This window comes from Centropristis striata, chromosome 15 (assembly GCF_030273125.1).
Source record: "Centropristis striata isolate RG_2023a ecotype Rhode Island chromosome 15, C.striata_1.0, whole genome shotgun sequence".
NCBI lineage: Eukaryota > Metazoa > Chordata > Actinopteri > Perciformes > Serranidae > Centropristis > Centropristis striata.
In genome coordinates, this window is record NC_081531.1 from 21,673,903 (window position 1) to 21,818,081 (window position 144,179).

Sequence of the window (144,179 nt, forward strand, 5' to 3'; positions counted from 1 at the left end):
CGGACAAATCAGACTACTGAAACGTTTTTAAAAGCAAAAGCTCACCCAATACTCTTACATCTTGTTGTTTAGTGGGAGAATACATTTGAATTTGTTCTAAAAGCAAAAGCTGCCAATCATATCCAATTTTAACGCACCTTTCTTAGTTTTACCCAAACTTGAATTAGACGCTTGGTTTTGTTTTTTAGTGAAATTGGTTTAACGACGGCTTTCTAAAGTAGCTTTTCACGTGGAGACAGAGGGAATATATCAATGTTGTCACTGACAGGAGACACTGATATTTGCATTAGCTTTCAGCCAGGACGCTCCTTCCTTCATTGCATAACTGCGGTGTGTGCGCTCGTTTCGTTTTACCTCTCGTGCCGTGTGGAGGGAGGGCTGGTGGAGCCACGGTCACGTTTCAGGCAGGGTGGTAAATCCAAAAAGTGGGTAAAATGTGTGATCCAGATGGTGAGCACTAAAAGTCAAACCACCACCAATCTAAGCAAAAGTGTATAGATTTTGCCCAAGATTCATAGCTACTTTCCAGTCTGTTTGAAAAAAAGAGGCAGCAATAGATGAATGCTATGAAAAACTTATTGTGCATATGAGATTAAAATGTGTAAATAATACGCTTAAAGGCAAAGAAAGAGAAGAGAAAACTAAAACCAGTTCACACGTGACAGTTATGAAGTCATGGGATAGTCTATTCAGTGTTTGTGTGGAAATGGAAAAGAAACCACAGCTTCTAATCTGAGATGTAAAGAAACATAAACTTGGAGCCACTCCATTGAATCAGAGCCAGTTCTGTGGTCTCCCTTTCACAGGAAGCTTGTTTGGGATGTTGCTGAAATGCAATGTCTTCTAAATGGGTACAAACCAGAGTATGTGGTCAAATCTCTGGATAATACCACTGCAAGTATACACTGGTCCTACAAAACTACCAAGGTTTTTATCCCCCCATACTTTCTCATCATTAATTCCTGGATGTGAATTATAGCCCTAGGCCCTCTGGTTTTCAGTTTTTTTTGGGGGGGGAAATATATTTTATATTCACACATCCAATCTTGAATCTTTCCAGGATTTTTTTCCCTCTTTCCCTTTGATTCCGAAACAGAAAACATTCCCAGTGACACATACATTCTTAACATCGGCATCTTTATTGCACAACAGTCCCATAAAATTGGGAAAAAATAATTTGAGGTGACAATTCATAAAAGACATTCTGTACAAATACATGGAAATAAACACCGTATGTACAGTTTACATGAACCGTTACACATATCATGAGCAACTAAATAATTTATTCTTATACAAAGAGGGAAAAGCAGATGTAAAGTCATACCTTTTAAACATAATGGCTGGGTTGTACAAAAATGTAGGCTGATACAGCGGAGCATCCTTAATGAAGTAACAAGCAATTTTACCAGCAAAATGAGCTCTCCAGAAGCCTGTGATGCATTCATGCCACATCTCCATTAAGACTTGGGTCATATATAGGGTGCGATTTGACTTATAGACAGAAATAAACACTGTTCTCAGGAAATACAGATGGTTATTCCTACTTTTCCTAACAAAACAAGCCATTCTCAGCACACAGTTCGACTTACTTTAAAGCCCATCAATAAGCTTGAGCTTGAAGTAGACTCAAATCGTTTAGGAAGATCTTTTGAAATTGGGTTAAAAAAATTTGGTGAAAGAAAATTCAGGCAATATTTAGTTGGCTGCTGGCTAGATTAAACTTTATCCATTTGCCTGCAATTCACTTGCCATCAACATAAATTTGCTATGTAAAACACACACACAATTGTAGAGTGCTTTATGGAAGAACATACACATAGTTCCTCCCTGCTTTTGGTGCTTACTTTATATTATTTGGGAATTTTTAACTCATCTTATTCTGCCCCCAATCCAATAAAGAAATAATATAACTTCATTTCCAATGCTGTCTTGTGGTGACAAAAATAAGTAATAATAATAACAATGAATAATGCCCCATTGGCCCCTCTGCAGGTTACACTTTATGCCTTGGAGAGAATCTACAAAACAGAAGCTGTGAAAGCATCTCCACCTCCCTGTTACACTCAGCAAATCGCACCCTGGCTATATGGCAGAACAATTAAAATCATTTGTCAATGTCATGGAAAATCAAACAAAACAAAAAAAAAAGGAAAAAGGTGTACTACTGTAGTTTTGTATTTTGTGTGTTTTTTCTTCTTCTTTTTTAGAATAACCATCATAGAAACTGGTTTGAAAATAGTGTTCAATCCATATATATTTGAATCCACCACAGTAAGGCCTCCTGTGTTCCTCTTCTCCTCTCTCTGCAGCAAACATCGAAGCAGTAAACATCGTAAAAAGGTGGCAAAGCTATAAAAGTGTGAAAATATTTCAGCATTTTGGTTTTAAAATACATGTAGATGGTGCATGTTTTTAGCTTTTCCACAGTAGAAAGGGACCTTTCTCCTCCCTTAATCACATTCTGAAGCAAAATATGTGTAACAATCCTCATAAGGAATTTAACAACCTTCCCTTTTTCGAAGAACACAGCATAGAGTCTGCACACAGATGACGCTGACATTCCTCTGATTAAAATATCTTAAAAAGTATACCTCAGGGTTTTCTATGGGACATCTGTAAAAGTGTGTTATCCACGGCCCATATGAAGATCTGAGGTAGTGCTGTACCTATGATAAGAATGTCAAAGCCACTTTTAGCCATTTCAAAATCAGTTTGTCAAAACCAAAAATCACGGTGTGCATCGATTAACCCCAATGTGGCCAGAAACAGAATAGGCTTAAGTCAGGTGCGAGTTGCAATTTGACAAGAAAATAAAAGTTGTCATTGAGATATCACAGGGAAATTTTGGCTTGTAAACAAATACATGAAGGTAAGTGAAATAACATAATTGGTATGAGATTGATAATGTTCTCAATGATATTTACCTCAAAGTAATGTCTAAAAAGGTCCATCTGTTTCCTTTAAACTTGTAGTCCATCAGGTTGTACAACTGGGTTTAAGATTGTACAAAGAACGAAAAACCATAAAAGAAAAAAAAATCCATTATTATTATACTGTAAATATCCTTAAAGTTTCATTCTCAACTGGAAAATGTATAAAGTCTTTGGCTTTTGTGTCCAAAAATAAAAGAGTTCTGCTTTAAAAGAAACATTCAAACAAATGGAGTAGGTTATATCAGGGATGCTTCAGTTATCCGCAGACCCTCGCTCCATCTGTGGGACTGTGGTCTCTAGTTCCCCCTTGTGGTGCAACATCTGCATTGCACCTCATTCAGCAGCAGTGGTGGTGGTGAGGAGAGGCGCTGGCTGTGGTCCATAAAGACGTGCACTGCTCTGGCTCAGAGTAAAGATCCTACTAAGGCCAGACACACAGGTCAGGAAACCATGTTGGGGGTCAGCTGCGAAGCTTGGACGGCCGTTTTTGGGGCCAGAGTGGCACCACCCAGGTCTGATTGACTCCCTCTGGCAGCTCATTGCTGGGGAGCTCAGTGCCATTACAGTCTCATAGTAGGATCTGGGCCACATAAGGGGAGTGAGTGCTGGCCACTGCCGCCAACAGGGGAAGGTCGCTTGACTCGATTCTGCAACAATATCAAAGTAAAGATCAGGATATCAGATCAGGATAAAATAATAAATTGTGACTATTTCAGAAAGTTTTATTTGGCCATAAATCCTGATGCAATGACCATTGGAATTTTCCACAGAATTCAACCCTGTGAGTTACAGATTATCTGCACTGTTTTGCAGTTCTTTTTTATGGTAAACATATCAAACTATAGCAAAAAAACATTTGTTGAACAAGATGTTGAACACAACACTGACTGGTGCCTGTAGAGTGTCCTTGTTAGCTTGTTCACAAAAGGTATCTCTAGATCCATGTTTACTAGCTAGCACTGTTATTCATTACGTTTCTTGCCACGTCGCTATTTGTCTTCAGTGGAGTTGTCTGAAACTATTGTCTGGACTGTTGGCAGCGTGTGTGTGGATTTGCATCCTCATGGGTGTGTACAAGACAAACAAAACAAGGAGCCACTGCTAGAGGTAAAAAAAATAAATAAAAACAAATGTAAAAAAAAATGTTTATGTGAAGCTTTATAGCACCTGTTAGTTGAGAAAAGGGGTTAAAATGCTTACCCTAGGACCATGCCCAGTTCTTTTACATGGACTCTTGTCTGGCCCTTCAAATACTCAGCAAGCATCTTACTCTTAAAGTAGATTTCCTGCAGGCGGTCCTCAAGGTGCATTATACACTATGGAGGAAAGGAGAGACAGAAACATGGTCAGTGAAACACAAGAATCAAAGTGGTGATTAATGTACACTGACAAATAAGAATTAGTGTTTGACAGAGGTGAAACATACAAAGTTGGGTGAGAGGTTGAGTTTGTAGAGCTGGTGAGTGGACTGCAATAAGCTGGAAACCAGGCTGGACACCAGGACTTCCTTCCCTAGCTTGTTGACATCCGTGGCTCGTCTCTGACTACTAGCCACCTGAACTGTCCACTTGTCTGTGTCTGCTATAATGCAGACAGCCTCCGCGATGGGCTCATCCAATACTGGATGCTGCAGACGACAAGAATGTTCATTAATTTTAAACCAATGAAACACATGAAACGAGGGATTCCTTACCATGTTATTGCATGCATCAAACTCCAAAGCAAAGCCACAAAGAATAGGTCCAAACACTTCATTCCTTTACCTGAACAGCATGGGTTAATTCAGCCATGAGGGATTGCCGTAGCTTCTCGTCGCTGGGCAACCCATGCAGTACAAAGTCTGGCACGTAGGTGGGGCAGTAGCCTCCAAACAGAGACCGGCCAAAATTGGCAATGGTTGGCTTCGAGTAGTTCTCCACCAACTTCGACCTATCAAACAAACATATGACAAGACATCTTTGTTTTCAAATGATGAAGATAGAAAAATAAAAAAATAATAAAAAACAAAAAATAAAAAAAACACACAATTATTTTAATATATTTTTAAATGAAATTTAAAAAAATAATGATCACTCTCCAACATCATGGTTCATCTCACAATTAAAATATCTGTCAAAAATAATCATAATAAGATATTTTCCCAAATTGTTCAGCCGTGCTGTGAAAGAATACATCGGCCCTCTACTCACCCTGGGAATGGCACCAGCACTTCCTCCTGCCAGTCCTCGGTCTCCTCGCTCTCACTGTCTCCCAGTGCGCTGTCTGAGCTCTCGTTGCGCGGTATTTCCCAGTCATTAACAGGCACTGCCTTACGCTTTTGGTCCTCTTTGCTGTTGCTGCTCCCATCCTGTGAGAAGGGTACTGACAACAGAAGACCCTTGTCCTGCACAGCAGAACAGCCCCTGCAGCAGCAGTTGTCGGAGGAATCTGTAGACCCACACCTGCACCTCCTGTGGACATCCAACAAAGTGTCTCCCTTCCTGCTGGACCCAATCTCTCCCCTACCTGAACCCAAACAGAGACCCTGACCCCTCACTGCACCTGGAAAGCTTTGATTGCCCAAGTCACCAGGCCGGCAGACTCCCGAGGGGTCCAGCAAGTCTTTGCGCATACTGTCTGTGGTGCTGGACTCCTGCCGTTTGGTGACATCGTCAATAGTCCTAGTCTCCACAGGGTTCTCCATGCTGAAATACTCATCAAAATCATCTACACAGTTTGGGCTCCACTGGGGCATCTTACTTGACACCCGCTGCAGGGCTGGAGCCACCTTGGTCTGTATGGTTTGGTCCTCTGATACATTGGTGTTGCTGGCCTTTGAATCTGTTCCTCTCTGCAGCTGCTGTGGATAATGTTGCCCATGATGATGCTGTTGTTGCTGCTGAATCAGCAACAGGTGCTTCTTGTGCTTTTTCCTGTCCTCCTCCACTTTCCTTCTGCGGCTCTCTGTGTCCGACTCAGGAGACATGGAGTCTCCAATGAGGAAAGTGACTTTTGTTGCCGGCTCATCCTCTTCTGTTAGAGTCAAAGCCATGGGCCCTGTCATGGTGTTTCCAGATATCACTGGTACTGGCACTGTAGGACCGAGGTTCTTATCTGGGGGTTTCTTCTCTAGAGGGATCTCCAAAGGCCGAGGAGACAGCACTCTGGCGGGCTGATTCCCAGTTCCTGCATCCATCCCAGCCTCTGACCAAGAGCTTTTACCCTCTGTGATGACAGGGCTCGGGGATGGACTTGACTTGATTGTAGGTATGGATGGGACAATAAGTCTCAGCTCTCCTTTGATCTCTGTATCCAACACACAGACCTGCTCCCTAGGGGATGCCGAGCCAACCCGCAGCACCGTCTCCAGTCTGGCCTCTGTGGCCAATGGGCTGCTAGACTCCCTGCGCAGCTCCCCAGGTTCAGCATCCTCTGAAGTCCTGATAACAGGGATGTCACCCTGGCTGTGTCCTGTGTGAAGCACACTGCTCCTGGACCCATGACTGTCACTGCTGTCCTCCTCCTCCTCCTCTTCCACCTCCTCCTCATCTTCTTCTTTGGGTGTGTCTCCAGTGCCATGCTCTGCCTCCGTGTCTGTGTATGTGCTGCTCTGGAGGCTGTTGTCTGAGGGGTAGCTGCTGTCCTCTGTCTCAGTCTGACGACCATGGGCCCCTTGGGACAAGTAGTCCCCACCGGGTTTATGGACAGTAACCAGGACATAGTCAGACTCCTCCACCTCTCCCTTCCTTAGGGAGGTGGTGATGAGAGAGCCGGGCATAACGATGGCTTCATCCTCAGCGCTGTCCAGCATGTGGGTCTCCAGCAGCTCAGAGCAACGAATAAAGTAGGTGAGGACATAGAGGAGTCTCTGGACCAGCTCCTGTCTGCGGCCTACCACCACGGTCCTTGACAGCCGTACCGGTGACCCAATGGAACCGTACAGGTCTCCTACACAGTGAGTGGGGGGAAGCATTAGCATTGCTGAACAGTTGTTGGGTTTTTTTGGATGCAGTTCTCACATATGAACACTAGGTGTCACCATGAACTCACTTTCTTTGTGTCTAATGTCACTTCAGGTGAAAGTGTGAACTCCTTAACATACTCTTAAAGATGTCTGTGTGTGTATAAAAAATAATGACTTGCTGTGCCAAAAAATAAATAAACAAACACATATGCACATGCAAAAAAAGAAAAGACAAAAGGAGAAAAGTTAAGCAATCAAATTATGTGCAAATTTCACAGTATTATTTCATTTATTAATGTTATTGTAAGACTGCATATTTATCACAAATGAAAACTCTCATGTGAAATGCTATCAAGGAGAAGACTGAAACATATGAAACTGACACACAAATAGCTAATACAGATTACAGACCGAATAGAGCTGCATGAAAAGAAGATCTAGTCTAGTTCTAACTTGTTAGATTTATAATGCTAAGCTCGGATGTGTTTCAGCTTCTGTCAAGATGAACTCACTGGGTTGTGTGTGTGTGTGTGTGTGTGTGTGTGTGTGTGTGTGTGTGTGTGTGTGTGCGTATGCGTGTGCCTGTGCCTGTGCCTGTGCCTGTGCGTGACTACCTCACCTAGCTGTGCCCAGAGCGGGTTGTAGGGGTGCGTCTTTGCAAGCATGTCGACGCTCTTGGAGGAGTGCTTCTCAAGGAATATCTTGATTGGAGGTTGCCCATTGGGCATGACGGTGGGCACCCAGGCCAGATGATTGGTCAGGATGGCTGTCAATAATGCAGGGAGGAATCTGGAATATCAAGATATGTGTTGGTCAGCAGAGAGTACAGGAGACTACAAAAATGTACGTCCTAGATGGGGAAAAAATTTGCTTTGTTTCCCAGTGTCGCTCCTGACCTTGTTGGGTTAGGTCAAGTTCTCTAACTACGTGGAAATCTTTGGTCAGATGTTTTCTTGTTGGACTGGACACCACATACACACACCCTCCACTGATTGCAACACAAGTACACAGAAGTAAGCGGGAACATACACGAATGACACGGAGCTACACACACAATCTATTAGCATGATTCACTTCCCAGTCCTGACCACCAGTGTCTACTTCCCTTCCTGTCTCATGACTCAATACAGTCATGATAGTCAAGTTCAATCATGTGCTACAACAAAGTTGTGACTGCAGCAGTCATCAAAAGCCATTAGTCACGAGAAACATGGATGAGATGCCTCAGAAAAGACATGATGTTATACAGTTAGACCAATGGTAGCCAGGGAGATACAATGCTAATTTAAGAGCCAACATCACATAGAAGTAGTTTTGTGTTAGTCATCCTAGCTAGTGCTGGTGGAAATAGTGACTTAATGAGAAGTGTTGCTGATAAAGAAACAGTAATGGTTGTCTAGGGGATGCAGTTTCTATTGATGGTCAAATATAGGACAGACCGCAGGGATATAGAGAACATTAGAACATTAAGGTTTGTGGAGATTCACACTGGACCGTGCAGTGCAGTACGGATGCATTAAAAAAATTAATAATAATAGATATGTTCCTTGGTCTTCATTATTTTTTAAATATTTCCAATCAAACAGCGTGGGTGGCACAGTGATGTTGTGTTACATGTATTTTTTATATTGCTCATGTTTGAATTTCCACTGCCTTCTTTTGACTCCTCTGCCTTGTTGGAAGTGCTTATGTTGAAAACAACTATATATTGCTTGTTCCAAAAACACATCAAACACTATTGTCAAATTAATTAATCCAAGCAAAAAATACAAAATATTCTCTTGTTGTGAGTTTTGGTTAATGGTAATTTTAAATTTTGTTAAACACTGGTTTGATGCTCAATCTAACCCATACATGTTATTGTTTATTTGCAGGCTATTACGTTTAATATTTTTCTTCAAGCTTAATTTTTGCTTCTGCTTAAATTCAAACAGTGATTGGAAAAAATATTTTTTACAATTATTGCTGTCCTTTAAGATCAACTTGATGTAATAATTCATTTCAGTGTACTTAATGCTACTTGATCAACTGAATATGGGTGCCATGTTCAATAAAGGCCTTGCTACCAATTCATATATGTACAATTAGCTGTGGTTTGACATGGCTTTGTAACAGTAACAATAAGCAATTAGAGACTGGCAGGGATCTTCTCATTCACAGCTCTCTTTGAGGCAGACAAATAAACGAAACGAGTGTGAAACATTCAGAGTGTGTATGTGCGTGCGTGCGAATTTATGTCTAAGAAAGGGAGAGAAAGACCATAGACTGTGTGCATGTGGGAGACAGAATGAATAGTGTGTGAACCTGCATGCATTTTCTACACTTGTCCAGAAAGTACAAGCAAACAAAACATGTGGAAAAACTGTGCATGTGTAACATTTCTTAATGTCTGGGTGGTTCTGTGCATGCATTTCCGTTTTTTATATTTGAAACCTAAAGCTTGATTCCTGTTTGTTTTCTAAATGCTTTTCAGCTCAAAGAAGATCAATAGGGGATGTGCAGTCTGGTTTCCACAATAGATGAATTTGCTGTGCTGAAAACCACCATGTCATATGATAGATTTCTGTTTGGGAATGCATTCTATAATAGATCCATGGATATAGCCCAATAAACTTTTGCAACATCTATAGAATTTTAGTGACTAATGGCAGACTAGGTGTGAGTACAAGCAAACACTCAACTGGTTCTTGGAGGCCTGCTCCATCAGCAAGGAGAGCTCCTTCATGAAGTGACCACAGAGCTGATTCTTCTCAGATGCTCCAGACATCATAGTCAGCCAGACAGGCTCAGCCACCCGGGGCATGGTGTAGAGGTCGCAGATGGTCATCCTGGAGATGAGGTACGGCGAGGGAGGGATGAAAGAGGGAGAGGGCATGGAAAGACGAATGAAAGGGAAGGAGGGGAAAAAGAGAGAAAACAGACAGGGAGAGAACAGACACGTTATTGTCTCTCGTGGTAAACAAAAGAGATCTCAGTTCACAGAGCTTTGCTGTCTGCACTGAGGCCATGGGAGACCCTGGTTGTGTGTGTGTTTGTAACAATCCAACAAACTTGCACACACAACCCTGTCTCTTGCTCTGTACAGTGTGTGTATATCTATCTGTATATGGCTCAGTTGGGGCATTTGTCCATTGAGGAGGACTGGAGTTTCCATGGAACGTGGGGCGTGTTGGTGAGCATGTCTCGGCTGGAGGCCAAGCTTTGACACAGGGGCAGAGGGGAATCTCTGCGGCCTGAGGAATGTGGAGAATCAGGCGTTTTTAGTCAGAGCTAAAATATTGACTGCAGCTGCTGGATTCTGGGTGCACAATACAAATGAAAAACTGTACAGAAAATTAGAAGAGGTGTTGTCTGCCTAACTCTTTTTCTTGCAAACATATCAAACGAGAACATATTATAATAGCAGTCATCTGCAAACAGAGATAATACAACAACATGGCCAGGCTTAAAAGTAAAGAAAAATAAACTTAAACAGCTCTTATCACACCAGGTGATCTGTCACAAGACTTTGCAGGTCCAGCTGATAAGTAATAAAAACTATGTTCTATTACAACCTATTTGACTCATATAGAACCTGTTGACAGAGGAGATGTGGACAGAGTGCATGCTGAGAGAGAAAACAGGTGTTACACAGTGAAAAGTGACCTTCACTAGTACCAGTATTCCAGTAATCAAGTTATTTAAGGTTGATGACTTTTTCCAGGGAAACAGGAACACTATATGTGCTCATTGTTTGTGGTTTTATAAGAAGAAGTTATTAACTGGGTGTTAAAAGAAAAACAACTGAATTCAACTGAAATGTATACCGGTGTTGCAAGCAGTCCTTTTTTGACTTAACAGTTTGATGTTTTAATCCTACACTAAATCTTTAATTACTGTCTAGCAAAATTGGCACTATATTTAGGGGTCGCTACATTACATCATGTGATCCTGAGCTTGACTCTACACATTGTTGACAAGAAGAAAATTAATTAATCACAGATGAATCATTAATGATTCATGAATCACAGTACTGAGGGGTCTCTTGTAATTCAGCACACCCAAAACATATCTGACTCTCTTTACATCTTGTTTTTCAGGAGGGTAGCAGATATGATTCTTCATTTTGACTGCAGCATCAAATAACCTAATAGTGCTCGACTCATTCCTCATATGCATGACCTTTTTAAACACAACTTGACCCTGCTGTGTCTGGTCTACATTCACCCACTTAAGGTCCCCAGTGGTTTGGAGGTCTGAGGCTGAGCCAGTGCTTGATCAGTGGGATATCTTGTCTTAGCCTATCTGCAGCAGCTGTTCAGGTGAACTTTAAAGAGCATGGACGTGATGTGAAATTATGTTGTCCCCGGCTGATGAGTCAGACTTAAATTATCTCACTATGGTGAGACAGTTCAAACAAGTCTGACCTCATCTATGGCCACTGAGTTGCTGTGTTTTCTTATGCCAAATAAAAGGCCCTTTTACATATTGCAGGTTATAGCTCTACAGTTATGGTCATTGAAATTTTCTGGTTGCAGGTACTTATCCATCATTAAAAAATTTGGGCTCAAACTGCATTTTTAGCCGTTCAGATATTAGCACCTCCATGCAAACATGTGTGGTTGTACTGTACCTTCTATGTCAAAATAAAGAATAAATGTGCCATTATTGCTGATTTACCACTCAGCCAGTACTTTAGTTAGTACAGTAAAACTAATTAATAAAGCACCTTCATTATTAATTGTGCAGCGTGAATTTTAAACTGCTGTTCAGATACAATGACATTGTTGGTATTAACAACCCATCCCCACAGTTCCTATTGGCTGCCATTTGGTGCATATTTTTACCCAAGATGCTTCAGAGAATGATATGTGTGCTTATTTATGTTTGCTCAAATGGGAATTAGACTCCAAACCTTGGTGTGTTAAGTGGTTATGCCTGTGCCCGTGCTTTTCCTCAAACTGCAAACCCTAACATAGGCCCAATATAGGCTGGTGTGACTTTTATGTACACATGCCTCTGCTAAGTGCTCAGCTTATCTTTGCCAGCATGCGTGGGTTAGTGTCCATGCCCACCCTCCAACTACGTCAAAGCAGAATCAGCATCAAGCAGAGGCATTTCCTCCAGTTTCCTTCTGTAATGTTCCATGAAGTCAAAACCCTTTAATGGAAAAGGTGGCTACACTTATATTTAGCTACGGTCTCAAGGTGAGATTTTACAGATATTTTGTTTGTCCTGGGCAATATCTTTCCTCCTACTGGCATTCACATATTATTTACTATTCTGGTGCTCGTGGCTAGTGTCTGAGGTAGATAGGGTTGCCACTCTATCCACATCAAGCCGGAGGCTTGGGTTGCTGTGGCTGGCTGCCAGCAGGCATATGACTGCAGCAATGAGGAGACCTCAGACAGGGGACTGCCTGCCACATTGTGTGTGTGGCGAGTGAAAGTAGTGGAGAGAGGCATTTGTGCACGCACATGCACACGCGAACACACACACTCTTTCATATTCTTGGAACTGGTATTGCTATAAATACTAAATAAAGCATCGTCTTGTTACGGGGAAGTTGTGGTGTAGAGTTGAGAAGTAACTGGTTGCTTGTAAAATTTCAGCCAAATCAGCTTCCCTAAACACATCAAAGCCCCATAGCAAGCACTCCCAGCATGCACTGCAGTTAAAATGCAACATCTATGGTTTGCTCATGACAAACAGTGTGTGTTCTTTCTTTTTCCAAGCATGTTTCAACATCTCTTACTGGGCTAAGTGTACATTGCTATCAATTATCTGTTATCAATTCATTTAAAAAAAGTAACAAAAATGGGCAGATGAGAAACAGCAGGGACTGTTAGCATCACACTATCCTCACACATAAACCGCAGTGAGTATTCATTAATTATTAATTGCTATGACACCTCAGCACACCACATCAGTAACTGGAGCACAATTACAGAATCCCTTCACCTCACCTGTTACCTTCAGATTCCATAAATGTACCATGGTATACAGAGACACCAACTGCTCAGCTGGCAGTTAACATGTGGCCTAGGCTAACAACATTGTGAACATTGCCTAGAGAAAAAAAATGTTTTTCTTGTAAACCTGATGCTTGTTTTGTCTGCAGGTCAGAGCATCTGGTGATTATCAGATGTCATCAGCAAAAACTTAGTTTACTGCCTGCTAGATGTTAAAACTCTTAATGGCGCTGGTAACTCACCATCTTAAACTATGCTTGAAATGAAAGGCATGAGAAAATACTTCTCATGTCATTAAAGCTGTGAAAATGTTAGTGCCATAACATGAGTAACACCAGATTAGTATGGGCACTTGGTGACCTACTTAAAGGAACATTAGAGGGCTGGGCTTTTGTTCAAATGCATGTTAAGCAGTTTATGTATGACTGAACTTTATTTGAGCACTTAAAATGGGAAATTGAGTGCTTTGAGTTTGCAAATATGCAGTAAAAGTCAGTGAGTAAAACGTTTTGATTGTGTTTGGCTGTTTTTATGCCAAATTGCAGAATCCCTGTGTTGTACTGTCTAAAAAGTTAACTTTGATGTAGGGTGCTTTCAACAGAAGCATCAGTGTTTGTCATGTTTGCAACTTTAGGAGACCTAAGGAAAAAATAAATTATGTACGATTATTGTCACATTAGTGTCATCGTGAGTGAATGTGAGTTGTTGCCCAACCTGAACTCATTGAGTCCATCCACCATTCGGCTGTAGGCCAAGGCCCTCTGGCTGGCATCAGCTGACCGCCGACTCATCTTCATGGCCTTGAAAGTGACACAACACACATGCACTTTGAGATATTTGGCACTGAAGCTGACAAAGTTACAGGAGATGTAGAGCAAGGAATTTGTTCGAGAGGAGAGAGAGAGAGTGGGGCTGAAAGGAAGATGGAGGGTAAAATTGGAAGCCATCCAGAGCTTTGACGGTGCCAACAGCAGACACCAGTAAACAGAACCACAGATATACAAAGTATGACCATTGAGCGGTCAATCTGACAGCAACTCTGCTCATTACAACAGCAAAGGGTTTATGTTTTCATTTGATACTATTCATATCTTGCTGCTAAATGGATTTTACTGACAGGCTTATCTTCACAGTGTCAATCAGAAAGGTGGTCAAAAAAAACACAGGGGTACTGTCCACTGAAGAGCATAAAGGAAAATAAACCTCTAAAATGTCAAAACAATAACCTTTGGACTAAATTACACCTGCTGTTGTCATGTCTACTTGATAGAAAAAAAACACAAAACAAGTCTTGTCCAAAACCACATGTAATTTGTCTATAATCAAAGTCATATACATTGATTCACCTGTTCGATAGCGCTCTTGAGTTTGTTCATGTGGCTTTCAAAGAGAGGGAAGTGGGAGAAAAAGAAATCCTGGAAGCGGTTGTTCTCCTCAGGGTTGGGAGACAGCATGAAGATGACACCAATGGCAATCTTCTTCTTCCGTGCCACGCCGAGGCTAGGTCCACCACTTTCGTCAGACATGTTGAAGCTCTCCTCGACTGACCTGATGAGAACAGGGAACACAAGTATGAAAAATCGGTTGTTTACTTCATATGTAAATGTGAATCACAGTGGTTTTGCAGATAAAGATCAATACAACAATGTCATTTAGCAGACGTTTTAGGTCAATAAAGTTATCTATCAGTTTAGGGTCCTTTGCAAAGCGTTTTTCTTGTAATTTTGTTGCACGTTATTACTGTTACCTACTGCTTAGATATTAAAAGTAAATATTCTATCCCCATTTATTTTACCTGTTTCAACAGTTAGGTAGAGAAAGATATTTTGGCACATCTGTTAAGCAAAGAAAACATGTTAAAATACTTTTAATCCTAGCCTTTTTTTACTATTGAAGCTGGTAAACAAGATGCTTTGGTGTGCTGCTGAACTGGAGCGCCTAAAAGATTAGAGCACTCAGTGGCTGACAGCTGCATTTACAGTGACAGGCCAACACAGCATACTGTCTAGTCACAGCACACGGCGTGTGTTTCTGAGCGCAGTGATTAGTGCATAGCAGCAGTGTGTGTCATTTTTGTGTTCCAGCTGCCTACTGGATTCTGAGGAAGTCCTAGCAGGATAAACTTTACAAAAGCCTGACAGAGGGCCATAAACAGGGAAGAAAAATGGAGTGGGGGTCACGATTGTTAGAGACTCTGTTAAGTGTGTGTTTGTGAAGTTATGCAGAAAAGACCACAAACTTTAAACAGTTGTCTCCCTCTCCTAAGCGGCACTTTAATTTCTTAAAGTGTGTGCATGTCTGTTTAAAAGGCTTGACTTTCTCTAGTTGTACTTCACTGCGTGTACAATCAAAATGCTTATGAACCTTTACATGCTTGCATGTATGTTTATATATCTCACCATCGGGGGAAGACGCCGTTTTCCAGGCTGGTGGTTTGGCTGCGGAGCCATCGGCGCTGGTAACTGGACGCACAGCTGCTGGTCAGGGAGGAGCCAGGGGATGGGAAGGGAGTGATGAGCAGACTGCTCAGAGAGGCTAGAAGGGAATGATGGAGAAATGAAGAGAAGGATTGGAGGTGGAGAACAGATGGAGGGGATGGTGAAAAAAGGACAAGAAAAAAGAGTGAGTCAGACAACTAGTGCGTACACACTACCACACAGAGAGAGACAGAAATCTAAAGGACAATAGCTGTCCGTACTAAGACAAGAAGAACTTGAAAATGGCAAACATATACAACACACAAAACACAAAAACACAACCAAACACACACAGGCCTCTTTTCCTCAAACGCAACCCCTAATCACTTCATGACTTTCTTATGAGATCCAATATCATATTCCAGCAGTCACATGCTGCAGTTTCCCGACAAACCTGGCTTTACACCATGCTGAAATGGAAATGACAACCTACACACGCACGCACGCACATACAAGCCCTGTTTACTGAGTTATTTACAACCCAGACAGCTTGCTCTGATCAATGGTCACATGAACCATTTAGACAGTGTGTGATCTTATGTCTGTGTGAGGAGATAAGGAGAGATTACTTCAAGTAGTGTGTGAACAAGAGCTTGTATGACATATGAAGTGCTATAAACTTAAAGACATAGGCAAAGCGCTACAGGAAAAGAACAGAAGAGGTATACAGAATGAGAACTGTCTCACAGAGGGATGTGCATGTATTTGACTGTGTCAAAGTTAGCTAATGAGCTCTCCAGCCCAACAGCATTGGGGAGGTGGAAAGAAGGGAGATGAGAGAACGAGGCTTGAATTAGAAGCTCATTTAATAGTAGCAGGTTTCGAGAGCTGCTATATTTAATCCTCTGCGTATGACCCAGGTTTAGGCGGAAAGCACAATTCCCGTCATACCAGTCATGCCTATGGGTTATGGCGGTGTTTGTAAGAAGGGGAGGGAAGGGGGCAACACAGGGGTCAGTTTTCATTGCACAAGGTTTCTGCCTGGGCCCCATAAACACCCCCATAGTGTCTTCCAACCCTGAATCATCTTCTTTCTTTATGGTTTTTGATCAAAATTTTTCAGAACTGGCAGAGTAGATAGGGATCTATAGCTCTATTACCCTGCATCTTTCTTTCCATATGCACCCAGTAAGCCTTGTGAGGGTGCACCTATAGGTGGTTTTAATGAATGGAAAACTGCATACATTTGTGTGTGCATACCACATGAGTAAGCTCATAACTTAAGCACAACCAGTAACAGCAACCAGTGATTATGTAACTGTTCACGCCCATGACCTTGAGCATTAAGGTTGAAGATCGTCATCCATTCTGACTAAACTTTTTTTTTTTTTACTCGTTAGCTGCGTCATTCGGCTAGCCACAGACAAAAACATTTTTGTGAGCCTTTGATGTGTTCAAGTAGAAAACTAATGAATAATAACCCAATAATTTCCTGACTTAGGTTTTATCTTTTCCGTTCTTTAACCTCTTCGGAGTTGACAAGAATAAATGTAAACCTAATTTAAAGCTCAGCTGTAGGGCTGAAAGCACACCAAGCTGTGTTGAGTGTAGGTCAATCCAAGCTTTAGGTCCTGGTCTCATTAACCTTACCTGACCTGGCGATACCGCTGTCCCTCTCATCGTGAAGCCCTCGGCCAGGCATGTCCATGGGGTGACTGTGGCCTAGAGGTAGAGAGGAGGAAGACGAAGAGAGTCAAAGGTTAATGTTAGGGCCATGACAAGGGTAAAGAGCGAGGGCAAAGGGAGAAAAAGGTCAGAGGTAGTCAGGTGACAAAAGGAAACAGAAAGGAGAGATAGAAGAAAATCAAAGACAAAGTTAGATGATGAGAAAGAAGGAAAGCAAAGGGAAGGAAAGGAGAGGCATGACAGACAAAAACGTGTGACAAAAAATGTGAGAAACTATGGGACTTGCAAAAATGAAAAAAAAAAAAGAAAAATACCCATGGCCCAGTGACTTATTCAAAACACCTGTGTCAGCATTAGACTATGAACCACACAACTAACTCTTACATGTGAAGCCACCACAATGAAGACTAGATGTAAATGTTTGTTATTTCTTCTGTGACACGGCTGTTACCGCTTAATTCTTCTCATGCTGTTAGTGCATCCTTTCTTTTGTAACACCAAAAACAGGAAGTGCCACAAGCAAAAGAAATACAGCAAAAAGCACAACTGTTGTAATAGGCCGTTGCTCATTGCGTTCACTATCTATGGCAGCTGCTACTACTTTGATGCAACTTTCTACAACGGACACCATAATATGAATGTCACAGAGCCCATTTGCTTGTTCTCAAATATCCTTCTTGTCAATTCTTTGATGGAAAATGGGAAAAATGTCAATGCTTCTCACAGGAGAGAGTTGTGAGAACCACAAACACAGTATTTCATGTGCAGTTGAAAGCATAGCTCTGGATGATATGATTAATGAGTAAGTCATCATGAGTGTTTGATGCAAAGCATTTGAATATTTGTATATGTGTATGTGCATATGCTACTGTGGCACACTGTGCTTCATGACCATACCAACATTGAATAACTACAAATAACACACCTTGGCAAAATAAGGGTGCCCTGAACAGAATTATAGGTAGACAGCATGAATGAGGGAGAGGCTCTTAATAGAAAAGAAATCGCCATACATTGAATGAATGATTTGAATTTAATGAAAGTAAAGCAAGTAAAATTGATTCCCTTTAAAGACTATAATTTTAGCTATCTGGATTGTTCTGCGTAGTAAATGCACACATACATAGAGGTACTCTTCTTGCTTAATCAAAAAGCTCATTGGGAGATAATTCATCTATTTGCAAAAAGCTATGCAGTGGATGCTATATTACAATTATGAAAAAAAAGCTGATATCACACAGGTAACAAGTTATAAAGAGCAGTGTGTGTTACTGGCAGTGAGACCCCTTTGTTCCCACCCACCCTGTACAGTATTTTAGGAAGTGGGATTGTGACTGAAATATTACTGGTTTAAATTTAACAGAGAAAGTGGCGTATTAAATAACTATTTTCCCATCCTCCAACAAGTGCTGCCAAAGTACCCTTGAACAAGGCATTTCCCCACCAGCTGCTCAGGTGGAGCAGCTCAGTGGCTAACAGCAGACTGTGTTACTGCATGGATGCGAGTGAGCATGTTCCTGAATGTGCGCATACACTGGCATTTACTGCATCATTAAAAAGATTTATAAGCAAAAAAACAAAAATTTACAATTAAACAACACAATAAATACTGGGAGAATACTTATGTTGTTCTTGTTGATGGTTAAAATGCACATAAAACCTACAATACCTGCCAAAGTATCACAGTAACTATAGAGACAAATTAGTGAAATGATGTGAGGGAAGAACACAGAGATAAAAAGGAAAACTGCAAAGACTCAAACTAGAACAGCCACCAACACCAGTGAGAACCCATGCACACCGTTCTGCATCATACACCTGCAGGCCTGGGTCAGATAGTTCTGGCAGATATAGTTTTACAAGTTATTTGAGAAAAACTTACAGCTGACAGGTGAGGCTGTCTTATTTGGCACTACCATGAGAAAACATTGGAACAGAGGGTGGTTGAAGAAGTACATATCCCTCTGTGATTTACTAAGCGTCAGTTTGTCTTGTTTAAGTTTGCTGCCAATTTCAGGGAACCAGCATTTGTAAATAAAATTCACAGCTCATTTAATGGTGTGGATGTCTTGGAGCAGGGCAGCGAACTGCATTTTTACAGTCATTTTGTGCCACTTGGATTTGAATCCTAATGCTCTCACCTGTCAAAATGGTCTTGTGTTTGAAGAAGAGCATACCAAACACGTCCAATGGTAATCACCTCACATAACATTTTCTGCAGCTTCTATCTGACCCAAGTTATTTACAGACATGCTGTGATATTGCATGCTATGACTACTGCTACCGCTTCTAGTGCGAGAATCACCACACAGGCATGCAGCCGCTGAGAGTCAAGGCTTATACAAACACTACTGCTGCAACTTTAGCCTACACACATGCATGCAACTGACACACATCAGTTGTGGTCAGTTTTAAGCGCCAACCTGAAAAGAAAGATGCGCTCTTGATGAGGCGCAGAGGGCCCTGTTCAGAGAAGGCCCGTCGAGGGCTGCAGAGCTGAGAAAATCCTGCGCAGCACAAATAAAAACATGGAAAAAAAGAAAGGGAGGAAAAGGGAAAAAGACAAAAAACATGAATAGTGGTTAGTGAATAAGTAAGGAGGAAAGCTGGCTGCCTTCTGTTGTCTGACCCCTTCCAGGTAAACAGCTGAGTTACCGGAGATTTTTTAGTCTGGAATGAAATAATGACCATCATCTGGTGGTACATTCAGTCATACAGACAAACAAGAAGGCTGGTATTCCTCACAGAAAATACATCTAATCAGACAAATAAATTATGACAGACTTTCTGAATGTGTACAAGTTGATCATTTGTCTTTTCTGTGAGGGTGACACAGAGAAAATGCACAAAAACAATAGAATTTGCCAACAGTTCTTTATAATCCTTTTAAAAATATTCGTCTTTCTATTGGGAGCCTGTCATACTAAAGGCTTGAGTTAGGGTAGGGTGTTTGGTTTTACTTTTTCAGATAAAATAGATCTATAAACACAATAAGAATCACCATGTGACTAAGGGATGAGTCTCAGATATACTGCAACAAGTGTTTAATAAGATAACAATTGATTATGCAAATCTACTGAGAAAACTTGCGCTTGCAAGACCAGTTTGAACATACTGCAGCTGTTCATGAGGTCAGTGGAGAGGAGCAGTAAGGGAGAGCTGTTGGCAGAGTCTATCTAGCCTGGTTTGTATTCAAAAGAGGAATGCTAAAGAGTCAGAAAGTGAAAAACAAAATCAGCTGATTCCTACGAAGGCACTTCAACTTTGTAAACTAAACAAAAAGTGAAAAGGTTGTACTTGGTCTAAAGGTGTAGAAACTCACATCTAATTCAGTCAATTATTACTCCATTTTTTTTTCTTAAAGGGATATTAGTAATGATAGCTACTGCGACAACATAAGAAACATAAGATGCATGGAATATGTAGCTATATGTCCTCTACACGTTCTTTCAAGAAAAAAATAAGTAAGTATTTGGCATTGATCAAAACAAAAACATTTCACCAACCTTATAGCTAATATTCACAAGCGAACAAATAAATGAAAATAAATAAAAATAGGAGGAGTCATTGGTGGCTAAAGAAGGTTTGGCGTGACACTGGGTTTCTGTGGTTACCTATGTTTCCTAGGAGACTGTTGGGCCCGGTGTTTTGATCAGGCCTTAGTGTGTTGCTGTCCTGTCCAATGAACTCTAGGCTGTCTTGTAACCTGCACAAGATCAGAAGACCAACACAAGTTAGTAGGTTTATGCAGATGATTTTACAACAAGCACCCACAATACAAAAATATTGTAAATATTGTATGCAATTAATATATTTAAAGTTGACTACAGTTGACTATTGAGAAAGAGTGTGTTCAACTCAAAGAGACAGTGAAACACTGAGAAACAGACAGTATCAGACAGTTTCACTGGTTGACATGATACACAGGGAATATAGAAAATATCCAAGGCAGGTGGAGAGGGTATCTGAATCTGCTGGCGAATGGAAGACGCTGTCATAAGAATCAGAGCGAGAAGTGCTGATAATTATGTGTGTGCTTACGTGTTGAGACTGCCGTACACACTGCCTCCCGTCCTGGCGGTGAAGACCTTGCTCAGCATCAGCTGAGGTGGCGATCTGATACAACGATAGCATAGGGACAAAGATCATCAGCATGTGTTCTCAGTTCGTGTGCTTGTGTACAATTGTGCTTCTTTCCCGCCAAACTTCATTTGTCTCTTCTTCATCAGCTGTTGATTCCGTATTCTCATTACCTGATCTGGTGGATTTTTAGCGTTGAACCTTTGTAGCTCATAGCCACAGAGCCAAACATCATTTCACCCAGCATTACCACATCAGACGAACACCTAGAACCCTGGTCAGGAGAGGAGGAGAACAAATGTTTGATGTTGCTACCCTTCAAAAGCAATGAACTTTACGGGTAACTCAAGATTTTGTGGTCTAATAAGGTTACTACTGGACCTTGGAATATATATACACAATTTACATGTGTGTATGGGCATCTCCACTAATGCAGCTGTGAATTAAGATAAGTGTTACCTGGAAGCGGAGACCCTGCTCCTTGGTTTCCTTGGTTTCTGAGGTGCAAGAGGAGGAGCTGTCCAAGGAACTGCTGCTGCCTCCAGTAGGACGGAGCTGGCAGCATTTCCCAAACATCTTAACCTGGCCCTCAGTGCTCTATAAGGTAATAGACAAAAATAATGCAATTATTATAGGCCAAATACCATGAACAAATGCTGGTCTAAGTCTGCAGTAGTTTCAAGTAAGTTACACCAGAAAATAATAATACACTAAATTAACTGAAAGGTAAAATCCTCATTATATGCCCATACAGATTTGAGTTTTACAGTTTGACTTAATGATGAATAACACCACTTTTTACTGCTTTCTTTGCTGCCATTAAGGATGCAAAAAACAGCTGGTGAAGTACAAAGCATATCAGCCACTTCTAAAGTTTACTCAGCCCAGATGGATTATTCCCTTTCAAATAGTGTATCAAGAAGCCTCCATTTGCTCTATAGTTATTATTTACTTGTAATCCTTGTTATTAATTTGTGACTAAACAATAAAAAACATCAATAACTTTAACAAAAAGGCAGATGCAGACAGATATGTTTAGATGTTAAAAAAACTTGAGCCCTTTAATGTGGGGACAGCCCATACACGTGTGAATAGATAACAAAGTCAAGAGGATTTTATTGCACAAGGGGTTTTAGTTACAGAGGCCTCTGCGAACAAAAACATTATTAGGGAAGCTGACGTCACCTATAAAAAGTCACATTTTCTATCTATTTTCACCCAGATGCCCTGGCATGGTCCCAAATATAAAAAGTCACTGGCCCATATCAAGAAAACTTCTTGATGGAAAAAATAAATGAAGTTGTATTGTTCAGGTCAAAACCATAGAAACCTGATCCACTTGTGTAAACAGCAAACCAAAAGCAATGTGAGCTCAATCAGCCTGTGTCATGTGCCTTCTTAACTTGGCAGCCAATTCAAGAGGAATGCATTTGGAAGGGCAGGGAGTGGGGGGGTGTGTGTGTGTGTGTGTGTGTGTGTGTGTGTGTGTGTGTGTGTGTGTGTGTGTGTGCTAGCTAGGCTCTGGTAATGGCTCACTTGAAACCACTGTCGCTGCCAATGTAAGAGAGGAAGAGAAAAGCAGAGAAAAAGGACAATGAGAAAAAGAAACCGAATGAGATAAGGAGAAAAGGGAAAGCAGGCAGACGAAGACGAAAATTATTGTTTTTGCTTCATTATGCTCTTTTTAAGTCTGTTAGTAAATCATGTATATATGAATGCAACTTGTCATGTACATATTTTATTTCCTTTTATTAATGAGTATTTTTGTAGCAAACAAATTCTCATGCAAGAGAAGCCGCGCTGATTCTAACCGGGAATGTGTCTGAGTGTGTACATGGGTGTGTGTGTCCACTGCAGTGCAGTGTGAGGTGTGTACACAGAGGCCAGCAGCATGTGACTGCCAGTCATATGACTCTTTCGGGAACTCGTGAGCGAGCAGCACTGCAATTATTCCCACCCTCCCCCCTCTCATTCTCTCTCCCTCCACCAGTCCAGCTTCATCCCTCTGTGGTTCCTGCAGCTTTCCTTTTCTCCTTTAATACATCCATTTCTTTCCTGGACCAGATTTGATTTCTTCTCTAGCCACTTTCCTTACATTCTATGCTTCCCCAATGAACCCCCTACTTTCTTTTTTTTTCAATTCTTTCTTACTTAATCAATTAATTAATTACTTGTATCTCTATTCCTGATTCTGTCTGACCCTCTGTGCTTTGCTTGATCCTGCTGTTGGTCTCTCTAAAATAAATTCCTCTGAGTTGACAAAAAAAACAATATGAAAGACAAAAAACAGCCATCATGTGATAGAAGTCACACAGTAGCTCACTAACGATGCAGAATCCACCAAAAATATTATCAGCCCAGGCAACACACACACATTGCACAGACTCCTTTTACTGCATATCACTATGCATTATCTTATGGTTTTTTTTTTTAAAAGTCCAATCCCGACATAGAGCTTCCATAACGTGCATGAGTTAGGAAAGTTGAGCAAACACACAATTAAATTCTCAATGTTGGTGTGTCATAAGACAGCAGGTGTGTGTGTGTCTGTCTGATGGCAAGGTTTTGGACAAGATAATGAAGCAGATGCACAGGCAGACAATAGAAGGTGAAGCAATATAAAGGGCAGACAGAGAAAACCTTGTCCAAATAAAAGACGTAGGGCCAAAGAGGAAGCAAAAGACAAGGTAAAATGTGCAGGTGAGATGGAGGTGGAAAAGGCAAAGAAGAAGACAGACAGGTGGGAAGGGCAGCTTTTGCATGACAGGGCTAAGAAACTGTGACATACTATGAAGACAGGTTAAGTATGGTGGGAGAAAAAAGAAAAAAAACAACAGGCTGAAGTAGAGTCAGAGAAGTAGACAGGGATATAGACAGGTAAAGATAAATCAAGGCAGAGAGTGATTTAAAAAGGATTATAGAGATAATGCAGGAAAGACTAGGATAACCAGACTAATCTATAGAAGCAGAGGACAGTAATCAGGACACTAAAAAGATTTTTTTAAGAATTAAGAGACAAAGACAAGAGAGAGTAGATAGCAGATTTAGAGAAGGAAGATGCAGAGTGGGAGGAAAATTTAAAAAGGGTGAGACCAAAGCAGAGACAGAAGAAGACACAGAGACACAGAGAAAGACAGACAGTGAGTGACACAGCTGTCATGTGAGGATGAAAGAATGCTGCTTACACATGGGCTGTCAGCTGAGGCTATTATTATTGGAGATAAGAGCTCCAGAACAAACCGGTCAGGGTTAGACAGGAACACACAGTGGTGTTATGAAAATATTAGGCATGTTGTTCAGAAGTTTAAAAAAAAGAAAGAGCAGTGACCATGTGTTTGCTGCCAGACAAAAATCAACAAGCAGGTGCAGGATGTGAGCTGGAGTATACCCAAAGCTGGTTTTCAAAAGACATAATTGACTTGTTTGAAAGCTATTGTTGCACACTCCCTGATAAAGACTGCAACACTGGAGTAAAGTTTTTCCTTAACATCATGTTTGCCTGGCTGAGGGTGTGTTTAATTAACCATTACGGAGTCTCATGCACTCACTGACGCACACAGATGGACTACCTGTGCCAACCTTCAGAACAGCTTTACCTTGAAAAATGTATCATAAGATTTTCTGAAATCCATTGAGTCAAAATGAGTCCAAACCTTTTGTGCACTGCTAATATGGCTTATGGGAGGCAATTGAATAAACTTTTAAAGCCTAAATGACCTATAGAAACATTCAAATAATACATTCAGCAAAATGAGTTCACTACTACCCTTTAAAGATAATTAATAAGAAATGAAGTCAATCCACATGTGGTTTATCAACAACCAAGACAAAAACAGGACTTGCACACTGTCCAACAGGACACATATTCTGGCTTCCACTCTCGATCCCTCAGTGAGACTTTGTTTATTGTGGGGCAGTGAGGCGTCATAGAGGATAAGCTGGATAAAGTTAACATCATGAACCAGTCACATGACCACTGTTCTCTGTGACTGTTTCAATGTTTGTGCCTGTGTCCTTCTCCCTAATCTTATCTTTGATCATCTACTCTGCCTACCTGCACGGTTTCTGTATATGACCAGCAGTTTGACCCCTGACATAACAATGTGACCTGTAACAGTGTCTTTTTTGCCATCTTCATAACCAAGGATGAACCTCCAAATAACAACACAACAGAAAAAAACAAATGTGACTCACGGTGATGGGGGTTTCCTCTGTGCCCCTCTTTTTGGCATTGGAGTCGAAGAGGACATTTCTGCCACGCCTCTCACAGTCCTGGTAGACTATCAGCCTGATCTGACTGGGATCCAGCTGGGGGATTGGCCAGCTAGATTGTAGAAAGGATGGACAAAGAGAAGGAACAGGGAAGAGAGTGATCAAAAGACTGTAGAAAGGTGCAATTTTTGGGAGAGATAAGTGATGAAACTGTGAATAGGAAAAGTGATAAAACATCTCAGATATTCTTTAAAGACCTTTCATGCGTTTCTCTGTGTTTCTTTTTGGAAAATTGCACATTAGAGACAACAGGGTCATGCTCGAGTAAGAAAAAAATAGTTACCCAAAGAAGCTGTGAAGCAACAATACAACAGAAAGTACCAACTATTTAAGATATGATTATGAAACTCATAACAAAATATTTTCACTGTTGAACAACAGAATTAAAAAACTTTTTGCTACTGTAAACAACCTTCTACCAGCAACAAATAAAAGTATTGCACTCATTATTTTCATTGAACTATTTTGCAATTACCTCAAAGGGAAAAAGTCTACCAGAGGTAGGGCTTGGCGTTATATCGATATAAAAGATATATCGATATATTTTTAAATGTGATATGGAATTAGACCATATCGCATTTATATTGATATAGTTCAATTTTTTTCTTTTGTAATGTCGTTTATTCTTTTCTCATATAAATATATTTGTTTCAGAAAAAGATTGGCCTATTTTATTTCATAGGCTATTTTTATTGAAGATATTTTTATTTATTTAAATGTGCACTTTATGGTGCTTTGATTTAAAAAAAAAAAAAAAAAAGGTACTCCTGTTATACAGTATTCATGTTCACTTAAATAAAAAGTTTTAATAAACTACTTGTGAAATCAAATTTGGCTTTGACCTTGACGGAACATTTGCTCTCAATTTGCAATGAAAATACCGGGATATATATATCGATATTCAGTGTAAATATATCGGGATATGACTTTTGGTCCATATCGCCCAGCCGTAACCAAAGGCAGTTATTCTATGAACTATGAGTTGTTAAAGTCAAATACTTGAAGAACAGTGTGTATTATAAAACAAGACTACTTAAGATATAGGGCATTTTATTTAGTGGAAAGGGTGAAAAGATGTACTATCAAGCTTTAAATAAACCTATTTCAGCCCAAATCCATACCAGTGAGAATGATATGTCCAACAGACTCCATGCCATAGCTACCATTCATCTATCTCATACCAAAACAAGTAGAGAGCAACAAAGATCAAGCCAACCTACTACCTACCCACAACTACAGATTTACCCAGATAACATTAAACCATTCCATACACTCATTCAGCAGATCCAAGATAGAAATGTATAACAATTTTCCTTTAATATTCCTGGGAATATTTTCTTGTGCTTAACAATGTTTAATGTTTACAGCTCCTCTCTGCGGTACATTCACACAATTTCACATGTGACATTCACCCAGTACAACCAGTCTGCAGCACCATAATACGAGAGTGAGCTTTAAGTAAATGTGGAGTGAGGAATCATTGTATCATTGCTGCAGTTAAACGCATTGATGCAGATCTCTTAGCAGACCTGAAAACACACTTTACCAAACACCGTCTTATGAAAAAGAGATGGGGCAAAATAAGATTTATAGCCATGTTGGATATTTAGGCTATTGGAGTGTAAACTACTTTAGCAGTGGTACACTTCTTTGGGCAGGAAAAACTGTACCACAGTTAAGCTGTTACTTTACATAACTGCCAGCCCCTGCTCCATGGCTGTTGCTAGGTAACCTGCAGTTTCATTCAGCTTATATTATTAATACTGGTCATCTCAGGTAATATTGTGAAGGATGTTGTTGCATGCATCTCACAGTTGGTACTAGAAAGGCATTCAAAGGGCTATGGCACTACCCACTGCTTTTGGGGGAAACTCAGCCCCTTGTTGATTTAGTAGGGGCTATAAAGATGACAGGGGATTGGACAGACCGATAGACGATTGAGGATTTCTCTCTGGCCCTGATAGATGGGTCAGGCAGATGGACACAGAGCTGGACCTATATATAGCCTTTTATTGGGGTACAGGGAGCATCCATAAACACAAGTGTTTATAGTAAATGGGTTGGTGGGGTGGGTAGGGGGGGAAAAAGAACAGTTAAATCCATTTATCTTGACAACAAAATAGCACACACACGACATGCCCATATTCAAAAACAGTTGAAACATTTGAACTGTTGGTAATTGAGCCTTTATAGGGGAGGGAATGCCTTCTCGTTGATGCTTCTGTGTGTGTCAGTGTATGTGTGTGTGTGCGTGTGTGAGAGTCCATGTGTACATTCCAATGCATGTGAGCTACTATTTACCAAACATTGATGTCAAAGTATTACCAAAACTGTTGGAGGCAAAATAATTCAGTCTTGCAGGAGTGAGGGGGCAGTCATGTGCTGCAGGCTGCTGTAGTGTTAAGTTGTTAAACCAAGTCATTTATCAGATGTGGCAATCATAAAAGAGTATGTTTTTTGGGGGTAACTCATATGGGTAATATTGTTCAATAAGCTGCCTCAATATTTCGGCATCGAAACATTTCCAGCATAAAATCCTGTAGCTCAAGGATTGCTACCAGTACCTACCAAAGACTTCCTGAGGTGGCTTAATAGCACCAACATTACATTAAAATATAAAGCACATGCACCTTACACTCCTTTAAGATCAATGCAGTGATGCATTAACTGGCCATTGATCACTAATAACTCAATATACATTGTCCAAACAGGGTCTGAATGGTTTGAATGTGATTCAAAATACAATTTAGCTTGTGAATGGCAACAGTTAATTGAAGTGAATATTTAAACACTTTCCAAAAAGTAAACATCTTCAGATTTCTTTTCCAGGTTTCGATGTGCAGGAAGGCCCAACCTCTTATCCAGTCTTAGCGTTAAATGGGTGATGTAACACGGCTGGCTTAAATTATGAGCTCAAATTGCATTGCTTGAGGCTGGGTCGATATTCAGCTCATAGACTTGTGTGTAAGATTACACATCAGGTGGTTGCTTTAATCTATCACATGCCTCCTTGGACTGCTGCCTTCCATGAGTAGTTTATTGATATATTTGACTTGGCTGTTGGTTTTCATGCATTCAGCTTTTGTGTATCATTGTATGTTTTGGTTGAAATATGTTCACTGAGAAATTATCTCTTATGCCCTTTCTGCAACTCTCTAATTGCTTTAACCTATATAAAACAACATTTGCTGCTCCAATACAATTTTGAAGAATAAACTAAATCTAAAGCTGGTCTAAAGTTATTTGATCTGTTCATTTTCTGATTTAAAAAATGGGTGCAACAATTACAAATATAAGATGATGCTTTGTTTTCAGATCAGCCCAGAAGAGATCTGCATAATTTGACACCAAGTTCACTGCTCCCTTTGTTTTAAGCGTAACAGGGAGAAAAAACACAGAGTGCAAGAAGAGATACAAGAAAGAAAGAATAAACACATGACAAAAAGCTAGAAAGACAGCAAAAAAAAGAGAAAGAAAAGAGAAAGTCCTTAAGCAGCAGCAAAAACAGAATTTTAAGGATGGACACATAAAGAACAAAATATGAGAACAACAAAGAAATTAGAAAATACAGCAAACACTGAAGGTTGAGAGAGAGAAAACCAGAATTGAGCTTCAAAAGGGAAAAGGTCATAAAACACAAAAACATCTGAAATAGACAGAAAAGCATCTGAAAGAAAGACAAGTCGGAAGAAGAGAAAATGAGGAAGTATCCCATCAGTGAGCTTGTGACAGTCACAGCGCTGACAGAAGAGGGGAGTCATTCATAAAAGCAGCACATGACTTCATGACTGTTACATACTTGTACTGCTTTGACCTCAATTGTCTGAACCAAAAATTACTCAAAAATTCTCTAACACACATAAGCATAAAAGAAGTAATAATTTCCTTGTAAAACCTGTTGATCTTTAAAAACAAAGAATTCCTGACAACAGTTTTATTTAAGTTACATTTCAAAATGCCAAGAAGACAACCAGCAGGACCGCTACCGTTACTTTTTCTGAAATAATTTAAGTTCTTCCTTAATGAAAGTTATCCAATCGGAGATGACCTAAACAGAACTACAACTCCACCCAAACACTTTTAAGTCTCACAGGGGTTTTTTCTTATCCAAATTCACCATCAACAAAAACATGTGCTTCACAACAAACCTTTAATCTTTATTATATAACACCGACCTTTAATTATTGATACAATCTTTAAAACTACAGCTTTGCTACCTCAAACTGCAACTGCTATCTAGCTAGAATGGGACACATGTTGCCAACACTTAAACATAAGACAGAACTTTACAGCAACAAAAAAGAAACAGCAACACAAACAAACCTCATTTGACCACCTCTGCCATGCCCACTTGGATGCATGTAAGCCTGGTTAAATATTACCGACTCCTACCTGGGCATCATTGCGAGTCTGCCAGTCTTTCCCCAGCCCGCTCCCTCTCTCCCTATTCCTCTCTCTTCTCTCCCCTCTCAGCCAAAGCAGGGTCTAAGAATAGCGGTGAACTAAATTCACACAACAACATGAGACTGTCAGGTGATCGCAGGAGTACTGTGAGTGCTGGACAGTACAGAGGCAGCAACAGCAGTGAGCCCGGACTGCTGACTGCCACAAAGCACTGTGATAAGAGAGTGACAGTGGGGATTTGTTTGTGTGTTGTTTCTTAATCCCACTCTTTTTGTTCAGCTCTCCCTTGTGTTCCCTCTCCACTTCTGTCTATTGTTCTTTCTTCGATAAATTAAACCCATGTTTGCATAAAGTACCATTTGTAAACAAATAGCTTAAAGAACCTAAACTCTTTTGAATTACAGTGATACTAACGAGAGTGGCTGGTTGCAGGAGAATTGTTCTGGTATATTTGAACATAAAAATAAATACATATTGGTTTAATTAATCACCCAAATAAAAATCAAATGTAGTTGATTATACTGAAAATACAGTTAGTAACTTTAGTTGATGCTCTTCTCCATAATGTCTGTGTACACACTGAACAAAAGCAATGCAACAATAATTAGATTTGCTGGGATACAAAGTGTACACCCAAGAAGTCAGGCAACCACTTGGAATATCAACACATATGAAGGAGCTACATATGTTGATGATGTCCAATTCCTGCAAACAATGGGTGAGGTATATACTGATAGAAGGTTACAAAAAAGAAAAAAAAAAGTTTCCTCGACTGCAGTGAGTCTGACATTAGCTTACTTACTGACCTCAAAGAGCCCTCACTCTCTCATGACTGCCACTGGGACATCTGTGCATGTGTGTGTGTGTGTGTGTGTGTGTGTGTGTGTTTGTGTGTGTGTGTGTGTGTGTGTGTGTTGGTGTTTGTCAGAGACAGAAACAGTTACATAAATATCGCCTCAGTCAAAGCTGTGTGACGTTCTTCCGGCTGTGTGTGACAGAGGTTTCTGTTAGGTCCAGCCACAGCACAGTATTTATGCCATTTCTGCTACAGCCTACAGGTGATGCTCTGTGCTGTCATTGATTAGATTTTGACAGTTCACCACTTATAAAAATGATTATATTAATACAGTAAGTTATCAGTCATCTGGCATTTTTAACAACATGTTTTTCTGGAGTGCATTGGACATTTTACTTGTAAGGTCTTTTACAAGATGAAAAGATAAAAATCACTTACACGGAGCACAAAACATGTGTGATATGCAACAAAAAATACACACAAAAAATAATCTAGATGAATTAAGGCAAAGTTTCTAAAGGGCAGGACGCTCTGTAGGTGATGACTACTGAGGTGACCTGTCCTGTGAGTGCGTTCCACAGCAATACTGCCAAACCAATATCTCAACACTCAAAGCAACTGTATATTTAGCCACATGTCTCACATTGCTCCCTGCACTTTAACAAGTATTATAGGTTTAAGACACATGTATGAGTCCTAGATGCACTATTATTTGCAATTTGTAGCTTGTTCTGAGCTGTCTTGCTACTTCCCCATGATGGAAATACACCACCAACACTAGATATGCATCACTGAGTAATAAAGAACAAGTTATCACATCTAATCTTAAAGATATCTCTAGCTTTATAAGGGCACGTTCTGCACGTCCAGTGTCAGAAATGCACGGAGGGGGCAACTTTCCATGGACTGCTCAATTGTCATATTTGGAACCTTCCGTGTCGACACTGTTGTACCTGTGTAATGCTATATGAGCTGAAAATGTATGCCTAATAGAAAGAACAGCCCTTTGCTGCTAGAGAGGCAAAGTTCAAATTTCTACAGGGTGACGCACAATACAGTATCACTTGTAAAACTGACATATGTGCTGCACTTCCTTAAGCGATCAGTTGTTTCTCTGTGAGTAAGTTCTAGTAAAGAGCAACTCCCTCAAGGAACTGGCCCACATGGCCAGAAAGCACCTGACTATCTGCATACCTGCTGGTTTCTCTGCTGGTTAGGTAGCATTAAGGACTTCTGCATTCCTGCAATCACATGACTCTGAGTAAGTGAAGCTGCCGCAACGCCCTGAGGTTACTGCACTCACAGCTGCAACGCATCAAACATCGACTGGTTGACGAAGGGGACGAAAGTCAGAGGCTGAACCAACTCGAATCAATCAGAACAAACAAATCAGAACATTTTCAGCATCAAAAGGAGTCCAACTCAGTGGTTACAGGCAATGAACGAATGCAAAAGTTACCCCTGTCATAGAGATGTTATATTTTAAATACCCCAAATGTATTTAAAAAGTGGAAACAGAAAGTAAAATGTGTGTAAAAAGCATGTTCATCCTTTAAAGACAGTTTTGTGTGTAGGGAACTTTGGCTAGTATTCTCTGTATCATGTCTTGAAACAAGCTATAGTTGCATATCATGTGTTAGTCTTTACAGTGTGTTTGCATGTGTGAGTGTATTCTAATGACTATATGTACACTATGGCTTAGTCCTGTGTCACAACCTCTTCTGAATCAGCAGCACATGACAGAAAGGGAGTGATGAGAGTAATATGTGAATGACTGTGTAAAACAATCACATGATCACATGGACGTATCAACTGGTTAAAAAGGAGTGGTGGAAACAATGTAGAAATCAAGGCATGTGGTCAATTTTGCTTTCAAAGGAAATAATGTTTTTGGAAATTAAACTTATTTAGTCTTTGTTCCTTTTCGCAATCATATGGACAAAAAGTGTCATGATTAACTGCTCAGCCTTAAAGCAAAGTACATTGTCAGTCAGCAGAGGCTGCTTCTCTGTCAAACCATTTCACAGCTCCATCCGTGTCTTTTCTCTCTGTCTCTTTCTCATGTCAAGGCTGAAAGTAGGCTAATTAGGCGATGCTACTTTTTGGTCTGATTTTAAAGATCCCAAAAGACAAACTAATCACACTGCTGGTTATCTGTGGACGTTCAATGCCAAGTAACTATGTCTGCCCTGTGCTGATTAATGTTAATGGGATTTTCTACAAAGATGCATGTACATTTTTTATTCACATTTTACTGAAGAGTTTAAATAAAAAAGTAAACCAGCATGCCAGCTTTCTTTCAGATGAAAGTTGTCATCCAACGCACCTCCTCATACTCTCAAGACATATTTTCAACATAGGTTACGCAGTGAAAACAAACAGGCAAAATGAACAGATAATAAATATTGGGGGAAAAGCTAGGGCAAAGATTAGGTCTAAAATCCTCAATTGTGTTCCCTGTAAATCAACTAAAAAATTAACTAAGCTAAATGTGGGCAGAAACAAAAAAAAATAAGCCATCTAATCCTTTAATTTCTTCAGAATAAATCCCAATAGAAGACAAATTGTTAGAATTGTACGTTATGTCTAAATCAATTTGTGAGAATATTAATAATAGCTAAATGTCGCTTATGTTAGGAACCAAAACACTGCATAATATTGACTTAATTTAAAGTATGTAAAACCTAACTCAAGACAAACAGTAGAAGCACCATGAAGGACAACACTAATTGCCATTTGATGAATGGACATAGCGTGCAAATGACTACAATTTAAAAATGTCGTAAAAATGTACTTGTAGAATAACAAAGTCTGTAGTATGTGTTGAACATTATTTTTGCAGCGTCTGTGTGGTCATGCTGCTTTAAGTATCATGTATCAGCATTAGCTGTGAAACTGGAAACTGGTCACCAACAAATGCTCAGTGATTAATTTGTTCTTGGAAACTGACAATGCTGCATAAAGTCCTCAGAAAAAGAGACAACTTGCTTGGCAAGTCATGCGCTGATTTGGTCATGGGCCATTTTACTATAATCAAGAAAGGGCATGAAAACAACAATAGCCAGCTTATAAACCAACAGAAGTGCTATACCCTGGAATGTGGGGACATGGGAAACGCTTGAACCGATCTCACAAAGTAAGAGGACATGCAGTCTTAACTTGATGTTAAGCTGGCACTGAGCAAAATACTACTGTGTGTGCAGCTTTTACATAAACTATATGTTTACCATGACCCTGCAGTCGTTAGAAGCCTGAGTGTGGCTACTTAAAATAGCCCTGATAGGAACCTGATGACAGCCGCCGTCCTTACAGAACCTTGGCAAGCCTGCAGCATTCACGTACACAAAAACAGAAAATGAATCCAACACACCAACATGATTAAAATATGCACAAGTCTCAAAAGTACACACACACACACACACACACACACACACACACACACACACGACAGCCTAAGATTGATGAAAGCCTCACATGACACACTAAGTTATGAAAGCACGCAGTGGAGGAAGGACACGGCTGCCAATCAGGAACCTGACACACTACTTCTCCAGTAAACTATCAAGGGAAAAAACAAAAACACAAAAGAATGAGGAATACTTTTTTTTTTACTTCACATCTGATTTGGGTTTTGAGGTCTTACAAAATCATGTGTAAAAACCAAAAGGTCCACCCATCCCATCTTTTCTCTTGCTGACACAAAGTCCCTCCTTCTCGTATCTCTGCACAACCACAGCTATATTGAGCAGTATGACCCGGGTTAAGAAGGAAGTTTCCTCAGCAGGCAGCAGTGGCAGGGGGCAGCTAGGAAAAGAAGTCTGGGTTGTGGGTGGGGAGGACAAAGCTATTGGCTGACGATCAAGTCGCTGACTGGCTCCAGGATGAGCCAAGAGCTCTCAGTGTAATGTACAGTATGCCATCCCTGGTCAGGTGCTGCAGCCAGGGAAACTGGAGAGGCCTTTAGGCTTTCCTCCCAGGGTCAGCCAACCTGCTGCCCTCTGTGGTATTCTGGAGGGCACAGAGCTGTGCTGTGACAGAGGTTTGGGTAAAGCATTACATAAGGTAACAGGGTTGTAAAACAGCAAAACCTTTTTTTTTTTTTTTTTTTAAATATGTATACATCAGCTGCAAGGCTTTTGCTGGAGTAGTACCAAGTTTATTAGTAAACAAAATAAATCTGCTGCTTAATGTATTTTTCTGGGCAGATATCCATTGGATTTTTTGTAAACAAAAATAAGACAAAATCAAAAACCACACAAATGAACTCAAAAATGTTGAGCTGCAAAGTATTAAAGTCTAATGAGTCTGCTATACAAATAAATTAAATAGATTTTTTTTCATCATCCAAAATACACACAATTTCTGATCCATTTGAAACGTGAACAGTAACCTTATAATACAGGCCCTTTCTAGACTACCTACTACCGACTTCCTACGGCCACTTTAATGTCCTCTCTATCCAGATCACCTTCTCCTTGCTTTTGTCTTCTCAAAGTTCTGCCCCCTCCAGAGCAATTCTTGCCTGATGAATGGGGAGCTCATGAAAGAGGTATGAAGAGCACAGCTGACCACTGAGTTAACATAAATGCTTTCGGCCAGCCTATTTGCTCTAGGGTGGTGGCTAGCCAAACAAAAACATTTATATCACTGGGTACAGGGCACCTTTATGGTCATGGAACGTGCGCTGGCACAAACTTGGCCCAAAGTGCAAGTAGCACCACAAGTAAGTGAGCTTGCAGGTCCCCTGGAAAATATATCCACCATGGGTGGCAGGCCAAAAGCAACCTTTTCCAAATGTATTTAAAACTAAAAAGAGCACTTTCCCCTTGGTGGCAGACTTGACCCTGACCCGGAATCTGTGTAGGAACATACACAGGGTAAGGGAAACTGCAAATCAACTCAGGGAGTATAGAGTATCCTTATAGTCAGGTCAATGATGCCTTGCCTAGTCTGATTGAATTTAGCCTTTGGGTATTTTGACAGAACGTATATATACACTTAATGTGACATCACATATCATACTTTACATGCATGGACCTATAGTATTGTCTTAGATTTGTATGGACTTGCAAACAACAACAATGTATTTTGTTCAAGCTGGCGTGACATGAGGGCTCCAACAATAAAGACTGCAGGTGTTCTAAATTGTCTTCCACATTTGAAATTGAAATAATTCCTGTTACTCTGCTTTAAGGGATGTAAGACAACTGAAACTAGTGTATTGTCAAGTACTAAAAATAAGTTTGTGCATAGGTTCACAGCATCACTTGTTAAAACTAGATATATGGGGGTAGTTGTCTAATTTAAAGCAGGGCATCCTCAAATCATCACTGAGCATCACTTGAGTAAACAAGACATACAGTAGGGCATACCATACATTTCCATAAAACGAAAAACGTCGGTTATTTAACACAAGCCATATGGTAAATGTTTAACGCTATCCCCAAAACATAGTCAGTTTTCCGTGGATCTGTCTGTCATCAGTGACCGTCCGAGTTGATCACATGTGCTCCAACACAGAGCACACTGTGTCCTCCTCCACTGTCTGACGGCACTAGCCAAGAGTACAGTACCGTCGCAGGACTGAAAGAAGCCAGCTGTACTTTGCTCCAAGTTATCAGGGATAGCTCACGATAAGCAACAGAAGAGCATGACTGTACTGCCTTGTTGTGTTCTCGCTACCACGCAGGCTTAACTGCAATTACCCAAGAAATACAAAGGGGGACACGTTGAAGACAAAGGGGAAAGGAGGACACTGCTTCTGCAACTTCTAAGCGATAACACCGATTAGCTAGTTCTGTCGATCTTCAAGAAGAGTGAAAGCCTTTATCGCCAACTTATTAGCAGTTTATTACGGGCTACAACACTTGAAGAAGTGCTGGCTAATAAAGCAAGCAGAGTCCCAAGAAGAGACAGCGCGTGCAGCAGCCCCGCTAACGTCTAGTAGCTAGCATTAGCATGTTAGCTTACCTTACCAACAGGCACAACACGTCTAACCACACTTTGCTACATCCATTTAAAATTAAAATATAGCGTTATTTAGTGAAGTGCCCGTGAGTTTAAAATTCCCACCACGTCAAAACTATGTCATGCTTCTAGGCATCATAGCGACAAGTCGTAAATAACGTTAATGTAACGTTACACACACAAAAAAACAGAAACATACACATACAAACAGTATAGCTACCTGAAAGCTGGATCCTCTTTGCTACATCTCGGGGGCGGCGACGAAAACGCATTTCTCTTGTTGAAAAGTTTCTGGAAGAGAGTCGGAGGCATTTTGTACCAAAATTAATTCGGTACAGAAAGTCTCTTTTTCTTTTCAAATCCAAGAGCAAATCTTGTTCCTTGTAACTGTCTCCATGGGTGTCACAGTCATATGACAGGCATTAGTCACGGGAGCTGCTTGGTAACCCACTACATTTTTCTGATTGGCTGAGAGGACGCTGCTGCCCTTACAAAATACCTGATTGGCTGGTATTTTTGGCCCGGTACCACGTGGTCAGTGGATTCGCTGTGTTGATGTTTTGTCGGGAGTCGTGACAGCATGAAATTTATTCACAAATCGTCACACTCTTAAAATAATCGCCAAAGTCATTTTTTGTCAAAATTGGGTTTTTTGCCTAAATCCTCTCCTCATGACGCCGGCCACCTTTGGTAAAGTCACCTACATCCCCAGTCGATCAGATCATGTGATTTTACCCCTTTGAGATCATCACTTCTTTGACAATTTGCCACATTCATAGGCATCAGATAAGGACCCAGCAAAGAAGAGCTAGAGGGAGATTGTTTAGTTATCAGTTTAGTTTATCAGTGTTTTATTGTTGACACTAATATTAGGAACACTTTACTCTAAGGTGTAGTAACATTAATGCTCATGATACTTGTCATGTCATGTTTCTGACAGGCTTGTGTGACTCTTCTGTAAACAACTTCAAAATAAAGTGTTACCATATCTTGCTTAAGTCACAAAGGCATGTTAAAAGATTGCCTAAGTCATTTATTTCTCTTAAGTTACATAATTTACACACAGTGTTATTACTATGCCAATAGCCATCCTTTGTTACATCCTTTTTGAGTGAAATGATCAATAAATGTCATATGTTACACTTCTCGTGAAGTTTTTTGTGTTTCCTGCAAAACTTGACAAAAATAAGTTAGCCGATTATTTTAACAGAGTGCCGAAAATTATAAAATTAAGACTTCTGAGCTGCTTGCAAACACTCAAACAAACTCAACAAACATAGATGGTTATCCAGCAACAATTATTTATTTATTTATATTTTACATGAATACATTTATTTAACATTTACCCTCAGAAGAATGTACATTTGCAGAAAAACAGGTGACTCACAAATATAGAAACCATAAAATAAACGCACATTTTAACTTTTAATTTTAATTTAATTAGATTAGGGAATTTACGACATTGACACATACCAACATATATATTTTACATTTAACTGAAAAAAATCTCCTTTAGGAGAAGAGAAACATGTATTTTAAGAAGATACAATGCTGACATCTAGTGGTAATTTTGCACCAGACACTTTGATAACATCTATGCAAAATATAAACGGAAAGCTGGCTTACAATAGTACACAAAAAGCTATTTCCCTAACCAGATGTACATGTGCCACAGTGCTTACAGTAGGCTATGTAATAAAAATAAGTGCCAGATTGAGAAGCAATTCAAAGGAACTTCTTTGAGATAATGAGAAAGGTCTGTCAAACTCAGAACACATCTCTTCCACTGTCATCAGCAAAGTAAAAGACCTTGGCTTTTACCAAACTACTTTTTACAGCCTCTGTGTATTTACGAGCTGTGAGAGGAAATAACGGAGCACTTTTTAGTTTGCAAGCCCTTTCTCTCATCATCTCAAAGAACACATCCCTTTCACAGTCATCAGCAAAGTCAAAGAACTTGGCATTAGATTGCATCTGCTCAGCTGGGCTGGACATGTGGGCCGGCTTTCTGTTGTTGTGGTTGGTTAATTTAGTGGCTGGGGTGTGTCTTTCTTTAAAGGTCTCAGCAATGATGGGGATTTTGAAAATTACTCTCTTGTACAAAATGGGTTTTCTGTTTGTGGGCTAAGGGAGGAAAATTATATTTGATCAAAATCCCTTTTACTTTTGAGTTAAACTATAATTGTGAACATCATATTTTATATTACATGTAATAGTTAGCCAGATGGCCTTACTTTTGGTGGGGTTTTCTGCTCCTTCTCTACAAATTGAAAATGAAAAAAAGAATTACACTACATTATTATTTGTGGCATTATGACATTGTACAGTTTGATTAAGATACACATCTCAACATATGAGTTTTTACCTGATTTAAATGAGTCGATATGTATTTTGGTGCCAGCTTCAGGTCCTCCGTTTTTGCTTCAAGGAGAAAAGACAGTGATTGAGCCAGTGCTGGTCATATACAGTAATTGTTGGCCATGCAGCTACAATAAATCTCCATGTGATAGTGCTTTGGCTGTGTGAGGATTTTTGGAAAATTACTTGAACTGACAAACTCACTTGATCTCACATTTCTTTTCATCAATAATTGGAGAGTCATCTGCAGACAGAGGTTTAGTTCTGATCACACAAACTTTTGATAGAACAACAATAATTTGTCCTTGTAAAATTAAAATATTTTATAACTAGGACATGAGGTTTTTTGTGCAAGACCCAAGCATCATAAAGCCAACAACATAATATTTGAATTTTTTTAAATATTACTGTATTGTATGTACTTTTCAGAATCCACTTTAAGCTACACCTGACCAATCACTAAAATGTGTTTATTGTAAATTATTCTTGAATGATACCTTGTTTAAAATTTGAATCAAATTACAACTAGCCATATCATACCTTAAGTTAAACGTATGCCTACACGTAAACCTTATATTTTTATTAATATGTTTAAATCAAATCACTACTGCATTGGGTCTTGAACTGTACTATTCAAATTTCTTACAAGTATGCTAGTATGCTTTAAGAATGTGTATGTTCTCACACTTACTCGTGATATTGGAAAGGTTGGGGGGCTGAAACATGCAGATGTTCTCGGCGTGGCTCACATCCAGCAAGGTAGAGTTTTTCATATTAAGACTGAGATTCGGCAGCGCCTCCTTTATAGGGAACATCAAGCTTTCCACTGTAAAGGGAAAAAAAGGGATTCAAAAAAATGTTATTGATTAACCTTATATTCTGGTTGTGAAAAAACAGAAATGCCTACACACCATAGCTCTCTCTTCTGAAGATCTCTGGGGAGGAAAGGCTGCTGGAAGTTGAAGATAGAGGGTAACAGTCTTCCTCATCATCGTCTTCAGAGCTAAAAGTTGTGTCCGGCTCAATGCTAGAGGATGTGATGCTTTCTAGAGTCACCGTCAAGATTTGCTCTTTTTCTTTAACTGATTTTTCATCCCCTTCAAATAACTCTGGCTCAGGAGTCATCCAAATGCAGGGGTGATCTGATGTTGATTGTCGAGAGCCAGATTTCTTTTTAGCTGGTAGTGCATGCGAGGTGGCTTTGTCTCTGGGGTTTTCAGTAAATACAGTGCTGCTCACAGATTTGCTGTGGACAGGCTTAGATCTTGTCTGTGAGTGTAAAGATAAGCATAGCAAGGATAGAGAGAGTTTAAGAAAAGTTTTAGAAACCTTAAAACACACCACTTCAAATTAAGATTCTGGCATCCCAAAAAGTTGATTTACCTTCTTTTAGACCTTTTTTAAAGCTATATTAATGTTTACTTAGCTTATCCAGCATTTCCGTAGAAAGAATGCAGTTTGTGCATTTCAATATATTATTGTTATAAAGAGAACAGATTTTAAATTGTTCATTATTATTAAAGTACTCACCATTACTGGGTGGGTTGGTTTTACAGTGGGGTCATTGGTTTCCTCCAGCTCAGGTTCTTCTGTAATAGCTTCATAATACTTGTTGGGCCGAAATCTTCTGCACTCTGTAGATTTGAAGCAGGGATGTAAATGATAGTAACTAAATGCATCTAAGTAATGTACCTGCATTTAACAGGAAAGGCAGGCCTAAAAGTTTTCCAGCATTCTAGGCTACATTAACCCTCTGGAGTCCATCTATTTATTGAAAATGTACATATTTTATTTACAGTAATAAATAATATTTATATATTATATGTAGAAAAGCTGAGAAAGCCAGTTGAAAGTACAATCATAGGAGCTTTCACAGTGTGCCATTTATGTCTCTAGACCATTTTTAATATGTGAATTTTCTTTCTACAATGAAAACTATTACCATTTTTAATTTACATGCAAATAGACTGTTTTGTAGTTTTATTATTTTGTCTGCTGTTTTTTTGTGTATCAATAAAAAATCTGACTGATAGCCAGGTGTGTGTGGAGAAAAAGGAGCCATGCATGTGATGTAAGGACAGACTGAAAGATGCTAAACAGAGACAGAAATGAATGCATAGGAAGGTGACAAATTTGAACCAAAATCTCCTGGACTTCAGAGGTTTGAAGTAGGTTTAATATTAAAAAATAAGTGGGTCAACACAAAACTCAGAATAAGCTGAAATGTGTGTTGGCATATTTCCTACTGTGTCTTCTGCTTCGAGTTGGCTTCAACGGTGTATCGCGTTTGTTAGCTAATCCACTTTCTCGACGGAGACCCACTCTGTACTTGTATCGACTCATTTTCCAAATTAAATTGACAGACGCTATTCCAAGGTTAGATACTAGGAGGCTAATGGTTAAAATAATCAAGAGAAATGCTAAGATTACATAAACTTCCTCTTCGCTCTCTGTGCGTTGTTTAGCAACCAAGCACACCTGCTGTCAACAAACTGCTGATGACGGTTTAACTACTGCGGTCAAGTGAGCCGTCATTCGCTTCTCCGTAGTCAAGCCAGCCGTCTCTATACAATGTAGTGCGCCCGTATTGTGATATTTACGGTAAATTCACTGAAACTGCTCCAAGCGAGCTGACATGAAGTATAAACACTTTATTGTCATTCTTTATCACCTTTTTTCAGTATAAAACTCTTACCAGCAGAGAGGAGATGAAGTATTAACGTTACGTCAACAGTTACATATACAGTAAAATATTACATTATATTTTTTTAAAAACATAAAAATTAAACTGTCTGTTTCCAGTCACTAATTTCACTGCAGGTTAATTCTTGAGGACTGCAGGTATATCCTCACACATTTACAGGAATTTCCACTGTAGAAATTCATAATAAAATGCACTTCAATATTTACTGTACATTAAAAATTGTACATAAAAAAATTAATAAAAATTAAACTGTCTGTTTCCAGTCACTAATTTCACTGCAGGTTCATTCTAAGGCACCTAAGGTATATTATCACAAAATTACAGCACTTTTCACTGTGGAAATTCATAATAAAATGCATTTTAATATTTACAGTACAGTAATATATGACATTGTATTAAAAAATTAATTAAAATTAAACTGTCTGTTTCCAGTCACTAATTTCACTGCAGGTTCATTCTATGGCACCAAAGGTATATTATCACAAAATTACAGCACTTTTCACTGTGGAAATTCATAATAAAATGCATTTGAATATTAACTGTACAGTAAAATATTACATTATATTAAAAAATTAATTAAAATTAAACTGTCTGTTTCCAGTCACTAATTCCACTGCAGGTTTATTCTACAGGACTTAAGTTATATTCTCACAAATTTACAGGAACTTTCACTGTGGAAATTCATAATAAAATGCATTTGAATATTAACTGTACAGTAATATATTACATTGTATTAAAACATTAATTAAAATTAAACTGTTTCCAGTCATGTAAAATTTTTAATGTACAGTAAATATTCAAATGCATTTTATTATGAATTTCCACAGTGAAAGGTCCTGTAAATGTGTGAGGATATAGCTGAAGTCCTGTAGAATGAACCTGCAGTGAAATTAGTGACTGGAAACAGACAGCTTAATTTTTATGATTTTTAAAAAATATAATGTAATATTTTACTGTACAGTAAGTTGAAGTGCATTTTATTATGAATTTCCACAGTGAAAAGTGCTGTAATTTTGTGATAATATACCTTTGGTGCCATAGAATGAACCTGCAGTGAAATTAGTGACTGGAAACAGACAGTTTAATTTTAATTAATTTTTTAATGTAACATTTTTAACGTACAGTAAATATACCTGAAGTCCTGTAGAATGAACCTGCAGTGAAATTAGTGACTGGAAACAGACAGTTTAATTTTTATGATTTTAAAAAAATATGTAATGTAATATTTTACTGTACAGTTAATATTCAAATGCATTTTATTATGAATTTCCACAGTGAAAATTCCTGCAAATTTGTGAGAATATAACTTAAGTCCTGTAGAATGAACCTGCAGTGGAATTAGTGACTGGAAACAGACAGTTTAATTTTAATTCATTTTTTAGTACAATGTAATATATTACTGTACTGTAAATATTAAAATGCATTTTATTATGAATTTCCACAGTGAAAAGTGCTGTAATTTTGTGATAATATACCTTAGGTGCCATAGAATGAACCTGCAGTGAAATTAGTGACTGGAAACAGACAGTTTAATTTTAATTAATTTTTAATGTAATATTTTTGATTTACAGTAAATATTGAAGTGCATTTTATTATGAATTTCCACAGTGAAAAGTGCTGTAATTTTGTGATAATATACCTGCATTGTATGTGTGCTATAGAATGAACCTGCAGTGAAATTAGTGACTGGAAACAGACAGTTTAATTTTAATTAATTTTTAATGTAATATTTTTAATTTACAGTAAATATTGAAGTGCATTTTATTATGAATTTCCACAGTGAAAAGTCCTGTTAATTTGTTAGAATATACCTGAAGTCCTGTAGAATGAGTCTGCAGTGAAATTAGTGACTGGAAACAGTCAACTACAGTTTAATTTTAATTCATTTTAATATATTGTAATATTTTACTGTACAGTCTATATATAAAGGCGTTTTACAAAATAAATTGAACAGTTCTGTGAATATCATGCAATTAATCGTATTTCCATATTTATTTATTTATTCCATATCCTCTCTGCTGGTAACAGTTTTATACTGGAAAAAAAGGTGATAAAGAATGACAATAAAGTGTTTATCCTTCATGTCAGCTCGCTTGGAGCGGTTTCAGTGAATTTACCGTAAATATCACAATACGGGAGCACTACATTTTATACAGACGGCTGGCTTGACTACGGAGAAGCGAAAGACGGCTCACTTGACCGCAGTGTTTAACTCTGTGTAAAGATAACGCCCAGGCTTTATTTTTTTGTATTTTGAAAGTCTTTAACGGAAGTCTAAATAACAAAAGTAGGCTACCATCATTACTGGAAATAATAACTAAATATATTAGCTTTTTTTCCCATTAAAGTTCGATCACTGGGTTAGAGTAAACCTACATGGAAGTTAACTACTAAAATCCCATATGAAGAGGTGTGTCCTTTGTGTCCTTCGCTGAAAAACTGACCATCCATGTATACCTTTTATACTCCCGTTACTTTAAAATGCACATCTATAATAGAGTACTTTTACATACAGGTGTATGATATTGGTCCATTAACTTATCAATCTCAGCACCAGCGATAGTCGCTTGTAGGCTACTTCCAGGGAAACCTTTCAAAATAAAACCTGTATGGAAAAAGCATTGAATACATTGAGGGGGGAAAAGAAGAAGCAAGACAGAAGTTTAAAATCATTCCAGAATATCTTTTATTTCATTGCCCTTGTCCTATTCCCCACCCTCCCTCGTCCCTATTGCTGCACTCAATCATTACAAGGATATGGTGCTGATTCCATTTTACAGCAGAATAGATAAATAAATAAGTACAATTCATCTCACTACACGCAAAAAGAGAGAAAAAAAATCCATTCAAACCATTGATTTAATAAATATGCTTACATCTAGCTGTCCTCATTTATGTACATCCACATTGTTTATGCTTTGGGACGGTAATCAACTTAAAAAGCCTATACATTACTCCTATGTGTAAACCCTCCAAAAAAAATTGTGTTATTTTCTTTTACAGTTGATGGTTGTTCTATTTTTCTCCAGAGAGTGGATTTAACCAGCTCTGTCTACATTACAAAGCCTTGCACTAGCAGCAGTGGCTGTGGATAGCTGCATACAACCTGCTATGAATGGCCACAAAGAAATACTCATCTTTTTCAAGTGAAATGCTAACGGTGCCAGCATTGCAGGGCAAAATGCATGCATTGCCCTGAGCCCTGGTTTTGCATTATCTCTTTTTTTTCTTTTACCTGACATACTATTTGTGCAAAGATGGATGTAAAAGAAAGTTGCAACTGAACCGACTGTAGAGTTTGAACCTTGATGATTATTACAGTGGGCCAGTCCTGCACATAAATAAGGAGAATGCATGCTTAACTGCTGATCACAGCCATTTAGATGTGAATTAATGAATGAGTGAATACATAACATGAATTGTGATTTGGATGTGGCTCAAACATTGAGATGCTCTACATGGAGCAGTGTAGACAGCAATGATTTGTAAGGCAGAAGCTGCTACTCTCTCTACCTTATTTTAATTCTGACCTCATACACGAGGCTGCAGTTTTGGTCAAATTGCACAATCTCTGGGTTGACAGTTTAATCTTTGCTGTGCTAGATCAGGGGACAACAGTGGTACTACTGTCAGCAGCTTTTTCGATTAAAGGAAAATCTACTGTTTTCCACTTGGATGAAGTCCATTACTGTCACACAAGTAATCAGCAAGACATCTCCTTGAGCTACACTATACACAAAGACATCACGCTTGCTGTCGTACAACTGTGGATTTAGGTGTGTCTGGCTGGTGGGTTTAAACTAATAGAGAAGAGAGGAGAAGCAGATTGACAGGAAGTAGAAGTGGATCGCTCAAAATAAAAGTGTTGATGACTTTTGGTGCTTGGGACAGAGCAGTTGATGGTGTGGTTGGGTGAATAGCAGGTAGCAATATATAGAAGATACCACATGCCTAAATTAAAACAAATGAAACAAAGAATTAAAGTGAATTACAATACACGTTGTAATATGCATTTCATTTTTCTCTATGCTTTTAGTCATAAATAAAAAATTAAAGTTAAACATCTTAAGTAGTGTCTCTCTCACCACCCGCACTTGACTGGACAACTCCATTTTATTTCTGCTGAACAAAAATGACACTGCTTTGTTTTTAGTGGTGGCAGGTTTATACTACCATCTGCTGGACAACATAGAAATGCACCACTTCGGTTTATTTTTTGTTTGTTTTGTTTTTGTTTAAATTCTGCATAGAAAAGTCATCGTCACAATGAAAAATAATTCAGTTGGCAGACTAAAAACTATTTTTTTCTGAATAACATGTAACAATTTGTATTGTATTTCACATTATTTCTTTTTTCATTTAGGCATTTTAAATCTTCCAAACAAGGGCCTGTTTTTTTTTCCCCAAAGCATTTTAAGCCCAGGGTGACACATCTTTGTCCTACTGCAGGTCAAAGCTGATCTTTGTGTTAAGATGCTTGAAGGAAAATGAGTTCTGCCGGCCTTCACATAGAGATGCTGCTATAGAGCCGGTCGATCTTCTCCTTGAAGTACTCCTTCAGCTCCGGTCTCTTGGCCTTTAGTGTTGGAGTCAGGAGGCCGTTTACAATGGAAAACATCTCATTGTGGATGTAGATGTTCTTCACCTTTACATGGAAAATGGAAAGGAACAGAAAATATGCTGAATGAAACCAAGATTTTTAGAATCAACCCTAAGCTATTGCAAGTTTCTTGGATTACAAGAAAAGACAAGAACTTGTGTTAGTGTAATTACAGACAATATTATTATAGATGACACAAGTATAGTTATAAGTCCTGTAATATAAAGTGTATTTTTTAAACCTTTATTCATGCAAGGAAACAACCACCTTTAATGTGGTTGGTTTTAGCTTTATTTGATTTAATAGAATAAAAGAACACTTAGCATAAATATTTTAAAATTTTTCTGAGCAGGTCAACTTGAGCATTTTTTTGCTGCAGCTTTAACCCCAAGGTTAATTAACTTTTTCTAAAGATCATAAGGAAAATACTGCTACAACAAAAGACCGAAGCAAAATATTAACCGTTTTTGCCTAAAACCCTCAACAAATTACTGCCGACCGACCTGCTCAAAAGAGTGGAGGCCACTGGCCTTGCCCAGATTCACCAAATCTTTAAGGATCGCCTTCTTTAATTCCTGGTTGAACAAAAAAGAAAGTTATTTTCCATGAAAATTATTCAGTATTTTCAGCATGTATCTTTGACAGCGTTTTGAAGTCTTTGAGCTGTGAGCTACCTACCGTGTTTTTACAGAGGTCCTTATAGGTGCCATATATGCCTTGTTTCTTGGCCCATTCTGGCATGACTTCAGGGTCAGGAACAACAATTCCCACCAAACAGGACTGGGAAGAGCAAACACAAGTCAAAAGATCTATCTTGAACCAGCACAAAAAGGTAATTATGTTATTTTTCTTTGTCTTGGCATAAATTAACTCACAGGTCACACATTTTATTTGCACCTTGGAAAGCTTGAAATAGACATATTACGCTTCAGGTTCAAAGTTGTAATTTAGATTTCTACTAGAACATGTTCACATGCTATAATGTTCAAAAACACATGACTGAATATACCTGTATTCACCCTCTGTCTGAAAGCCTTTTCTGCCTGTCTTTCTCAGCCGCCCTCCCAAAAAAGCCCAGTCTGTTCTGATTGGTCAGTGTCTGTCTGTGTTCTTGGCATCATTGCCGCCGTGGAATGGCTGTAATGGCACTGTAGCAGAACTTTTGACCCATGTATAGTATAGTTGTGACATCACAATCCTATGGAAGACCTGATTGCTTTAGTTTCTGAGTACTGACTTTTTCCCCTTTTACAACATTCATTCATTGTCCTTAACCAATTATCTGCACTTGGGTTGTGGGGGGCTGGATCCAATCGCAGCTGACATTGGGCCAGAGGCGGGGTACACCCTGGACAGGGCTGATTATTGCAGGGCTGACACAGACAGACGATGATGCTCTCATTCACATCTATGTGCATGTTTTTGGACTGTGGGAGGTAGCCGGTAATACCCGGTGAGACCCCCCCGCTGACACAGGGAGAACATGCAAACTCCACACAGAAGAGCCGCAGGCCCGAGTCCAACCGGCGACCCTCTTGCTGTGAGGCAAGAGTGCTAACCACTACACCACCGTGTAGCCCTCCCTTGTACAATATGGGACTTAGAATTAGATTCACTAAGGTTTGTTCAAAATTAAGATTAACATTACCTGCAGGCTATCTCCATGAACATAGAGCTGTGCCACAGGCTCGCTCCTGATGTAGATGTTTTCGATCTTCTCTGGGGAGATGTACTCGCCCTGCGCCAACTTGAAGATGTGCTTCTTCCTGTCAATGATCTTCAGTGTGCCATTCTACAAAGAAGGAGAGGTTGAAATTCTATATGATATAAAATATTTAATAATATACATAATGGAGTCTGATGTAAGCTGTATGTACATACAGGCAACCATTTGCCGATGTCTCCTGTGTGAAGCCAGCCATCTGCGTCCAGCGTCTCGGCCGTCCTCTCTGGGTCTTTGAGGTAGCCCTTAAACACGTTTGGTCCCTTCACACAAACCTAGATGGCAGATTAGAAAAGTGAAAAAGGGTTGAGGTCAAAGGTGAAATATATACACTCTATCTCCTGTACTAACACTAGCACAGTTGTATAACATCCTTTTATTCTTTTCTTTTTTAGAAACCCAACATAAATATATAACGTATCAACAGTATACCTTGTTTTTCTGGATTATGTGCACTGCATGTTGCTTCTGTTTTACACTCATACCTGAACCATGTTTCTCCATCTTAGCATTTTAAGATATTTAAAGCAATTTCAAAATCATGTTACTTACCTCTCCCTCTCCCTTAGAGGCAAAGTAGTTCTTCTCAGGAACATCCACCATTTTGATGAGGTTACACGGCAGCGGGGCCCCAACATGACCTATTCACAGGGTCAGAACAAGCAATATAATTAAAAAGCTCAACATAACCATTTCTTTTAGTATTTCATTAGTATTTCCTTTTTTTTGCCTCAACTTGAACAGTCTGGTTCCCTGCATACTGTGGCCTTTGTTGCTTCAAGCACTGTTTGGTGTTGTAAAGATAATGGCTATAATAGCCATTTTCCATGGTTTTCTTGAGCATAACCAAAATCATTTTCAAGAAAACCATGGGTAATGTCTAGATATCAGCTCTTAAATTAAACTCTTATGGGTTATTTTTGTTGTTATCATTATATTTGTCCAAACAAATGTACCTTTAGTTGTACCAGGTATTAAAAAAAACAATAAACTGAAGAAAACAAGGGTGGTCCAATATTTTTTTCCATGACTGTATATATTGTACTCTAAGCTAAAAAAATGAGCAAGTTAAATGTTGATTTGAAATCGGATATGAGAGGATAAGGGACATTTTCACTGCACATTTCATTACCTTCATTCAGTATAATTTTTAATTTAAAGTCAATACGTTTTAAAAGAAAGGAAGGACGAAAGAAAAACCAAATTCTAATTTAAAGACAAATATCAGAAATGAGCAGCAGGGGGAGATGTTAGACTACACACTGATGTGAGTCAACACAGTGAATGTTATCTAACAGTCTTTTACTGTAATTAATAACACCGCTGCAAGCTACAGAGCAGGCTGATGCAGGGGCTGCTTTGTGCTATAAAGGTCAAAGGTTGGCATGAGGAATTTTCCACATTAAACAATTCAACTGAGAAACTTTTAAGCCATTTTCTTGGGTTTATTTTACTACAAGCTGTAAGTGCTTTTTACTGGGTCACTACTCAAAACTAAAGCCTCCAGGCTGGTAAAAGGCAGTGAGTTGACTCATGCAATGCCTCACTACAAACTTCATGCTACATATAACGGTCAGTCAAGACAGTAAGTACACTACAAACAAAGGGTTTTACATACATACATACAAAATCTTCATTCACATTTACATTTACATTTAGTCATTTAGCAGATGCTTTTATCCATAGTGACTTACAGAATAAGGGGAACAATCAAGTTATAGTGCGATAAGAGCCTAAGTGCAGCAATAAGTGCTAGTGACGATTTTTTAAGGAGTAGAATTGTCATGTGGTGCAAGGAGAGAAGGTACTCTCTGAAGAGCTGGGTCTTCAGGAGTTTTTTAAAGGTAGAGAGGGTAGGAACTGCTAGTGCGCTCCACCAACAGGGAACAACAAACGGCAAGAGTTTGGATTGCCTTGAACGAACGGATGGCAGAGCCAGGCGTCGTTCATTGGAAGAGCGCAACAGTTTCGGTAGCATATATTCATTTTATATTCATAAAAATGTCTGAAAGTAGCGAACATGAATCAACTTCTGTTAAGTTGCATTATGCGCAGAATCCATATGTTGACTTTAAAGATTACTAAAATCCTGACTCATCACCTTCTTCATCACTTCTTCTTCACATGGTATTGAATTAATTTGGAAAATGATCTCTTGACTGAGAAATTCACATGAAAGCCCCCATTAGGTTGGTACGATAATAGCGCAGGATAAGGCATGCCTGGGCGAAGGTCTGCACTCTCTCAATGCACTTGCAGTTTATTTTGGCTTAGCTGTAGTTAAAAATCTATTATTTGATTAATTAATCAGACGAAGAATTATAACACAGGATAATTCAAAAACAGCTTAAAGTCTATATAATCGGGTAGGATTGACTTGGAAGATTACATTCAGTACCAGGAGATTTAATACAGCAACACTAGAGGGTAAATACAGACACTTATGGCAGTTACTAGTCATTTATTCAGGCTTGTTGATGTTGGCAGTCACTTAAGCAGGCATGTTGACTGTTCAACAGCTCTTTCTTCCCTGTCCATCCCACACTTCCTGTCCTCTCCTTTTTTCTCTCTAAATGTACCGCATATGCCAGCCTCCCCGTCACCCTTGCCCTCCTCTTTTTCCACTGTGTGTGATCGATAAAACGTTTGCTGGTTGCAGAGCTGATAAGACTCGAGTGTCCGAGAAGTTACGTCATTATCTGAGCAGCTGTGACTCCACAGTGCTCTGCATAGCGATAACTTTTAATGTTGGCAATCTCATAAACACGTTCTTATTAGGGGGACACAGGGAGCAGCAGTTCACTGATATAGTCTACATGGCAACCTTAATCAAACCCTATCATAACATAGGAGTTGTTCATTCCTGCAGCTCATGACTATACCACATCATTTTAAGACCTTTGAACTGAGCCGCTAGTCAGGTACACAAGTTCAGTGAGTCTTTTCTAGGTCTGCTCACCTGGAGTCCAGTCTCCAGGTGTGGTATAGGTGCAGCCAGCTGTGCACTCTGTCTGGCCGTACGCCTCGTACACCTGCACACAGACACAGACACAGGCAATGTTGAAAGTCCCTGTGAAGCATTTGAGTGAACCCACAATGCTGTATTCAGTGCTACGCGTGTGTGTGTGTGCATGTCTGTCTGACCTGGCAACCCAGAGCTGCTCTGAGAAATCCCAGGACAGTGGGCGAGGTAGGAGCCGCTCCTGTTATTATCATCCTCAGTCTCCCTCCGAGGCTGGCCTGTACAGAGAGGAAACACATCATCAGTACACATGGGGCTTCACTTTTTTACCTTTCATTTTTCTTAAAATTCTATTAATAACAATTTTTAAATAACACCTTTTTTGTTTGTTTTTCATTTCAGAGAACAGGATTGCAAGGTGATGAAAGTCTTTCTTTCTCAATCTGCCTCTTAAGAAAGAAAGCAATAAGGTTCAACGTGAACACACACTTATCAGTCAAAGTTTTAACATTTTTGATCAGAGATTTTTGGATCTCCTTTTCTCTGTGTGTACTGTTTTGAAGTGGATGGGGCAACAGTCAGGATTAGAAACATCTAAATCTGTTGGCAGTTGGTGTGTTGTTTTGCCACTATCAATGAAATGTAAACACACCATACCCAAGCAGTTCTGCTGCTTGTCTTAATAAATGATACCTGACACGGTTGTTTCTTCTTCTTTTTTTCAACTTTGATGTTGCTTTCATTATGAATACTTAATGTCATACAGACGTTTTTAGGGTTTTAAGACAACAATGCAACACACTGAAGAGTAAGTAGTACAGACAGCTACTCATCTTTTAGGCCTAGTTTTTTTTTTATATTTTTGTTTTTCCAAACTTTTAGGAGATGCACTGAGCAATTACACAGTATACACAGTATATACAGTACTTAATGGTGACACTGCAGGATATCACCAACTCATGTAACACATATGGAACATTTAACTCTGACAGAAGCATTGGTGGAAAAATTATTCAGATCCCTTGCTTCAGTAAAAGTGCTAATACCACACTGTGAAATTAATCCACTACAAGTAAAAGTCTTGCATTCAAAACTTACTTAAGTAAAAGTATCAGCAGCAAAGCGTATTTAAAGTATCAAAAGTAAAAGTACTCATGATGCAGAATGGCCACCATCAGATTGTTTAATATATACTCCAAATATATTACTTATTATTATTATTATTGATGCATTTATGTGACCAGTGTTTAAGTTTTCATATGGTAGGGTTCATTTTAACTACACTGTTATGAGGTTGAATTACAAAAAGAAAGTCTAATCACTTCAAATTGATCATGTTTTTTTTATGTTAAATCTTGACCTCAAAAGTAAGTAAAGCTGTCAGGTAAATGCAGTGGAGTAAAAAGGACGATATTTGCCTCAAAATGTCGTGGAGTGGAAGTTTAAAGTAACATAAAATGGAAAAATTCAAGTAAAGTACAAGTACCTTAAAATTGTACTTAGGTACAGTACTTGAGTAAATGTACTGAGCTATATTCCACCATTGGGCAGAAGAAGTACCATTTACCTGAATCTTACTGAAGAAGATTTTGTCCCAGATGCTGTCACTGCGAATGATCCCCCTGCTGACTTCAGCACCTTTTCTCTTAGCAGCAAAGTTGAGCAGCCAGCGCTTCAACGGACTGTTAGCCTGGCTGAAGATCTGAGGAGGAGACAAAGACAAAAAAACACATTTTAATGGTTGAAGACATGCCCTTCTCAGTAATAATAATAACTTTTATACCACCTTTTAAAACAACAGTTTACAAAGTGCTTCGACAGGGAGCAGTTAATCACAATGAGAATGATGCCATAAGGCTAAAAACAATTCTTACATTAAAAGAAAAACAATAAGAGACAGAGCAGGAACAATCACAAGACATTCTCAGATACACAGAAAATACAAGGTAAAAGGAGTAAAAGAATAAGTAAAAAGTGAAGAAGTAAAAAAAGGAGTGGTGAGATAGAAAACATTACATAAAAGCAAGTCTTTAAAAGTGGGTTTTAAGAAGTGATTTAAAAGAGGTTTAAAAGAAGTTAACAGCTGTCGGAAACTGCTGAAATGATCACAAAGCAGGTAACATCCACAATAAGTGCAAGAAAAAAACTGTCACCCCACCTCTCACATTATTCTCCGTTACAACTCTTACAGTTTAGAGTTTCATTATGCAGCATACATTTCTGAAGAAACCAGACTTCAAATGCATTCGTCATGGTTGAAAACCTCAACTTCATTCTATCCATAAACCACCGTGATAATACTGGATGGCTAACATCTTAACATGAATCAGAAAGGTAGCGGTGACAATTGGAATTGATTTTCAAACCACAAATCCATGTCAGTGTGGGTGTCTCATTCCCATACCCACGTTTACAGTTGATTTGAAACTCACCCTGAACTAAAAAATATCACCAGCAAAAACAAGCAAACAACTGTTTATTTAAAAGCCTTTTTATGTCCATCACCGCATCTCACCTTGTCATACATGCGGTTGAGCAGTCGAGGCACCACAGGGAAGATGGTCGGTCGCAGGGCCTTCATGTCATCTGGGAGGAGACGGATGTCACCCTGATAGAACCCGATCCGTCCTCCATGGCAGTACACCACAGACTGCAGAGACACACGCACAGATAGTGAGCTTAATTCTGCTTGCTGTCTGCTATATTTTTACAGAAAAACAACAACATTGGGGTTAAATCATTTGAGATTTTAGGTGAAACTCAGCTGATAGAAATTCCTGGAAGAAATCTTTAATCATACAGTCATTCAGGACCTTTCTATTTTCATACATTTCCATTCCTAATCTGGTCATACAAGTTCATGTATCAGTCATGACAGTTACATGCTTTCCCACACCCTAAAATCCTGTGTTATTGCACAAAAAGAGGAACATTATAAGTTGGCATGTGATGGTTCGACTATTCTATTTTTGGATGGTGTCAAAATCTTTAACAGAACTGAATTTTTTATTGTAATGTCTGAATCTGACCTAGTAATACCAGCTTTCAGATAAACAGTGGAGTAAAAAGTGCAATATATTCCACTTGAACTGAGTAAAGTAGAAGAAGAATGTAATTTAAAATCAACTACTTGAGTAAAGTAACTCAAGATAATACTTATGTTCTGTACTTGTACTGTCCACCACTGGTTTCTATCTGTGATATTATTTCTCACAAATAGATAAATTAACTCTCTATACAGGTGCATCGCAATAAATTAGAATATGGAAAAGTCAATTTCCAGTAGTTCAAGTCAAATAGCCCCAATCAAGTATTGAGTGCATATAAATGGACATACTTTTCAGAGGCCAACATTTCCATATTAAATGTACTTTTTAAAATTGGTCTTTTGTAATATTAGAAGAAATTAAATAAATGAAGACATGGAATGATTCATTCTGTGTGGAATGGATCTATATAATGTGTTATTTCCACTTTTTTAAATTGAATTACTGACATAAACAAACTTTTCTATGATATTGTAATTTATTGAGATGCACCTGTATATGTTAAGCCCTCACTTCTGTAATTCACGAGAGGCAATATAGGAGCTCACAGAGAATTGACTCATTATTCAGTAACATGAATGAAATGTCTGACTGCTGCTTTTGACCTCTGGATTAAAATCACCAACTAACAAATCAGACAACCAATAAAACTGATGCACATGGTTCATATTTTGTTGCAACTTGGACACTTTTGTGTACAAACTAATGAGTGCATTTAGTACAGATATATTTAAATGAGAATTACTGTACGTTCTGTTCACTTCGATCTTCAAAGTGTTTTTTCACACACCGCCACCACCACTATTGCTACATGCCCTTTTATCAGTCACTGCCACAGAAATAATATGGAGATATGGACGAGGGATTAACTCAACAAATCCTTTTGTTGTCAAGTGTCTGTAAAAGCATGCGCCAAATGTGACCCTGTTCCTGTTTCTGAAGCCATCTGAGGACACAGCGAGGCGGGAGGTCCGCACTCTCTTTTTTAGCCTTTGACTGAGACATGCTGCTGTCAGATACAGAGTGGTGTGTTTGTGTGTGTGTGACTCTTGAGATTGTGTCTTAATTGTGTGATCTGATGTGCTGCTTTCTGGGGAAGCTAGGTGGTTTCCTGTGTCTGAGTCTCACGCTGCAGACAACTCTGTCTCTGCATGCATTGCAGGCAAACAAACCAGGCTGGTTCAACCTGATGCAAGCCTGGATAGGTTATGCACACATGGCACATGACATCAACATGACAAGGTACACACATATAATAAATATCTGATGATCAACTGTTCAAAGCTGGTGTGCAAACAAAACCCCAAAGTGGATGGAAAAGTGAAGCTACAAAGTGACCAATATGTGCTGTTTGGCTCCAGACTGAAACATTTTAGTTTATATAATCAGTTCTGTTTGTAAAAGCGTCAAAGCCTGAAAATCAATGTGCTAACTTTCCTTTTTTGTATAATTTTTGAAGACATGCTCTTCACTCGTTCTCAGTCGGGCGGATAGGAGCCACTCCGAGCAGACCAAACCACCATACCCAGATGCATCAAAGCATCTGGGTGTGACGATAAGAAAAACAAAACAGGAAAAGCTTGAATGGGCGCACAGCAGGGGCATTAACTGCAGAGCTGATGTTTCCTGTGTTCTGTCACGTGATTGAGTATTGTTGTTGAAGGGCCATTGTAAGCATCAATCTCAACAGGTGACTAACACAGAAGCCCCCTTAAATAATCTGATGTAACGTTCACTGATTTATCTTTGTTTGATGTGGATATCACTGTGCATGTGTGTGTGTTTTCCTGTATCCCAGAGGAACAATTGTCCTTGTCAGGACAGAAAGATGGAGAAAACCCACCAACAAAGTAAATGAATTGGTGAATGTCTTAGAGAACAAATTCAGTTATTCAGTGTGTTTATATGTAAGTAACCAGTAGTTACCTGATTTCTTATGTGCCTCCTAAAAGGCCACGCCAGTTTATGTAACCAGGGTGAGGGATTCTGAGAAACTCATCTACATGTCTGCAGGAGAAATCTGAGTCCTTGGGCATGTAAATGCTGAACAAGGTTAGGAGTGTGTGCATGACTAGGCAACAAGGCAAATATCCTTATGGTGGCAGTGCTGTGTGATGAATGGACAACTTTGCTTTCTGACTCAAATGGAAACCAAAAACATTCAGTAGTTTTCCACAGTGGAACAGTAACTCTCAAATGGTGAATGCTCTCACTTCTTTGGCCATAGGTTTAAATGATCCAGGACAAACTGAACAGCATGGAAAAAAATATTAGATTGTTTTCTTTAATTTCTTGTTCATTTTAATGCCTGGTACAACTAAATGTACACTTGTTTGGACTAATATAAAGATATCAACAAAAATAGCTCATAAGAGTTTAATTTAAGAGCTGATATCTAGCCATTTTCCATGTTTTTTTGGAAAATATGGTAGAGGGTAAATGTGATTAGTGATCAGATGCAGGTAAACACAGGTTAAAGAGTAACTCCGTAAATGTGTAAATAGAGTCACATGCCTTAACAGGGTTTCTCTCAATAAGGTGGTTTCCTAGTTGCCAATAGGGGTGTGTTTGTGTGTGTGTGTGTGTGTGTGTGTAGTCTAGTAGGATAGGGAATGATGCAACATGCACACCCTTGGCACTAATAGATACACATTGCATTTATACGAAATCAGAGTTGGAAAACGAAACTAAAGGGGAAAGAAGGAAAACTGAGAACACAGTCACTCCCTCCCTCCCACTCATACTCCTTCCCACACATGACATCATTTGTAGTGAATGCCTTCAAAAGCACACAGATCCTTCCTCTGCCCCCGCCACACGCCTTATATCAGAGCACACATAATTATCTGATTCCTGTGGTCAAGAATGTCAGATCAGTTTGTTTACCTCAATGAGCCTCTCGAACATGTGAGCCAGTGGCAGAAAGGAAATGAGACAATCATCTTGGTTGGGAAAAATGACTTTCTGCAGGAGACAGAGGGAAGTAAACAATCAGATTTAAAATGATCCTCCAACACAATGACTCCATGCATAAATGAAGTTCCAGGGAAAAAGAAAAAAAAACTACATTTATTGTGATGAATCATTAAGCGAAGTCAGACGTTGTCATTAAATTGTCTTATTTCAGTGAGTAAGTTCTGGGAGACTGTCATTAAACAATTCCTGGGAAAGGATTCAAAGATGACACTCACGTCTGTTACTTTAAGGAAGCCTGAGAAATCTGCCACCACGTTCCCATGGGTGAGCATAACTCCCTTTGGATTTCCTGTATAAGCAGACAGAAAACACACACACCAACATCATTGAAGTGAAATTCCCCTCACCTGCCTAAGGGTCATGCAGTCATATAGGCAAGCAGACATAAAAAGACAAACCTGAGTTTGCTTAAAATTCTGCTGAATTTTACTCACTATTTATGTCCAATATTATAGGTTTTGTTCTTAAAATACTATACAGTATACATTAAATGGGAGCAAAATATGTAACATGACTGAATTCAATAGATTAGAAAAGTGTATTCTCCACTCTGAGAGAGTGATTTTAAAGTATTTTTTGTACTTTTTTACTCCACTACATTCAGCTGACAGCTTTAGTTACTTTTCAGGTCGAAATTCAACATGAAAGAATACGATCAATTTAAAATGATTACCCATGAATTAAACCACATCAAAATATATTAAGTAATTAAAATTGGCCTTACCTGGACAGCAGTAAAACACTGTTTACATAAATGCATCAATAATAATAATAACTAAATAATATATTTGAAGTATATATAACAATCTAAGTGTGGCCATTCTGCATAATGAGTACTTTTACTTTTTATACTTTATGTACATTTTGATTATTGTACTTTTACGTACAGTAAGTTTTGAATGCAGGACTTTTACTTGTATGAGTACTTTTCAGTAAAAATGTAAAAATTCTATGTTTACATCTGTTGACATCAGTCAAATGTATTATTTCCCAAATTAGTAACTATTGTAACTACATTTTGTATATGTATGGTTTCTCTTTATGAACATTTGCCTATCAATTATATAAACACATGGTCAAATAAGTATTTTTACTTAAATGATCATCTGACTGTGTTTTAAAGCTACCTTTATTTCAAGTGAAAAATTAGAAATCAGTGATGTCACAATTTTAAACAGCTGTCTCTCCGTAAAAAAGAAAATCCCTGAATCATATGGTCTTCTTGAGTTTTTGGCAATTCCTACAACAGACTAAAATTGCCATTTATGTTCCCAGTTACTGCAATGTTATTGCATTGCTCAGCCCATTCTTCCACCCACACTCTTAAATAGTGTTCCTCTTTCCAGACGTATCATCTGACTCCCACAGCTGTGAAAAATATGGCTCGGAGCTCAATAGATGTTGCAACAAAGACGGAGGGAATTCTCGAGAAATGGAAAGTCATGTGTAATAATGTTAACCCCATGTTTGAGGGGCTGCATGATTTTCTAGCAGCCAGAAGGTGGCAGTGTTTTCAGACTCTCAAGCTGCAGCTGCTGTCACTGGTAAATTGACACCAGTGTCCTCATATGACCTGCTTTTGTTCCCTTGCCTTGTCAGTTGTTGGATAAGTCCTCCCCCCCAAAAAACAGCGGCATTTCCTCAGTCACATAAATGTGCCGCCCTTTGACATTTCAGAATCCGGAGTTGAAGCTGGATTCATTTACTGTAAATGGTTGTCTTTCTTTCTCCCCCTCAAGTATTTGGTCCACTTCTAGGTCCTAAAATAATTGAAATGGCAGAGCCCCCTGTTGTAAATATACATTTTAATGTGTTATACTTTTGCCGTGTGTTTTTCTTAGCAAAGAAAATCAAAATGCATCATACAGAAATGAGCATATAATGAGTTTCAGGCTGATTCGAACATCATTCTTAGAAATTTCCTGCAAACTCTTCTGCTTACCGGAGGCCCCAAGCTTAAGATAACTACTGTGCTTTAAAGAACTTATAGAATGTATTGTTGTGTAGTAATAGTATTCAGTTTCAAAATGAGCTTGTATGCGCCTTTTTTTTTAAAGTGCAAAAAAAAGTTGTCAAAAAAATGCTAAACACATTCAGTAACAGCAATAACAACATCATTAGAGCTTTTACGGGTGATCCCAGGGGCTCCCAGTTTTGAACTATAAAACTGCCTTATCTCAGCAGTGTCAGTGAAATGCTGTTTCCACTGAGTCACACAGGATCTTGTCCTGTTCAAGTGTAAATGTATTAGTGACCTTTCTGCAATTCTGACCTCTGTAGTGGTGGAAGAAGTATTCAGATCCCTTACTTAAGTAAAAGTGCTAATACAACACTGTGAAATTACTCCACTACAAGTTCTCGATTCAAAACTTACAGTACAAAAGTATCAGCTTCAAAATGTACTTAAAGTATCAAAAGTAAAAGTACTCATTATGCAGAATGGACCCACTCAGACTGTTTAATCTTTTCTAAATATATTATTACAATATGTGTATTGATGCTTTTATTTAAGTAGTGTTTTATTTTGTAAAGACAGGGCTCATTTAATTACTTACTATACTGTAATAAGATTTAATTTAAAAAAAAGTCTGATCATATATTTTATGTTAAATCTCAACCTGAAAAGTAACTAAAACTGTCAGCTAAATGTGGTGGAGTAAAAAGTACAATATTTGCCTGAAACTGTAGTGAAAAGTAAAAAGTTACATAAAATGGAAATACTCAAGTAAAGTACAAGTACAATCAAATTATTCCTTAATAAAAATCATACAAATTACACAGTTATTACCTGTGGTTCCACTGGTGAAACACACAATTGACAAATCGTCTGGCGCTGGTGGCTGTGGGGAAAAATGATCATCGGTCAGAGCACTTCCATGCCACTTTTAAAGAAAAAATTATGTGTACTTTGACGTTTTGCAGCTTTCTTCACAGCAACCTGCATTACAGTAAAACACATCACAATGGAATAAGGAATGTTGAATGATTACATACATACTGTATTGTAAGTTGTTGGCTCTGTTACCTTTCTCTGTCATCATGCCAACAGTAGTATGTGTAGTGTTCATGTGCAGGTTGCCAAACAGCTAAAGCAAGTTTTTAAAAGAACATTTGATGCACTGACTATTGAAAGTGAATTTACTCTGATTTTTAACATAGAGTACTTGCATACAGAGGCTTTGGAGCTGAATTGTCAATTCTCAGTGTTTGATTTGTAAACACTAGAAAATGTAAATGAAGCCATAAGATCATTACAGATACACAATTTATATTTTGGAGAGAACAGTTAGAGACAAAGCATTTTAGCAATATTGTGCATTTATTGGTGAGATAATGTCACAGATTATTCGATTAATCACTTGACAGCCTCAGTTGACTTACATGTTTTGTAAATTGAGTTCATATTTATACCAAAAAGAAGCTACTCATGTTGATTTACAGTCAAAACAAAACTGATAATAGCAGCTCTATGAGGCTGGACTTAGGCACAGCTGAGCTTTGAGCTAATGTTCACACTGACAATGCAAACATACTGATTTTTACAGTAGAAATATAATATCTACCATGTTCATTACCTCAGTTTAGCATGTTAGCATGCATATTATTATTATTATTATTATCCTAATTTGCTTTAAGTATAGAGTATGATTTATCCTCTGAGGACCATAAATGTCTGTAGAAAATGTCATGTTTATCAACCAAATAGTTGTTGAGATATTTTAGTCTGCAAAACCATGTTGTTTGCATTACCAAAATGTTGCACAGAGCAGCTTTACCTATGCGTAATATAATCTTGAATTATTGGTACTTACTATAGGTTTTCTGTGGTTCTCTCTGCCCAAAGCCTGTAAGAAAAAACAACAGAATAATTATTACTCATGGACTTGACACTTCTTATGCACAAATGGCATCAACTATTTTATTATCAGACATATATTTAGGGATATTTTTATGTTCTGTTAGTTAATTTTGTCATTCAGAAACAGCGATGTTGTGATTCTGTGTTCATACTCATACAGTCATCTCTACAACCCCCTTGCTTTTGTGCATTTGTGTATGTTTTTTATTGTAAGTGTTCAGTAGCATTTGCAATAAGTCCTCTCATTTCTTTTAATCCACCTGGTAAACAGGATGAACTGGGTGACGCCAGGTCACACCGGGGCGTTTCAGTTAATCATCACAGAAAAATGACAGTTATGTAAACACAAGACTGCAAGCTACAGTACTTCCCTGCAAATCACCTCTTTGGAATATCCTGATTGGGCTTTAAACCCCTTGTGTATTGTATTTAAGCATGGAATTTTTCCCCGCCTTCTCTCACTTTTTGTGAAGTTACCCTAAATGCACACTTTAGACACAGAGGCATAATAACACATGACATGAATTTTTTTTCGTACTTTGTCTGTGAGTGATTTTGTTCTTGTGAAACGCTCCATTTGTCAGATTCTGTAGAAGCAGAGAGGAGTTGATAAAGATCTCACCTAACATGCACCGACTGGTGCTTATCATGTGCTGACTAAATCTATACACCAGTTTGTTTTGACTGGCTGTTCAGCTTGTGCACCGTTGAGAATCTGGATTTTTTTTTACTAGACTGTAAAAAGCATGGTGTCGCTGCAGTCCGACAAGATAGATGTGAAAGCACTACTGAGCTCCACCTAACATAAGTTTTATTAGACATAATTTGCTAGTCTATGATAATCAGTGAATATGATTTTTTTAAGTAAGGATAAATAAGGCAACATACATATACAATTTATTCATATTACATATGTAAACATATTAAATACATTTTCCTATTACCAGCAAATTGCATAAAAAGCTCAAAAGCAACTATATTGGCTTGATGTAGTTTATTTCGCTGTGCCATAGATCTTTATTGTCCAGATACTATTACATCCGCATCATACTGTTTCAGTGGTTTCACATTCCCTCATTAACATTAACATTGGTGTATAAGTTGATTTTGAGTTAAGGAGAGACACAAAAACCCGCAAAAACATTGTTTTTTTTTTATGCATTGGTCAATTTTGAAGTTTTGGGCTATTTTTCTCCATAACATGTCTTCTTTCAGAATAGTGGAAAGACAAAACAAACATTTAGGTGTATATTTTAGATTTATCCTAAATTCACTAAAAGTTAGTGTTTTATTGCAGCGTGTACTGTGAACGTAGTCTATTCCTCGTCATCACAGGCATCATTAGGAATCTCCCGCTCTCCTGCACAATATTATGTGTTTTACATGTTTTAAATTGTTATCAGATTCAATATTTTGCCTTCAAATAGTCATTTCCATTAAGAATGTATGAAATATTTAAAGGCTGATTTCTCAAAATGAGTTTTTTCTCTGACTCTGAGCCATAAATCTCAACTTCAGCTACACATACACCAAACTTGCCAGTTTTATTTCTATTAACTTTTTAACTATATTCTATTTTTTTTTACTGAGGGGTTACTCTGTATATCATTCAGACCCTGATTTATAGAACATTTTTTATTCCTTATCTAAGATATCAACAAAATGAAATAATAATTTTGAAATTTGCTTTATCTAATGTTTAGATTTAGGCCTTGGAAATATATGCAAATGAGCGCATGTTTAATGAGTTCAGACTTAATTTACATATCTAAACATAACATTTATGAAAACTTTAGTTTAAACATTACCCTGTTCAACGGGAGTGTCTCCCCCTAATTCTACATTTCACCATCCTGCTGCTATAAAAAAAAACATCCTTATCCTTTAAGGTTTATTTGTACATACATAGATTACATATAACCTTGTTTTATGTTATTTTGATGATGTAGCAAGTTGTACCTGAGCTCTTACTGTAGAAATGCAATTTAAAAATAAATTTCTCTACATACACTACAGTGTTATTGTGCAGATTGTCAAGGGTGATGCTTCTGCAGCAATGGAAGCTTGTTTACTACAGCCCACTTCCCCCGAATAGTCAAGAGAGTGCTGCAGGGCTGAAGTATTTCTGTGGATCAACCCAGATGTCAGCATCGCCCTGGTCCCCTCGACAAAAAGCAAATGGAATTTTTACACTAGATTTTGGAATATTGTGGAAAAATAAACATGTCAGCAATCACCTTTCTTGTAAGGTGTTTCAAAATTGAGCGAGGTACTTTATATTGTAGGACAAAGCATTAAAATCTCTTTAACTTGTGTTTACCACAGACCTTACTTCAGGCTGCCAATTAAAAACCCATAAAAAAAAACCCATTGACTTTGAGATGGACTTTTATTCCTGCAGCACTCAGGTATATTGCTTGTAATCAGCCTCAATATAAAAAAAGATGAAGTTAAACGTTTGATAACCAAATCTCAATATATATATGATTTACATAAAAGCTGACAAGGATGGGACAAGCACCAGTTAAGTACTATTTCTTAAAATAACAGTATATATCATCAAGTGCAAGTAGCATTACACTGGTTCTACATGTCATACCTCAACTTCCTGCATTGCCTGGATGTGGACGCCGCATCGATTTCCGTGCTCCACGAGGGCGGAGTCAAATTCATCCATTAGAATGATTCTTTGCAGGTTCGGAGTCTCCTTCCGCTCCACGTTCTCCAGAAGTACCTGAGCTTTCTCTACTTTATCACAGATGACTGTAGAGATGTCAGCTGAAATGACACAGGCACACAAGAGCACATGCATCCTTGTGTGATAATCATCAGAATAAGAAATTAAAAGGAACACAACAAAACAAAACAAAACAAAACAAAGAAGCTCAGATGTGGAGTTGGGATTCAGTTGAAATTTGTGATTAGTCTAGGCTAGGCCTGGATAACCACTGTTTATAAAGTTAATAATTCAGAAGCCACCTATCAAGTCATTAAATTAGCGTTTGTGGTCTCAGTCAACAGTGAGTGGAGCTGAAAGCTTCTAGTTGAGTCATTACTTCAAAGAGGAGAAAATTGCATGTCATATTAACTTCGAAAACTCTTTGTATTAAAGTGTCTGTGTGTGTTCTTACCAGTGTTAATGATGAACCGTATGGCGTCTGGGCCCAGTGTGTCATAAAGGGGAACCACCACCATGGAGTAGGTGTAGCAAGCTAGCTCTGAGATGATCCACTAAAATCACACACAAGTCAAAACACATACTGTTATTCCTACATTTATGTCTGAATATTATGGTCATTTATGGTTTTGTTGTACATTTTTATGGTCTAAAAGTGTATTATTAACACAGCTGAAACTGCTTAAAGTGATCAAGGTTACAGTGATAGAAAAGCTACCATACAAATACTGTTTAAAATAATTATCTTATGGTTATCAATAATTCAATTTACAGTTGTCATACATGACTACACGAGGGGAAAAATCTAACTATAGCAGTTGTGTTTACACAGCCGCTCATAAAGTTGGAAAATAAAATATTTTTTTTTACCTCTTTCCATGAAATGATTGTGACAATGTGATTTATAATTGACATATAAAGTGTATATCTTCTCAAAAGATTATTAATCAGTCTCTTCCAAACATTTAACAGAGGATTTTGTCTGAAAACCCAAATATTCCAACTATATGAACTATAAATTAGAATGTCATAGAAAAGTTTATTTATGTCACTAATTCAATTCAAAAAGTGTAAATAACACATTATATAGATCAATTACACACAGAATGAAACATTTCATGTCTTAATGTATTTAATTTCTTCTAATTATAATGATTATGGCTTACATTTAATGAAGACCTAAAATTCAGTGTCTCAAAAATGTGAATATTACAAAAGACCAATTAAAAAAAAAGATTTAATATGGAAATGTTGGCCTCTGAAAAGTATGTCCATCTATAAGCACTCAATACTTGGTTGGGGCTATTTGACTTTTCCATGATATTTTCAGATATTGAGATGCACTTGTATATATATATATATATATATATATATATATATATATATGTATCACTCTGATACCAGTTTGGCATTTATACATTTTTTCAGGCTCACCACTGACATTACATTGTTCATATACAGCATGGTACTGTTTTAAATCATAGTGTTATATAATTTGAACTACAGTCAGTTATACTCAATGTACAGTAGGCCTGCTGTACTGTGTGTTATTTCAATAACACACAGTACAATCTGTAATTAATTAATTTGAACAGTTATTTGAAAAGCGTATATAAAAGTATTTGTTGAAATATTCAATAAATACTGCAGCTAGTTTATATTTATGTAATTAAAATATAAATGTTAAGTAGATGGTAATCTACATGAGGAATAAAGGAGAAAAGAAAGAAGAGGAAAAAAGCTGTCACAATATAATAATCATCCACTTATAGTATCAATCGGACTCAGATGAACATGATTACTATAAGGGATACATTTACATACTAATATCATTTAAAGCTGATATGTCTTTAGTCTTTACATTTTTTTTGAAGAAAAGAGTTATTGGTAAAAATGTGAGGATCTCCATGTGAACAGAAGTGTACAGTTTTCATGTGTTTGTGTTTACGTTAGTAGCCAGTGTGAATCAATCCCTTTTTTAAAAGTGGTTAGATGTGTGTTGTCTGAGCCAATGGGTGAAGAAGAGAGACCATGAGACTGAGTGAGAGACACAGTGCAAACTGAATAAGGCAGAGACTGAGAGTAACTGTGCATTCCAATAACTATACTACCATTACATTACCAGAAAAAGATTCAGTATGGCCTAATACATAGTATGTCAAATGCAGTATGTCAAAAATAGCAAGTTATCCTATTCTCACCCACAATCGTTTGCACAGTATATAGTGTCAAAGTTCAAGGTGCCATGTCATGATGAAGTAGTATGTCCCAGTTGTATGTATGCACACTGCATGCAACAGTACATGTGTTGTAAGGACAGCTGCAGTACATACTAAAACTGAAAAGAATAAGTATGGAAAGAAGCTGAATAAAGAGAGTCACCTCTGGCCTGTTCTGGGCGAACACTCCAATGAACTGGTTGGGGTCGGGCTGGCAGCCCTGGTGCAGAAGGCCTGAACCCAGATGCTCAGCCCGGGCCGTCACCTGTGGAGTGGAAAGAGAGGACAGCAGCTGATTGGACCAGGTGGAACAAAACAAGTGCTGAGCTCGTCATCTCGGCTTCCTGAACAATAGACATTTGTTCCACCTCCTTCTGCTTTTCAATTTCTTTGGAAACAGTCACAGTAAGAAACAGGAATCCTCATCTTAGTGTTCTGTGTTTAGGCTAGTTTGTGTCATACACTATATGGAGTTTTTTCTCTGTCATGCCTCAGCTATAAAACACAAAAACTATTTAAGATCATCTCCTCAATTTAAGTCCATTTTGAAAAAAACACAAACATTCATTTCTAGTGAAAAGCGTGGCCCTCTATTATGAAATCTGTGATTTCTCAATTAATCGTGATTGTAAGTGACATTAGTGGAAACAGGATGTATGTCTTCTTCTTTGCCAGGAGAGTAAATAAAGCAGAACAAGAATGTGCCCGTATGTTTCTGCACTAAACTTGCTCAATACTTTCCGACTTGGCTTTTCTGGGATTTACAGTGTGATGAATGGAAACTTGCTCCAACTCCAACCCACAATTTTCTTGTGAGGTAACATGATGTCAGTAGTGATTGTTTAAAGATGTGTAATTCACATCCCACACAGCCTTTGGTATTGCTTTACTGTGATTATACCAATACAGACAGACAGATAGATTAAAAAGAAAAGAAGATGAAAAAATATCTGGCAGCAATGGAGCTAACCAGCCTTCTTTTTTAAAAGTGTTACAACACAAGACTGGTCATGTTGAGGAGAAACTTTGAGTCAAAGCCAACAAATGCACATGTGCACAGTAGCCTTGAGATTTAACATATTATCATTGTTCCTGCAGGTTAGAAAAGCAATGATTCATGGTTATACTGCCCTAAAAAGCCTAACTGCAATAACTACATTTTTGGGTGAAATTGAGTTATAATTAAAAATCAACTCCTTGATGTCTGTTTTTATCTTGTGAATAAAAAAAATAGCATTACTTTATTATATTAAGTCTATAATACACAAGTATTTCAAAGTTTAAATAAGACAACAACATTGTAGTTAGCATTCAGCTTTGCATTGCTGTAAAAGGCTCTAATATTAATGCAAAACCAGATTGCAGTAACTACATTTTTGGGGTCAAAGGTCAAATAAATAGTCATGATTTTTTAGCCTAAAAATGACATCATCAATACATGTAGAAATAAGTGTCATATCACTGACCTACCTATAAAGTTAAAAAAAGTTAAAAAACCTTTAAAGCAGTTTTTCTCTTTGCGTAGTTACTGCAGTTAGCCTTTGTAGGGCAGTATACTGGAAAGCCAGTATAGCAGGGCAGTGGTCTGACAACCTGACATGTCACCTCACGCACACCCACACAGCAATATTTATTTACAGTCGTTATCTGTATATAGCAATGTTTGCAGACCACAGTTTTTCAGTGGCCCTTCATGGCTGTGTCAGTCTTGGTGGCTTGGCTGATTTGGTGCAAACTCCACCTCAGTGTTGACTTACACAGTTACCTGAATGGACTGGCTGGAGAAGATTATGGCTGATCAAATGTCATTATAAAGCAGATGATGAGTGACACAGGTGATCTGTGTCTTTTATAGAAAATATTAGGTATGAATATTTCAATCACTAGCCAAGATATAAATACTGCTTTATTAACACAATAGTAATCATTTTGTAGCATTTGCTTGTGGTAATTTTCACATTCTGGGCATCTCTTTTTTGAAATTTCCCTCCCTCTCCCCATTTTAGCATTAAATGGCACTTACCTCTTTGTAGGATATCCATTTGTAAGGCTGGTTAGGGAGACGTGAGCCTAGGCATGGTCCATCACCTGTCGATCACACAGTGAGACATCGAAATGGTGAATTATAAATTATATGATGTAAACTTATTATATGATTAGAACATTTCATCAGCCCTGATAGTGATCTGTAAACCAATCAGGGTCACATTGAACCTATGTAACCTGAGAAACTTCTTGGTGTGTGTGTTCCCCGGTGAGTCCTGAGGCTGAATATGTAATTCAGAAAACTTTTCTGTGATTGGCTGACCACAATCTGAACAGTCCTGGTATCATAAAAACAAACCATATAGACTAAAACAGCCATTTAAAGCATCCGAAAACTTTTTTTTTATGTATACAATTTAATGTTTAGCTGTCTAGCCCACTGTTTTAGAGCTCTTATGATATGTTCAGTGAAAACTCTTTAAAACTCACTGTGCACCAAACAGCACACAGACACGGTTGGTTACTAGCTGGTGAACAGAACCAGAACTATAAGAAGACTGAGACTTGCATTTATCATGTGGAGACAAGTTTGCCATAGAAATCAGTTAATGCCGTTTTAAAGCTTAATTCCATTGATTACTCTCAAAGCAACAGCAAATAAGCAGTAAGCAAAAACCTGACTTATAGTTATAGGATGTCTTCTGGTTATTAACGGTGAGGAAAATTGTTATGAACAACAGTAAGGCAGTCACATCTGGAGAAGATCTCAGGTGTGGTTGGAGTGCCAATAGGCAGGAAAATCTGTATCGTGATTCAGTCACTTAGTCACTTACACTCCCTGGCTCTGAGCCTTGACGCTGTTACCGTTAGCAACAATGACCATCACCTTGGCAACCACAGGATTAAAAGTACCTCAAGAATAAAATGTAGGCCTTTTTATACTGTCTACAAGCAAAAAAGTGCAATATCAAAGTGTGTGTGTGTGTGTGTGTGTGCGCGCCACCTTTTTCAAAAAAGTAGAAGCTAATACTAAGGTTTTCTCTAAGAGCTAAATGTAAATCTTTTAATGTAGTTGACTATCAAATTTTGTGCACATTGCCATTTTAATGGCAATGTGCACAAAAGCTAGACAGCAAAAAAAAAACACTGTTTGAAAAGATTTCAGTGAGAAAATCCAAAATATATAGAAAAGTATGGGGGTAACAAATGTGATTTTCGAAACAGAGGTGGACACGTCTTGGTGTTTCCATATTTGCTCTGAAGGTATTTTGACAGGTAGAATTTGATAAATTTTACATATTTTTTTTTAATTACATATGTTTGATTGTATTCTAACCTCTCTGTACATACTATCTCTTTTTCTATCTATGTTGGCCAGGACAGTCAATACAAAAAAATACATTTTTATTCTCAGTTTTTAATTCTGCAGTATAGATATTTATATTAAATGGTCATTCATAAAGTTGGAATGATTGTGACAATGTGATTTATTCTTGACAGATAAAGTAAAACTCTATTAAGTAATCTCATCAAAACATATCACAATGAAAATGAAACCACAATTAACAGAGGATTGTCTCTGAAAACAAAGTTATTATGGAGAGAAAACCCAACTATTGTGTTTTTTGTATGAAAGAAAGAAAAAAAAATATGAAAGAATCACTCTCAGCTCTCTATATGAAATATAGTATGAACATCTGTATGTTCATTTGTCTAAACTTTAAAAGAGCTTATTTTGCCCCCTCACATCCTACCCACCAGATATGTGAAGGCCTCTCTGGAAGACCTCGTACATGGTCCTGGCATCATCATGGTAATGAGTCAGCAGCTTGGAGCTGTCACCCATCATAGACCTGCGGCCTCCATCTTCATTCTGTTGGAAAAAGAAAGAAACAAAGAAAAAGTGAAAACCCATGTATCATTTTCCACTCTTTTCTCTAAACACTGAGGGTGTCAGTATTGAAATTAGAAAACTAAATCTGCCAACAACAACAACAGACAAACCCAAAGCAGATCAAATTCTTCTCCATCATGAAAACGGTGTAATACAGATATATAAAAAATCCTGAGGGACAGTGAGAAGAAAATTGTTTTTCTTGTTCTCCAAATGATAATCCATCTCTTTTGTTAGCTCATAAATGCATATAAAAAAACTGAGCTGCCGTGTTACTTTGTTTCATTCCCTGGTTCGTACATTGCTGATGCATTCTGGGTGATTAGAGTTCACTCACATAAAGACAAAGAACAGATGAAGCAGACACCTATTTTTGCAAATGAGTCATTTCGGTTGAAAAGATTAAGGAGCCTGGCATGAAATGAAAATCACGAGTGTGCCTGTTTGTCTTTGCATGCATGTACGTGCTTGTCAGACACACAGTCATCTCAATCTGTCTTTTCATGGAAACACCTCAGCTTCCCAAGAACATAAACCCTCAAACCCTCAAGGGGTTTCACATTTACTACACATGCTATAAGCCTCACCTGTCGGTTAGTAGGCATGGGGCTGTGGTGTGTGTATGTAAAATACAGGGCGTGTGATGGGTTAGGTAAAGCAGGAAGGTGTGGAAAAGAATCTAGCATCCACAGCTTCTGGGCGATTTAAAAACAACCTTTTGGACAAACAAAGCAATGTTATTTAATAGGGGCAGTCTGAGTATTTATTTATTTTTGGCCTTTATTTGACAGTCAGAGATACAGTTATGGAAAAAAAATATTGAACCATTGTTGTCTAATATTTTTTTCCATGACTGTACATAGTGAAAGGGGGAGACAGAGAGGAAGACATTCAGGAAAGGGGTCCGCGGCGAACTCTAACCCAGGCTGCCTGCTTATGAGGACTGAGCCTCTGTGGTATGTGGTCTACAAGTGTTTCACTGGGAAGCACCATTATGAAACTTTGATGTAAACATTTATAATATATAAATAATATATATATATAAAGATATACATAGGTAAAGAAAATGTTACCATATAATAATAATTATTATCACTGATGAGTAATGATTAAAAAGCACACACAAAACAGGATAAGCATAACTGCTGGCTTAGCATTACTGAGGTCAGAGGTCAGAGTTGTATGTATCTGAGATTTATATTTGGAATTCTCTTGTGTTTATGTGTGTCAAGGCCAAAGGTTTTCCTTTAGAAATGGAGGTCAGAGGTCAATGAAGTCACATCTTTTTCAATATTAAAGTATTAAAACGTTATGTAAATTGCTTTATTAATAACAAACCCCTATGTAAAACTAGATTGAGTTTAACTGAAAACAGGTCTTATTATATTTCAATCTTTACTAAACTGTCCATTACTGCCATATTTGTGATTGATATCCTGTATCCCTTAAATCAAAGTACAAAAAAAAAATACATGCACATATGTTTTACTTATATGCAGAGGGTTGGGGTAGTGTCAGCCCCTCTTCCTTTCAAGCTGTTGTCCCACAAGCTCTGCTGTTTTAGATGGTTAGGGCAGCGCATATGTAACCTGACAGGTAAAACCCAGAGGAAAAAACAAAACACAAAGCACTCCATCCTGCTTATAAAGCACATTGCTGTGAGTGTATAATAGTAATTGAAGGTGACCTAAGGCCCCGTTCACACGAGGACGGTCCGAACAGAAGACGCAAAAGTGGCGTCGCGTCTTCACTTTTTATTCCTCCTTTAGACAAGCATTTTCGGGAGGAAATCTGCGTGCACACGGTGACGCAAAAGTGTGTGAAATTCGATTGTATGCAGCCAGGCGGCATCACTTAAAGCGATAAGAGCATCTTTGGGCATGCAGAAGTTTTCACGCCACACATTTTCATCAGCTTCTCCTTCCACAAAGTTCTCCACCATCACTAGATCTCCCAGGTCTCGTTCACAGCCGTCTGGCTCGCCTCCGACGAATTGCTGCATCCAGAATGTGATAGAGGTAATTACAGATCCTTCTCTGTTCACTAATACTATCTCTACATATGCTGTACATTTGGTGGAAAGACTCCTGTAAGTTTATTAGAGCTGCCAGAGCAGCTTGAAGGTCCGATGCATGGAAATAATCCCACATTTGTTTATTTTCCTGTACTGGAGCATGTATGTGACGTAAACACATACGTGACGTGAGCAGATCTGAGCAGAGTTTTGCGTCTTGTCAGTGTAGACGGACACGATACGGCGGAGCGTATTTAAGTTTTCCACTTTGAAGGGTGGTTTCAGATTTTTGCGTCTTTAAGCCCCCAAAACGCCGTCACCGTCTAAACGAAAGGCACTTCCGATAAAATATTTTGTCGTTTTCACCCGCAAGCGTCCTCGTGTGAACGGGGCCTTAATGAGTGTTATTAAACCCAGTACTTTTCTCATCTGGATTTTGGCAGCTGGATGATAAGAGAAGGACTGTTTCAGCCGACTTTAGTGAGTGAACACAGCTGTTGTTTGTTTGTTTTGTTTTTATTTTTATTATTATTTTTATTTATTTTATTTATTTTTTATATTTTTATTATCATTTTATTTATATTTATTTTTTCTTCTTCTTTGCTGGGACAGTTAGATTGTATGATGATATATTGATTGTAATTCAATGATTGTAAATATTGCTTTCTTTTATTGTTATTAGTTTTTCTTTTCTTTTCAAATGAATAATAGAATTATAACAATTTATTGTAAATATTGCTTTCAATATTCCTTACTGTTACCTTTTTTTCTGATGCTTGCTTTGGCAATATATACAGTGTTATGTCATGCCAATAAAGCCAATTGAATTGAATTGAATTGAATTGAATTGAATTGAATTGAATAAGACTAAAACCAAAAAAGGCTAACAATAAGACTGTGAGGTGCAAGTTATCCACTTGAAAAGGATGAGTAATGAGCAAATGAGTGTGAACCTCTTTACACCGCATTTGTGAATGAGACCCTAATACAGCGCCCTTGTACATGCATCTATTAATACATTTGTCTGTGTGCCTGTGCTCATTCTTACCGGCACCTCCTCTGACTGGTGCAGCAGGCTGCAGGGAGGCTTGATGGGGCGGGGTCTGGTGGCCAACCAGTATGCCATCACGGCAGTCAGAGCGCCGATGCCCACCAGCGTGGAGGTCGGCAGGGAGCGAAAGAACTGCCCCAGCTCGTCCATCTCCGGTAACCTCAGGCCGCTCATCATCTCCTTGGCCTGCATCTTCTCCATCAGGGTGGAACTCAGCTCTGCAGAAAAGAGGGCACGTTTTAAGTAAAAGCTTTTATGCATCCTGGCATTATCAGTCAATATCTAATCAATAACCCTAGAAAGCCAAATGGGGTTAAGTTTTTAAATAGTGGTGGCTTTGAGGTTTGGGATAAATTGCTCTAGCAAAATAGAAATAACTTGAAAATACATGACACAAATCCTTCCAGGGACTGATTTCTAAATTCGTCTAAGCAGTAAATTTACAATTTGCCTGACCTGACAGAAGGAAAATCACACATGCAATCCCCATGCAGTATTTTCTTTGAGAGAAATTTCTTCTAAATTGCAGAGAATTGTTAGTTCATGGAGAGAAGAACACAAAGTTCCCTCCTGGATATCCAGAATGTTCTATCTTATATGTCATGACATGTTTACATGATGTACAGGTGTAGTGTGCTTAAACAACAATAGACAGCCATAAACCAAATAGCCAAAGGGTCCCTCTCTCAGAGTCTTTTCTGGTGTTTTATGAATAAATTGACCTTACTGCTCCCCCGTGACCTGAAACACATGAACATAAATGGAGGGTCTTCCCCCGCATTCCTACTCTTACTGTAAAAACAGCTCTGAATAGATAATCTACATTAAAAAGTGACGGGTCTAGAAAGCAGATACGCACAGCCACACACATGCCCGCCACGCACATCGCTCATCAAGGCTCAGCACACACACAAACACGCTTTGAGATGCATAATTCATCCGAGGGGGAGGCTGGCTGCAGAGCTGACTGGAGGGTTTCCTTCCCTCCCTCGGGGAATGAGTCAGAGACAGCACCACCTGACTGAACGTATGGCGTGGGGGCACTGCTGCAGCTCACAGCCAATTAGAATCACTTCCTGTCTGCTCTCTGTCCCCCTCACACACACACACAAACACAAGCACAGAGCCACAGACAGCAAGGCTAATATGGTATATATATCTGACTCAGAGGCCGTGGGAACATTTACTTCCTCATTCACCTTATTTTGAGAAGATCACCGTTTTCTTCACTACTACTTTACTAAAGGGAAGTAGAGTCATATGAACCTACGCTGTGGTGAAAGCAAGTGTCAGGAAGCCAGATGCATGATTTTTGACATTGACAAACGTTTTTATGCAAGGGCAATTCAACATTGGTTTACAAGCCTAAAAGTAGCCAAATCTAAATATATTGGTTTAAAAAATGATCCACGAAACGTCAGTTTTGAGTTGAAGAATTCCAAATTGCCAAATTCCAAGAAAGATTGCAGTGGACAAGACCAGATTGAGTTGAATGAATGTGTGTGTTTCATGTTTTTATATGCATTTAATGCTATTGTATGTATGGTAAATGTACTATAGACATGGATGTCATAGAAAGTGTTACCAAAGTATTGTAATCACCTTGTAAAATATCCACTAACTCAGGGTGGAACTGTAAAATCCAGTGTTCCCTTTGATTGCCAAAAGCCCCTAAATTCCCATAGAAATTACACAGCCTCTGGGTCTTCTGTGTTAGCTGATGCACAGTTTGGGCGTTGCTAACACATCTCGCAGCCAAGATGGTGAATTATTTTTGAAAAAACTGACAAAACACACAGAGCCATACAAAGAAAATGTAACACCTTTTTTAAAAACACTCCTTAAAATACTATGTGATAACTTTGTATAATGGCTCATAAAGCAACAAACAACAATATGCTGCTTGTAGATTATGGTGGATGAGGAAACACATTCACCATAGGTTAAAAAAACATCATGAAATCTATCATTACAGTTGATCATAAACTACGGAGATGCTTCCTGTACTGTACAAATCAGCTCCAGTAGATAAAAGTACGTCAAAGATATGAGTAGGTACCTCTGAAGACGAACAGGGGCAACACATCAGCAGTCATCTGCTGTCATTTATGAAACAGCACTGACATATGACATCACATTCACATACGGTAATACAGCTGTTGCTCATCTACACTGCTTTGACTCACATCAGAAGCTCAGTACCTTCATTTGCTCTACTGTGAATTCCCTGACGCTGCTTTCCCAAACTTCTGCTTGGGCTCGCATCCCCTTAATTAAACGAAACTCCATTTTCTGTTCTGACAAAAACCACCTGTAAGTGACAAACCCCAACATACCAGAACCCTCTGGTGTGTCTGAAACCAGTAACGTGCCTTCAATGCCACAGGACTCTCTGCTTCTCTTTATTTTGTACTACATTGGTCTGATATTTCCTCTTTTTCTGTTGCTGTCCCCCTTTTGTCTCTGCAGTTCCAGTAAAGATGATGGGAAATTATAGAGCTGCTCGGGTGCTGGGTAATGTTTAGTGCATGGTAAATAATAGAAACCACTGGATGAAAGTTATAAATTAAACAACATTTTTTTGGTTATTGAAGCAGCTACAATGTCAAAGTTAATTCTGGAATTAAATGCTCTGCACTGTTGAGTACACAGAGTCACCCACTGTGAGCAGCTGGAGTCTGTCCCATAGTTAGACTTGATTATTGTTACACATGACAAATTGGAAACACGATCTGGCACAGCTTCAGGTATTTAGAATGGACAGAGAAACTTTGACAAGAGAGCATCTGAAATGTAAAGTTAGAGACGTAAAACATGAAAAAAAAAAATCATTATCAACCTTTCGACTATTTGATCATCAAATGAGGAATTTGATGTCAAGTCTGTGAGTTAAATATGGAGCTCCAGTTTGGACAGGGTTAGCCTAGCTTAGTGTTAAGACTGTAAACAGGGGGCGTCAAAACTAGCCTGAAGTCTAAATAAAGAGCCTTTACACACATCCGGGTGTGAGAAGAATTCACAAACAAAAAAAATGCAAAAAAGTCTGCAGATATTAATAGTTGCAACACAGAAGACCAAATACTAGAACCCTAATGAGAGAGTGATATCTACCAGCCTGACTGAAGTAAGTTGGCATAAGCCATGGGGCCTGAATGGTTTTAGTGAATCTGCTTTCAGTTTAAACAGTTACACGGTGTTAGCAGTGGAATGTAACTTTATACATTTACTGAAGTACTGAACAATTTTGAGGTCCAGTATTTCCACATATGTAACTTTAGACATTAGACTTTTGTATTCTTTTTTTACTGAACTGCATTTAGGTGACAGCTGTAGTTACTTTTCAGCTCGAGATTTAACATAAAAAAATAGGATCAATTTAAAATGATTACGCCTGTTGACAAATTAAACCACATTAAAAAGCAGCAATATGCATCAATAATCATAATACAATAATATATTTGGGATATATAAAACAATCTGTGTGTATCTATTCTGCATAAAGAGAACTTTTACTTTTTGATACTTTTTATATTTGATGCTGACACTTTTGTACTTTTTCTTAAGTAAGTTTTAAATGCAGGACTTTTACTTGGAGTAATTTCACAGTGTGGTATTAATACTTTCAATTAAGTAAGGGATCTGAATACTTCTTCCATGGCTGTGCAGTAGATATGTTTACATTTTATTGTGAAACTAAAGAACAGAAAGGGTGGATCTGATTGAAAGGAGTAATCAAGTTTGTCATCTTGTTTGAGCCACTGGGCCTTTGAGTCGGTATTTTTAAAATACCCATAAGTGTTAGTGTATAGGATATGATAGAATATTGCAATTTCTGCGCAACATAATTGGTTGAAAGCTCAGAAAAATCTGAGCTTATTCTAAAAAAAAACATTTTTGCCGGATCGTATTCACATTCTGTTTACAAGTGCTTGTGACGGAAATAACAACAACATAACAAACTAAATACACATAAAAAAAAAAGCTCTCTAAAGCTTACTTATTAACAAAAATAATCCTATTCAATTCATATGAAAACTGTTGAAATGACAATTTAAGATCTTAGAGGGAGTTCACCATGAAATTCTTATAGAACAGAAGTCTATTCATCTGTCCAGAACTACTGCAAAACATTCAACACATTAATTAACTGGATCTAGAGTTCTTCAGATTAGGGCTGGGCGATATGGACCAAAAGTAATTTCCCGATATAAAGCTCCATTACTGCACATTTAAATAAAAAAATATATTTTTTAAAATAGCCTATGAAATAAAATAGGCCAATCTTTTTATGAAATAAATATATTTATATGAGAAAATAATAACAAACATTACAAAATAACTAAATATGACAAACCCCAGAAAGGGCAGCAAGAAAGAAAAAAAATTGAACTATATCGATATATGCGATATGGTCTAATTCCATATAACATTTAAAGATATATCGATATATATTTTATATCGACATATTTTTAACACTTTATTTTCCACATTACAGTACCTACATATCCTACATCTCGTATTGTATTGTTCCATATTACAGTACAGCTGGTGTATTTGAGTAAGATCAATGACAAAGCACCAGGCAGGCAGCACCACACACACAGACAAGATAATTTCCATGCTGGTGTCGTGCCATTAGGACATGAATAGCTGAACCGTGTCACAAAAAAACAAACAAACCTCCCTGCAATCAGACACAGACCAACATCAAAACAATCCACCATGTTTACTTTCTCTGGTTCAGAGACTGTAACCTGACCTGTTCTACAACTGCCAACTGCAGATCTCCATTGCACAGTTGGATTTTTTGCCTGATAATGAATCCATTTTAAAGGCTTTATGTTATGACCGCAGACAACCAGGGCAAAGTGATTTCCCAAGAAGACTGTCCATAACCAAATGGCACTTTTTTCTTAAACTAAAGATATTCTTAGAGACACTGACTGGCTCAATGAGGATACTATGACTTATCATACACAGCTTGTTTGATTCTGATCAAAACTGGAGGAGGGACATATTTTGGCACTGATATTTGCTCTATTGCTTGATATTATAAATAAAGGTATAACCAAATAACCAAAGCACTGGTTGTAATTAAAATTAAACCTCAAGGGAGTGGGTATATAGTTACTGATTGTCCATAATAGATGATACAATGATATGATGATATTATTCACATACTTTGTCCGGTTGTTTGGCCGCATGCATGATTGATTTTGATATCACAATGAAGAATTTTCTATAAACTTCTGTGTCAGTGTGGGAATACATAGATAAGAAATGTCTGCTTAGATGACGTGTGTAATGCAGCTCAATGCACATGCTTTATACTGTGTCCAATGTGGCTTGGCTTCAGTGGTATCAGTACGCTCCTACAATGGTTCGTATTGTATTTAACGACAATGAATACAGTTGATAGCCGAAAGTTTTAAAAGTATTGTAGTTTTAAACAAGGGGCTAACGGTTGACTACTGGGGTAAGTTCAGACACCAAAAGTACTTGGTTATATTTAGAAAAAAATCTCTTGGTTGAAGTAGACATGTACACAAAGTAAGTTAATTTACAAGTTAACTTACATGCATACTGTACGGAGCTTAAAGTAATAATGTAGACTTTTGGTCTCACAGGTAACACAAGCTCCGGTGTCCTCCCTATGCGGACTTTCTTGCTCTTGATACGTCATCATCTAAATTGCGACATAATTACCACAGCCAACTAACAACTAACGGCAACATTGGTCATAGTGACCTCCTGGCTCCGGTTATGTGGATTATATAAGAATTCTATAGCATTACTTCCTTTAGGTATAGGTACAAACAGTGAATGATAACAGCCTGTGTGGTGACAGAGCTACAGCAGATATGTTGGTGTTTGAAAAGAGAGGCAGCGGAGGGTAAAAGGCACTAAATATAAACAAACTCCATAACCCGCTGACACCATGGTGCATGTAGCTGTACAACCACTGTAGCAAAATAAATGTGGTTGAATACACACAAACACATAACCAAGCTTTGGATTCCGGTTTTTATGTTGAATTTTAACCCTTCTATTTGTTCTAGCATCTTCTTTGAAGCAGTTTAAGTATCCTGTTGATTTATTAAGTATCTTAGAATATATGAAGATATTATGAATCACATTTTGTAACAAACCCTATTTATCTGTTGTCAATCTCTGCAAACAATTTGTGTGGGTGCAAAACGCATATTTTGGAAACTATGAAGTTAATGGGCTGCGATGGGACATCAGGAACTAATCCACATCTGCTGACTCATAATTGAACACCCACTCCTGGCACCTGTTTGTGAAGAAATGCGCTCTCACGCCGAGCCTGCAGGGTTAAACGATACAGTACAGACATGCTAGTGCTTAACATTCTCCTGCCATGAAATAGCCCGGCAGCAGCAGGACACTCACAGCCTGCCAGACACCTAATTGGCCTCCAGGAGAGATACAAACATCAAACTGCTCATCATCGTCTCTCTGTCGCTTTGTTCTGCTTTTGCCTGCAGTTTCCTGTTTGACCCTCAGTTAAGTTTTTATTTAATACAAAAGACGAAGTAATATAGATATCATATAAATGACAGTTTACAACAGAAGAACAAGACAAAGCAGGAACTGTTTAGAGCAGAATGTGACATATACTTTCTGTAACCTTAATACCAACCACTAATGGCCCACTTAAACCTCAACTGTACAATGTATTTAAATTGTTTGTTGTTAAAAACTAAAGTGAGAATTTTGTGAGAATAGGTTAGCCCTCCACTATACACAGATCCCATTTCAGGATCAGAAATGCCATGAAATGGCATGAAATGGCCGTCAGAATCAAGAAGCTCCTCTAAGAAATGCAATCATGTTTTTCTCTTATTTGGAAAACAGCTGGTGGATCCCTCGGTCAAGGTGAGTCTGAGGTGAATCCTCAGTACACTGTCTCATTATTGCAGCCTCTGAAATTGGACAGCGATGTAAATGGAGGGGGGGGGTAGATAGGTTGTGTGCTTTAATTTGCATGACTATCTTAGTTGAACTTGATCATTTGCTCAGCTGTTTGAACCGTCTCTCACTGCAGCCTATGGCTGTTTGGTGTCCAACTCCCTGCCCTCTAACCTAAACACACACACACAGACAAACATGCACATACAGAAACAGGTCTTTAAGTTCATCCCTGCAGCCTTCTACAAAGATTGTTGCTTCAGCTGGTGTGACAGAAGAACAGCAGGTCAGCAACAACAGTGACCTTGAACTCGCTGTTTCATTTGTGAAGTCACCCCATAAAAATCTAGCATCTTCATCGTCCCCCCAGAGGAAATCCTGCTACATTTACAGCATTTAGCTTTGTAGAAACTAATGCATTGTCAGGTTTCATGTCTTCCTCAAGGATGAAAGATTGTTGATGTGAATGCATCTCTGACTACAGATACATAAAAAAAAAAGATGCATGCATTTGCCAAAGGTAAGTTTGAGTCCTTCAATGTTACCTAGATTGCAAATATAAAGCAGTAATAAAAGATATTGTAAAAGTGCTATAAACTTGCACTTAAAATAAACTGAGTAAACTCCATCCACTGATGATATACTGAACAAAGTTTAGGAAAAGCTTGGAAAACTGTAATTAAAATGTCAGCTTTCTCAACAAAATGCTACTTTTAGATGATAAACCACAAACAAGAGCAACACAAGAGTTTGATAGCTTCAGTTGTCTCTTTATATTTATTGGCTGACGCCTTAGTTGATAAATAACTGATATTTTACTTGGGATATTAAATCACATCATCTGTCATCTGTCTCATGTTTTGAAACAAGCTGTAATGGAAAGCCGGTCTCAATGTCAGCCAACATCAAAATCTAAGTGAGTGCTGTAAAGGCAGCAAGCAGCTCAATATATCTGATAAAACAGAATCAAGTCAGAGTAAAAAATGTGGGAAATACTGATGAATGAAAAAGTTTGAAATGACATCAATCAAGGTCTAGTTTGGACAAATCAACATACATTAGACATTACATTAGAGGGGGAATGTCACCTCATCCCTTTTGTAAACCTGCCATCCCCATCTACATCCCCTACTAGTTGAATATGTCTGCCCGACTCATTGATCCTTTATCTGACCGAGTTTTGTGCAAGTTAGAATCATGGCTTTAAAATATCAGTAGCTTAACTGCTCTGTGTACCAATGCTATTCCAAAAAAGTTGGAATTCCGCCTAAAACACAAATAAAATGGAAAGTGTTAATTTACTAATCCTTTGTGACATACATTCAATTGAAAACTGTACAATATTCAACTGACAATATATTTATGTTCAAAGAGATAATACTGGATTAATTAAAAATTTAAAAAAGTTTGGAAAGACTGACAGATGTGCACAGTCAAAAACTTTTCTCAAGGAACTTAATACAAAGTCTATACTATCTATTACAAAAAAATAGTGCACATACTGTGCATACACAGCTGCGGTACAAAAAATAAACATTTAAACTTTCTGTACATGCCAGATGATGTCTGGTTAAATATCTGGTTAAAGGTTAAATATTTCAGCTATAAGATTATGCTTGAATTAACTTATAATGTGAATGAGTTCAACACAAAGTATGAGTTAGTGGATCCTACAGTAAAGCTTATCAGCTCACACAAAAGGCTCATTATGCACTTGGATATACTGAGGTGTGAAATTTGTACCAATGGATTTGATTTAACTGAGGCTCTTGAATTGAACATGAATTACAGGGAGCAAAAGAACATTTCCAGCTGTATCCACTCACATAATGAGCTAAATGTGCTCCAGAAGTGGCAGTATTTTGGGAAGGGATTTTGGCTGAATGTGTTACATTCCCACAAATGGCTCATCTAAAGAGCCTCTGAATCGTACTTCCCCTGAGAATGTGTAAAAGGTTGGAGTCTGGTCATTCAGTCCATTTAAACAACTTGAGTAAAATTATTGATTTTTTGTGCTATGAACCTCTGCTGCATTAAGCCTTGTTTAATGCAGCAGCTCCTCCTCTATAGTTTCACGTCACCTGTTCATGAGGACACTTGCAGGAAGAAGACATAGAGAGAGATTTTGGTGCAGCATTAGCACTGAAAGCTATGCAGGGAGGAGGGCTTGTGAATGGGCAAGTTAGACTTCCTGTGACCTCTGAGGATTAATCAGAGGAAACCCTGGGTCCTTAAGTCCCGCCTCATCGGCCCATCCGAGGGCCGTCACCAATGATTAGAGTCCTTGTGGGGAGATTACAGCCTATTAGCACAGAGGCAGATGACCAGTAGTAACCCCACGGCCGCACTCTATTTAAAGGCATCCTACTGGGCTTTCTCTTATTATTTATATATATATTTTTTCCCTTTTTTGAAACCTTTCGTTTACTTCTTTTTTTCCCCACCAATGCTTTATCATCCTCTCCAGTCACTCTACTTTACACCAGTCATCCTTATCTCTTTCTGCCATTCCTCTACTAAGACAACCCTCCAAGAGTCAAACCACAACTTGTCACTGTCACTGAGGTACAATTGTTCAGACACTGTAACATCCTGTGTGCGCTAAACGGCCATTTCTGCTTCTGAACTGATATGCAAAACAACAGGTAATTGCAAATATTGTTCATAAAATCAGTGAATGATGCACGCTGCAGGAAAAAAAAAAGTACTACAGATTATATACAGCAAGAGAGAATTTTAGTATAATATATTTATAAAATAAAAATGCAGCACTGAAGTAAAAATAAAAAGAGACATACAGAGCAAGCAAAGGCTAAATAAAGCATATCAGGCATAAGATCTAAGCTGTAATTTCACTGCAGAAGGGTTAAAGCAGCTGTGGTCTAGGCAGTGGCACTTACAAATGCGTCGGAGGCAGCCGGGCAGCCGGTGAGGCGTGATGTATGCCTGTGTGTATGTACATGTGTGTCTGTGTGTGTGTGTGTGTGTGTGTGTGTGTATGTGGTGTGTGAAGGGGCCTCAGGCGGATATCACATCACCCTGTGCAAACTAGTGATTACCTTCCCATTGCCACCAGCCAGATTAAGCTGAGGCAAGCAAGAGGAAGGCAGCGCGATTTGTTTTGGCCTAGTTTGGGCCTGGCTGGCCTCCGTATCACACCACCCTCAGCTCGACAGACGCTGCGCTCTCTCTCACCACACCCACCCATCACTCCCTCCCTCCCTCAACCACTCTCTCTCTCTCTCTCTCTCTTTCTCTCTCTCTCTCTCTCTTTCTCTCTCTCTCTCTCTCTCTCTCTCTCTCTCTTCTCTCTCTCTCTCTCTCTCTCTCTCTCTCTCTCTCTCTCTCTCTCTCTCTCTCTCTCTCTTCCTGTACATGCAGCATGCCTCTTCTCTGTCAGTAAATAGACATAATGGCACACAATACACATACACAAGTAGGTACACATGCAAATATACACTTCTGCTTCCACGGTTAATATTTGCACATTTAAACAAATTACACAAACCAACACAGAATAAAGCTGCTTGCAGTTTGATTTGACTTTCAAAGAGAGAGTAAAGGTAGGCCTGAGGATCTCAACCTGGGGGACTGGGACCCCTAATGGCCCACAAGTCAAGTTCAGGATGTAATCTATGGGGAAATCTTTATTTTGACCTATTAATCTTCTATTTGGGTTTACATTGTTCATCAGTGTGCAAGTGTATCATGTCATGTGGCTTCATTATAACAGATAGGAGTCAAAAAGGCTGACATCCATCAGGATAACAGTGACATACTACTGCTTCCATTTCTGAAATCAAACTTTAAGACAAAAAAAAGGCTCCTTGAGGGGTTCCCTATGGCAAACCAATCAATATTTTCCATCTGAAAAGAGGACAAATAGCACAAATCAAATCGGGACAACATTGTTCATTACTCAGAAGGCTAATTTATAAGAGAACTACTTGAGCATGTGATAGGCATAGAGGCCTGATTCAGCACTTTTGTGTGAGCCGTTACTGCCCAGCATCCCACAATATGAGGAAGAGGATACACTGATGCTGAAACAGCAATACACCACTCAGAGGGAAAGCTGCCATGTGGATCTGAGAGCATCCAGGCTGGCTGATATTATTGATTACACCAGGATTGAGACTTTAGAGTAATGCATATGGCATCTTAAAATCACTACCTTGACATGTGATTGAAGTTAGAATAAAAAAACACTTGTCAGACGTGAAGATACAGGAATTTGTACATTGCACTTTGTCTCTTAACTCCTCACACATAACTCCTGCACATCAAAGACATTTATCACATAGCAGGGAACACTCAACATTTATTGAATCAAAATGTGGTGTTTGCTTTGATTTGCAGGTTTTCAACATTTTCACAATCGCTCTGACTCCCTTCCCTCTTCGTCTTCTTACAATCTCTAATTTGATACCATCCAGTTGTTTGAATGACAACAAGGCACAATGTCATATTTAGACACTACACTATTCCTCTCTGACTATGACCTCTGATCAGATGAGACAATCCGCTGAATTTAAGCATATTACTAAGCGGAGGAAAAGAAACGAACCTGGTCCTTGAGATATCTCAAGCAGAGGAGCAACCATCCTAAAATAGTAAAATATCATTGGTTGATTCCTGCCAAAGGGTGGTGCAACCCCACTGCCATCCCTTTAATCAAATATTGAGGAGGGAAAAAGAATAGGTTTACAGGCTGTGTCTGGCTGCACTAGATGGTGATTAAATTGAATTATTTATATTGAGGCGCAGCAGGATGTTGGGATGCGCTGACAGGTTAAAGGTGTCATGAATCTCCCCAAGGGGCCCCTTTCAGCCTCACTGTGTATATATTTTCAGCCAGACAATTCAGTCTGCTTTAAACAACTTTGGGCCTCGATTCTGATTGGCTGCTCGGTTATTAAATATACAACACATGCAACCCTGTAACAGCAGATTTTAATATTAATGCATCAACCAAAATCCCAACTGTTACTGGCTGTTCGTCACTTAGCAACCATGCAGTGCAGCTGCTGCTGAGGACCTAAACTCTTTGGCGTAGGAATACATACATACATACCTAGGGATATTTCGCTAAAACTTCGCCTCGTTGTAGCCTTCTGTCACGATCCATTAAAAAATCCTCCACTCAGCATTTACACGGTTTCTTATGACACATTGCAAAGAAGCAATAACCCTCCGCTATTGTGCCGTAGAACGCCTCTTATCTGGTCTGTTACACTGTCTAACACAGCTTGAAAGGGACTATATCTTTTACAAAAAATCTCCTCACGCTTAATACAGACGACTATGGGTCAACGACTGTGCCTCTGGATGGTTTTCATGTCCTTTAAACCGCTCAGTAACCCGGGGTGGGGGTGGTTAAAGCGGAGCATGCCGTGCTCTCTAGTTTTGCCGGTAGGCCGCAGGATTTCAGCACCCCTATCGCCTGGACAGCTCCGTCCAATCGGATGCTGCCATTTGAAGCGCGTCATCCTTCCTCATCCTCTTCATCCTCCCTCCCTCCATCACCGAGGCATGGCGGAGGACATCACAGACGAAATGCTGAGTTTACCAACCGGCTTCTTGGCAAACCAGCGTGTTTAGTAAAAAATAAGCGGTGTGTGATGTCTGTTACAGCCTCTTGCAGGTGAAAACACAAGATACAACAGGAGGTTGTTAGTGAGGCTGTTTTTTTAGGCTTTTTGTAATGACGTGTGTCCGGATTTCACGTACAATGTCACACGACCTTAGCATCTGGCCTTAGCAAATGCACACGTTTGATCCCGTTTGGCCCAAAGTGAGAACAGTCCCAGTCGTTTAAATGGATGCATTTCCAACAAAAACACACACTTCACGACACGGAAATTAAATCGCTGATGATCTGCAGAATGACCCGCATACGTTTAGCCGCATGGCAGCCTGTCCACCTCACAGTACCTGATTAAAGGTAAAGGCAACCTGGAAACACCCCTGCACGTTGCATTCTCTAATGGAGAATACATCCAGGCACTGTCGTTGAAACCTGCTAAAACCGAGATGTTAGGCTACACGTTGGCATTGAGGTATTTCTTTATACACGTGTTGTCTGAGATTAAAATGTAAAATGTCATCGGCGTCATTGCAATGCAGGGAATTGCAGCAGTAGAGTCTGGTTAAATACTCGATGAAGTGAAAAGGAAAATAAATAGAGCAGCCTTTGCTGGATGAAAAAGCCGGCAGTGAATTACACACAATGCGCCTCAGCCCCGCGAGACAGGTGCATCGCCTATAATAACACCGGCTATAGGATTATAAAGCATAAAAAATAATTTAAAAAGAACACCAAGATGTATTAAAAACTCACCTAATATAATCCAGAGCGACCCAGAGACCAAAACGAATGCGAGCATGTCTTTCTCATTGAGTCAGCTGTGCCGGTGCAGGAGCGGCTCAGAACTGCAGCATCGACTGCAGCAAGTCGCCGACAATCTGGGAGATTAAGGAGGGGGGGCAACAATATATCTGAGGCAGACCACAGTGGGGGAGCTGGGCAGGAGATGGCGTCCAGTGGGTTTTTAAATGTGGAGCGCACTGAAGAAACAAACCCTAGCCTATTGAAGCATCCTTCCTCCTGGTGGATCTTTCCACCTTCACCTAGTTGGCTGCTGCGCAATGGCAGACACCCCTGCTGAAATGAAAGGGCTTATGGGTCGGAAGGAAGATGCGATCGACGCCAAGGTTACTGGGGATGAAATGTCTATTCTATATGCATGCGTATGAACAAAACCTTCATTTAGTTTTAATATTTATTATTGAATAATAATAATATTCTGTCAAATTGTTTCTAATAGCCATGCTATGGATTCGAGCCTTTAATTGCTATCCTTTAAAAAATAGGCTTTTTAAATGAGTTTTAAATGTTTTTTGTAAATAAAACCTGTAGGCTATCTGCGTATTTTCGTGTATATTTTTAAACATTACATATTTAGTCTGATTTTAAAAGAAGCTGTGTTATTTTGTCCCACGGCACATCACCCTATCCCTGCAGCTGAGCGCAGCTTTGACATGGAGTAACTTTGCATCAGGATCACGTGGTACAATAAGACACTCCCAATGAACTAAAGTAACCTTGAGAATGGCTGACAGAGAGGCGGTGAGTGAGTAACAGCAGGGATGAGAGGACGAAAATAACAGAATTACATGCGATCTCATTTTTAAATATATAGAAATGTATTATTTGGTGTGTTGAGGAGTCAATTGGGACACAGTGGTTACATTTAAAGTGATTACATTTGCCATCCTGTTAGCACCTTCAGATTGGGACATGAATGCATCAAATTATTTTTGTTCTGCACTGACTTTTATCCAATAACACACAATTTTATCCACTTCGTATATTTTAATAAAAGAAAAATTGCATTATGAGTGACGAGTCGCCTATCTTATACCCTGTATGCTCTATTTTGAGTGAAACAATAGATTTATGTGAATATTTGATTTCCAGGCTATTAATTCACTGACTCAGTCTGCCAGTTTATTTACCACAAAACTCCTTTTTAAGTGTGTCCAGTAGTGACCAACATGCTTACTGTCTTATTGTGCTGCTGTCATGTGACTGACCTTATTAAATGGGTCACTCCTCAGGACCTCTAATCTGTCACTGGAAGCAGTGCCATCCGCCACCTTCTTGTTCTTATTCTTTTCCTCCCTGATCCCGCTGCAGAGAAGAAACACACACGCCAGAGAGCAAAGAATGATCCGGTGCACTGAGACAGATAGTCAACATGTATATTGATGGAGGAGGGAGAAATGGTCAAACAGATATACAAGGAGAAGGAGGGAAATTTTAGTCCTTTTTTCTTTATTTATTCTTTTCTTTTCTTATGTAGTTTGTAAATCTTAACCTAATTACCTGTGATCGGCCAGCAGGACTGCAGGAGAATGAATGCAGCTAATGGGCAAGCTCTGATCACACAGTTTATTTATTTCGCAATGTGATCAAAGTACACACTAGATGGTATAAAAAAACACTCTGTGTGTAAAATTTACAAATACGATTCTTAAATGTTACCATATTACCACAGAAATTTTAGGTTTAGGTTAAAGTTCACAAGGGAAAAATACAGAGATTAACTTCCCCTCCTTTCACAGAATAATCATAAATGAAGAATTCCTAATGTTTCAAGGTCAAAATGTAATATTTCTTCTTACATAAAACAGCGTTAATTGTCACTGTCTTGTAAATTGTTATATTTTACAAGTAAATAACATACATTTCTAATTATTTAATATGACTTTTTTTTTACAACATGAAGAGTAGATGAAATTTCACAACTGAAAGGTATCAGTCCATTGATGTTGCATTACAACAAAACTCTACAGAACAGAAAGTGAAGCTTATTACAACAAATGATATGTTGTGATTAAGTCCTGACAGAAAGTCTTTGACACTTAGACTCTACAGGAAGATTTGTAATCTGTAATTTATAAATTCCCCATGAAGTCATGTGAGGAGGGCTCACAAAGATACTAGAATGCAAAGCTGTGAATGCGGGGTGAACCAGTAGAGAATATGCAGGGTCCAGAATTTAGTGCTGCACCCCTAGTAGTGGCTTGAGATCCTGCAGGGACTGGTGGATTAATAAATTGAGGAATCTGTAAGGACTGGGCAGTGATGGGGAGGTGGAGGGGTGCACATAACAACAGCATGAATATACTAAAGGTGAGGGAAGAGAGAAAAGAGGCAGCAGCAAGATGACAGGCTAACAGTGTGTGTCGCTCTGCTATCGGATAGACATGATTAGCTGATGAAAACTGCTAATAAAATGATTGACAGCCACGGACATTGACAGCGATGACATCATGAGCATGTGTACGAGGAGTCAATTTTTGAGAAATAAAACTACAGGCCTATGCATGCAAAGAGATAGTCTTTAGACTGAAATCTGCTAGAACTTCATCTCTGCGAGGTAGTCGTATGTTGTGGTTGAGTGTCAGGACCAGTTTCCTCTACTTTGGGCAGGGTACTTGTCGACCAATAAAACCTATAAATTAAAAACTATAACACTGAGATAATTTGCCCAAGTTGGGCACGACAGACTCAAGAAAAGCAAATAGGATTAAGCTGTCTTCATTCCACATTGATTTAATGGCATCAAAAGCAGTGTACAAAAAAAAGGAGTTGTCTCAAGATCAACATACCTTAGTAGAGAATAGGTGTCTGTTTTATAATCTTTGTCCAGATGGTGCCCTCTACACATGGTGTCATCTCCAGACTTTGTGAGTTATGTTTGATTACAGATTATTCCATCTAATTTATGACGAATTTTCCTCCTCTACGTATTCTTTGGTTTACTGCCAATGCCTGAGAGACCAGCTGAACTGTGCACGCTGTGGCTGTATTGCCGGGTAAAGCTCTCTCTAGAGGTTCCTCTCCAGAGTTCAGTTGTCTGAGACTCACCCAAGCCACCCACTATCTGGATCTATACAATCACCTGACATTACAAACAGAGGTCTGTACATGTCTACCATGGCAGTCAATACTCCTGGGTGTGATACCTGAGAGGACACAAAGACACAGGACACCAACTTTGAATCATCTACATTTTTTCCGATCTTGTGTCCTTATGCCACTCCAACTACCTGCTTCTCATGCATACTTTTGGCTCCTTAAAATGGTTATCTCTCCCTCTGTTAACTACACAGAGGATATGCTAAAGCTAAGGCCAAAGTTCTGTGCCTTCCAACATGTGTGTCCTTTCCAACAAACATAACTCTCTTATAATATAATTTTCCAATTACATAGTTTAGTCATTTCCTTCCCATACTGTAGATTGTCACTAGAAGTTACTTAATTTATTTTAAAATTAATCGTCCACATTTTCCCACCACAGGTGCTAACCTTAGACTGTAAACTAATAGTAGATGTCCATGTCCAGTAGCCACCATGATGTCACTTATTGATTTCTGCACTGCTGCTGTGAAGCCTTGAATTTGGTATTTTTTCTGACACCATATCGTTCTTTTTGCAACCGATACATGCGCAGAACAGATCTGGAGCCAGAATGATGCAATCAGCTAACGCTAGCGCTACGGTGAGAGAAGAAAACGTTTTTCTTGTTAACCACACAACTGCAAGCCTCACGGTGGTACTTGAGCAATACTCAGGATATCACCATCTGGCCTTGGTGTGCCATGATACTCTGTACAGACTTGCATCACATTCTATTGTACAGTTGTACAGACCAACAGAAAAACTGACATTTTAATCTCCAGGGTCAGCATGACTTTAACCTACCATTTGCATGGCTAAAAATAGCCAAAAGCATACAGTTATGTTACAATAGTGGCACAAAGCAAAGGGGATGTAAGCTAATACATTTAACCTTATGAGTGGGTTACTAAGAGGTCTTTTACAACTAGATGTGTGGACAAAAACAGACTGCAAAGATACTTATTATATTGGTATGACCACGTTAGGAATGAACATGTATAGATTGTATGGGTCTGTCTGCCTACCATAGATTTGACTGCACTAAAGATAAGAATTAGAAAATCATCATTTTGACCCTGAGACCCTCAAAGATATATTTTACTGCCATCTCCTTGTTTCTGCTTCAACACAGGGTTCACTCAGCGTTAACTGTGTTTTTTATGGTGAGTAAACTCAGAGAATTAACTTCATATCTTGTAATGCACCAAACAAATGTGAGGTCTCCACGTAAGGTGACCTTAGTTTCATTTAGTGTACGGCACAACATTTGATAAGCAGTTGAAGGACAACAATTTTAAACAAAAAAAAAAAAACGATTTTAAGATTCTTTTACTGGTTTATAAATCTCTTAATGGTCTTAGTCCAGTCTATTTATCTGATTTACTTTTATATATGAACCCTCGACGACCCTCAGGTCTTCTGGGAGTGGCCTTTTAATAATGCCAAAAGTTAGAACAAAAACCCACGGTGAGGCATCATTTTCTCACTGTGGTCCACGTTTGTGGAACAGCCTCCCTGAAGACCTGAGGGTATCAGAGACTGTTCATATTTTTAAGAGCAAACTTAAGACTTATCTTTTTAATTTGGCTTTTACTTGAAACATTTAAAAATATTTTTGTGCTCCATGCATCTTAGTGTTACATCCTCTCTTTTATTTCTTTATTTCTTTATTTGATAGTATTTATCACTCCATTATATGTATATATATATATATATATATATATATATATATAAATATATTCTCATGCTATACTTTTTTAATTAATTTATTTTTTTTAACTTTTTATTGTTGTTATTATTTACTTTTGTTTTTTTTATTTTATCTTACCTTACGTAATTTTTTATTTACTTTATCTAATTAATTTCTAACCTGCCTCCAGTGTTTCCTCACTGCTCGACGTTGAGATGGCAATATCTCAATTTGTGCTTTGGAGGGTTGGGGATGAGCAGAGGGTGTTTGCTTGTTTCTATGTTTTATTATTTTTATTATTATTATTTTCTCCTTTTTTTATGTGAAGCATACATTTCTGCATTTCTGTTACATTTCTCTTGTATGAAAAGTGCTGTACAAATAAAGTCTGATTGATTTAAGAAAAGGGGCCACAGATGAAAGAAAAGGCCGAGATAAATACCAAACTTTGAAGGATGAGAGGTAAAAACGGAAGACTGAAGCTGGAAGGCCAGCAAGTTCCCACTTCGTTTCTTACTTTCCTTGCTTCCTCCAAATCCTATGTTGTTCTTTGACAATTAAAACAACTTTAACAAATTTGCTCTTTTCCTATAAAAGAAGAAAAAGATAATACACTTATCGGTCCAAAACAGCAGCAGTAGCAACAACAACGGCAACATTAACAACAACAAAAAAATAACAGCAAACAAAAAGGCCCAGATAGAATCAAATATGAAATATGAATGTTAAAAACACAAAAATACAATTATTATCATTGATATTATTGTTATTCTCATGTAAGGTGTTATATTATTATTTCAATTAAAAGTTATTTCAGTTAAAAGTTATTTCAAATCCTATGATCAAACTAAAACCTTGTTGTTGAGGAGAAAATGGCAAAGGAAACTGAGTTACTGTTTTTTTTATGATTGTGATGGCAAGAAAGTAATGTAGTTGAGTAAAAATGTGTGGTATTTGTACTACTTTCCTTGGGTTTCCTGCTAATGCATAGTTATACTCAACTACAATCAGACTAAAAAAGATAAGCTTCAAACAACTAAACATAGCTTAGTAATAATGCATTGATAAAGACAAAACCTGGTGAACTCTTACTAAAAAGCCTGTAGCTCCTCTACAGCTGTAGCTTTGTGATGTTAATACTTTTACTTGTGCACAACACTGCCCCTTAGTTGCTATTTGCTGAAGAAATACATTTTAGGTAGAACATTTCACCTCAACAGCACCATCTCTGCCAAAACCACTCAGGGTATGGTGCAGCTTGTCACTGTGTTGTGGCTAAAACAAACAGTACCCTTATTGGCCTGATGGGGGTGCCAAACTTCAAAAACACTCAGGCAAAACTGCATGTAGTCTTGTCAGTTTGAGTGAAACCTGCAGCATGCAGAGATGATGTAATTAATGTGTGACTGGCCTGAGGGCTGTTTGTGTCGTTTGTGGAAACTCCACATGTTAACCCATGTCTACAAATCTTAAGCAAAATTTGTGTAACATGTTGTAATGTTTTACACTTTTTCACTCTCCTTGACCTTGGCCTTTCTCACCACCAGAGTCACAAATAAAGCTTAGGGAGCAGTGAGGGTACAGTTTAGTAAATGCTCTTGGAATCGTGTTAAATAGCCCCCTCTCCCATCATAGTATTATTACAGTTAAGTGTTACTATACTAAGTAGCAATGTCTCCTTGTTGTTGTTCTTTTTTCTGTGTGTATTTCCCTCTTTTTGGTTTCGAGTGATATATACAGGGAATAGAAGCTACTGAAAACCTGAGTCAGTTTCCTTGTAAGTAAGAGCACACTTGGCCAATAAAGTGGATTCTGATTCGGGTTATGGACTCATGGGAAAAAAATGCCTTGATATTTTAGAGACCTGATTTTTCTTTTCTCATTTTATTGCATTTTGTCTTTTACATCAGTAATGCTTTATGTAGGGTCCACACTTTCCATTTATGTTTCTGGAATTAATTATCTTTTGAGCTATTTGGTATTAGTTATAGAGAAATAGAGACAGTCACACTGATATCTTTTAAGGAAATGTCAAATTTCTTTCTACCACTATAGGTACCAAAATACATTTTGCCCCTAAGACTTTTAGGAAATTATTAGAAAATTATCACAAACATTACTTTCAGACTTCACTGCAGATGCCTTGACAGGTGTTTGTATATGGAAAATATTACTATAACCAACCGAAAGAAAACAAACTGAGTGCAAAATAGAAAATATGCTACACAAATATGTCATGATTGGACAAAATTGACCAGAGAAAAAGATTAAATAGTAAATAGTCGTCCCCCCCCCCCCCCCCCCCCCCAATGCATGAGGTCGCAGTGTAATTGCAGGCTAACTAACGAAGGCTCTGACATGATCCAGTGACAGTGAGCTGTTAAAGCAGATGGTCCAGAGGGAGATTGGATGCTCAAGCTGCTTGTCTCATCCCAAAGCCTCAAATTACTGTCTTAGCCTTGCAGGTGGCCTAAATAATGAGAATCACTATCACTGAAGAAAAACAGTGCAATAAATGTGCAGGAATTTGTAACTGTGGGCGTGAAAACAACTTAGCACATTTAGCAATGACAGTAGAAAATAAACAATTACTGGTCTATAAGGCTAAAGTTAAAAAAGCAGAGTTTGAAACTATGAAATGGAGAGATTGTATTGTTATTATTCTGGATTACTGGTTTGCTTACTGATTTAAATATTTTTTCTCATAGAAATTAAAATGTGCAAAATAAAAAAAAGAAGTAAATATTATATTAGCGAAATAGATTTTTTTTATTAACTATTTAAAAAAACAGGCTGTGTTCATTCAAATTAAAACCTGCTGGCTGTACAGCTAGTCACTCTCAGTTTGGCTTGTGTTTCCTTAAAAAATGATAGGTATGTGTGATGTGGCAAATTGTTGTGTTTAGATATTTCTAAAGTCCTGAAAGGCTCAAATTATCTTCCACTTTTTTACGGGAATATGAATAATTGGAGCAATGTGCCTCAGATTTATCATGTAAATTGGGGGTGGGGGTGGGGTGGGGGGGGGGGGGGGGGGGGGGGGGGGGGTAGCTGTAGGTTGGAAACCATCATTTCAAATATATAATTTGATCCAAAAACACAACAAAACATCAAAACATGCCATTCTGATAATAAACACTACACAGTTGCATGTGTCTTGCCTCAGCCACTCCAGTGAATTCCTATAAATCGCATGTTTCGTTTCTCTCCACAATACTATAATTAATCTGCAGGGAGCTGGCAACAATAATCGCCGGAAAAAATCGGGATGATTTTCCCCTACAAATCCAGTTTTCAGACTTCATTGGGAAATCCCGCGGACTACCTGCCGGTGAAAACTCCGCAGGAAAACTCCCTGCTATCCCCTTCCAAGCGCGCGCGCCCGAGGTGTGCATATCACCCGCACACAGCCGGCAGGGGCGCGCAAACAACATCAAGCGGGAAGTCCCAAAATGGACAGAAGCACCAGTAGCTGCGACAACAGCGGCATGGGGCTTCCCAAACTGTCCGCTGAGCTATGCGTGCATCGGTGCTGTTATATAACATGAAGGCCGGTTATTAGAGCTCAAAAATGAGAAAACCGAGCGCCGGAATTCAATGTGTATCTTACGAAACATTAAAACATTTCAATATAGATCATGCCCTGTCATTTTCATTCACTCTGTTGCAGTTTTGTGCACGCATTGGTATATTTCTAATCATTTTATGAGCTCTCCGGGTGAATTATTGTGTAAATGATAAGGAGTTCCGCCTGTAGGTCACTACTGCTCCTGTGCATGTTGTGTCATCGCCGCTTCAGTTCAACACACTGCATGGCCCACATTCAAGCCTGTACGACACTGCCCCTGCCGGTGACTGAAATTACTACATCATTTCTTGTAAATGCCTTACTTCTCAGCTGAACAGCATATTACACTAAAGGGCTGGTCCCATGCACATGCTTATCATGTCATGCTTTGGGTTCACTTTGGTATTTGGAGCATGGATGATCGTGTGCGTGTGTGTGTGTTTGTGTGTGTACATGTGTGTGCAGGTGGTATGCATACACTTATTTTAATAAGGTACACTTTGCACAATCTCCAAACTACTCATATAAAGACCTATACTACTCATATAAAGACCTATATATACCTATATCATGACTTTTAGCCTAACACTGAAAATGCAAATCACATTGAATATCACTACAGTGATGTTTATGGCACATTATGTGCTTTAATAATAAAAAACATTGTTGGTAAAACTTTAGTTCTTCATCCTAAAATATATAATATACAATGTTTGACAAAGCCTGTAATCAAAGCGTGTACAATAAGCGGGACAGTTGCAGAGTCTGCAGAAATCTCCCATGCTAAATACATAAAGGTGTCTCATTCAAGGTTTGAGGGTCGGACCTGTCTACGTGCATTATCAACCCGTGTTGTTGTTAACTTCCTTCTTGCCTTCAACAGCGTGATTTCTCGGAAACAGGTCTGCTGCTGAACTGATCTGCAGGCAGCGCATGCGCCTTTACGCTGTAAAAAATATCCACCACAAACAAATTTAATTATACAGTTGATCCTTTATGGTCTTCAAATCATATTTTTGTTACACATTGAGGGTGTGATCTGCAAATATGCAGAGATTAAAGCAGGTCTTTGCAAATTCTCTTTGAAAAATAGAAGTTAGTCTCGACATGGTTTTAATTTTTTGTTTCTGAGTGGACACTTTTTACAGCATTCACGCCTCCTCGTTCAGCCGGGGAAAACCCTGCGAGAACTATAAAAATCCGGTGCCCTCGGTGATAAAGCCAGTACCCACTTCATACCCAGACAGGTCTGCAGCTGGATAACACAAAGAAGAGTGAAGAAGCTTCTCTGGAGCAAACTTAAACCTATCGGACTATTCTTGTGCATTTTCCTCTTACGGATCATAGAACAAGCAAAGTCTGTAAGTGATATGATATTCATCCATCACTTCTACTTGCATGGATTTATGTTTTTATTTTTTAAATACCGGTAGTTGTTTTTTGAAAACAAATATCTTAGAATGAGAATAGAATATATCGAATGCAAAAAAGGAATACATAGTTGTTAGTATCATCTAACATATATAACGTATAGATGCTTTTAATTATTCGCATAGTAAAATGTGTGTAATTCCAGCTCACCATGCGTTACTATTGACACGAATTGATCCAACAGAAATGAAGTAACTTTATTTTAGCCTAAATAAATGTAAGTGTGCATGCAGTAGTGCAGGAGGAGGTGTGTGCTCTCGTGTTGGCTCTTTCCGCGTGGAGGGGAGCTTTGAGCGCGCGTCTCCAACCGCCTCCTGCTTGAGTTCAGTTGAGTTGCACTGTTTTCTTTAAGACCTTTTGACTATAAAATCAGTTTGCCTGAACTTTATCGCGTTCTTAAGTGCAAACGCCTTAAAAGTCCACACAGGAAAAGCTTTTTGGTGACCCTCATAACTAACGCTAACTCCTACGCGTAAACGCCCCCTGATCTCCTGCGTGCCCTGGCCGTGAACCCACCCTCAGCCTCCTGCGCGGCCAGAAGGCAGCAGTAAATCTAAACCGAGGCAGATGCGGGAGATGATTTCCTTACACTGCTTATTATCACACACTGCATTCCTTGTTTATCTAAAGACTATTTTCCTCTATTGCTGCATATTTTAGGCAAACATGCCCGTGTCAAGGATGAGGATGAGGCCATGGCTGGAGGAGAAGATCGAGTCACAGTCCGTCTTGGGTCTGACTTGGTTGGACAAGGTGAGACACATTAGATTGGTTTATGCCAATAGCATTAAGTAAAAGCATGTAGTCGGCAGGCTTTTTAAAAAATGAGCACAGAAACAGACATTCTGAAATGTATTTGTTCTAGAGTCAGAGCTCCACCTTTGTTGGATAGGGAAGTGATCTGCGTGGCTTTATGTCCAAACAGCATTTGCATATTACTCATAAAGTGGCTTGTTTGAAGTACTAGATTGGCTGAATTGTGGTGCTGTACAACAGAAAAAGAAAAAAAAGAGAGATGTTAAGGAAAATATTTGGCAACTATGGCAGCCTCGACCAAACACCATGTGGTACTCCAAACGGACAAAAACAGACACCAGTGGTTAGGCCTACTTATTACAGCATACTCTAACACCAGTTGTGATCCCACCACTGTGTGCAGAATTTCTGCAAAATAGGCCACACATGCAGAAAAGAGACATTAACATGATGTGGTTCAAACTAAAAACAAACTTGTTTGGCATGTGGTTTTTCTTCTACTTCGACTGTGCTATGCAAAAAATATTTTTACATAATGTAGGGTCATGCAATAGATAACAGTTAACAGCAGCCTACAAGTTAGATGCTCAGTTCAAATGGCAGCCTCTTGCAACATTTGAATTTTTTGGTTCTAATATTAATGTTAAACCCTCATTCAAACTCAGTATTTTCTTTTTATACTTTCCAGGATAAGACAATGTTCTCCATCCCCTGGAAGCATGCAGCTCGCCACGGCTGGCAGATGGACAAGGATGCATGTCTGTTCAAACAATGGGCCATCCACACAGGTGAGCACATGTGAATACTGCAGACTATGCACATGATAATGCAGAACATTCTTATCTTTTTGGATGAAAAGGTTTGAAACTAAACATCATGCATTCTGCAGGGAAATATGTCGAAGGTCAGGCTTGTGACCCAAAGACATGGAAAGCCAACTTCCGCTGTGCAATGAACTCATTGCCTGACATCGAGGAGGTGAAAGACAAGAGCATCAACAAAGGCCACCAAGCTGTGCGTGTCTTCAGGATGCTGCCTTCAACCCCAAAATCTAGAGGTGAGAAACTGACAGGAAGCAAGCAAGCAGTTTGTTAAATATGACTTAACAATGGTGTACAGCGTCACACTGAGGTTTGTTTTTATACTCCTAGGATCACACAACGAGCTGTTTAACTGATCAAAATGTCTTTCTTTCATCTGTATAGATAAACGAAGCAAAGCAAAGGAATCCAGGCCAAGGAAGAAGGTAAAATATCTTCTTTTAAATATAAAATGTTATTTTACTGACATCGATGCAGTAGCTAGACATACAGTAGTCTGTTTTTTGTCTATATCTCACTGAATGTGATTTTATCTTTGCCTCTGCAGAGCTCTATTGTCAAGCAGGAGGAAGACACTGACTGTAGCGATACTCAGTCTGAGTCAATGATGGAAGACTCTATGTCCCCTCAGGAGAACACAGTCGACAGCACAGTGCGCACAGAGCAGGAAGGTGAGGAGACACATATGGACAGTTACACACTTCAAAACATTGTAATTTTCTTTGTAATAACCTATACAAACACAAAATATTCTTACTGTCAGGTGACAGGTTGAACTAAAGCCTTTAATTGTCAATGAAAGCTGGAGCATCAAGTGTATTAAATGCTTTTTGCCATCTTTGCAGATTATACAATCGAGGCTCAATCTGAAGTTCCTGACTGGTCCGTATCAGTAGAAATCGGCCCTGAGAGCTTTCCAAGCTTCTACCAGAGATTTGAAGTATCACCGGAGCACACCGACGGTAAGATAACAACATACTTGTTAGTAAATGCTTAATGTTTAACCTTATTGAAATTAAGTTAACTCAAATGAATGAACTCACATCCTCTCTATTTTCTTCCCCTCTCTTTGCTTTGATCTTCCAGATTACGACTATAACGACGACATAATCCAGGTAAGCATTGCCTTCAGCTCCTACTCTTACTCCCAGCATGCATTTTTCATTGACAGGAATACCCATGTGTGTCTTACCCTGCCTGACTGGCTTGTGTATTAATACCCAAAATAATAACATAAGACTGTTTGGTGTGGTAAAACTACTAAAATATTAGAGCCATACTCAATCCAGTGTTGCTCTTTCAGATTTGCCAGCAACTGGAGAAAGAAACAAACTGGCTGTCAAGCAGTTTAGACGGCAGGGGGTTCCTGAGCAATGAAGCATGCACCAGTCCAGGGAGCCAGTGGAGTGAATCTTCCTCAGGTAAATGTTACTAATAGATGCACAACTGTCTCTTAATTCATGTGCAACATAATGCCTTAAAATCTACAAGTAAATCGATGTTTCTACAAGGATTGGTTCAGGTGCATCACACTTGTTAGTATTTTTTTTAACACATTATAAATGCACTGGTGTGAGTTATAAGTATGTTGTTATGGCAGTATGCATAAAAAATGTTTAAGTAATTATTATTACAATTAATTATTATTGAAGGCTAGCCTGCTCCTGCAATGTTGAGATGGAATAACAGAAGGGTTGAAATTAATGCACTGCCTAAGTCTGAGATCAAAAACACTGGATGCTACATTTCCCACAATGCAACTTAATAGCCTCTTCTGTTATACCCTCACTGCCTGGTCAATGTTTCAATTTTTGAAGTCCACGGGCAGAGTTCATAACATAATCTCACACCCAATCTGAAACAATGACAGTCGCTTAATGTCACTTTTTGAAATGCTTAATATTTAACTATGAATTCTTCAGCATTCTGACCTTGGATTTCCTCTGTTTATTTTACAGTCGACGAGCTAGAAGAATTGCCACAGTACACAACTTTGGGTGCTGGATATACAAATTCCTTGGAAGACCCATGGAGCAGCTTTTGCCAGCATCTGCCTCTGCTCTGAAATCTTCAGATCAGGACAGGATAGTTCTATGAGACTTTGGACTTTTAAAAAAAGATAATCCTGCCCACCATCTTCATCTACTGAGCCCTCTTCTCAGTTGAATCACCATAATCATCCTTCCAGTCTGTGATGGATGATGCCCACACTTTAAGCTAAAACACCATCATCCCCCATGTGAAGTGCGTTTCACGGCCGGTCGCAGTACAAAGAGCTTTCCTCATCTCCCTCAACCTTTGTGTGAAGTTATAAAGTGAAGTCCTGAAGTGCACTGCTGTGTTAGAGGAACTCACACACTGTTCATTTTCTATGTTATTGGCTGGTTCAAGGCATTTTGGTGCTCAGTTTCTTTGTGATGATGACTTTTGATAACACAGGATTTCTCTTGTTTTACTCATATACATGATCATACTCAGTTATAAATATACGAGATAAACAATACTTACCTCCAAATGCACATAGGCTAATTTTTGGTTTGCTCAGCATTTATTCAGAGGGGTTCACATTCACCTATCAGTTTTTCCGTTATATGCACGCAGGTAAATTTTAGTTTAAGGGACAGGAATGCCTTTTGGCAAACCTTAAATTTTGGTGAAAGCTCTACTTCAAAATCTCACAGTTGTTTTGCTTCAGGCTCAACAATGTATGTACATAGTTGTTTTTGTTTGTGTGTATTTTTTTTTATAAAATAAAAAAACTAATTGTGAATGAATATGACTTTTTATTATGAAGGGCTTTATGACTTTAAGTGCTCTGTTTAGTGAAATGAACTAAGATTCCCTCCAGTGACAAATGAATAGAATTATTGTAAAAAGTCGACTTATCTTGGGCCAAATAGTCACGCTATAATGTACATCACTCTTAATCACAGGTCTTTTTCTTTTCTTTTCTAATTTTGACAAAATTGCCCACAGGTGAAATTGGTTGTAAAATTTTGGCTAAATTATTTTTTCTATAAAAAGGTCTAGATTATGTTGGAATAGATTATAATAAAATAATATATGTCATGACCGATAGGAACTACTTCTGCATCTGGCCTGATACGGCAATAAATAGTCACTGATTAATGTCGTATTTTTCATTCTGTAAACATATAGAAAGTAGTTGCATTAATTATATTTCCTTCCCCCTCTGGGGTTCCCCTGTAAACCTCATAGATTTTGAGGAAGTAATCTGTTGAGCAACACACTTTAGGTGTGACTGTTGACATTTCTCACAATCAGTAAGAATGACAATAAATAGCATTAAGTTAGGCAAAGGGTCGTGAGAAACCAACCATTTCATAAAGACATATTTTTGTCAGCTGCCATTTCCCTTCAAAGAAAAACTGCTGCGCTGGCAGAACATGCTGAACAGCACAGAGATTCTTTTCACTCATCACATGAATCCTTTCAGGTTTGTTCAGGTGTTTGCTGATGACTAAGCTGCATTAGTATCTGGTTGATGAAAATGTGATGATAAAGAGGAGACGATGGCTAATAATGGTCTTACATAAGCAAAGTCATGCAGGACTTTAAAACTCGAATGGTGCAACCTAAAAGCACTTACATCCTACTGGACTCAAACTTAACCCACTGCACTTACTCTTGCTATTTCTTGACTTCATCTTTGCTTGTGTTGTAGACCCTCTCCTTTGTATGTCACTTTGGATAAAAGCGTCTGCTAAATTACATTGTAGAATTGTCTCATCCCATTGCATAGATATACAGTTTTGACCTTTTCAGGGGTGTGTGGGATTGTTTCTGAATCTGTTACATGTATGTGGTTGAGTGTGACTAGTGACATTGGCTATGTGTCAAATCCTTTCTTCTTTTATTCTTTTATTATTTATTTCTTCTGCTTTACTCACGTCTCCCTTGAAAAAGAGATCTCAAACAGCTTACACTTTAAGCTCAAACATAAAACTACTTGAAAAAGCAGCCACACTGCCGCAACAACATTAAGAAAACTAGAATTACAGCTTCCCAGTTGTGTGCCTCCACAAACCAGTCAAGTTGCATTTTACACCAGTCTGTCCAGACTCGTACGTAGCCACGACAGCAGACAATACTTCAAATATGGATATTCTGCAAAGGAGCAACAAATTCCAAAACGAGGATGTTTTGGCACACATCTTCAACCCGGCTGCACAGATCTATATCTATATAATCACCACAATTTCAAGGTGGACACCTAAGATTAATGAACCAAGTTTCATCAGTGTCCGACCACTGTTATGGCAGTGAATCATTGCCAGAAAGCTGTTTTTGCAAAACACTTTACACTTTTTTGTTGGGGAAACTTGCCAAACTGCCATGAGCAAAGGGCAATACATTTGTTTTTATTGCTCTTCATCAGTTACTGGTAAACTCCGCCACTGTAGTCTATCCAATGTCTGTGCAGTAGGCTATCCTTTAACCAGTTTATTCCCTGTAAGTGTAACGCAACTTTTTGTAAGCTTTTCTTCAAGCTTCCAGTCTCCACAAGCATGGGCTACAGAAGAACCCATTACGGATCTAAATCACAGGGCAGATAAACTAATTATTTTTTCACTTCCATTAACATTTAAAGACAGAGTACGGCCTTGGCTGAGTTCTCTGTACTTTATGTGTGCTGCAGTTCCTTTGAGGTTGCATTAATTGATCTATAAGTTCCAGTTACATGAAGCCATTCTGATTGTTTGTTGTTGTGCTGTAGAAGAAAGGAATAAATCTGCAGCAGTAGTAGAAAATGCCTCCTGGGAAGTGACTTAACTGTCAAGAAGCTCACTTATCCTACAAGTCATTTGTGTGAAATTTTGTCATAATTAGCATAATAATTATTGCCTTATGGCCAAAATTTGTCATAATTAGTGTATGAATTCTTGAGTCATGGTCAAAAACCTGCTGCGTGAGGTTAAATGACCATTGAAAAACAAAATCTCATCAGTTCATCTTGAGTCCAAGTGAATGGTTGTATGTTTGACCAGATTCCCTCCACGTGTTCCGGAGAAATTGCTTTTACAAGATTGGGGCGGCCGGACGCGTGTATAACCAGACTACATAATGACTCTTGCTGGGGTTGTCTGAAATTGTAACCACAGACATTTGCTCAAAGCATAAGTGTAGCTCCTGTCATGATGATACTATGACACTCACCGCCATATTTTCTGCCTTTTTTATTTACTTTTACTTTGATACTCAAAATTAATTTACTAACAGTATATATTCAATGTAGGAGTAGAAGTTGATGAAGCAGAAAGTTAAAAACACGAAAAATAAAAATAAATAACCTCCAGCTAGTGTTGCCATTAAAAACCTGCTATAGACTACAGTAAACTGATGCAAAGATGCACACACACACATCAAATTGCAAAATGTTTTATCTTTATTTTTCTCTTTAGAGCAATGTATAGTTTTACTGTAACATATGGGAAATAGCATTACACTTGCTAAATGAAAGTGCCTTTGTGATTTAGTGCGTTTGTTTCATCAAGCCATAACTTCTAACACAAAGCTCTATCTAACCTTGATAAAAACACAGTGGCTTTACATTTTAGTCCAATTTCTTGCTTTGATGTTTGTACTTGCATGAACACAGACTTTTTAATACTTTAACCAATTAGCTGACTGGTTGGCTACATAAAAATTAATCATTAACTAATCAAACAGAGGTCAGGTTCACATTAAATATTTGATGTGATAACTGTACATGAATAACCCCTTTTGTTCAGTTTATGATGTCTAAGGTCATGTTTTCTCCTGGCACTATTGAGTCTTTTTGTAATATCTGGTCAACAACTGTCAAATGAGAACACATGAGATGAAAAAAGATTGAACTGATTTTATATGAACTATTTTGTAAACTTTAAAATCTATGAAAATGAAGATATTCTTTTATTGGCAGTCTATGAGCTGAGGTTCACAAGATAGATGTGAAACTATCTATATGCTGACTTCAGACCTAATATTTACCAAATATCCACATTTTGTTGCTGAATATACATTTGCACAGTTCCCACAGTCTGTCTCGTCTTGGTCTCAGAAAATAGTTCCTTTACAGACAGAAGGACATCAGGCTTCCTTTTTTTGTCTTCTGCTGCAGACAGGGAGGTGGAGGGCACCAGGTCTGCTTCCAAAACTTTGTTGTCCTACCAGAAAAAAGAACAAGGTGTTTATAACCAATTCTTTTTTTCCTAATTATGTAGCACATATCAAAAATTGTGAAACACACCTCAATTACCTTAGCCCTAAAGATGGGGCTTGTTAAATCCTCTCAATCAATAACTTATCTTATCAATGTACGTGACATAGGTAACAATATAAATAGCTGTCCTGTTTTAGTTCATTTGAAAAAAATTACACTAAACACTAGAAATGCATTTAAACTGTGCACCAGATTTGATTGCATTCGTGAAGAGAGAGAGAGAGAGAGAGAGAGAGAGAGAGAGAGAGAGAGAGAGAGAGAGAGAGAGAGAAAACTTTTAGGAAAGTTGCAAGGAAGTAAAAAAGAACTAAAAATAAAAACTGGACATTTCGGTCTGTGTTGATACAAAAAACCCAAACGGTTAATTAGAAAGTGGAAGTACAGGATTGAACCAACCAGTAGTAACCACAAAAACAAAATAATGGCACCCAAATAATGCCAACATGAAGGTTAAAGATGTGGCACTAGAATGAAAAGAAAGGCAGAATTGTGTGTGCTCTACCTGTGAAATACAACCTTGAAAGTGTTGACTGTTTTCCCCATTTTACTCTTTAATCAGTCAGTAATTCTCGTAATTCTCCTTAATAACTGCCGTAAGCAAAGGGCAACACATTTGTTTTTATTGCACTTCATCTGTTACTAGTAAGGATCAGCTCATACACTGTAGTCTATCCAAAAACATAAACAGGAAGGCTAAATTGTCTGTGCAGTAGGCTGTCCTTTAACCAGTTTATTCCCTGTAAGTGTCATGTACGTTTTTTTAAGCTTTTCTTCAAGCTTCTAGTCTCTACAAGCATGGACTGCAGAAGAACCGATTACATTTTGGAGCGGCTCTAAATCACAGGGCAGATAAACTTATAAGTTTTCACTTTCTTTAACATTTAAAGACAGCACGGCCTTGGCTGAGTTCTCTGTACTTTCTACCTTTCTGCCATTCTGATTGTATTATCAGGTTTCTTTGGCTGGCTGGATGGTATGCTATTGTTACTGTAGAACAAGGTATAAATCTGCAGTACCAGCACAATTGTTTCATGTAAACAAAGGTCAGGTAAGGAGGAAGTAGAAAATGCCTCCTGGGAAGTGCCTTAACTGTCAAGAAGCTCTTAAAATGTTTTATTAAGAAAATATTCCACTGTCCACATACCACACAACCTGATCTGGAGGCATGAAGCGGAAGTGTTGGAAGTGCCAGGCTCTGAACATGTTAATACATGAGCCTGGTAAGTCTTTATCTGTATATCTTTATATCTACTTAACCCCTTCACTTACAGTTTCTGCTACTATTGCCCCTTGAGTAGACTGATCCCACTCTGTCTGACAGTATCACATGTACATATTCTGCATCAACAAATTCTAAGCTTTTCATTGAATCTATCTAAAATGTGATTTTTACACTGCGAAATATACAGACCCAAGACTATTTTCAGGTTACAGCCCAAAATTGGACATTTTTCTTTGGACATTTTTTATGGAGTCATAAGAGAGCCAATAAATCTGTAAAAGTATAAAATGAGCAATAATTATATTAATTCCATATATATATATATATATATATATATATATATATATATAAATTGTGGTAATGCACATGATATAGCACACAGTTAACTTTGTTCTAGCTGTGCATGCTATATCATGTGTGTATTTATTTTGTTTTTTTTCAAATTTTCTAATTATGCAGCAATATTAAAACTGCAATTGTATGTGGATGTTCAATAACTTCATTATTTTGCATTAGCATATGGGGGTAACTATGACAGGACTATCAGAATCATTCTGATAATGTTTTTGATGAAGCTGTAGCCGTCGGACGGAGATAACCCACAACGCAAAAACTGTTCCTTCCTGCCCTGTGCATATATGAGATGGCAGCGAAAACACCTAATATATATAAAACCACAAGACTGGGGAGGAGGCAGGAGGGAGTGTGTGTGTGTGTGTGTGTGTGTGTGTGTGTGTGTGTGTGTGTGTGTAGTCCTTCAATGGGGAACATATAGCGATATCTCTGGTGCTTTCCATCTGGGGAGTGTAATTATTTCACTTGACATGCGCTCATTTCAGTGACACTGCACACTGACTCATTTTTTTAACTGTTTTGAAACGATAGAAATGTACATGTGAAGTTACTTCCCCTGAAGCTTTCACAGGCACACCACAGTAACAAGCGGGGTGAGATCGAGCTGCTTTGGTATTTCCCTAGGTTTCTCACTCTCGTGACACTGACTAACATCACTGACACTGTGATAAATACTATAAATGCACAGCTCCTGTAATCTGACTCCCATGCTGTTTGTTCAAAACTACATAATGACCATGATAATCATGTCAATGTTTCACAGAATGGCAGTGCACAGTATTATTATTTTCCTTATCATTATATATGTTACAATGACCCCTAAGGAACTGAAAACAGAAAGGATTTAAGGTTGAACAATTGCTTTATTATAATTGAAAATTTGAAAATGTTCTAAATTGATTAACATGTAAAAAAAAACCAGATGAGCAGAACCGTCAATTTTTATATCACAGTATACCGTGAAACTGGGAAAAGTATCAGAAACTAGTGTTTATTTTATAATAAAATAATAATATATTATTAGTATATGATATGATTTATGAGTTAAAATTAATTATATTTTAAAATGTAATTCAATTTAAATTAAATAAATTACAAGTATATAAATGATATATATATATATATATATATATATATATATATATACATATATATATATTTATATACATATATATATAAATATATATATATGTATATATAGAAAATATTCCACTGTATATATATATCAACAATTTGCAGTGTCAATTTCAGTTAACTAGGCAGACTGCAACCCTGTCTCCAAAAAGTTATACTATGTAATTTAATATTTTGCAACAGCAAACACGTGTTGAAGCAAACATAATGCTGACGGTATTATGTTTCTATTGGCACAATGGCTATACATGGAGATTGGCTTTGTAATTTATGATCTGTGAGAGGTTTAGCTATGTATGCATGTTAGTTCATTATTTCTATTTGTGAAACATTATAGGGCTGCATTTTTTCCCTGATATTCCAGTTTGGGAGCATCACAGCAGTGTCTGTCTCAGTGTCTTTTGATGATGTTTGCCTTGGCATTATATCAATATATGACAGTTTACTGGAAACACAACCTGCCCGAGAACGGCCACAGCAGAATATGACAGCAATTTGTGTATTTTACATCCTTGTTTCTCTGAATGACAACATCTGCTAATATGTATTGCGTACGTATTGGAAACCAAACAGCTCTAAATTAGCTTCACTGCAGTTTAAGTGGGACTAGACAAATGCCAAAATGTTCAAAGGGACATCCAGGATTTGGTGGCAGCTATGTTATTATGTTACCAAGACAAATGAACCAGGGAACTCTTCAAACTTCTTGTTATCAACACAGAGGGGCTTTCAAACATTATTCCAAATTTCTAGCCTCAAGGTCAAACTTATAAACAGCCTAACTTTGCTTTTATTGTGTTCCATATTTGTAACAGTTGGTTATTAAAAGAAGAAGAAGCCATACAAAAGCTATATTTCTTTTTTCAATTAGCTGAAATTGAGCTGTAACTGCCACAAATGGCTTGTCAGACATTTTGCCTCCAGTTTGTTGACACTTCCGTAGCTCTTCCTGCCAGATGGACATAATAGTATAGCCATTGCAAGTTGGACTCCGCTTCAAAACCAGGAGGCTCAAATAAACGTTTTTCCACACCTCAATTTAAGTATAACATGAACATGGCATAAATAACATGTGTAGTTTTACATATTTAATGTTGCTGTGTTGCTCTTTTCTCTTTTTTTTGCACTATATTTCCCTTCATGGAGCTATCTATGTAATGGGTTAATTTTTTATTAGAATAGAAAATATAATTACTAACATAGTGGAAAAACTCTGATTATATAATAATAATAATAATAATAATAATAATAATAATAATAAAATGTTATACAGGTTCACAATAAAATGGGTTTATAGTAACCTATCTGTGCTTTTGGATTATAAGTCCTAAAAAAATAAAAAGCAGGAGAGAAGTTTTAGAGGTCTGTAATTACATAAACAACTTGACAACAGTAAGTGAGGTGCAGCATAGTGCTTTAGTGCAGCTTTTTAGCATCTGATAAGCAGTAATGTTATTTGACTCCCCAAAGCTTAAAAAAAGGAAAACACAATTCTCCCGCCAGCATTTCTCAACGGCTGTTCGTACTTTGTTTAACCCCTCTGACAGGAAATGAAATCAATCAGCCTTCTGTACTTAGGACTAAACTGTATGTCATCTCAAAGCCACAGACCATCAGTTTAACATTTCATCCGGTTGGTGTGCTAGTTAGAGAGCTAATGTACCTTTTAAAAATGTACTTTTTTTTATAAAAGACACATGCATTACATACAGCTGGACTGTACTTGAGTTAAACTTAGAGAAACTTGTACTTAAGAATTCCTATTTTGAGCTATTTTATACCTCTACTCAGCTACAAATATGAGGCAAATCTGCACTTTTTATTACACCACATTGACTACAAATGAAATAAGCTCAGTTTCAACCAGCTTCATCATTTTAAAGCTGTTTATATGTTAATGTATCAGTATGAATTCTTAACTATAATAACCCTATAGGATAATACACTGTCACCCATTAAGTTGGAATAAAATATTTTTTTACCTCTTTCCATGAAATTATTGTGATAATGTGAACTATTCTTTACAAATAAATTGTATATTTTCTCAAAAATGTATTAAATCAATTTCTACCAGGCATGTTACAATGAAAATGAAACCGAGGATTGTGTGGAGGATTATTCCAACTTTATGGGTGGCCGTGTATATCTCTCACAGGGCCATTGTAAGTACTTTGGCTTTTGATAATTTAAATACATTTTACAGATCATTTTTTGGTACTTTTACTTCAGTGGGGTGTCCTCAATTGGCCTTAGTTACCGGTCTGAATACTTCCTCCACCACAGCTGCATTGTTCTCATGTATTACCAGACACCAATACAAGTGCTTCCCTCATTAAAAACTAAAAATAAAAAGTTTATACAAACATGGGTGTGCCAGTTCTGTCTATGCCACAAAGATACCAACGGCATTCCTGGTTTAATTAATATCTCTGAAGATGGAAGGACGAACCACAAGCAACACCAGGCAATAATACCACAGGAGGTGGATTATCAGGTTTGGCTTCGTCATCTTGCGTGATTTAATGGCCGTGTTAAGCTCTAATATGAGCTGCTGGACACATACAGTACATACCAACACAGATGCAAAACACACACATGGATAGTAGCAGAAGGTCAAATGCATAACAATAGTAATTGTTGTTGTTTGCATGCTGAGTAATTGAAGTGCAAGCACTAGTACACATCTATTCATTTACTGTCACTAGTTTGTGTGTTCTGTGTGTTGACCCACATCCTTTCAAATATATTTTATAACAGTCTTGTATATAAAGAGTGGGTGTAGGTGTCAGTTGGAGTAGAAAATGCGGTTGGGTGTGTGCGCCAATTTGAATCCTCCCTGCTGCCTGCTGCTGTGGATGAATGAAGGTAAATGATAGGCAAATGATAGAGAAGTGTCACCGAGCCGGTCTTGAAATGTAAAAGTCAGCTACTCTGCTTTCCATTCAGAAACATTTTTAATTTGAACTAATACAAAAATAAACCCCACCTCAATAAGAAATAATAAAAAATAATATGCAGCAGTTATGTGTTAGTTTCACTGTGACTCATAATGAGTGACAACAATGGCTCACTGCTGTACAGTCATAGTCACAGCTGGAGTCAAACTGCTGGAGTTGTCCAAAAACAGTGACATCATAAATTGCTCAGTCTGATCATCTATACAAACATGAAATACACCATGGAGAACAAAGTGAGGAATTCAAAGTTAGTGGTTCAACTCCCACTTTACTTTAAAACAGAGGCTTTACGAATTCAGGAGGTATGAAAGATTATCCATATCATCCATAACAATAACTGAGCTAAAGGGTCATTTAAAGAGGGAATGTGTCTCTAGTTGACAGGCCTACTGTCTTGACAATACGCTCATGCTGGAGCAGTATTTGAGAAAGGTCTGGCACAAGTGGTGAACTCTGAGATAGTTGAAAACAATTGCCGGAAGCAGAATACAGAAGTCGCCAAATGAAGGTCTTATCTTGGTAATCCATGAGATCATTTTGACACACACTGGAACACATTAATACAAGGAACTACTACAAGGAGTTTTAAAATGCTTATAAAACAGTCTCAATTTAATACTAATGCCTCCATATGACCTACATATGCAAACTAGCTATTGCCTGTTTCTGTATAGTGATTCCTAATGCCTGTCCCCAAGTCTAATACCCCATGATGCAGAATCAGCAAAGGGAAAAGTAAAGAATTGAAAAAGCTGAAAGGCTCAGTGATAAGAGTACAGGTGAAAAAATGAGTCAGTCTTAGTCAGAATCAAAAGTTTAAAATGTTTCAAAACCATAAATCAATCCTGACTTAGCCCTCTTCCTCCTAGACTGGTATCTAACATGTATTTTTTATTTATGAAATACATTGTGAAATGTGGCTTTACATCAATATGAATTTTTGTAACAACCTTGATTACAAAAGTTTTCCCAGTTTGAGAATTGTTATCTTTTCTTTGTAATGAATTATGCTGAATGTTGGTTGCAAAAGGATCACAACGTCCTAATTTTGTTGGACTAGGGGATGTAGAAACATTATCTCATCACTAAGCATCCTGCAAACAGTTGCGTTTAAAACAGAAAAATAGCATTAAAAAGTTGGCCTTTCTTTCACTTGCTTCCAAAACAAATGCATGCACTATAGCCAGATAAAGACATTCACGACACAAGGTGATGGTGCTCACAGCTACACAAAATAAATGTTCCTTGTACATGGTTTAAGGGCTGCTTTTGAGAAAACCAGTCATAATCACCAAGTTATTTATTAGATCAATACATCCCAAGGTATAACCATGACCCAACATAAATCTATACTGCACTGATACCAACTGATATAGAATAATAAATCATCATATATGGATACTTGAATAATTGAGAGTGTCGGACCGCAGTCTGGTTGCATGTGATGGCTTGAAGGCTAAGCCGAGAAGAAGAAAGAGCACTTTGGTTGAGACTGATTTAATGCATCATTATTGGCATGCCTGTGTTTGTGTGAATGGGTGTGTGAGTGTGTCTCACAGAGATAAGAAGGGACGGAGAGGATGTGAGTGTGTGTGAGAGAGAGAGTGATATAAATAATGGGAATTAGTCTGCTGGAAACGTCAGAGCTGTCATAAGGGTTATTTTGCAAAAACATACACTACCGGTCAAAAGTTTTAGAACACCCCAATGTTTCCAGTCTTTTATTGAAATTCAAGCAGTTCAAGTCAAATGAACAGTTTGAAAGGGTACGAAGGTAAGTGGTGAACTGCCAGAGGTAAATAAAAAAAGGTAAGGTTAACCAAAACTAAAAAATAATGTACGTTTCAGAATTATACAAGTAGGCCTTTTTTTCAGGGAACAAGAAGTGGGTTAACAACTTAACTCTATGGAGTCTTGGGCTATTTTGTCAATTTTTTTATTTTTTCATTTTGTGTCTTTTTGCGTCTTTCTTTAGTCATTTTGTGTCTTTTTTTAGTCCTTTAGTCCAACATTAAATGTGATTTTGAACTTTTTTTTACTTTCAAAACACTATCATGCTCAATAAAGAATTTTAAATGTTGCATATGTGTATTAATTTCAGAGTACACTGAGACATTAAACTGCATCATTTTCAATTAAATTTTGTTTGGGCTATTTTGTGCATTTTTTACATAATTTTCACTCTGCCACTTGGAAAAAAAGTGTAATAGTTAGATTTAACATATTTAACATATTTAACATCGCTATCATACTTGATAATTATTTTTTCACTTTGACTTACTGGATTAACATTTTGAACCCAAAGGAAACCAAAAAACAACAAACATTAAAATCTGATTTTAAAAAATCATGTTTTTTTCCCCCTTTCGAAACAATTACGCTCAATGACTTTTAAATGTTGCAAATGTGTTTACAGGTTGCAAATATAACATACAAGTTCTATATTTTTATACTTAATAAGTCTGACCTTATCTCTGTTTTACTTTGGTTATCATCATTAAACAAAACCTGGAGTTTCAAGCCAGAACTTCAGAGGGAAGGTGACGGCGTCGCCACGTTTTTTATGTCGTGACGTCATGAAGAAGTAATGTGCCCATGATTTCACTGACTCAAGAGGATTCATTTGTGTTCCTAAATAATTATTTTAGAGCAGTCTGAGTAATATCAATTAAACTTATGACTTTTCTTTTTTAAGATTTTCTCACATCATGTATTTTTATTGTGATCGCAGAGACAAAAACATCAAACTGGTATTGGTTGTTGTTTTGTATTCAAGTGCTCTGCAGGAAACAGATTTACAAGAATTTGAACTTTAACCTATGTGAACTCTTATGCATATGAACTTAATCATTAAAAAATATCTCTGAATCCATTCCCACACGGTTGTGACAGATTAAGAGGTAATAGTGTTGAATCTTTTTGAAAAATTAATTTTGATAGATGGATCAAAGTTTCTTAATGTGTATGTGTATTTTGGAAAAGCCATTTCCAGCAGTGAGCTTGGACTCACAATGATTTAAAAATTTAAAAAAAGTAGTTTCATGCCAAACAATATCTTTTTACCTGCATTTTGTTTTTCAAATCCGATTGTTTTTCAAAATGGAAATTTTCAGAAGTTCCATTTTACTAACTACAGTAGAGGGGAAAATATTAAACTTTAGGTTAATTTGATATAAGCTATAGGTACGAGTTATACACAAAACTGACGATCTCATGCAATATGATACATTGTTAAATATTCTACAGCCTATATGATATATGGTGAAAGGAAATAATAATCTAATAATAAGTAACCATAAACAAAGTATCTGAATACTTCCGCCAACGCTGCTGACAGAGAATTGATTCATACAAACTTTCATGTTTAATGTAAACAAACACTGTTTCACTGTAAAACATAAATTGCCTATTTGCCAAAAATCCAACGGTGTGTGAGTACATCCTTGTGTGTGTGTGTGTGGGTCAGTGGCAATGGGAGTGTCGGTGTGGGTGAGAGAGATAGACAAACAGAGAGAGAGACAGAGAAAGAAAATAAGTCAGCTGACTTTCTGGAAAGACCAAAGCTGTGTGTCTTGCTGTCTTGTGGGACAGAGTTGCCCAATAGTTAGATAGCTTGGTTTGGGCTGTGTGTGTGTGTGTGTGTGTGTGTGTGTGTGTGTGTGTGTGTATGTGTATGTGTGTGTGTGTGTGTGTGTGTGTGTGTGTGTGTGTGTGTGGACTGACAAAGGTCTATGGGAACTTACAAGAGAGAGAGAAAAAGAAAGAAGAAGACAGTTTACTAGAGATCGCTGATTTACTGGAAAGAGCAGAGCCCTGTCTGTTTCTGTCTCTGTATGCCATACACTGCCCTCGGTACCAAACCGAGCAGCAAAAAAAACAAACAGGTTAAACCAGGGAGCAGGTGTCTTTTCATCAGGCAACCAAATGATAATTTGCATCACATAATTCTAGGTAAATAACACCCTGAGGGCTGCAGAGAGTAGCAGACACATCTCATTTTAAATAGTATTTCAACATTAACATTACACTGAATGATGCATTAGAAAGGACATTACAACAATTATCGTGTGACTCAATTAAATCATCTCTTACAAATAACTTTCCCTCCCTTCACGTCTTCCTTTAACTAAAAAATACATAACTGTCAGTTTGGTGTTTTCCTGTGTGAATATCTGAATGCATTTTGCAAGTACATATGAGTGTACATATGTGTAGCTGCACTAGTGTTCCTTCCTGATGAACATGCATGTGCTACACAAGGTCTTTATCTTCTGTAGTCACACTTTGACTTAAACAATAGTGGTCTGCTCAATCATAAATCATTGCATAAGGAGACCTTGCTGAACCTAAACGAGCAAATACACTGGCTCTTAGTGATACCTGTGTTTGTGTGTCCATCAATGACTTGGGTGAAATCCTAACCTATCCTAAACATATTTTTTTGCCAAATTTAGTGAGAGGTTTACAATTCTACTTTGGCAGCCAACACTAGTTCATGCACAGCTATAACATACAGTTTGTTACAATCTCCTACAAGTACTCCAAATTAAACAACAAAACACATTGTATGTTACTGCCCTCAAGAACCAGATTTTTTCTGACCCGATGGCCCCATCGGCAGAATCATTTGTCCGTTTCTAAATCTGTTTTATGTTCGGACAACGCTGTGGTTAAGGTTTGGTTAGGCACAAACACAACTTGGTTAGGGTTAGGGAAACTAAGTTGCGATCAGAAAAAAAAAACTTAGTTTAGGTTGAAATGGGGATCTTTGTCATCATTGTACAAATAAAGGCTAAAAGGTGCAGAATTAAATTCTGTAGAAGGATATTTGATCGTTTAGTCTCATTCCCAGGTCGGCAAATACTGACTGTGTTTTGTCGATGTACCCTCACAATCACTGTACACATATGTTATTTTTGGGTGCACTTGTTGATGCTGTTGTAATTCCTGGACAGTTTTGGATGAACAGCCATGCACATTGCATCACTACAGCATTTGTGCACAGATTGTTTCAGTCTTGTGTCACTACAGCTGAGGGTGTGACTTCTCCAGAATAAATACATAGTGGAAAACATTGGGAATGCTTGATGACACCATGCCACATCCACTCCCAATTTCCAGAGAGCCTGCATCAACTGAAAGCTTTAGTGTGAACATATATATATATGGATCTGAACAGGCTCATAAACCTGTAGGTGCTTCAGCCAAAGTGCAGCAAGAACAAACAAGAATCAAGTGATTGATGGAGTTTATGTGGAAGTTCTGAATGGATGTGGCAGCTAGGGTGTAAACTAAGGAATTCTTGGCCTTCCTGAAGATCATACACTCCCTAAACTGACCCCAATGAATGCAAGCCAGCCAAGAGTACATGTCACATTATCAAAGGTTATCTATGTTAGCAGATCCTGGGAAGGTCTGCCAGCACGGTATTAACACTTGAAGCATGAGCTACAGCCATTCCCTGCAATGTGGTATGTGTTATTTAACAGAGCTGACTCGCTCTTTCTCCTGTGAGAAAGGAAACACTCACTAAAACATCCCAGTGAATTCCTCAACTTCTACCGTTGGTGTTTAAAGTGAGTCATGTGTTTAAGCTTTTTTTCTATTGATTTGTCATGATTATTTTAATGTTTGCCATTAAAATAACTTCATACAAAAAGCCGTCTGTGCCTGAGTGAGAGCCAGCTTACAAGAATAACTCCACCATTTATTTGAAATCACCTTTCACTAGAAATGTCTTTGTGTTGCCGTGCCATCTGCTGTGGGTGTGGCCACAGGTGAGATGGGGTGGCACTATGATTTGCAAAGTCATAGCAACAACAACAAAAGCAGAACACAGGAAGGAAACAAACAGGCTGCTAGTGAAGCCAAACATGCAGGCTGCTAGACCTGTTCAAAAACATACCACAGGTTTTTTGTTTGTTTATCTGTTTTAGAAAAGCGTGCATTCATGTGGTTCTTTGAGCTTTAGTCTATTGATGCCAGTAGCCGGGGGTATAACTGGGAAGTTCCAGCCTTTAATCATTTCTTGCTTTACATCCTTATTGTTAGCCCTCTCAACTTATGAAGTGCTAAAACCACCTTAACAGCAAAGACAGTGCTAGTTACAGTTGTTTTTTTTATATATAAAAAACATAAAGCATGCTTTTCTGTTTTTTTTTATAAAAATATGGTTCAAGGAAAACACAATGCTCTATTCACAGCCTTGCTGCAAAACTACTTCATTGTGACGTAATCTCAGGTTAAAGTCACGAGACCTTTGACTGAAGCCGAAAAGTCCCACCAAAGAGTGACTGGGGTCATGCATGCAGGATGACATTTCAAGGCCAAGAGATCAGCTCATGCACTCTCCCACCTACATGTAATCCTTAAGGCTGGTATCTTCTGATAAGAGAAATAAAACCGCACAAACAAATTGTGCAATAAAATAAAGGAACTGCTGAGTCAAGAGCTGTACAATCTCTCTGCAAGGCTCTGTGCTACAGTGAGGCCTGCTCTCAAATGCAGGCTCCGATTTCTTCGAAATCACGTGACTTAAAAGAAGGCCCAGTCATGCATTGCAGTTGTAGTTCCCTGGTCATTCCAGCGGGTGGTGCTGCTGTCAGGGGATGCTGAGGCATTTCTAATAAATCTGCCTAGAGTTGGGAAATCCAATTCTGACTTTCTAACCTCCACCACCCCTCCCTGTATGAATTCATATCAGCTGAGCTGCACTAGGGTGCTATTGCACTTCCTTCTGCAGTAGCTGTTTTGTAAAAAGCCACAACCACAGCATTTACAGAACATATCTGAAAGAGCCATGCTTGTTTGTAATAAGGGTTAGTTTTTCAAGGAACTGATTCAGTTGCTTTTTGTGAAGGTAAACACTAATGAGACAACAGTTTCACCCCATGTCAGTCACTGACAGACACTGATATACTGGATAAATGTGTTGTGGGGCTTCTATTATCTTTTAGGACAAGAAGACATATCACAGCATGCTGAGACTGTCCTATAAAACTAACATCAAGACATATGAAATATGACTTTTGTTTATGCAGAAGTCTTGGATCCTTGAGAGTAAGATTCTTGGTATTTATCATTTTTCACGCACACGTGAAAGTAAGTGAGTGTAAACATTTAGTATGATTAGATAATATGCTTTATCTGGGTTAAGCCTCTCACGCAAAAGAGAGGCAGATTTGTCTTGGCACTTCAAGCAGAATACTACGGATGTCCTGTGCACTAAGGGTTTTGGGAGTGACTTTTGAATGTGTGACCCTTGGAGGCAGACACTGTAAAACCACATCTTGTAGGGTTCAAAAAGTCACACAAAATCACAAGGATCAGTAATGAAATGACTGAACTGCCTTGCCTTGATGCATTATAACATTCATTTTTCAGTCCTCTTTAATGTCAAATAACCTTTGTCTCACCAGAGGTCAAGCTGCAAAGGATAAAAAACATGTCCAACCTGCATTTGATGCCTTGAAACACAACAATGAATCTGTGGCAGCCTGTTATCTATTTGCCTCGCTGTTTTTGCATCTTGTTCGATAACTGATAATGGGCTTTACAAAGATTTCATGGGAATGAGACAAAGGCATATCTGAGCTTTAAGCATTTGTATGCCGTGACACACACTCACTGAGCTGCTAGACTTGAAACTATGCCGCATGTATCTGTCATCTTTGTTTTAGTTTTTTTTTTTTTTTTCGTTTTTCTTTTGCAGGGAGATTGAACGAGGAAGTCAATCTAAGTTTATGATATCTTGTACAACTGTGAAGCATGTTTGTTCAGCACAAAGGTCCTTGTAATTCTGTTATGCAAAAGGCCCTTCCGGGCTGTTTGGGTTCAAAGTAAATCAAGTGCCACTGCCCCAGCTTAAAATATTCACTTCCTGTTTTTAAAGTAGGACTCTTAAACAAAAGCTCTGCAGAGTGTTCACAATAAAAGGTCAGATTTCTATAGTGAACTGTCAAGGGCTACTCTCCTCCTCACACATGCAAAAACATGTGTGATCAGATCAGCAGGCAGGTTAAGTTTCAAAGTGAGTAAATAACGAACAAGGCCAGCACCCAGTTAGTCATAAACACTGAAACCACTGATACTTCCTTTTTCACATACCATTAGCTGAGAGTCGACACCAGATAAGTCAGTCAAGTTCATGTTGGCTATATAGAAGGCGTTTGGTGCCTCTACAGGTTATTCATGATACCGTGTTTATCTAAAGCTTTACCAACACTGACATCTGATGGTCATTTATGAGATCTGCTGTTGTTACACCAAACTCAGTTCAGCCTACATAGGGAATAGGTAGTACAATTTTTTTTTTATTTTGAAGCTTGATTACTGCAAGAGTGTTAAAATGTAATAGTATTAGGCAGAATTTTACTTAACTTTACTTTACTTACTACTAAATGTAGTAATAGCCTACGGTGGCCCTGAAGTCCAGACCACACCAGCAATTCACACAACACGCGTGTTGTATGAATTGCTGGCCTGTTGTGATGAATTGCTGGTGTGGTTTGCACTTCAGGGCCACTGTAAATAGCACAGGGTAAAAATACCCTCAAGTAAAAGGCATGCATTCAAAATTGTACTTCCATAAAAGTACTAAAGCATTCGAATAAAAATAAACGTAAATGACCAAAAGTAAAAGTACACATTTCAGGATAATGAAATTCTGTTATTGAATTACAAAAGGTGATGCATTAATGAGTAAGTATTACTGTATTACTTTAGTTGCCTAACACACACAAAAACAAAAATATACTGAAACATTAGTTTAGAAAATATGATTAACTGCTATAGAATAAACTTTACAACAGCATATAATATGGTTAGAATTATGTCCACTTGAACAAACTACAACTACATAAATGCTTCTTCTACAGTAGTAATAATAATAATCCAATAATTAATATAGGCACTCAAAGGTGCATTATGAGTAGTTCGAAGCCCGTTTTGCTGATGATACTTGTTGTTCTTACTTAGGTGGCATTTTTTACCTTTATTTGGAATTAAGTTTTTTATTTTACACAACTTACTACAGTACTATGCATTCAACACTGTTTATTTTTCTTGTATGCAAATTTAACTTTAAAAACACTTGTTATTTTATGAAATCATTTCATGTTTTGGAACGGTGTTGGAAGAAGTACTCAGTTCCTTTATGGAAGTAAAAACTGCTGTTTTAATCTGTATTCTCTGCTGAGTAAAAATAAAATATTTGCCTCTAATATAAGAGGAACAGAGGCGTACGTCTATATAGTACTAAAATACAAGTACCTTAAATGTACTTTCACCCACTCCTTAGATCCAATCTCAGCATGATAATGACAGCAATCAGATATGAGCAGGGAAGGAAATGAAAATTGAAAGTCTCTCAAAAAAAAAAGAAAAGAAAGATTATGGTAATAAATCTGAATAATCACTAAGCATGTAAGGTCTTATACATGGCCTATTTGGCGACACCTAGCGGCTGTTACTGATAGAGCGTTTGGACACATTTGGACAAACTGCTCAGATGGCATTACCAAATGAGGACTGAAGTGGGACTAGGCTACCCATTTAAAAACATGTCACAGAGAAATATTGCCAGTCTCTGAGCACGTATAATTAATCAATGATTATACATTTCACCATTCAAATAACAACTGGAAAAATATGTGGAAAATATGCGACTACTTCATACAAATAAATGTATGCAATAAAACAAATTTGTACACTCGCCTTAATAGTGGCAAACAGACGACACTGAAATGAAGAAAGAAGCACGAAAGATAAAGAGAAACAAGAGAAAAAGAAGAGATGATCAGTCATAATGCAGTTCATGGTTGTGATTATGTCATTTCCCCACTTTCACTTTGTCATTTTTGCTAGATTTTGTTCAAAATATTCCAAATAAATTAGCGATAGACTGCCTTAAAGCAACATTGTACACGAATAAAGTGATGTAATTCCTTTCAAATCACATTCCATGAGGATATTTTTTTAAATCATAACGATGTCAATCCGGGGCTACAAGGCGTAGCGTTATAATTTAAAACGTATAGAGAGAAAACTCACCTTGGATTATGCAGCCATCATGTTATTCCATAAAGATGTGAGGCTATGAAAGAAAATCCATCTACAAATATGTTAGACGTTGGATAAACCGAACAAAGGAGCAAGCGGTTGGTTTGTGTGGACGTGCAGTTCAGTGGGTAGTTTCACTTTTATTTTAGTCAAGCCTTCAGGCTAAATCATCAACGCCGCAGCAGTTTCTACCTTTCACAGCTGCAGGGAGCCAGCATGGCAAAAGGGTCCGGGTGGGTCCGGGTGCCATAGTATAATTCATTTTTTTGTTTCTCATTTATTGATATGACGTCGGACACATCGGAAGCGGGAAAATTAATGTCCCGTCAATAATAATAAAACATAAAAGTCCCGTATTAACCCTTTCATGCATAGAGGTCACTACAGTGTACAGCTGTTAAAAAGTGCTTTTTCTATATGCCTGCAATTTTGGGCACTGCTGCATATAGTCCACACTAGTGGAAGCTAATGCATCATCCCATACAAAAAATCCCATTGGCTGGTCATTGCAATGGAAAAAAGTAGTCAGTGAAACCAAGATGGCTGACAGACAGGGAAAAAGACCAAACACCTCAGCTATTTCTGTGTCTAGCTTCTATAAAAAAGATACCACTGCAGGTAAAACAAATATAATTACATCAAGTAACATCTAAGGTGACATATTGTGTTAAGATTTTCCAAGTTTTGATTTTATATTTGGAGGAAATACGGATTAATCGTCTGTCCACTCAATTGTACATCATGCATCACTCGCTATATTTCAACTTCAATGCAATGTCAATTACTAACAATGTTGTTCTTGAAAATAATTAATATCCTATAATGTTTTGGCTGTAGATCAACTTCTTTATGTTTTTTATCATGTAATTTGAGATTTTTTTATATATCCTTATATTTTGTAGAGCTCAAAAGTAGTAGTAGAGCTCGTGCTCTCATCAATGCAGGATCCATGAAGATACACACCAGAGGCAGACCCAGTGCCACTCCACCACCAGCAAAACAGAGAGCAGTGTCTAAGGCCCCCTCTTAGATCTGGTTTGCCCCCAGAAACCACTGGCCCCAGCTCAAGGAAGCAAAAAATGCCAGTAGATGCCAAGATGCTGCATGCACACGAAGAACCAAGTACATCTGCGTGCAGTGTCTTGCAGCTTTGTGCCCTGGATGCTTTAGCAACTATCACAGAAAATAGTCTCAAACATGAGCAACAAGCATGATTTGACAGGAAATATGATACATGTTATAAGGCACTCTGAGAGAATATGCTCAGTTCAGAGACTTAACAAGAATACAGTATTACATCCCTAAAGATAAATAAAAACGCCTTGTGAAAAAATATGTTTTATGTTTATGTAAACTTTTATATTTATCAATAGAGCTCAAATAGAGAGGCCTACAGAGTAGTGGAGGAACCACCATTCCAACAGAATACCATATTACAACTGTATAATTAAGTTACAACTATTCCTATATAACTATCAATTTATTACATTGATGTGTTTTACAGTACAAAACGCATGAAGTACACTTGGAAAAATAAATATTTCTTTATAGAATAAAGATAGAAATTTTTTTTTCAAACCTTGTTTTACATCCCTAATGATGTATAAAAATACTTAGTAAAAAAATCCTGGTTGAGTTTATCATAATTCATGCATGAGAGGGTTAATGAGTACTTATTATCAAGCATAAAAACTAAAAAAAAGTATCATCATACACTGGTATAGGCTACTGTTCTCTGAACAATGCATGGTTCACATTTAATAACATAATTATTGTTGATTAATTATAATCATAACTAATGCCGGCGGGTGAGCCTGACGTTGGGGAAGGCTATCTGACCACATGTTATACAGCCCGGTTGCCGGTGCTGCTGGTTGCTTCTGGAGACAGTTCCGCCATAGTGAGCAGAGGTGGACTATAGCGTCATATTTGAGTCATTGTTTGATCTTCGCGCACATATTCAGCAACCGAGTGAAGCAGACACACGGTTCACACTTTTGACACATTGGGGGCAGGGCCAAGGCTGACCCCGGGCCTCTTATGATTGGTCATTTTCCAGCCCTCCACGTGGGTGCCTTTTCAGTTTACTGCTGACAGCTGGCAGCGGCGGCATCATCTAAACAACAACAACGGTTGTTTCATGACGTTCACGACCACAACTCTATGCTTCATCACTGGTAATAAAAAGGTTGAAAAATGCTGTTTCTTGTTTCTAAATGGGTTTGCCGTGACACGAAGCAGAGACCAGCAGTCCAGCGGTGCAGGCTGGTAAATTGAAAAGGCACCCAAGTGGAGGGCTGGAAAATGACCAATCATAAGAGGCCCGGGGTCAGCCTTGGCCCCGCCCCCAATGTGTCAAAAGTCCTAGCTCAGCGCGAGCAGAGCTCCACTGCGAGAGAGCAGAGAATGTGCTTCACTCTGTTGCTGAATATGTGCACACCTGGTGATTTCTTACGGTACACTTGTGTGCCGCGGAACTGGGAATCACTGGATTGGAGCACAGTTATGGGGCGAATCTGATTGGCTCCTTGTGTTTTGGCTTGATGTAAATCCTGTCCGCTGGCGGGACTCGGCCTCTCTGGCTCTTCTTCTGAGGCAACGCCGGGATTCCACTGGATGCGTAACGACTCCGAAAGGGGTCCGTCCGCAAAGGCTGCGTATCTACGCAGTCCGTCAACACCCACCGGATCCATCTGTGTCGGAGCTGTTGCGGACAGCAGAGTCCCGAGGACGCACGAGATCTCGCGAATTCACGCCTAATCAATTGATATAACTGGAAGATAATCAACATCTCCTAGTTAATGACTAGAGACAAATCCAGCGACTCCGTCTTAACGAGCGCTAACGAGGTCGGCCGGCTTGTTAACAAGAGCCTCTTGTTAACAAGAGCCTCTTGTTAACAAGCCTTAGTGATCTCTGTTTTTTTACAACAAGCACCGGAGTGAGCGGTGTCAGTGGGGTGAAAAGACGAGTGAAAACCTCTAACCTGTTGATTTCAGGTCTTCAAGTTATGAAATACGATCCGCCGTGAACCCGAGGTACTTTATTTTGAAAATATACCGGATGTTTTATGTTGTGTCTGTGCACGACTTCCTGTCCCGAACGATCTGTTCTGTGCTGAATTTATGCGTCGTGCTCCGTCGTCCGACAAAAATAGAAGCTCTGCGCAAGTGTTGCGAGGGCTGTCGGATGGCCATGCGTTGTCGGACTCATTACGCAGCGGATCTTCAGTCGGTGGAATCTCACACATTGATTATAATGGGTGCGTAACGGCTCCGACGACGGTTCTGCAGCCGTTACGCATTTTTACTGTATATTTCGCGAGCATACTACCGTTACAATTGTGCCTTATAATGTTAGAATTTTCATATTTGAACTTTTAAACTACTGTCGAAAATATGTCCTTTGTGAAATGTAGTAAGTTAAGTTATTTGAGTTTCATTTGGACGATGTTTGTCATTTTATTTTGCTAATTTATTCGCGGCTACTGGTCTTAGATCTGACCTAGCGCTCTCCAGCGAGCTAGCTTCATGATGTCGAAGCAATTTATAAATGGTCCGTCGAGGCAGAATATCTTCAGTTACTCCATGTTACAGTTACCATGATGCTAACAGTTGTTTTAACAGTAGATGTGTCTGGTGTTAGCAAACACTATTGATTCTAAGAGTGCATTGCATGGTTCGATTGATTTGATGCTACTAGTGGAGCGGCTAAGTGCTAATTTTTGCCAGAATCTTTCAGTTTATGATACAAGCGTGAAAATTGGCATGAACACTCTCCATGGGTCACTCAACAAGAAAATTGTCCGAGACATTTGAAATTTTAAGATGGCGGCCATTTTTCAAGATGGCCGACACCTAAGTGGAGCAGTTAAGTGATATAATGGTTTCTTTTGTGATACAAGCATAAAAATTGGCATGAGCAGTCTCTGTTGGTCACTTGACAATGACCCACCGACAGTTATTTGAATTTCCAAGATGGCGGCCATTTTTCAAGATGGCCAACACCTTAGTGGAGCAGTTAAGTGATATAATGGTTTATTTGGTGATACAAGCATACAAATTGGCATGAGCAGTCTCTGCTGGTCACTTGACAAAAACCCACCCACAGTTACTTGAAATTCCAAGATGGCGGCCATTTTTCAAGATGGCCGACACCTTAGTGGAGCAATTGAATGATATAATGGTTTATTTGGTGATACAAGCATAAAAATTGGCATGAGCAGTCTCCATGGGTCACTTGACAATAAGCCACCCACAGTTACTTAGGTTGACAAAAAAACACTCCCAGCCACTTCTATTTTCAAGATGGCCGCCCCCTGGATCCTCAAAAGATCAATTTTCTCAAAGAAATGTATTGGGTTTTGGATTATTCTGGAAAACAAGTTTTAACACATCATAATACAGTTGTGTTGATTTGTTGATCATAGACAGATTAGACAAGAGTGAGTATCTGCACTACCAGGGCACACTGGTGATATATGACTGCTGTTCAACTCAGAGTGGGGTTCAATGTCAGCCAATTGTAAAGTTAGTCAAAGAAGAGACGACAACTCTCTGAGTAGTTTTAGTTAACCGGGTGTTGTACAGATCCTACAGGGTAAAAATGGCATTGGATGAACGATTAGACTAAGTGTAGGGTTAAGGCATGAACTTAGTTGTATCCCATACATCAAAGTGCTTATTAAAAGGTGGTAAAAGGCTAAACCCTCGGCCTCTGCCTTTGAATTTGCTGCAGACATTGCAGAAGCCATCATAACAGTTGAGAAAACAAACAGCAGGACACCAAGATCATACTGGTTATGATACCATTGCAAGAAATGTTCCATTATTTCATAAAATAAATGCTCTGCCTATCTTACGTAGTCCAACCCGACTAGATGAAGGTGATGGCATAGAAAGCACATTGACAAGAAACAGAGCAAAATATCATTCAAGCTGTAAACTTATGTTCAACAACACACAGCTGGAAAGGCCACAAAAAAAGGTATCTACTGCTGCTAAAGACACCAAAGATACCAAAGATATCCATGTCAAGAGGTCAAGAAGATCCCAGACTTCTTATGAGGCTGGATATGTGTGGGGACAGGCATTGAAGAGACATCCACAAATGCCGAGCCCGTCCGACAGGATGGGTTAAACAGGACAAGGAGTAGAAAGTCTTCTGGACTCCACTTCCACCTATTGCAGAGAGTTGTTGGGAGTTGACAAAATGTGGGTGCACCAAGGCTTGTACTGGAAAGTGTAAGTGCTACAGATATGGACTCAGTTGCCCCTGCTAGAACTTATTTGCTTGTTTCTTTTGCCAGTGTTATTCCTTGTTGTCCTTTGTGTTTTCAAGTGTGGCTTCCCCTCGCCACATCGGCGCATTATGTTCTATTTTGTCACCAGCCTATTACTGTGACATGTTCAGTTTTTACTTTGTAACATTGCTTTCACATTTTCAGTTTTGTTCCCTAGTATAGTTTCAGATACTGTTTGTCATGGTTCCGTGTCAGAGCTGCTGTTGCCATTCAGTATTAACCATTGCTCAATTATTATTTTGGAGCACTGTCCGTTCAGCACCACAACTGTGTTTCCCCACCCCTTAGTATTTATTTGGCATGTTTAATGGCAGTAGTAATGGTTAGTTATAAAAAAAGTATTTTAAAAAAGTATTTAAAAAAGCCCTCATGGTAAGGGAGCCTGTGTACCTCGGTGAACCTGGAGAGCTACGCCAGTGGGAGGGAACTCCTGTCAGGTTTTACCAAACTGGACAGGTCATGGGCAAGGAGTCAGACAAAGCACAGTCAAACAACCTCTCTTGAGGAACCCAATACATTTCTATGAAAATAATTCATAATTTAAAGGTCCACATGGCAGGGGGCAGTCATCCTGAAAAAAAAATTGCCGCCTTGAAATTTCAAGTAGCTGTGGCTGGCTTATTGTCAAGTGACCCACAGATACTGCTCATGCCAGTTTTTATGTGTATATCACCCAATAAACCATTGTATCACTTAACTGCTCCACTAAGGTGTCGGCCATCTTGAAAAATGGCCGCTATCTTGGAATTTCAAGTAACTGTGCGTTGTTTATTGTCAAGTGACCTACAGATACTGCTCATGCCAATTTTTATGCTTGTATCACCAAATAAACCATTATATAATTTAATTGCGCCACTAAAGTGTCGACCATCTTGAAAAATGGCCGCCATCTTACAATTTCAAATGTCTCGGACAATTTTCTTGTTAAGTGACCCATGGAGACTGCTCATGCCAATTTTTATGCTTGTATCACCAAATAAACCATTATATCATTCAATTGCTCCACTAAGGTGTCGGCCATCTTGAAAAATGGCCGCCATCTTGGAATTTCAAGTAACTGTGGGTGGGTTATTGTCAAGTGACCAACAGAGACTGCTCATGCCAATTTGTATGCTTGTATCACCAAATAAACCATTATATCACTTAACTGCTCCACTTAGGTGTCGGCCATCTTGAAAAATGGCCTTCATCTTAAAATTTTAAATGTCTCGGACAATTTTCTTGTCAAGTGACCCATGGAGAGTGTTCATGCCAATTTTCACGCTTGTATCATAAACTGAAAGATTATATCACTTAGCCGCTCCACTATACTGACAGACAGCCTTGATAATCTAGGCCACAACAGTTTATGATTGCTGTGTTTTGTCTTGTGTCTATCTGGGAAGGTGTCATTATGCTAATAATAATATAATAATGCTAAAAAATTGCTATTTTCCTTGATTAATGTTGTCTAAATGCCATTTTTAATGTAGGGTTTGTGTACAATTTTGGCCTGACTAATTTTTTTTTAGCTGTGATATGTAGCTAATTGTACGTGGATTTTGATGGTAGCTTCTTGATAATAGTCCTGTTTTTTGTGAGGATGTTTTGGTATTCTTATGTAATAAGGTGTAATAGTAATACCAATGTCATATTCATCAATGGCTAAATTTGAACATTCGGTGTATTTGGATAATATTAAACGGAAACTCATGTCACTTGGTAATGAGAGGTTAAAAAGAAAAGATAATCATGGGGATATACATTTAACCATGGAGTCAGGGCTGTAGAAATTTACTGTAATGATGAACTGATAGTTTACTTCACCATTTAAGATTTGCATTGTGTCAATGTCAATGTTACTCACTACTGTTAGCAGACTATTACCCAAACTATTACCATTTATTTTTTCCAATTTGTCATGTCAACTGGTACCTGAAGTATGTGCTCCTGTGACTAATATTAATGTACTCTGTGTGTGTGTGTGTGTGTGTGTGTGTGTGAAAGAGAGAGATATTTGTTGGAAGTTGAAAATGTAGGCTTAAACAGCTTTGGATTACTTCATGTATGTGTGTGTGTGTGTGTGTGTGTGTGTGTGTGTCCTCAAGTGGTGCTGTGAAGCATTTTCATTGGAGGCTTTAATCCTGTTTCTTCCGATATTAATACTGCAGTACCATTTTGATAGTAGAGGTTATTATGTAATAATAAGGTGTATTATACCAGAGTAATACCAGATTCATAGCCATTAATGGCTTAAATTTAGTATAGGGTGCATTTGGGTACTATTACACTGAAAGCTTTTGAAAGTATTCGCCACTATTATCAGATTATTACCTAACTATTACCATGGTGTTACCGAGCTGTGGTGTCAATAGAATTATCAACCTATCCATTCATATTCATCTTCTTTGCAAGCTTTAATCCTGTTTTTCACCTCACAGATTTACAGCTTGACCATTTATTTAATGGTGAGTGTTTGTCAAAGACTGTTATTAACATAAACTACTTTCATAAATTATGTATTATTATTTTTTTAACCCTTGTGTGGTCCTCCCGTCGACTATATACCCATGGTCCTCAGGGGTCAAAAAGGATCCCATGACACAAGACTGTTTTTAGGACATGTAGAAAAGAATATTACCAACTTTTTTATTTTTTATTATTTTATCATTTAAGGCAACTCATGCCCCAAAAATTAATTGATTGATTTGTAATTTTCATAATTTGTTCTTTATTATTGGTCAATTTTAGTCAAATATTCAAAATTAGGCCTCATTTCAAGAGAGAAAAAGTTTAAAAAAAAAACCTTAATACTTTTTTCAATAGTAATAGTGGGAAAAAATAATTCTTGATTGGAATGCACAGAGTAGGTCATGTCAACTTTTAGTGAAACTTATGTTTTGATATTTGTATATTTGAATAAAATTGACCAATAATAATGAAAAAAAATGAAAGTGAAATGTAATTTTTTTTGGTCATGGGTTACCTTAAAAGGTGAAAAAAAAGTTGGTAATATTTTTTTCCACATTTCCCAAAACCAGTCTAATGTCATGAGGTCCTTTTTGACCCCTGAGGACCATGGGTGCTATACAAATGTATAAAACACGTAAAAATGTATGAAAAAAGTTAAAATTTATATTATCTGTAAAGGATGCAGAGGGGCACATATCCTGAAAATTTTGCTATGTTTCTAGAGGTGCTATGTGTGTATTTAATTCAAATGATTATATTCAGCTTCATACTGATTTTTATGAATAAGTGATACATTAATTCAATTATTTAAAACATTAATAATACATTATTGTTACATTGCTGCAATGCTCACGGTTGTCATCCTGTTCTAGATAAACACTACTTCACCTAAGAGACTTGAGTATCCAGTTCTTCGTTGACCTTCAGAATTCAGTTGTTTGTCTTCACCTTTTCAGGTAAGCAATAAAAAAAAATGCTTTTGTAATGTTGAGAAACACTGAAATTATTATTCATAAAGAACTTTCAACCACTGTTCTGTGATGTCATGTAAAGTGATATACAAATATATCTGAAGGAATGGTGTATTTGGGAAAATCAATATTATTAGTATTATTCATGTATTTATTTATTTTTAAATCAGAGAATGGGGGGAAAATAGATTATTAGTACAAAAACTAGTAAAAAAAAAATTGGTAACAATAATGTTCATTCATTAATTGACGCTTGGTCAAACTCTCATCTAATTAAGTATTGCTGTCTCATTAACATGTTGTATTTATTTATTTTGTAGGCTAAAACCTGAGAAGCCATCACCATGTTGTTGTTTCACATCAGAGTATTTCACATTATGCAGATTTTTCAGCATGTGGTCCGCAATATATAGTATAGAAGTCACTGTATTTTCTGACTTTTCCAGGTTTCCTGTGTCCAGCATCTTCAAGACAGACTAAGCTAACTTTTCATATTTTTTGCACATTTATATTTAGGTTAGGTTAGGAGTAGGTTAGGTTTATAGTAGAGTATTTAGTTTGTATAGTTTAGCTTTTTATGCTGGTCTAGGGACAGTTAAGTTAGCAAATTAATTTAGTTCAAATCACTCACAGTTGCATATTATTGTTACAATGGTGTTATTTTGTGAGTTATTGTTGTACAGGCTATTGTATATTGCAGGACCAAGTGAGACGAGGAAGACCACTGCTTCCAAGATGCCTCTCAGAAAGTGCGTTGGACAAGTCTCGACCTTGCAGATCCTGCCCCACTTAGCCCAACCACTTCCGACCATGGGGTGCCTCAAAGACCTCCGTCAACCAGCCGGCTGTGGATGATGGATAACGCACCCACAACTCCTTCTCCAGTCTACAAGGTATGGGTTTGTTTTTTTCCCCATCACAGTGGACACAGACATGGCCTGATCATACAATCTGCTGTCTTAACTACTTCCTTTGAATAATAAAATATTAATTCACAATTGAGTATTTATAATGTATGAATAAATTTGGTAATGTGTGTCATCAGGATTTGAGACACCCCCACAGTCCAAGAACAGCTGGATGACCTCTGGACCCACTTGCCCCCCTTTCACCAGTTGAAAAGATAGGCTTTTTAAAAAATTCTTCAATTGTTAATTCTGCACAAAGTGATACACAAAACATTGTATGTCTTCCATTTCAACAAACACAAACATGAAATGTAGATTTAAATACATGACTTAATGCAAATCAATCATACGAATACGAATACGAAAACTTTATTATCCACTGAGTGGAAATTCCTCTTTGGTTTCACCATAGACATGTCTCAAAACAAACAGAATAAATAGTAAAACAATAAAGAAAAACATTTCAAGGATAGAAAAATATAAAATAGCCAACAGCAATAACTGTACTTCACACAGCACCCATTCAAGTACAAAATTTCATAAAAGCACACCACAGTACAAATCAAGTTTACAAATGTAGGTCTAAGACCTGCCTTATTCAGAGAACCTGCTTTGCATGGAAACCCTCAGCAAAGGAAACAACAGAAGTAAACAGGGTAAATATCTACCGCATTCTGGTCTTATTTATAGCGTTGACAGCTTCTGGGATAAAGGACTTTTTGTGCAGGTTCTTCCTTGCCATCGGTAGCCTATACCGCTTCCCCGAAGGTAAAAGCTCAAATTCGCTGTACATGGGATGAGAGGAGTCATTAATTATCTTCTCAGCTTTACTTCTAATTAATTATTCATAAAGACAGCTCAAATGTTTCTGTGGCTTCCCTAAAATCTTAGAGGCCATGTTCACTATTCTCTGCAGTTTGTTTCTTCCTTTAATATTTAGGTTTCCATACCACATGATCATATTAAATGATAAAATACTTTCCACCAGGCTCTTATACACGGTTTCTAGAATACTTTGACTCACTGCAAAACTGTTAAGCTTGCGTAGCAAGTGGAGGCGTTGTGAACATTTTTTAAAAATATGATCCGTATTGATTTGAAAGGTAAGATGAATGTCGATGTATGTGCCCAAATTTTTAAAATCATCGACCATTTCAACCATTTGTCCACCTATATTTACTGGCCTCATAATATTTTTGTTATTCTGTAAGATTAGCTCCTTGGTCTTAAGAACATTTATTTCCAAGGAGCTGGCTGAACACCATTTTTGAAAGCTCAGTACATGATTAAAATACAGGTTCTCTGTTTCAATATCACCCTCCTGCAGTAGAGCAACCAACGCCATGTCATCTGCATATTTAAATAAACGGAAACGTGCTTGATCAATACTGAAATTGTTTGTGTAAACAGAAAAGAGAGAGGGTGAAAAAATTGTGCCCTGTGGTGCTCCTGTGTTCAGTACCATCTCATCAGAAACACTACCATTTACATGGACTCTTTGTGGGCGATCAGAGAGGAAATCTCTGATCCAATGGATAATACCACCATTAACCCCGAGCTCTATGAGTCGCTGCAACAGGATATGTATTTGCATAGTATTAAAAGCGGACGTAAAGTCAATAAAAATAATTCTGGCGTAGTGTGTGGGGACTTGTAAATGCTTTGCTATGGTGTTGAACAAGGTTACAGTCGCATCATCTGTGCCCCTCTTACTTTTATATGCGAACTGTAGATGGTCCAGGCTGTTCGATACAGAGGCTATCATATGTCGACTTAAAACTCTCTCCATGCACTTGCCTAAAATAGAGGTGAGTGCAATGGGCCTAAAATCTTTTAGTTCTGAAGCACCTGGCTTTTTAGGAATGGGCACAATGTTAGAAGTTTTCCAAATTTTAGGTACTGTACCCAAGTCAAGCAGGAGCTGAAATAGCTTAGTCAAAACTCCTTTTAATTGCATAGTGCAATCTTTTAACACTCCGACACGCCTCTAAGGCCATCAGGCCCTGGGTTCTTATTGGGTTTTATACATGCCAGACTTGAGGCAATTTCGTGTTCTGTGAGTGTCACTGAAACATACTGTGGAATAGAGTTAGACACTTCATCTCGCTCAGTACAAAAATTTTCCTTATCAAATCGGCTATAAAATACATTTAATTCATTAGCCCAGGATGGAGAGAGGTGGGTCACAGGGGCATGTTTTTGCTTTGCCTCCCTCCCCATCATTTGATTTAAACCTTCCCATGCTCTTTTAGCACTACCAGAGTAGAAATGTTTCTCTACTTTGTCCTTGTACTCTGTTTTTGCTTTTTTCAATTTAGCTCTTAGTTCACATCTCTTCTCTTTAACAAGTTCTGTGCTTCCGTTAACAAAGGCAAGTTTTTTCTGATTTATACAGTTCTTTAAATCACTGGTTACCCATAATTTGTTATTCGGATATATTTTAACTGTTTTTGTAAGGATTATGTTACTTTCACAGAACATTATATAGGATGTGATAGTGTCTGTCAGTTCATGTGGGTTATCACAAAAGTCAAAGAAGATCTGCCACTCCGTGTCCTCCAGACAGTCTCTAAGTTCCTCCTTACAATCATCTGACCACATCTGTATATCCTTATGCACTGGCTTTTCCCGTTTCAGCTTCGCCCTGTAGCGTGGGAGCAGGTGTATGACGTTATGGTCAGACTTTCCCAGGGCAGGACTACAGATGGATTTATAGGCATCGGGTAAATTGCCATAGCACTTATCCAGGGTGCGCGTCAAACGGGTAGGACAATCTACATACTGTTGTAGTGTGGGCAGACGATTTGCCAAGTCACAGGAATTAAAGTCCCCCAGAACAAAGACGGGTTGATCAGCTGATCTGGATAGCGCGTTGTTGTAAACCTCCGCAATCTTAGTTGCCGCCCCTTCAAAGTCCGGTCCAGGTATATAAGTTAATATGATAGTGATCTGGCCGAATTCTCTGAGCAAATAGAAGGGTCGGAAGGATACTGCCAGAGTTTCATAATCGTGGGTGCAGACTTTCTCCCGAACAGTGTACTGTGTGGCCCATCGGTTGTCAACAAAAAGACACATGCCACCGCCAATTGATTTCCGTGACAGTGTATTGTCTCTGTCGGCTCTGATCAATGAATAACCGGGCAAATTTGGGTTCATCATCTCCTCTTTTAGCCAGCTTTCTGTGAGGCAGATGAGGTTGCTTTGTCTAAAATCACTGTCATACTGGACTTTTGCCCTCAGTTCGTTTATTTTGTTACTCAAAGAGCGGACATTAGAAAGAGTTATTACCGGCAGGGGGTGTTTGCAGCCGCGTCTCCTTAGTCTTTGTTTAATTCCTCCTCTCGAACCTCTTTTCTTTGCTTTAGACCTTCCATGTGTCCGGATCCTTTTTAATTCAGGATATCTATCCAGTATGTCCAAGTTAAAAGTTCCTCCTGAGTTTGCTGGGGGTTTGAGCAACAACAGGCATTCACGTGTGTAAGTGAGGACGCCGTGATTTCCTCCGGAGAAACCTCGCCTTCGGCAACCAGCCATCCAAGAAGGCACACAGCCAGCCACAAAATCATTCCAAGCATAGTCTTCATATTCCCACTCAAAATCCACGTCCTCTCATTAAAAAACAAATGAAAACACGAATAAAATAGACATGCCAGAACAGGTGAAACACAGGGTCAGCAGCAGCGCCGCGCCCCAGAATACAAACAAAAGACATACTAAATATCATTTTTTTTTTTTAAACCAACCATTGCACGCACTTCCATCCAAGGAGAGGTTACATCTTGATGGTAACTTTTTAGATTAACAAAACTTTTGTGAGATTTGTAATGGTTGTTTCTGGGGAGGGGGCGGAGAGGGTAAGTCTAAACATTGCATGCAAGAGACCAACACCGGCGTCTCAGGGGAAAGCTATCTGTATACACAACTATCAATCTAATTGGTTGCTTCAAAATTTTACGATAGTTTTGCAATTCCTGACCCAGAGAGAAGCACATCAAACAAACAAAAAAAGCAATGGTAGATTTTCAAGGCCTCTCAATGACATTAACATTATTTTCAGTGACATTCATTTTGCAATTAACATTAGTTTTATCTTCTAAAACATAACTATAATGACATTCAAATGTAGATTACCACAAACACAATAATAAACTTCAAGTCTCATTGGATAAAATAAAAAAATATTGACAGTCCTGAAATGATGGGTTAAACATCCTTAAATAATATATTAATTTCAGGTGAAATATTTATTTTTTACTTTAAATTCAAATCTCATTTAAAGAAATTGATACTATATAGTATTTTTCATATGAAATTATGTCAAAACAAAGAGAAAAGAAAAGATAAGTCTAAAACTAAAAAGTGGTCTTCCTCGTCTCGCATGGTCTCAGTAGCAGTCACAGGTTTGCACGGTCTGAGTGGCAGTCGCCGGTTCGCATGGTCTCAGTAGCAGTCGCTGGTTCACATGGTCTCTCAGCGACAGAGTCGCCGGTTCGCATGGTCTTTTGTTTCTTTTACTACTTCAAACTACGTCGTTTATTTATTTTACTATCTGTTTGATTTTATTGTTTTATTTATAGCATCATTTTAGAGTAATACCCTTTTTATTTATTGCTGATTGTTATATGGAAATGTTTGTTTTATTGTTGATTCTATGTACAGCACTTTGGAGACGTTTTTGTTGTTTAAATGTGCTATACAAATAAAGTGGATTGGATTGGATTGAAGTAAAATCATGTAGAGTGGTTGTCTTACTGCAGTAACCTCCTCATAGACACTGTGTAGCTTAAGGCTACAAGAAGTTATTTATTCCTGCAGCCGGCGGATTATCTCAACCATGGGGGACAGAACCCAATGTATATCTTTAAGAGTTTTGAGTGATGCTGTTGTAGCCATTTCATCGTGTCTCTGAGCTGATCTCTAAGGTACTCTGTATTTTGGACCAAAAACTCCTTTGTATTCCGGTATCCATCTTCCTGACTGTCATTAATGTCATGTCTGGTTTCCATCAGAGGTTGATTTAACTATGGTATATGTTCCTTTTCAATTTTCATGTCCCACACCATTACTTCCAGTTTGTGAACTGAATGTTGCAATTCTTCCAAGGAACAGGAGGTTACAACTGAGCAGTTAGAGAGTCACCATCACATAAATAAATATCAATTAGAGCCATTGTGTTTGAGCGATCCTCTCATTCCCGGGGTCTGAAGAATTCAATATGTTCTTGTGGCTACCACCACGGGGAGCCCTGTCCAGGGCAGCTATTCTCAAACTTGGGGTCCCGACCCCAATTGGGGTCGCGAGATGATTTCTGTGGGTCGCCAAATAATTTTGGAAATCAGCTCTGTCTCCACTGTGTTAAAGTGTTCATGTGTTTTAGTCTTTTTGGTCATTTTGTGTTTTTTTATTAATTTTGTGTCTTTCTTTTTGGTCATTTTGTGTCTTTTTTTTAAATAATTTTATGTCATTTTGAGGTCAATTTGATTCTTTTTTGGGTAATTTTGTGACAAATTCCAAAGTAGCAATTTATTACTTTCCAAGGAGTCTCTGGCTTGAAGCTGACTGTTACACACTCAGGAGGTCAGAATGGACCTTTAAACTTATAGCAAAGGACTTAGATTAAAACTAACAATAAAATATTAAAAAAATATATAAATTCACAGACACAGAGATGTTTTAGTTGTTCTCTGCTTCATTATTTGTCCAAAATTTGTCGCATCAACTGAGTATGTAGGATCTGAACTGTGAGATTCTGTTCAGTGAGGGGGGGTCACAGACAACATGCATGTTAAATTTGGGGTCGCGACTCAAAAAGGTTGAGAACTACTGGTCCAGGGTATGGTAAATTACACAGCTATCTTTTTTTGCCGAGTATTTAAAGAAGAAAGTCAATGAATGCCAGATTCCTATTGGCTTAACAAGGGAGAGTTGACTGGGGTGAGGATTTAATTGAACATTAAAATATAGACTCAAATAAAGCAGACAATTTTTATGGCAGATTGCCAACATGGGCTACTGCAAGCAAAAGTGGCCCAAATCTGTTTTGTTTTTTTTGCTTATATGTATCTGTTTTTGTTTTGTTTTGTACAGTATGCAGCACAGATCACATGGAATCTAATTTTTTTTCAAATCAGAACTGGGTCTCTTTGTGATCCTAAATCGGATATAGATCTGATGTTTTCCATTGCGACCTCAGGCTAAACAATCATGTCGCATTTCACAGTGGTCACAATTCAGGACTGTAAGTTCACACGCAGTCTGATATGAACCACATTTATAAAATAATGTGATAATTTGAATAACTATGTTTAGTTATAGTTATTGACATGCATAAGTGCAATTATAGTTACGATTTTAAATGTATTCACTTCAAATAGTGATATAATAAGAGAGAAAAAACAATATCTCACCATAACCTCCTGGCTTGTTGAGGTGTCTAGTGCAGTCACTGTCCTGGTTACAAATATACTTCTTATCATTCTGAGTAAGACATAATCACACATAAACACACATTAAAATTGAATGAACAATGACAGTTTTTTCATCAATTTAATTATGGTGTGGAATGAGCCAGGGGTACTTAAAGTAGGAACCCACAGAGCATCATCACCCAACTCTGCAATTCTTTTCAGGCCCATGGAGATTTAAGAATCTTGATTTTAGTTATGGCCACAACTTTACTGTTAATGAGCTGTCCCCTCAACTATAGCACATGACACAGAAATGCAGTGCCGCCCACCTCCCTACAAGTGCTGATTTCACTTAGATTTTATGAAAAGGCAGCTTTTTAAATAAATCAGACAACAGCATCAGTGTCCCTTAAGGAAGCCCTAAACGGCCATGCATTCATATTTTTTTTTCCCAAGATAATGAGATAATTTTCTCGAGATCTGTAGTCCAGACGGGTAGCCAGTAATGGATCTACTCACTGCTTACTCACTGGCCCACCCAGCCAAGTTTGATAAAAACATATTTCTCACAACGGCTGGCAGCTCAATCTTAAACAGTTCAAGTTAACACTGGCGTGAGACAACAGAAAGTCTAAAGGCTGGTGTTGTGTCCTTACTGGTTTTCACACTAACTGGTTGCCGTAGGCAATGATCTGCACATTTTCTGTTACGCATGAGCTGTCCGTGGTACTGAAACCACTTGCTGTTAATGTGAGAATTCTGTCTGATGCAGGCCTATGTTATGCTTTGCGTTGACACCTTATCTACCGTTTAATACTGTAAGAAATAAAGCACGGAAATCATAAAAATCTAAGTGCAATCAGCACTTGTAGGAAGGTGGGTGGCACTGCATTTCTGTGTCATGTGCTATACTTGAGCCGCAAATATAAAGACCACCCGTGTCATCCCACATGGGCTGGGTTACAAATACAATTATACATTTATTTCCTTCCTTACATACATGTTTATATTTTTTTGTAACAAAATATGTTTTTATCATACTTAGCTGGGGGGCCAGTGAGTAATATGGGCCGGCCCTTTGCTGGCTACGTGTCTGGACTACAGATCTCCAGAAAATTATCTTGTTATCTCGAGAAAACAAATGAAATGAACTCTTTATCATGAGAAAAAAATATATGAATGCATGGCCGTTTAGGGCTTCCGTAGGTCCCTGGCCCTCCACCTAATAAGGTAAGATATCTATCTACCCACCCTAGAGGAAGCAGCAAAAACTATGTAAGACAACCTGTTATTGTCTAGGGCAGGGATTCCCAAAGTGTGGTGCATGCACCCCTGGGGATGCGCGAGCTGCCGCTAGGGGGTGTGCGAGATGAAAAATGTAATGGCGGTCTGATAATAACACAATTACATTTTTTTCCCCCACACAATAAAGAAGTGTAAATAAACATTTCCTTTGTAAAATGTAAAATCAAAAACTGTAATATGAATTAATTAATAAATGCAAGCTATTCAAAATGCACTTCATCTTCAAATGAAGCGTAGAAAAAGTTCTCATCTTCCATTTTTCCAACCTGTGTTATGATTGATGATTATGATGATGATAAGATTATGACTGGTTGTTTAGCTCCACGCTCATTTAAACTTGCTGCAATTTTTGTTCACCGCGGCTCAAAATATTATAACATTTTCCCAACTTATGTGCTTTCTGCCTCTGATCCTGACCCTGTCATCATCCTCTTTGCTCTTAAAATGTATTTATTTTTTAACCATCAAAGCATCAAATTGATTAAATATTGGCATATAATTAATTATGAAGTTTATTTCCACTTCTTCATAATGTACTTTTCATAATTTCAAGAAACAATAATAGCAAGCAACTTCGGATAGAATGTTTCCGTCAGATTTTTTGTGCTTTCCTGGATAACATTTACAGATTCAGGTAGATCCCCGGTAGAGAAGAAAGACTTCCTTTCCTTCCTAACTATACAGCTATCACACTTTCCAAAGCATCGAAAACATCTCTTTTCAGAAATCACGACCCCGTTCCTCAAGATAATCCACATCCTTGTTGTGACCAATTTCCTGTGGGAACTATTTTCTTTCCACTGACCAGAGCACAAAGACAATAGTTCCAACATAAAAATACTCACAAGGAGTATTGAATATCTTGAGTAACAGGGTCAGGATTCCTGGAAAGATATGTTTTGGTTGTTTTGAGCACCACAAGCTCAGTCTATTGCAGGGCAGGCAGACATCTCTACGTCTGATACCTCCAGCACACTTGATTTGGGGGTTTAAAGCAAAACAAAAATGGTTGTTACAACATGAATGTAAAATGGACAATGACAATAAAAAGGTTTCTTTTTCTTTACATGGTGCTGTCACAAGATACGCAACTTCCTTCAGAGGAGTCCTGGATGTGGATCGTGCCCTCAGCTGTTCCTCCCTCAGAGACTTTGAAGAAACTCTCTTCTGCTCTTCATCCCGGCGTCATCAGAGCATCGCCGGACCTCCAATAAGCTCTCTGAATCCTGGACTAAACTCTCTTCCCCCGCAGGGCCTGGCTCCCTCTGTGGCGTGGGCGTTGGGCGAGAGGGCGTACCCTGCCGAGGACTGGGACAACTACTGGGAGAGGAACGAACCACTGAGGGATGCAGACGAGGTGGCCGTGCCTGTGCTCTGTATCCGCAGCCGGGACGACCCTCTTCTTCCTCCAGTTTCAGCAAGTCAGTCCATTGATAATATTGATGATAATAATAATAATAATAATAATAATAATAATAATAATAAAATAATAATTACTTATCCTGCAGGTGTATATATTTTTTAAAAGACAAATATCTACTATCTACATTGTTGTCTTTTTGGACTTTAAAGTTATTTAAAAACATTTATCATTTAAAAACCCCACTAAAACAGAGACTAAATTACTTTGGTGCTAAATGATAAGAATAGTTTTTTGATTGATTTTACCCAAATGTCATTAGTTAAACCTAAAAAATTAAAATCTGCCTGTCACTTGGTGACTGATATGGTGACTACACTGTACCTGAGGTCTTGATGAAATATTTATCTTTTGTGAAAACTGAATATATATTGTTCCTTGTTCCTTGTTCCTTATCCGGACCGGTTCGTCCTGTCGCTCTGACCTGATAACGTCACAGTTATGAAAGAATTGTTCCAAAGAAAATATCGGATTTCCCTCCAAGCGTTTCCGCCAGAACATGTAAACAAGCACTGAGCACTGTTGACAAGGCTGAGAGGGTTAACTGAGGAGAACAGATGTTACAGGGTTTTTCTTGTTTTGTTTTTCTACATTTAGTGCAAATGCCATAACAAAAGATCAAAATTAAATTGCTTAATGGTCTTGAATATTAAATTACAGTGAATTATATGAGGAAACACAAAAAAATACACATACCTAAAATTAAGCTTGAACTTTAAATTTAATGGAAAAAAAAAGAAACAGTAAAAAGTCTGGCAGAAAAAGTTGCCAAACAAGAACCTAAAGTATTTATAACAGTAATTTTTACACCTACGTTATCAGTAGGTATTGTAATTTTTTAAACACTTTTAACACATTATATTATTATTATTTTAAATTATTTTTGTCTGGGACGAGGGTGTTTTCTGATACAACACAAGTTTAAAAGTAAAAAGAAAAAGAAAAAAGAAAAAACACCAAAATATTTCATGAATAATTTGACTGTTAAATTAAAGTAAAAAACACCAACTTTTTACCAAATACCATCCGTATTTTTTTTTTTATTATTCTTGTGTTGCTACAGTAATTGAAAGTTTTTTTGTTTTTCTTAAACTATTTTTAGTTTGATTATTCCTCTTCATGGCGAACAGGAATGTTTGCAGGCAATCAGTTTAGTTTATCTTAAATTTTTTAAACAAATTTATCCTCCTGTATCATAATACAAATTAAGGGAAATTTTTATTAAGTATGTGGTTTTGAATCAAAGGTCAGGGGAGATCAGCAAGTCCAAAATCACAAAAAAAAAAAAAAAAAGAAGATCCCTGAATGGCTGTAATGAAATCGAGTAACTATATTGAATATTTAAAATAAAAAAAGTTATTTTCTAGAAATGTACTGTTTTATTTTACAGTTAATTTTTTTTACAGTGTTATTCAATTGCTTAATGTCGTTGAGTGTTAAATTATAGTGAAGTCTACGTAAAAATACAAAAAATAAATAAAAAATCATAACTCATCTTGCCGAAAAAACTGTCTGGCAGCAAAAGTTGCCAAACTTGATGATGATTTTCATCATATTGCTGATTTTAATGCGAAAATATTTTGAAGATATTTTTTTTTTTAAATGGTAAAAAGTCTGGCAGCAAAGTTGCCAAAAACTTAGCCTACTTTTATATTAAAGTAAATAATAATCATAATAATTAAATATTATAAAATAATGAAATTAATAATAATAATAATAATAATAATAAGTTATTCTACAGATGTGTATTTTTTTTAAAACACAAATATCTACTGTAGATTATCCTTTGATTTTTGTTTTGGTCTTTAAAGTTATTTTATAAACATTTAAAAACATTTATAATAAAAAAAACCCCACTAAAACAGAGACTAAATTATATTGCTGCTAAATGATAAAAAATAATTTTCAGACTGATTTTACCCAAATGTCACTAGATATGCTGACAGCACTGTACCTGGGGTCTTGATGCTGTCTTGAAAAAATATTATCTTTTGTGAAAAGTGAAAATATATTGTTCCTTGTCTGGGGAGGAGTCGTCTCTGAGCAGACTGGTTCGTCCTGTCGCTCTGACTTGATAACGTCACAGTTATGAAAGAATTGTTTCAAAGACGGACCGTCGTGGTGAAGAAGGAGCTGAGCCGGGGTCCCCCAGGAGGAGCTGGACGTTGTGGCTGGGGAGAGGGACGTCTGGAATGCCCTGCTTAGCCTGCTGCCCCCGCGACCCGGCCCCGGATAAGCGGAAGAAAATGGATGGATGGATCCCGATCAAACCGCACGTTTTGATATATAATTCGTCCTGCAACTCTTCAAGTTGTAGGACTAGTAGCGGGATGAAATTGCGTCCGGAAGAGGAAGAAGAAAAAGTCCACAGTATAACGTAGCACTGGTCCCATACAGCTATTGCTGTATGGGACCAGTGCTCAGTGCGATTGCCCCGTGGCCCTAATAATAATAATGTTGTTTCAACTTGTATTGTAGAGTGTAACCAGTTCATCAGGGGTGGATATGTGGTCCGGGATCAGAATATTATCGGAGCAGAGAGAAAGTGTATCCATATTTATGTTCCGGAAAGAAATGAGACGGGGAGGCTTGGTAGGAGAGAGTGAGAGTTACATCAAATGAGAAGAGGAAGTGGTCAGTTATGTGGAGTTCATCAGCAGTGCAGTTGGAGGGGGTGAGACCTGAGCAACAGGTTAAGTCCAGAGTATGACCTTTTGTATGAGTAGGACAGTCAATGAACTGAAGAAAACCAAAACTGTCAAGGCAGGATAAGAAATCTCTGAGAGGAAAGGCATTATTGTCAATATGTATGTTGAAGTCTTTTGATGGAAGAAAGCAGATTTGTTGACAGATTTGTTGTGTGGATGGAAAGAGAGGGTGGTTGAGAAGATTAGCCCTTTTTCATAATGGTTTCCACAAAATTGCCAACCAAAGCTCTGCCCTCTTTTCGCCTTAGGACATCCATACTGATTCCTCAACAGCATAATATTGGCGTCCATTTACATTGCAATCAGTCATTGCAGAACAAAGTATGTGGAGACGGTAGTGGCGTGCAGTACGTGGACAATAAGCAGCAACAGCGGTGAGTGCATTAAAAACAAAAGTTGTGTTTCCATCAATTAATTTTTCTGCACATTTTGAAGATTCTCATGAGAAAAAAATGATGGAAACACCAAAATTCAATAAAACTTAATAAATGCGCATACAAGTTTTTACGCTAGCTTTTTACGAAAAAAGTTAATGTGCTAAACTGGAGATGGAAATTATTTTCCCGAGTAAGTTCTGCTGTAGTGAACATTTAAGGAAGGAATCTCTTTGAAAAGTGGGTTTTAAGAAGGAATTTCTTTGTTGAACTGACAACCTTTTTAATGAAAGATGATACTTTCTTTTCCTGTAATGTTTTTATAGTATAGACTTGGGGCATCTTGTCTGATGGACAGGACAGCTGGAGATAGATTGGGGAAGAATGGGAGAGTTATTTTTCTGTGTCATTTACAAAGTTTCACTTCATATTTTTTGCCTTTTTTTATTGCTCCTGTTTTTAAGCACACCACTTATCAACTAATTGATTGACTGTAATACATTGTTTTAGCTTAACTCTTTATGGTTTTAAGGGTTGCTGATCCAAACTAAATCTGTGCATGAACCAAACAGGTTTATAACTGGTTTACAGTGTTGTAAATGGTAAATGGACCTGCACTTATATATCGCTTTTCTAGTCGATTTGCGACCACTCAAATCGCTTTACACTACAGACAGTGCTCAGTCACCCATTCACACACATTCATACTGGTGGCAATTCATTTACACACCAATGAGCAGGAACATTCAACATGTAGCTGCCATGGTCAGGGATTGAACCACTGACCCTCTGATCAGTTGGTGACCGCTCTACCAATTGAGCCACAGTCAGTGCCTGACTTTTTATTGTTTTATTATTTTTTATTTTACAGTGCACTTAATGATTTATTTTTACTATTATTGTTCCTTTTAAATTGCTGACATAATATCTGAACATCAATAATATTTCAACAAATATACAGCTCATAAATATCTGCATTTTATTGTACATTACAATAAAGTTACAGTTGGGCAGCTGAAGAAAAAGTTATTTTCTAGAAATGTTATAACAAATATTTTAACATTAAAAAGGTGAATTTATTTGATTAGAAATGTTAAACATAATAAAACAATGTGTACTGGTCCCATACAGCTATTGCTGTATGGGACCAGTGCTCAGTGCGATTGCCCCGTGGCCCTAATAATAATAATGTTGTTTCAACTTGTATTGTAGAGTGTAACCAGTTCATCAGGGGTGGATATGTGGTCCGGGATCAGAATATTATCGGAGCAGAGAGAAAGTGTATCCATATTTATGTTCCGGAAAGAAATGAGACGGGGAGGCTTGGTAGGAGAGAGTGAGAGTTACATCAAATGAGAAGAGGAAGTGGTCAGTTATGTGGAGTTCATCAGCAGTGCAGTTGGAGGGGGTGAGACCTGAGCAACAGGTTAAGTCCAGAGTATGACCTTTTGTATGAGTAGGACAGTCAATGAACTGAAGAAAACCAAAACTGTCAAGGCAGGATAAGAAATCTCTGAGAGGAAAGGCATTATTGTGAATATGTATGTTGAAGTCTTTTGATGGAAGAAAGCAGATTTGTTGACAGATTTGTTGTGTGGATGGAAAGAGAGGGTGGTTGAGAAGATTAGCCCTTTTTCATAATGGTTTCCACAAAATTGCCAACCAAAGCTCTGCCCTCTTTTCGCCTTAGGACATCCATACTGATTCCTCAACAGCATAATATTGGCGTCCATTTACATTGCAATCAGTCATTGCAGAACAAAGTATGTGGAGACGGTAGTGGCGTGCAGTACGTGGACAATAAGCAGCAACAGCGGTGAGTGCATTAAAAACAAAAGTTGTGTTTCCATCAATTAATTTTTCTGCACATTTTGAAGATTCTCATGAGAAAAAAATGATGGAAACACCAAAATTCAATAAAACTTAATAAATGCGCATACAAGTTTTTACGCTAGCTTTTTACGAAAAAAGTTAATGTGCTAAACTGGAGATGGAAATTATTTTCCCGAGTAAGTTCTGCTGTAGTGAACATTTAAGGAAGGAATCTCTTTGAAAAGTGGGTTTTAAGAAGGAATTTCTTTGTTGAACTGACAACCTTTTTAATGAAAGATGATACTTTCTTTTCCTGTAATGTTTTTATAGTATAGACTTGGGGCATCTTGTCTGATGGACAGGACAGCTGGAGATAGATTGGGGAAGAATGGGAGAGTTATTTTTCTGTGTCATTTACAAAGTTTCACTTCATATTTTTTGCCTTTTTTTATTGCTCCTGTTTTTAAGCACACCACTTATCAACTAATTGATTGACTGTAATACATTGTTTTAGCTTAACTCTTTATGGTTTTAAGGGTTGCTGATCCAAACTAAATCTGTGCATGAACCAAACAGGTTTATAACTGGTTTACAGTGTTGTAAATGGTAAATGGACCTGCACTTATATATCGCTTTTCTAGTCGATTTGCGACCACTCAAATCGCTTTACACTACAGACAGTGCTCAGTCACCCATTCACACACATTCATACTGGTGGCAATTCATTTACACACCAATGAGCAGGAACATTCAACATGTAGCTGCCATGGTCAGGGATTGAACCACTGACCCTCTGATCAGTTGGTGACCGCTCTACCAATTGAGCCACAGTCAGTGCCTGACTTTTTATTGTTTTATTATTTTTTATTTTACAGTGCACTTAATGATTTATTTTTACTATTATTGTTCCTTTTAAATTGCTGACATAATATCTGAACATCAATAATATTTCAACAAATATACAGCTCATAAATATCTGCATTTTATTGTACATTACAATAAAGTTACAGTTGGGCAGCTGAAGAAAAAGTTATTTTCTAGAAATGTTATAACAAATATTTTAACATTAAAAAGGTGAATTTATTTGATTAGAAATGTTAAACATAATAAAACAATGTGTTAACAGTATTATTTAATTGCTAAATGGTCTTGAATGCAAAACTACAGTGAATTCTATGTGAAAATAAATAAATAAATACACACATATTGCTGATAGTAAAATTAAGGCAACTTTCTGTTTGTTTGTTTTTTACAGTAAAATGTTTAATTTAATGTAAAAATACATTTTAAAGAAAATAGTAAAAACACTTATCATATTAAAGTAAAAACACATTTACTGTCTATTATCTGTGTTTTTAAATAAATTATCTGTAAAATAAGTA

The 144,179-nt window shown here is 38.1% G+C and overlaps 4 protein-coding genes and 1 long non-coding RNA gene across 8 annotated transcripts; 2 read left to right on the plus strand and 3 right to left on the minus strand.

Moving 5' to 3' along the window:
• Window positions 1-1,120: 1,120 nt before the first annotated feature.
• fnip1 (folliculin interacting protein 1) lies at window positions 1,121-36,834 on the minus strand. Its single transcript, XM_059351468.1, has 18 exons — window positions 36,670-36,834; window positions 25,205-25,334; window positions 21,470-21,607; window positions 21,184-21,284; window positions 20,972-21,046; window positions 20,545-20,636; window positions 19,354-19,437; window positions 16,895-16,966; window positions 15,227-15,362; window positions 14,174-14,375; window positions 13,542-13,627; window positions 9,558-9,704; window positions 7,496-7,665; window positions 5,123-6,860; window positions 4,697-4,862; window positions 4,360-4,560; window positions 4,134-4,249; window positions 1,121-3,580 (listed from the first exon to the last, which is right to left on the minus strand). The coding sequence occupies exons 1-18, from the start codon at window positions 36,759-36,761 to the stop codon at window positions 3,502-3,504; spliced, it is 3,825 nt and encodes a 1,274-aa protein (XP_059207451.1). The 5' UTR covers window positions 36,762-36,834; the 3' UTR covers window positions 1,121-3,501.
• An 899-nt stretch (window positions 36,835-37,733) lies between these two features.
• Window positions 37,734-41,302, minus strand: LOC131986773 (uncharacterized). Its single transcript, XM_059351877.1, has 8 exons — window positions 41,054-41,302; window positions 40,338-40,441; window positions 39,719-40,076; window positions 39,499-39,633; window positions 39,012-39,051; window positions 38,815-38,870; window positions 38,684-38,709; window positions 37,734-38,573 (listed from the first exon to the last, which is right to left on the minus strand). Exons 1-8 carry the CDS (start codon window positions 41,148-41,150, stop codon window positions 38,217-38,219), a joined length of 1,173 nt encoding a protein of 390 aa, XP_059207860.1. The 5' UTR covers window positions 41,151-41,302; the 3' UTR covers window positions 37,734-38,216.
• Window positions 41,303-44,944: 3,642 nt separating this feature from the next.
• On the minus strand, window positions 44,945-87,360 carry acsl6 (acyl-CoA synthetase long chain family member 6). Of its 3 annotated transcripts, none has more exons than XM_059351175.1 (22): window positions 87,341-87,360; window positions 87,049-87,145; window positions 72,517-72,737; window positions 69,319-69,433; window positions 67,598-67,662; window positions 65,738-65,839; window positions 63,810-63,909; window positions 63,278-63,456; window positions 60,632-60,664; window positions 59,608-59,659; window positions 57,035-57,108; window positions 56,730-56,807; window positions 53,312-53,446; window positions 52,364-52,498; window positions 50,979-51,074; window positions 50,794-50,866; window positions 48,387-48,475; window positions 47,993-48,109; window positions 47,760-47,903; window positions 46,790-46,891; window positions 46,615-46,686; window positions 44,945-46,156 (listed from the first exon to the last, which is right to left on the minus strand). In XM_059351175.1, the coding sequence occupies exons 3-22, from the start codon at window positions 72,718-72,720 to the stop codon at window positions 46,016-46,018; spliced, it is 2,106 nt and encodes a 701-aa protein (XP_059207158.1). In that variant the 5' UTR covers window positions 72,721-72,737; window positions 87,049-87,145; window positions 87,341-87,360; the 3' UTR covers window positions 44,945-46,015. The 3 variants fall into 3 exon arrangements, with proteins under 3 accessions (XP_059207158.1, XP_059207157.1, XP_059207156.1); XM_059351174.1 differs by lacking the exon at window positions 87,341-87,360 and adding an exon at window positions 85,793-85,917 and having other exon boundaries at window positions 87,049-87,064; XM_059351173.1 differs by lacking the exons at window positions 87,049-87,145; window positions 87,341-87,360 and adding an exon at window positions 85,793-86,606.
• Window positions 87,361-95,421: 8,061 nt separating this feature from the next.
• irf1b (interferon regulatory factor 1b) lies at window positions 95,422-99,957 on the plus strand. 2 transcript variants are annotated; one of them, XM_059351546.1, is made up of 10 exons: window positions 95,422-95,540; window positions 96,271-96,363; window positions 97,055-97,154; window positions 97,256-97,423; window positions 97,572-97,612; window positions 97,735-97,858; window positions 98,033-98,149; window positions 98,274-98,302; window positions 98,491-98,608; window positions 99,146-99,957. In XM_059351546.1, exons 2-10 carry the CDS (start codon window positions 96,277-96,279, stop codon window positions 99,250-99,252), a joined length of 891 nt encoding a protein of 296 aa, XP_059207529.1. In that variant the 5' UTR covers window positions 95,422-95,540; window positions 96,271-96,276; the 3' UTR covers window positions 99,253-99,957. The 2 variants fall into 2 exon arrangements, with proteins under 2 accessions (XP_059207529.1, XP_059207530.1); XM_059351547.1 differs by lacking the exon at window positions 98,491-98,608.
• A 26,635-nt stretch (window positions 99,958-126,592) lies between these two features.
• LOC131986521 (uncharacterized) lies at window positions 126,593-131,520 on the plus strand. Its single transcript, XR_009395702.1, has 5 exons — window positions 126,593-126,888; window positions 127,765-127,848; window positions 128,184-128,228; window positions 128,310-128,756; window positions 128,909-131,520. It is a non-coding gene; the product is annotated as an uncharacterized LOC131986521 (long non-coding RNA).
• The last annotated feature ends 12,659 nt before the right edge of the window (window positions 131,521-144,179 follow it).

What these genes read in the sequence shown, in the direction of transcription:
- fnip1 (XM_059351468.1), bottom strand. Translation starts at nt 36,761, where the DNA reads ATGCCTCCGACTCTCTTCCAGAAACTTTTCAACAAGAGAAATGCGTTT. An exon ending in CAGCGGTATCGCCAGGTCAG is followed by an intron (nt 15,363 to 16,894) that starts GTAAGGTTAATG and finishes ATTCCCTTCTAG; the next exon opens with CCTCTCTGAGCAGTCTGCTC. An exon ending in AACGGCGTCTTCCCCCGATG is followed by an intron (nt 14,376 to 15,226) that starts GTGAGATATATA and finishes TGTTCTCATCAG; the next exon opens with GTCAGTCGAGGAGAGCTTCA.
- irf1b (XM_059351546.1), top strand. Translation starts at nt 96,277, where the DNA reads ATGCCCGTGTCAAGGATGAGGATGAGGCCATGGCTGGAGGAGAAGATC. An exon ending in AGTGCGCACAGAGCAGGAAG is followed by an intron (nt 97,859 to 98,032) that starts GTGAGGAGACAC and finishes CCATCTTTGCAG; the next exon opens with ATTATACAATCGAGGCTCAA. An exon ending in GTGGAGTGAATCTTCCTCAG is followed by an intron (nt 98,609 to 99,145) that starts GTAAATGTTACT and finishes TTTATTTTACAG; the next exon opens with TCGACGAGCTAGAAGAATTG.
- LOC131986773 (XM_059351877.1), bottom strand. Translation starts at nt 41,150, where the DNA reads ATGAGTCGATACAAGTACAGAGTGGGTCTCCGTCGAGAAAGTGGATTA. An exon ending in GAAAAGAAATGTGAGATCAA is followed by an intron (nt 38,871 to 39,011) that starts GTGAGTTTGTCA and finishes TTCTCCTTGAAG; the next exon opens with CAAAAACGGAGGACCTGAAG. An exon ending in TATCGACTCATTTAAATCAG is followed by an intron (nt 38,710 to 38,814) that starts GTAAAAACTCAT and finishes TTCAATTTGTAG; the next exon opens with AGAAGGAGCAGAAAACCCCA.
- acsl6 (XM_059351174.1), bottom strand. Translation starts at nt 85,838, where the DNA reads ATGCTCGCATTCGTTTTGGTCTCTGGGTCGCTCTGGATTATATTAG. An exon ending in TCTTCTTCAGTAAGATTCAG is followed by an intron (nt 51,075 to 52,363) that starts GTAAATGGTACT and finishes CTCTCTGTACAG; the next exon opens with GCCAGCCTCGGAGGGAGACT. An exon ending in TTCATGGAGATAGCCTGCAG is followed by an intron (nt 46,892 to 47,759) that starts GTAATGTTAATC and finishes TGCTCTTCCCAG; the next exon opens with TCCTGTTTGGTGGGAATTGT.